Genomic DNA, 144,179 nt, shown 5'->3' with positions numbered 1-144,179 from the left:
AAATCAGAGATTGTTATCCAAAATTCTTTAATGATCATATGTCAGAAATTATATATTTTTTTCATAGACGTCTGCTCTCATCTGCATCATATATATATATATATATATATATATATATATATATATATATATATATATATATATTATTGAATGTAGCTGGTGGTGAGGCAGTAAAATCTTCTGGATGCCTTGTTTGCTATGTGTTATTTTGAAATAAGTGTGTTTTCAGTGTACTAGAGGGTGATTGGATTTTTTTTTTAACCACTACATTTTGGGTTTTTGAGCATTTATCCTTACTATCCCAACTTTTTGCTTTTGACATTGTGTTCTTTGTAGACAAGACCCTCCCGAGTGTGTGTGTGTGTGTGTGTGTGTGTGTGTGTGTGTGTGTGTGTGTGTGTGTGTGTGTGTGTGTGTGTGTGTGTGTGTGCGTATGACTCCATACCCATTGTGAAGACTTAAGGAAGAGGAAAACGTGGCAGTAAACCAGAAAAAAATCGTCGTCACAGCTTCAGCTTTCCTGTTTTTGTGCCTTCATTTAGGTCACGCCTAAAAGCACCTGGCGGTTATTTGTGTTGTGTTTTCCTGTGATTCGTAGAGTCCAGTGATGGTCTAGGAGGATGGTCATGTGGTGTAGCAGAAAACAGAAGCACTGCTATCGGCATGCCGCAGGCTTCTGTCTCACTGTGGTCTTTCCTGCTGGCGTTTATGGGATACAGTGAGTGTCAACAACAGTGTTTCTGTTAACACTGGAATGATGATTTTCACTGCAAGTGTGTTAACTCATATGTGCATTGTGAAAAGTGGGCGGATCAGAGGGGCTGAAGGAAAAGGTGGAAACATGAACAGGGGCGGGGTCAGCCTTTTCCTCTCGCCACAACGATCATTACTTTCTGAGGTTGTCAACTTTGCACAGAAGGATTTTCACTGCACAGGAGCGCTTAAAATGATACGTCTGTGTCTGATCTTCAGTTTTTTTTTAAATGATGTACTCTTGAGTATCACCGTTTGTGAGTTATACTGTATTGTCTAACCAACACCCGCATGTCAACTATTTCTGTGAATCTGCTGGTTGTACAGAAATTGAGCTGATTGTTTTATTCTACATGGCTATTTTCTTCATGCTGCACAAAATATCATTAACTGACCAATGGATCAATTAGTGTATTATCAGTTATCAAGTTGTTTTACCAATGAATATGGCAACTTGATAACAATTTTATCATATACCTAAAAATGATAAATGCACGCAGAACACAATGCACATGCTCTTCCTTTGCTCACTGCCTCCGGGGGTACGGATGCAGGACCCGCAAAGAATCCAAGTCATGGCCACGGAGCTCTGCGGCTGCGGTTACCAAGACCATGCAGCGGGCGCTGCGCATCAAAACAGCGAGCGTAGCTTCTGGACCCGGTGCTGGAGTTGGATGCAGCTCGGCACAGCAGACAGGAGGCAGTGTGAGTGGTCTGCTGCGGCGCTTACCGAGCCCGCAGACTCAATAAGCGCATCGGAGGCAGTGAGAGCAATCACGGTGATGCCGACTGGTGCCGCGACCGGCCCGCCTGATAAGGACGCAGAACACAATGCGCTGTTAAAAAAAAAAAGAAGCATGCAAAATTGCACTAAAAAAAAGCCACAAAACTGCAAGGCCGCGAAAGGGAGTTACGTTCTAAAAATAACCCGCGATAGGCGAAATCCGCGAAGTAGCGTTATTTTTTTTACAATTATTATAGATGTTTTAAGGCTGTAAAACCCCTCACTGCACACTTTATATACTTTTCTCAAGCAGGCATTAACATTTTCTCACTTTTCTCTCCTGTGTAAACACGCAAAGTTCAAACCTTAGTAGAAAAAAAAGAACGTTTTCCTATAAATAATTATGATGGCTTTTAGAACTAACGAATTTAATTTTAACGATCAACCTACGAGGTTGGACACGTAAGAAATTATTAATAGTGACTCACCAGTATTTCACAGTTCCTCTGACCGCGCCTCTTTGTCGTGGCGCCACTCCGCTGTCCGGATTGGTTGATTACTCGAGTTTTATGAAAAATATTACCCGTCCGCGAAAAGGGTGTATTGCTATTTATTCTTTAGTGTTTTATCCAATCATATTGGTGTATCATTTATAGGTATATGATAAGGAAATATATCAGTACAATTGTGTGCAAAATAACTTATTTTATTTGTTGTGCCATCAAATCAAAGTTTAGCCCTATAATGCTGCATGTGTCATGTTTGATACATACATTTCATGGGTTAGGTATTATAGGGTTTTATTAATACAATTTTATATACACAACTACTCAACAAAAATATAAATGCAACACTTTTGGTTTTGCTCCCATTTTGTATTAGATGAACTCAAAGATCTAAAACTTTTTCCACATACACAATATCACCATTTCCCTCAAATATTGTTCACAAACCAGTCTAAATCTGTGATAGTGAGCACTTCTCCTTTGCTCAGATAATCCATCCCACCTCACAGGTGTGCCATACCAAGATGCTGATTAGACACCATGATTAGTGCACAGGTGTGCCTTAGACTGCCCACAATAAAAGGCCACTCTGAAGGGTGCAGTTTTATCACACAGCACAATGCCACAGATGTCGCAAGATTTGAGGGAGCATGCAGTTGGCATGCTGACAGCAGGAATGTCAACCAGAGCTGTTGCTCGTGTATTGAATGTTCATTTCTCTACCATAAGCCATCTCCAAAGGCGTTTCAGAGAATTTGGCAGTACATCCAACCAGCCTCACAACCGCAGACCACGCGTAACCACACCAGCCCAGGACCTCCACATCCAGCCTGTTCACCTCCAAGATCGTCTGAGACCAGCCACTCGGACAGCTGCTGAAACAATCGGTTTGCATAACCAAAGAATTTCTGCACAAACTGTCAGAAACCATCTCAGGGAAGCTCATCTGCATGCTCGTCATCCTCATCGGGGTCTCGACCTGACTCCAGTTCGTCGTCGCAACTTCGCACAGCCATTGAAGAGGAGTGGACCAACATTCCACAGGCCACAATTGACAACCTGATCAACTCTATGCGAAGGAGATGTGTTGCACTGCATGAGGCAAATGGTGGTGATACTGACTGGTATCCCCCCCCCCCCCCCAATAAAACAAAACTGCACCTTTCAGAGTGGCCTTTTATTGTGGGCAGTCTAAGGCACACCTGTGCACTAATCATGGTGTCTAATCAGCATCTTGATATGGCACACCTGTGAGGTGGGATGGATTATCTCAGCAAAGGAGAAGTGCTCACTATCACAGATTTAGACTGGTTTGTGGACAATATTTGAGGGAAATGGTGATATTGTGTATGTGGAAAAAGTTTTAGATCTTTGAGTTCATCTCATACAAAATGAGAGCAAAACCAAAAGTGTTGCGTTTATATTTTTGTTGAGTATAAATTGTCACTTTTACAGTGACTTTGTTGGCTTCAGACAGTGGATGATACAAAAATATTTCTAACACACTGAATAATTCTTGGAGCTCAGTGAAATGACTCAGTAATAGAAGTTGCACAAGACTGCATTTTTATTTCATTTGGATCATAATGACGAGAGTTGATTTCACTTTGAGATTTCAGAGTGTAATGTTTTATTATGGTATTTATGTATTTAGATTAGGTGTCATTAGAAAATACAAATATAGACTATATGTGTGTACTTATTGTTTAGTTTCCTTCATGTATCACTTTGTGTCTACTGTTTATGTGACTGGTAATGTAAGTCGTAATGTTTAAAAATGCTTTCTAAGTGAAATAATAAGTCACATTTTCTTACATGGATTTCTGAAATTTGCAGAAACGTTATTTTAAAATGAATGTCCTAGAGTGACTTGCTTCACCATACCCAAATTCAGCACATCTACTCAAAACTTTAAATGTGATTTTCTGCATCACAAAACATATTAAAATAATCTGAGAATGTGTTCCTATGATCATCTTTGGGAATTATGTTAATCTACAAGCATTGGTGGTCTTATTGACCAACAGACTTAAGCTGGGCTTACACTGTGCGAGATTTGGCCCTTTTTGAGCTTATTTTTCACTCGTGTGAGAATTTTTTTGGATCGCTCCTAGTTTCAGCTTAGTCTTGCATCCTGCATCGCGTAGTATACATGGAGTGACGAGTTGCGTTTAACCTCTCATAACCACCTCCCGATCAGCAATCATATGGTCGGATGAAAATCAAACCTGTTTGATATTCTGGTCGGCCATCGTGATGGTATCCCACTGTTCAAGCAGCGCTACAAGCGTCTATGAGCGATTTACCCCAGCCTCTCGCACTGCGCATGTGCAAACACCGATGCGGAATTGGAGCGAGCATAAACAGTGATCATCTCTTTGGGAGAGTGGCTTCTGTTTTTTTCCCCTCTTATTCTTCAACTCATGTAAAGTCTTGTATTGTTTTTGTTTGTTTGTTTGTTTGTTTTAAATTTGATGTCTCCCATCGAGAGTTATTGTAAAAATAAGAAATGTAAAGAAAAAAAAGCTTCTGTTTACGTTTTGCTTCTGAAAACACGAGTCTGACGTGGTTTTTGAACGTACAATGCGAGCAGTCAGATCGCATGAGAGCATCGGGCCGTATAGTGTGAGAACTTAAATCGTGCGGTCTGAACTTTTACACTCTGCAGTTTTGTCGTACAGTTTGAGCTGGAGCCGAGTACAACAATTGAAAATATCGTATAGTGTCTGCCCAGCTTTAGGCAACAACATGGAAAGAAGTTAAGTTCAAGTTATATGTAATGGTGCACTCCATTTGTACTCAGCAGTAAGAAATTCTCATTTCTGACCTCCAGTAATGCCCCATGAAGTTGGAATTTCAAATCGCAACTTGTTCGAATCCCAGTTCATGTGAACCCCTCAGGCCTCAAGTTCATAATCCAACATGGCTGATCAGAGCAGTAGCATTATCGAAAGCTGCAGTTTTTTAAAATCTTTTTTTTTTTAATGTCCAGTTTAATAAATCATGTACATAGTACACACAGTGTTGCCCTACTGCTATCGATGTGTTTGTTGCAATGGTATTTTCATCCACCCAATCAACCATTCTCTCCACTTACCTAATGATGGATATGAGGGGTGTGACATATCAAAATGTGCATAATGCAAGAGATGGTGTATGGCTTTTTGAGAGATAACCAGAGTACCCACACTGGATCAGAGTCAGGAAGAAGAACTACACACAAAGCAATACCGAGTGGCCATTTGCATCCACAACCTACTTGCTGTACTAACCACTGCCCCACAGTGCTGCAGTTTTCATCCACCATATTTAGAATTTGTATTTTACATTTAGCTGTGCAAATGATCCTGTTGCTACTCTAATGTCTTTCTCTTTTTTCTACCTTCCATGTGTGCATCTTTCCTTCTAGCTTTAGCAGCCATCAACATCTGGCCCTCTTTCCACATTGCCCTTAGCAACGCCAGTGTGTTTGTGGACTTCGGAACAAAATCCAACAGCAGCACTGTACGCTACACAAGTCTGTCTTTGGTCAACATGGAAACCAACGCCACCCTCCTGACCAGATCTCTCGCTGACAACCAATCACGAGGGAGGATGGAATTCAACTGTTCTTGCTTTCTGTATGCTGGAACCTTTCGATTCCTGTTGCAAGGCATTAAAACAGTTCCTCGTACTAACACGACACATGGGAGCAGAAAAGGGATTACTACCTGGTGGTGGAGTTCAGAACTACAGGTGCAATGGCCCACTTTTCACATTGCTGTGGATAGAGCTGGCAACCACTCAGCATCTTTTCAGGCAAGAAAAGACCTCCACCTCCTTGATTCCAAGTCACAAATGTGTCTTCTGGTACCATAAGGGTATTATTTTTTACATTTCTTTTTTGCCTTTCATCAGGTTGGGATATTCACTAATGAGCACTTCCAGCCTTGTTCCAGCAGCTTCAACTCTGCTGTCTTTATGGAAGTTAGTTTTATAGAATACAACCAGATTGGCCAAAACACCATCAACAAGGTCCGAGCCCGCACACGACACCCAGTCAAACCACTCCGTTCCCAGAATATTGAGCTACCCTGTGCATTCCCTTTCACAGATAGAGACTTCATACAGGTGGCCTTGCGGTCTCCTCATGCAGCACAGGACGTGAAGAGCTCCGGGCCCCTCTACTTGTCCCGAATCTTCCCTTATAAGATGCTGGTGGAAAACGCCAATGCCTACAGGAGTGGATGTGAAGGGACGATGGCCGTTAAGCTCATCACTCCACCTTGTGCTCACATCAGTGGGAAAGTTCTTCTGTATAAAGAAAGAGGGGCAGTCGTCTCCTCCGAGAATGAAGAGCCGTTTTCTCCCCTGCTGGCTTTTAGCTGGCTGACTCACGGAGAGAACGAGACAGAATTCAACTGTTCTGTGTTTCACCAAGGAAGAAATAAGTACTGCTTTCGGTTTGTTTTCAACTTCAGCCGCTCTCCAAGTCCAGCACAGACCTGTTTGGTGGTTTACAAGAGTTCAGGTGAGACTCGCCTCAGATGTGTATATTTTATGTGTTCAGGGAAAGTCGGCTGAACATCTGTGATATTTTTATTTTCTGGCAGCTGCTGGCTTCATACGGTCGACGCCTCCACATTCGGATGTGCCAAGAGTACCCCCCCCCAAAAAAGCAAGCATTTAACACTGCACAAAGAACAACTAGAACATGCAAACAAGAAGTGTCACTCGATTCCAAGTTTTCCTTTTTTGGCTTTAATGCTACAGGGTGCAGTGACAACCACATTTTTGATCAACCTAAAAAATATAGTCGCCCGACCCCAGAACCTTTCAGATCCTGTGACTTGACACCTTTAGCAGGGATAAAAAACAAAAGAAAAATAGAAATAGCAAAGTTCTTATTTTTAGTAAAAAACAATGTTGGCACAATGTTGGTTACTGTAAAGTTACTTTATATAGTTACTTCATTAGCAGCTTTATGCAGTTACTTTATTAACAGCATTAGCTAATCGAGCGACACCTTCTATCGATAAGGACCAATCAGATAACGCGATACAACACCTACTTTGGCAGTTTGTTGACAAGATGACAGAAGACAGGTTTGCATCTGTTAGCGGCGCTGACTAAAAACGAATTTTACACGATAAAGATGCGAAGAACACCCGCAGAAATACACAGTCAGCAGCCATCCTGTTTTGCAAGTACGTCACTGACAAAGGGACATGCGCCAAACTTTGAAACTTATGACAGACGGATGCTTGACGGAATACTCAGTCAATTTTACGTGGAAGCTAGACAGACAAATGGCGAACTTTATAAGAAAACAAGCCTGATGACTCTTCATCACGGACTTAACAGGCATCTCCAGTCGATCGATGGGATGTCAATTGGTGCAGTATGACAGTAATAATAAAGAGTTGAAACTTGAGATTGATTTTTCAGTTTTAGTATGTTTGACAAACTCCCAATTTTCTTGTTTACCATATAATAAAGCAGTTATACGCTTTTGATTTCGGTGTACCTGTGATTATGCGGACCTGGTCTGGATGGACCAGGTCACAGGTACACCGAAATCAAAGGTCTATGATTGTATAAAGTAACTAATCAGCAAAGTAACTATTAGTTGCTAGTTACTTTATTAGTTACATTCAGCAGCTGCCAACAAGTTGTTCACAGCTGCTAATGAAGTAACTGTATAAAGTAATTATACAGTTTTTAATGACATAACTTTTCAAAGTAACTGTGGCACCACTGGTAATAAAGTACCACAAAGGTCAGTATTGTGGTAGTGGAACAGAGACTTTACACTCTCTTGGCATTACAAATTAGAAGCGGAGCCACATGTATCATGACAGCTGAATAATCATTATTGAATATAATTTTGTATCTCTGCAGAGTCATGGGGCCCTTGGCAGCCATGGAGTGTGTGCAGTGTCAGTTGTGGAGAAGGGGTGAGGGAACGGGTTCGAGAGTGTTTGCTGCCCTCAGGTGGAGGGAAGCAGTGCAAAGGTGTGGTGAAGGAGCAGTCTCCGTGCTCACTGGAAGAATGTGCTGGTTAGTTTCAATATACTCTTCTTTCCCTTTTATTTTTACTTCTTGTCCTTGATGGCTGTGTTTGTAGTTTTAACACCCTTTCTATTCTAGTTTAAACTACATATCCTACATACTGAGAGTGACAGCAACTAGCAGTGCTGGCTGTTTCCAAACTCGATCCATTGCATACAGCATTTACTATGATTATGCATGGAAAATGTCAGTCGTAATTGTCTGTCATCACCAAAGAGGGTTAATGTAGATGTAGGAAACACATTTGAAAATATATTTACTCAATTTCAGTTTTAAGTTGGAAAAACATTTTCACTGCATCTTGTTTCTTTTAATGTATTATTAAAGCATGTGAATAACAACCATGAATAATACACATCACCTGATCCCTGAATGTTAAAACATGGATGAAAAATAATAGGAATCAAACATTTTTAGATAGTTTACCCATTTCAGAGATCTGGGATTGTGTTTAATTAGGAGGTGGTACTATGGACATAAATGCTCACATTCCATATTCCATATCCCTGTAATATTTTTGTTTGTGATAAAAGAAAATACTACTAAAATAGCTTTCTTTATTGGTTTACAGACTCTTTGTCATTGTCAGGCAGCATTTTGGAGTTAAAAATGTATGATTTGGGGGTTTTCAACTTCAGGGGGAAACCGGGGCACAATGGATCAGAAATGTTGTTTTGTGGCAGCATAAACACATTATGCATAGGTTTAAGTCATTCTATTGTGGATTTAATAAAGCAAGTTATTGTTTATAAGGCTGTATTATTTATGTATCCCCAACTGTAATTTACAGATGTTTAAAATCAATTTTAAAATTTTTGATTCACTGTGCCCTGGACACTAATTCACGGGGCACAGTGAATCAACTTAGAATATAATGAAAAAACACATGATTATAAGATTTCTTCAACATTATTAAATATATGCTGATACATATGCAAACTATAATACAGCAAACCAGCTATGTAATGTGTGAGTGTCTTATATGGTGATATAAGTCCTTTAGAAACTATTATAAATACAACTGTCATAATTTCTGTTCAAATGTGAAAACACTTGTTTATATACACAAATTTTTAGAAACAAGTCAGACTAGACTGATTCACTGTGCCCCGGGTGCATGTGACACACGAGTCATGCTATCAAATAGCTGATAGTCTGGAGAAGACATAACACATGCTCATCACTTGGACGGGGTAGTCTTCTAACTAATAACAATTTTTTGGGCCACCTTTCCTCTGTTGTGAGAAATAAATACAAAGACACTAACATCCACAAAATTTACTTTTGATAAGAAAAAACTGACTTCATTTGCCACTTAGCTTTACCCTCCAAAACAAAACACTAATTTATAATGGGGATGACTTTATGCATAAAAATATGCCATAACTGCTGCAAATAAATATGTAGTTTTGCAGATATAGCTACTGATTCATTGTGCCCCGTGATTCACCATGCCCCAGTTTCCCCTACAGGGGCATTAGACTAGATCATTTGGTCACTGATTTGCATTTTCTTGTTCATAATAACAGTCTCTATATTTTTAAGGGGATATTTCAAAATATTTGTGCTAACACCAACTCCTAGTTTAATTAACAACCGTATAAGACTTAACAAGCATTTAAGGAGTGTTGTTAAAGTCAGCAATTGAGAGCCAAGCACAGTCATTGGGATGCTGTTTTTTTCCCCAAACAGAAAACCTGATGAGAAATTGATAAGGGACTCAAATCAATAAGTACAATCATTAATGGCATAAAAGCTTATTCCCTTCTGTGGTCAGAAGGGTAGACCTGTTCAGAATGTCAAATGTTACAAAATCTTTTGGGCCACATGTTGTTCTTGTCCCACTAATAAAGTAAAAGATCTGTGCCAAATTTTATTGTAATAGGACATTGTTTATGGGTCCCCCACAAAGCAACAATTTTCCCCAAACAAGCAATGTTGGAATCCAGTAATGTTCTCCTCTGGGTGACCAATCAACCACCACTTTTTGCGATTAGAAGCCATCACTTGTACATATAAAATAAAAATAATGGCATCAGAGTCTTCTCCCATTAGGGTGACGTTGCCTTGCTGGCGGGGGGAAAGGAAAATGTGTCACTCTGGGGAACCTCTAAATCTTATCTGATTGACTTGAAATTTGGTCTGCACCTATAAAATCCCAAGTGGAACAAAAACAACATGTGGCCCAAAGTCTCTTATAACTTTTATTTTTTCACGATAAAACATGAACAGCCCTACACAAGGGCAATCATTAGTTCTACCTGTTGTGCATTGTATGTGTGAATTAGAAATATGTAGTGGGCACTTGAAAGTAACTTTAAAATGCATATTTGTATAGTTAGTTTCTGTCACACCAGGACCCACGGGTCTGGCTTCATTATCTTTAGTCTTCAAATTTTTCTCAAATTCCTTGCTTCATATTTTTTAGATTGAAAAACATACAAACAAAACCTAGTAGTTGTGCAAAACACATTAAACTGTCTTTCTTTCTCAGTGTTGAATGCTCCTTCCCCATCGTTCCCTGCGGTATCTGTTGGACACTCACCCTTAGATGGTAACATGGCCGTCATGGTTGGTATCTCCCTTTGCCTGGCTGTGATTCTTGCAACTATTGTGTTTACTGTATGGAAAAAGGTTTGTCAGCCCCCTCAGTGCAGCTCTGTGCACAGAGCCTCAGTCCCATCCTCTGTGGCACGCAAGCTTTCCGATGAGGCCACCATTTGTGGAGACAGCCTCCAAAGACCCAGCTTGTCTGAGAACCATGGCCCACCAGGTGGTGAAGTAGTGAGCATAGCCCAAAAAGACAGGCCTCTTTTGGATGGTCAGCCTTCCTCTCAAACGCTTGTGATACCACTCCCACATGACCCAGAGAGGCTGTCTCCCATAGGTCAGAAGATGTTGCCACCCATATTTGGGTAAGTGGTGTTTTGTTGCATCACACAGTAAACATTTTGTACATTATTCTGCCAATGTTCTTTTCAATTAAACCATTTTAGTGGTTAGAAAGTGAAATATCTGTTATTGTCCAGGTATCACTTAGCTCAGCAGCAGTTAAAAGAAATGAAGAAGAAGGGGTTAAAGGAGGCAACACAGTTGTACCATGTGTCTTCAAGCCCAGTTCACGACACCTTGGTAGAAACACCTGCTTCACCTGCTCACTCCCCCATTCCAACTGGATTTGCTCACATGCTTCCCTTGGGCCCCCATGACAACAGCGGTTTTTGCGTAGCAACTCCCTTTTCTGGAACTTCATTGCAGAGTCCGAGTACAACACCAGAAAGACTGAGTCCCAGAGTGGAGCTGGTCCTAGGTCCTCCTGTGTCTGGTCATTCAAGTGGGGACAGCACAAAATGGCACAACCGCACTGCTGACTGGGTTAAGATGATAGAGAGGAGTGGGTTAGCACATCTCAGAGAAGCAGATGTAGGACTAACTCACTCCTTCAAGCAGAATCCCAATTTTCGCCGGACGTCAAGTTTCAATGACACTAAACCTCATCCTCCATATTTGGCAAACTCCAGACAATTCAGAGAACGGAGCATGACCCAGGTGACTTTGGCTACTTGCATTATACATTTATATATACTAAAACCACAGTAGGCCTGTGATAGTGACCATTTTGTCATTTCTTTCTAGGTTGCATCTCGGACCCTTCCTGAAGGAAGGGGTTGGATCAAAAGCAGAACTCAGAACCAATCACAACCTTCTTACCCCATTCTGGAGAATGTGGTTTCAGAGTGGAGCAAATCCAGGCCCTCTAGAAATGACCAGAGGCAGCCCTGGATTGAGATGGCTGATTCTTCCCATAATAGTGAACTAAAACACACAGAAACCAACACAAACATTAACTGTACATCAGAGAAATACACCAAAGCAAACCTCAGCGGTGCTGAGGAAAGAGATAGATGTAGTAAAGCAGAAGGCAATGATGGAAAAGGAATCTCAGGGATCAGAGGTCAGTCTATCGGGCCTGTCAGTTCTCAAGACATGACCCACGCCAGTGTTGATCATGCAAAATCCAACTGGATCCGTTGTGGTGCACTGCCAATCCAGAGGAGCATCCTGCCCCAAAAATTAAAAGAGACCCAACCCTGTACTGGGTTTTCTGGCCACAAAGGTCGTCAACGCAGCTCCACATTTAGTGCATCTGTCGCAGAGCAGAGGAAAGCTCGCTGTGGATCTCTGCCGGAGTCTGGACACTGTATTAACAGCTCCACCTACAGACTGAGTGAGGCAGAGCAGAAGATGTTGGACTTGGATCTTTCCTCAGCATATGTAGGGAAAAAAATGTAGATCACACTGGTTTGTATATGAATTGTAATTGAATATACTTCAACCAACTCTGAACAAAACTATTTTCCTGTAATATGAAAGTACCTCAAATATTTGTTAACACATCCATTATATTCCATAAGAAGCACATTCATGCTGGCCTGGGTTATTTTAACATAATGACAATATAGTCACATAAATATGATTGTAATATGCTTTTTAAAATCACATTATGGTTTAGTGCTCCTGCCCTTATGGACAAAACTGTAGGATGTTTGACATTTTTGATAAATGGACAATATCTCCTTTCAGGAAATGTTTTCTGTCTTTGCTCGCCCCAATTCTCTGCCTTAGTCACTCCTCTTTTCCTCCTCCTTTCTCTCCATCATCATCTTCACCTTTTTTCAAGGAGTTATGATTTATTTAATCTCATCAATTTTTGTTCCTCTGCCATTTTTACCCCCCCCCCCCCCCACCACCACCACCAACCGCCCACCTTTTTTCATGTTGCTTCTGTCATTTTAATTTCTCATCACATACAAACACACTGACAGAATATGTATTGATCAGGAAAAATGAGGATGGAAAAGACAAAGTAAGAATATGGTACAAGATTGCATTTTCGATCAGAGTGAACTCAGAGAATGGGAATGCTCTCGAAGTGAAGATGAGAATGGTGTGATGGTCAGAGTTCAGGGTTATTGCTATTCAAGGGCATAAGCATTGTGTTTACTGGTGACTTGGCTCGTGACATGCCGCCCGGCTGCGTCTGGATCCCCCCCACTTCGAATAGGCTGTATGTTATTTTATGAAATCTGACCTCAGCTGTCACTCAAACTGTCACCTCTTTGGTTTTCATTATGCGTCATAGTGAGAATAAATGTGGACTAGCGTGTTGCCCATGGGGAACCACGGGCTCCAGATTGGGTTGTGTTTAAGAAATAGGTAGCTGACATTTTTCAAGGGTGGTATTAATTATACAAAGTTTCTGTAGAGATTTTCACTGAAAGTACAGGGAATTAAAATGAGAAAGTATTGTGAATAATTGTATTTATTAGTTCATATCATGTTTTACAACTGGCAAGGTTGAGATGTTTCCTTTGTTCAGAGCTTGTCTGGTTACCAGGGACTGATTAATGGTGATATCAACGTCCATTGTTCACTGTTGGTACATAATATCCCTAATTTCTCCAAAAAAATTAGTCCTATCAACTTTCCGTTTTCGCAGTGTTCATCCTTGACCAAAAATACATAAACATACCAAAAGGCAAATGTCAGCTCTCTCCAGTTTCTTCATGATGGAAGTCTCTCTCTCACACACACACACACACACACACACACACACACACACACACACACACACACACACACACACACACACACACACACACACACACACACACACACACACACACACACACACACAGACGCCACTTGGCTTTTAATATATAGAAGATTTACCGCCCCCTGGTGGAATGCCGTGTGAGTCCAGAATTTAATTAGCAACATCCATTGTTCACTGTTGTTACCCAATATCCCTATTTTCTCCAAAAATATTAGTCCTATCAACCTTCTGTGTTTGTGGTGTTCATCCTTGACCAAAAATACATAAACATACCAAACAGGAAATGTCAGCTCTCCCCAGTTTCTCCGTGATCTAAGTCATACATACGTGCACACACACAAGCATACATGTATACAGAGGCAACTTGGCTTTAGATGGGAAGCTGGTAGAGTGACAGATACCTCTCAAAGGGATAGAACAGTTTTGTTTTTTTTTTTTTTGGTAGTTTATTTTGTCACTCATTTTTTCATGGGGGGGGGGGTGCCTTTGCTGAAATCTTAAAGATGCATTTACACATAACCAAGACGCATTACGAATGTCATTTTTCTGTCATTCGTGACACATTCCTGACAGTCTTAATGTGACTTAACGCATCTGAATAGGTTTCTTAATAGTGCGTGTTGGTGCGTGATATTAACGCGGCGTCACATTTCACTGCGCGCCACGACAAATCAGTTTTCTGTCACGTGCGCACAATTAAACTCGGCTCCAAATGTCATTCCACAGTTCCTGCTGAAGCTCCTCAGGACTCTCCAGCAAGTGTTCCACCTGCTGTTGTAACCGATGAGCGTTAGAACGAGTCTGAGCAACCAGAGGAGTGAGAGGAGACTCACATGCAGCCAGACATCTCTGCACCTCCTCCAGTCCGGCGGAGGAAGAAGCGTGCGCACAATTAAACCCTGCTGCACCGCATTCAGTTTGATTGCTGACACCAAGTCGGCTAAAAGACTAATTTCAGTGCTCTTCAGCGCGCTCCTGCAGGTGTTCCACCTGCTGCATGCGCCTGATGTTTGGGAAAATGCGCGAGATGCGAGCCGCATGAAGCCACACATCTGGCTCTGTCCGTCTCCTCCTCCTCCTCTCTGCGCCACTCCATGGCACAGAGCCCAACTACACATGCAGTCACAAAATTCTTCTGAAAAACTGGAGCGATCTGAATTCAGTTGGATGAATATGGGGGTGTGTGTGTGTGGAGACAGTTCACCTCGTTCACAACGTGACAGAACTTAACGATGTGCTGTTACGCGCAATAGCGCGCAACAACGTGGAACATTATTCTTGACCGTGCGTAATGGTTCCTGATAATTCTTCAGCAACACGTGCCATTAATCGTAACGTGTGGTAACAGGTTGCAGCAGTTCCTGAGGACACCTGACGCCTCTGCCCCGAATAATCACATTCATGATCAGCGGCCAAGAATGTATACTTCGTGGCATTCATGACTTGTCGTCGTTATGTGTAAACGCAGCAGAAGAGGGTCCATTTCTGGAGAGTATGGCATAAACATGCGAAATGCTAAATCTTGGTGCTTCAAACAGAATCACATTTTAGATTTTATGTCAATCACAGATCACAAAACTGACGGTTCGGATTAGATCACAGTTTTAAAATAAGGATAAGATCAGGATGGCAAAAAAAAAAAAAAAAAAAGATGGAGACAAATATACCTTTGCTTTTCATTTTTAAAAAGAATAATGAAAACAAGGTGTCCAATGTATGAAAAATATTTTAAAGTACAATTTATGTTAATTTGTAATATGGACAATACTAGTAAATAAAAATAGCCTTTGTCAACATTAGAAAAAGTCATTAAGAAAAGAAAACAGAGTTGAGTTTATAACTTCACATTAATTTTTGAAAACTGAGGATGTCTACATTGTCTGATGAGAGGGTAAAAATAATGATTAAAAATATTAAAAATTTAAAATATTTTTAAAATATTTAAATAATTAAAAATAATGATAATAATTTCTATAGCACTTTCAAGATAAATACCATTTGGTCAAATTTAGCAAACATGGTTTTCTTCCAGACCTTCGGCCCTCAGCTGAAGATGGCAGCTCACACACTCGCCGATCACTCTCAGAGAGAGCAGTGCATGTTTTGTCCTCATCTTCCTGAAATTTCTTACAAGTTATTGCTGTGCTTGGACAACAACGTGCGTCTAGCTTCACGGCCTGTCTGTGATGGAGCACGAGCAGCGCAATACAACATACTGTGTGCTTTTCATGTGAACATACAACTTTTTTTCTCCTCTCACAATCGGCTAATATTTTGATTTCATTGATATCGCTATTGATTTATGCAGATATTACTTTAGAAACCAATTACCATGAAGTAGAGCTGTACTTCAAACTATTATGTAAACGTTGCAATTATACTGCAGATCATATGCGTGCTGAATCGTGAGAGGCAGCCCATATGGCAGCCCAGAAGGAGAGAGCATATCTCACCTATATTGGCCTCTCTTCATTGGCTTCCTGTTAATTCTAGAATAGAATTTAAAATTCTTCTTCTTACTTATAAGGTTTTGAATAATCAGGTCCCATCTTATCTTAGGGACCTCGTAGTACCATATCACCCCAATAGAGCGCTTCGCTCTCAGACTGCAGGCTTACTTGTAGTTCCTAGGGTTTGTAAGAGTAGAATGGGAGGCAGAGCCTTCAGCTTTCAGGCTCCTCTCCTGTGGAACCAGCTCCCAATTCAGATCAGGGAGACAGACACCCTCTCTACTTTTAAGATTAGGCTTAAAACTTTCCTTTTTGCTAAAGCTTATAGTTAGGGCTGGATCAGGTGACCCTGAACCATCCCTTAGTTATGCTGCTATAGACGTAGACTGCTGGGGGGTTCCCATGATGCACTGTTTCTTTCTCTTTTTGCTCTGTATGCACCACTCTGCATTTAATCATTAGTGATCGATCTCTGCTCCCCTCCACAGCATGTCTTTTTCCTGGTTCTCTCCCTCAGCCCCAACCAGTCCCAGCAGAAGACTGCCCCTCCCTGAGCCTGGTTCTGCTGGAGGTTTCTTCCTGTTAAAAGGGAGTTTTTCCTTCCCACTGTAGCCAAGTGCTTGCTCACAGGGGGTCGTTTTGACCGTTGGGGTTTTACATAATTATTGTATGGCCTTGCCTTACAATATAAAGCGCCTTGGGGCAACTGTTTGTTGTGATTTGGCGCTATATAAAAAAAATTGATTGATTGATTGATATGGATCATGAATCAACTGATCCATTCCACCACTTCTAAACATGTATTAAAAGCTACAACATCAAATAAAGAGCTCAGAAATAAGTTGTTTTCTCCCTCATTTTTTGCAAAAACCTTGTAACTGTTACAATGGACCAAGCAGTGGGCCACTCCCCTGAGACTGGTCTACTTTAGGTTTCTTCCTCAAAAATGCCAGAGGGAGTTTTCCTTACCACTATCACCTGTGTGCTTGCTCAGGGTGGTTAGTAAAGTTAGACCTTACCTGTGTGAAGTACCTCGAGGCAGCATTGTTCTGATTTGGCACTAAGTAAATAAATAAATAAATAAAAATAGAGGAGGGAAAAAGTCTGATTGTAATGGCAGAACACGGTGCAATTTGTGATGATTTACTTATTTAAATTGCACTTTTGTCAATTATATAATCACACAGTTGAATATCATGATTACAATTGCAATGCGACTAATTGTGCAGCCCAAATTAAAATGTGTATAAATCACATGGCCGTACTTTTTAGGTCATTGCAAACTGTAATTGCAATATAATAAATGATTTTTACACATCAGTACATATAAGTGGCACAACAGAATCCGTATGCTGCCTAATATCAAGGAAAATGGTCCATCTGGAAGACTGTGACAAACAGGACCATCACTTGGGTAGCTATGTGAAAGATACCCCAGGTTGAGCTGTTTGGTCAGGGCCACCCACAACACACTCCCTAACTCTTGGAACCTGGACCTCTGCTACAGCTCAGAAGAAACCTGCCAACTCTTCACTTCCTCAAATCCAAGCTTAAAGCACATCCTCTCCAATTGCAACGTGGCACTGACACAGGGCTGGTATGGATAGCGTCCCAATTGAGTCCTGCTTAAACTCGCCAAGGTACTGTAGACCTGTGGGCTGGAGGCAAGTATGGCCAGCCCAATTATATCACAGCAGCAAGTCCAGTGTGTTAGGCAAGGGAGTGAGGGAGGTCTGAGCTGCACCATATAGGACAGATCCCTCCTGTCACTAGGAGGCAAGTGCCAGATGACAGCTGACCTTGACCACCGGGTGAAGTTCCCCAAGGACATTATGGTCTGGAACGTGTCCTCCTCAACAGTCATCATGGACCAGCTGACGGCTCCGTGGGAAGAGGGGATGGAGGTTGCTTTCAAGAGAAAAAAGACAAGTCTGCTGAGCTTCTAGCTCTGGTTCTGAAAGAAGGATAAGGCATGGGGGAACAGATACTAGAGCAGATTGAAGGGAGGGGGAGTTAGACATCCCTACAGCTGCTCCACCACCCAGAGATGTTCCAGGAAAGGACTGACACATTAGTGAGGGGTGCTTCCACCTGAAGACTGTCAGCCGGAACCCAATATACAGAGCAGTCACTAACAAGAGGAAGTAGGTGCAAACAGTGATGATTTTTTTAATAGCAGTGACAAAATAGTCCAGCAATACCAGTGCAGATGAGGACAGAAAAATTGGGAGTTAAAACACATACCCTAAACCACACGCAGTAAAAACATCTAGGTTGAGGTCCTGTGCACCAGCATGGACTCTCAAAATTTCCTGTATATTTGTATTGTTAATTGCATTGGTAGCAAGGCCCAAGCAGATGGTCACCCCTTTGAGTTTGGTCTGCTTGAGGTTTCTTCCTTAAATCATCAGATGGAGTTTTTCCTTACCACTGTCGCCTGTGTGCTTGCTCTGGGGGTTGGTAAGGTTAGACCTTCTGTGAAGCACCTCGAGGCAACTTTGTTATGATTTGGTGCTATATTAATGAAATAAATAAATAAATAAAAACTTAGACTATGACTTAGAACTACTAACAGTGACAAACTAGAGGGAACAGCAATGTGCAACATACAAGTCTTGGAATAACCACAATGGACATGGATCAATGTAAGGAACCAGCAAACTAACATTGGAAAAAAACAGAAGAGCTAATGAACAAATGACTGACAGGTATGGGACATTACTAACAGCTGCGGAGTGACACAGGAAGAAAGTTAGCCAAAACATACAAGTGAACCGAGATCAGTAACACAAAACAGGAAGTCTTCACTACCACAAAAATAGAAATGCAATAAAAAAAAATAGAAGCATTCAGAGAGTGCAAACCTCCGCCAAGGCCATGGGGTCACTGACACCATAACATCTACACGCCGTGGAATCATTGAACCTAAAAAAGTCTAACAGTGATGTTTGCTCAGTAGTAAAAAAAAAGTTTCATCTGCTGTGACTGGATAGCATGTATCCTTAGCGCTTGGCATCACAGTTTATTGCAACTTGCACCTTTCCCAGAAGCTACTGTCATCTGAGCACTGATATTGATATTGCATGTGCTTATAGACAAAAACAAATAAGAGACAAAATTCAATTTATTATTCAACTAAACTGCAAATATATGAATTTTTTAACATTCATGAAACACTTCTCTAAAAAAAAATAACAGTAAATTCTGAAATAGAACTATTTTTTAAGTGTTGCATGTGCTACATAATGAAGTGCACCTTCTATATATTCAGTGAAGTGCACTGAAGCAGAATATATGCGACAGTAAAGGTGCTGATGTCAGCCTCTGGGTTTTCTGGATCCTAGGCGTGATTCATCAACACCTGGGGGTTTTGCACCTTGTGTACTTTGTTCAGTGATGTGCCCTGAACCAGAACTTAACCATGCTGAGTATACTGCTGACTCATCACTTTGCTTTTGCTAAGTGAAGTAATCTGGATAGTGATATTCATTGCCACTAAAATATAATAATGCCAAATGATAGTCCTTCATCTAATAAATTCATTGTGCTCCCCAGCCCTGTATAGTTTGTCATGAGGGATTTCCTCTTTGCAGCGTGTTGTATTTGACATCGTTTACTAACAAGGCCATAGGATCACTGACCCTAAAGAGATTCCCTCCTTGGCACAGTGATCTATTCAACAATTCAGTGTTACAACCAAAACTATGATACATACACTTTTCTTTCATTTATATTTGACATCCTTGACCATGAAAACATACCACTCGAACTTGGAATCACTTTTATGTCTTTATTAGTTCAAAAGTTATTGTATAAAAATGATTTTTCGGTAATGGCGGTTTTCTTCTGGATCTAGCTCCATAACATTTGAAGCTACATCAAATCTGATGACACCTTACTGAATCAGTACAGATTCAGCTACAATTTGGTGTTAGTTGTGCATCTCTAGCTTCATTTGTCACATCACACTGACACATTTTCTATTTTCCCTATATTTTTGCATATTCTGGATCACCAGATCCGGAATCCGGATCCGATCATCACCAAACTTTGTTGTTTGATAGAACATTTGACTATGTTACACCCTAATTTCTTTCAAGCCTTTCTGCCTTGTTTTTGTGGAGTTAGAAACTAGAATGTCAAAATCCCCCCTATCCCGCAATGGTGAAGAATCCTTTAAAAAAATCCTGGATCTGGATCGTGATCCAGATCACCACTAAAATTGAATCACTTGTTCCTCTTGTCATTTCCAACCACTCCACAAAATTTCAGCAAAATCTGTTCAAAACGTTTTGAGTTATCCTGCTGACAAACAGACAGACAAACAAACAGACAAACTCGACCGAAAACATAACCTCCTTGGTGAAGGTAATGAAATAAACACAGGAATGCAACATAAATAAAACCAGACTACAAAGACAACAGGAAACAAGGACTCACAGACACTTGAACACAACACTAGGAACCGTCACCAGGGGGAGTCAGAGGACAGACAGACAGACAGACAGACAGACAGGCAGGCAGGCAGGCAGGCAGGCAACCAACACCAGGGTGAAGACAACCACTGTACAAGAAAAGACAAAAGATTGAACACAACCCCAGAAAGGCACAGAGGCAGCAATACTGACGTACACACAACAAACAACACTGCAGCCTGTACGATACCACTGCTGGACGTGTGACAGGCAGGTAGAATGGCCTGTGCTTACAACTGAACCTGTGCTACCTGTGAAATACTTAAGTACCCAGCAGCTAAAATGGTAGGGGTATAAATTGGACTGGATGATATGCTAAGATATTTGAATCCAAATATTTATTCATTCATTTGATTATTTTCTGCTGCTTATCTAGGTCCAGGTCACAGTAGCGCCAGACCAAGCAGCTCATCCCACACTTCCCTATCCTCTCACGCTTTACCATTCAAACGTTTGGACACAAGTGTGACCTTCTAGTCAGCAGCAAACAGATGTACCTTCAAAAAATAGACGGCATGCCCACTCCCCACACTGTAACAAGAACAGAAAATGAATAATAGAAAACTCGTTTGTGCAAAAGAAAACTAATGTTTTTCTCTCTTTTTTTTTTTGGTGAATACTTATGTTGCTTCCTTACAAGATGCAGGGGTTAAGGACTCATCAAGCCATAAACCATGACATTGTTGGAGGGGTCAGGTGGGGGGGGGGGGAGCATTGGCGAGAAGGAGACAGGGTCTCCAAAAGGTCAAAGGTAAAAAAAAAAAAAAAAAAAATCATATGACTTCATGGTCACACGTCACATTTTGTGGGTCATGTACACTCAACAAAAATATAAATGCAACACTTTTGGTTTTGCTCCCATTTTGTATGAGATGAACTCAAAGATCTAAAACTTTTTCCACATACACAATATCACCATTTCCCTCAAATATTGTTCACAAACCAGTCTAAATCTGTGATAGTGAGCACTTCTCCTTTGCTGAGATAATCCATCCCACCTCACAGGTGTGCCATATCAAGATGCTGATTAGACACCATGATTAGTGCACAGGTGTGCCTTAGACTGCCCACAATAAAAGGCCACTCTGAAAGGTGCAGTTTTGTTTTATTAGGGGGGGATACCAGTCAGTATCTGGTGTGACCACCATTTGCCTCATGCAGTGCAACACATCTCCTTCGCATAGAGTTGATCAGGTTGTTAATTGTGGTCTGTGGAATGTTGGTCCACTCCTCTTCAATGGCTGTGTGAAGTTGCTGGATATTGGCAGGAACTGGTACACGCTGTCGTATACGCCGGTCCAGAGCATCCCAAACATGCTCAATGGGTGACATGTCCGGTGAGTATGCCGGCCATGCAAGAACTGGGACATTTTCAGTTTCCAAGAATTGTGTACAGATCCTTGCAACATGGGGCCGTGCATTATCCTGCTGCAACATGAGGTGATGTTCTTGGATGTATGGCACAACAATGGGCCTCAGGATCTCATCATGGTATCTCTGTGCATTCAAAATGCCATCAATAAAATGCACCTGTGTTCTTCGTCCATAACAGATGCCTGCCCATACCATAACCCCACCGCCACCATGGGCCACTCGATCCACAACACTGACATCAGAAAACCGCTCACCCACACGACGCCACACACGCTGTCTGCCATCTGCCCTGGACAGTGTGAACCGGGATTCATCCGTGAAGAGAACACCTCTCCAACGTGCCAAACGCCAGCGAATGTGAGCATTTGCCCACTCAAGTCGGTTACGACGACAAACTGGAGTCAGGTCGAGACCCCGATGAGGACGACGAGCATGCAGATGAGCTTCCCTGAGATGGTTTCTAACAGTTTGTGAAGAAATTCTTTGGTTATGCAAATCAATTGTTTCAGCAGCTGTCCGAGTGGCTGGTCTCAGACGATCTTGGAGGTGAACATGCTGGATGTGGAGGTCCTGGGCTGGTGTGGTTACACGTGGTCTGCGTTGTGAGGCTGGTTGGATGTACTGCCAAATTCTCTGAAACGCCTTTGGAGACGGCTTATGGTAGAGACATGAACATTCAATACACGAGCAACAGCTCTGGTTGACATTCCTGCTTTCAGCATGCCAATTGCACGCTCCCTCAAATCTTGCGACATCTGTGGCATTGTGCTGTGTGATAAAACTGCACCTTTCAGAGTGGCCTTTTATTGTGGACAGTCTAAGGCACACCTGTGCACTAATCATGGTGTCTAATCAGCATGTTGATATGGCACACCTGTGAGGTGGGATGGATTATCTCAGCAAAGGAGAAGTGCTCACTATCACAGATTTAGACTGGTTTGTGAACAATATTTGAGGGAAATGGTGATATTGTGTATGTGGAAAAAGTTTTAGATCTTTGAGTTCATCTCATACAAAATGGGAGCAAAACCAAAAGTGTTGCGTTTATATTTTTGTTGAGTGTAATTGTATCTAGTTACTTTTGAAGTCACAAAAGAAAATTAAAGAAACTTAATGGCTGAGATGCTGATTGTTTTATTGTTTGAATTTTGTCATGCGCTGTATCAATACCAAGTACTTTACATGAAATAAAAATACTGCTCTGTTAAATTATATTTTGTCAGAAAATGAAGCAGAGAGATAAATGGTAAAAGTCAACTTCCTGGCATCAAATATTTCTTGTCATCTTTGGGTTCATTTCTTATGCTTCCATGTTGGTCAGAAGAATTCTGAAACCTTGTGTTTCTAATCTTCACCAGCTCCACTGCCCATTGCATCCAAGAAAACCAGGGGCCGCACCTTCATCGTAGTGTGTCTAAGGGAGTACCAAAGACCCTTCCAGGTTCCCCATACTACACCATTGTCATATGGCCCCTTGTATGTCCCTCCACGGTAGAACTTTCCATTCAGATTGGCTGCATGGCATCTGTAGGTTAGCAAGTTGACATGGGATGGTTTAGTCTCTGATCACGTTTCCAGAGAAAAAAAATATGTGGTGTACAAAAATCTCACCTGTTAAACCACCAGCCCGCCTTATTCTCTTGGGCACAACTGCCCTGAAGGTATCGGTCATTGTCCTGTCAGTTGCCATCACAGCAATTGTTAACAATTATAATTGATGATGAATGCCAAAAATACTCCTTCAGAAGTTTAGATGGCTAACCTGATCCCGAGTACTAAACTGCATACCGCCGAGGCAAGCTGACCATTGTTCCACCATTCCTCCACCACCAGTCAGAGCATCTCCAGCTGACCCACTATACAGTCCGTACTGGAGACGATACTTATCCTGAAAAAAGAAAGCAAGTCAAGAATTAGGACTCACAGATTGTCACACACAGGCAGCATGGTGCCTTAGTGGTTAGCACTGTTGCCTCACAGCTAGAGGGTCATGGGTTCAATTCCCGCCTGTGGCCTTTCTGTGTGGAGTTTGCATGTTCTCCCTGTGTTTGCATGGGTTTCCTCCGGGTGCTCCGGTTTCCTCCCACATCCAGTGACATGCAGGTTAGGTGGATTGGAATGTTGAAATCGTCCGCAGGCGTGTATGTGTTTGTTTGTGGCCCTATGACAGACTGGCGTCCTGTCCTGGGTGTACCCCGCCTCACGCTCTGACTGCTGGGATAGGCTCCAGCCCCCCGTGACCCTTACTTGGACTAAGCGGTTGAAGATGAGTGTGTGTGTGTGAGATTGTCACACATAACCACGATGTCATGTGGTTTATGAATCTGACTCTTGCTGACCCTGCCCTGACTCTGCACTTGCTGAGGAGCATTGGAACGAAACTTTTAGCTGACTTGGCCTTACTATCCTCCTTCAGCATACTGTAGCAATGAAACTGAACGCAGTGCAGCAGGGTTTAATTATGTGCATGTCAGAGAAGAACGCTGTCACGCTCTATTAAGGATCATCACTAACCAAGACGGATCAACATGCTCAGTTGCGACCTCCACGACAGGAGGCAAAATGAAGGTGGTGCGTGACATTCGTCGAAGATTTTTTGACAGCCAAAAACATGCTCCACGAAAATCACAAATATCACGCACCAACACGCACTATTAAGAAACCTATTCAGAAGCATTAAGTCATGTTAACAATGTCAGGAATGTGTCAAGAATGATGCAAATATGACATTCGTAACACGTCTTGCCTATGGGTAAACGCAGCATTAGATGACTCGTTCAGACAATTAACCAAACAGCAAACCATATTACTACAGATATTTGTAATAAAATGCTCAAAAAAGACGGGCCTTCACAGTAGTTGCAGCCACCAGCCCGACAGCACGTAAGCAAAAAACAAAATATCAATACACAAGCTGTCACTCAAAGCAGCCACGCTCCAGTGTGTTTGGAGAACTGGGCATTGTTGCATAGTGACGGTGATAATTAACATGATTCAATTCAATTCAATTTAATGACATTTATATATTATGTTCATTGATGATGTTTGAAAGACAACAAATATATATTTAAATTAAATCACTTACTGATCTTACATGTATTTCGAGGTAAGATGTTTTCTAAGATATTTCTTCCACTTGCTTTTGTTTCCCCACAAATAATAAATAAAAATGACAGCACCCATGGCCAGTTTTTACAGTCTTTTTCAAAGTGTTCATCCTCTAATATAATACGTATAATACTGCATTTATTATTATTATTTTATGTTTTACATTATGCATTCCAACCAACAGGTATTTCTGATAATCCATCCATCCATTTTTAATACCCGCTTACTCCAATTAAGGGTCACAGGGGGCTGGAGCCTATCCCAGCAGTCACAGTGCGTGAAGCAGCGTACACCCTGGACAGGATGCCAATCTATTGCTGGTTTCTGCTAATAATAATATTAATTAGTGATCTAATTTTGGTTGTAGCATAAAATGCGTACATTGACCATCACAACAAATTTTTCTGTGCAAAAAACATGTTACAATTCATGGCCATGTAAATATTAATTACTTAAAGGACAAGTTCACTTAAAAAAGAGTAACAGTTTTTCCCATTAAAAGCTGAAAAGGAAATACTTGGATATACAGTAATTTCCCTTGATTAAGTGTCAAAAAGTATTGTCACAATCTGAACATGAATATGAGGCAGACAAAATACTCACCAAGGATTCACCCTTGACCCTCAAATCAAAGCCATAAACCATATGGCATCATGGTCATGTATGACAGATTGTGGGTAATAGTTCTCTCTGTTTGTTGGGATCACAGAAGTTGTTCTGTTGAATGGTATTTCTAACCTTCTCATCAGAGATCCTGAAGTTCTCATAAAATGCGTGAGCTCTCTTCCCGTCCCAGTCCATGAGATCAACTTTCACAAGGTTCTTATCTTTAGGGCAAAATAAAGAAACAGGAATTTACAATACATTAAATAAAGTTTCACATTGTTTTCAGAGATAGTGGAGGATTTTAGTAATGACTGGCCTTCTGAGAGCAGAGAGTATATTTGCTCATTTCCCAACCAAAACTCATCATTCCACAGTTTGAAGTCACCAAAACCATCTCTGTAGTCGACCCAGTCTCTAAAACAAGAAAGATATTTTTTAAACTAAAATATTGGGTGTCTGCCCTTGACATAATCACACACTAAACCAGTTTTTGAAATTTTTCCAATTAAAATTTTAATTTTTTCTTACAGGGTGGCATGGTGGGTAAGAGGTTACTGCACTTGCTTCCTTGCCCAGACCTTGCCCACCCCATGAGCAAGAATATTGACAATTGAACTCCTTTAGAACTGTAGTTTTGTTTTGACAGTTTTTGCCAAGTGCTTACACCTAAAAAGTGAATGCTTAGACTAAAACTTCAAATCCAAAATGTCTTGTAACAACAGCTAAAACAGAATGTGACTATACCTTAAACACATTTTCTGCTTTGCACTTTGCTTGCAATTCTTCAACACAAGTTGTTGCAGAACATTACACACAGTTTCCTACAATAGACACTGAACTCAAAGATAAAATACCTTATCATTGGGAAAACACTTTTAATAAAAACGGAAAACACATCTGGCAACTGGAAACACTTATGCATACATCGGAAATCACTCACACAGAAAACTCCACCAATCAGCCTGACATTTAGCACTACAAATAGAGCTCAGGTACGCATTTAGTCAAATCTGCAATTATGGAGAAAGAGGAAGAAGACAAGGAACACAAAGAGAGAGATGTGGACAAGGACAAAGAAGAGCAAGAAGGAGAAATGTTTCAGATGAAATTCAAGCCTCTTTGGTGGATCATATGATCAACCACAACCTCACACTGAGGGAAGCTGCACTCTAAAAAAGGTTCTGTCTCAATGAGAAAAAATGGGCTAACAATTTGCATATATTTTTTTCTTTTGTTATTTCAATTTAGTTATTTCATAATCCCACAAGACTTCTCTAGTTACATAAGTTGAAATACAGTTGTTCTCAATTGCTAAGACACATTTCTCGAAAGCTGCTCTCCTTTTCTCTAAACTGTCAATACAAAACCCAATTTTCAAGCAAGATTCACAAAACCCCAGACTCTTCTTGCAAAACCAAACTTACACCTCAAAACAGTTCAGTCTGTGCTCAACACTGAACTATGTTGTCAAATCATTCCCAGAGTCAATCAAAATTGAAAACCCTACTGAGCAGTCTCTAAACACTCCATAGAAAAATAGAAAATACAATGTTCAGGACATGAAGCTGTAGAAATAAATGTTCATTGTTCACTTTAGGCTAAATGCATGTTGCAAAACAAATACCTGTGCATTTAGCACTTGTACATAGTAAAAAAAAAGTAGAAATAACAGAAATTCTGTGCATTTACACGTAGCACTTGTACAGTACAAAAACAAACAGATCATGTGCATTTAGCACTTGTATATAGTAAAACTACGTAAAAATAATATACAAAAATATACATAGAATACTAGCCCTGCAAACAGTTAGACTAACCCTTCATTACAATACTACAGTACATTGGCACAGTGATGTACTGAAACATGTATTTACTTACAGTATACTGTGGTACAATATATAGTATAGTCATACAATAATTCCTGTCAAAATTACTGGATGACTATACTATATACGAGTACTGTGGTACAGATACAGTAATTCCTGTCAACATTTACATACGCATATGATAATGTCAGAAGAGGTAATGACCTGTTCTCTTCTCTAAATCTTCAGATTATGGTGGACACAGTGAATCTACTGATGTTTGGTTGTAGCCTTTGTCCGGCCTCCCTCATGCTCATACCGTGGACAAGAACATGGTCAATCACAGTAGCTCTGATTTGATCAGATATTACTGTTCTTCCCTCCTGTGGGTTCACCACCTGCAGAGGGGGCCATGGGGGTCGGGTGCAGAGAGGATTGGGTGGCGGTCGAGGGCGAGTGGCCCAGCAGCCCGGTCCATGTTCACAGCCCCTGGCTGTTGGGACGTGGAATGTCACCTCGCTGGGGGGGAAGGAGCCTGAGCTTGTGCGGGAGGTTGAGAGATACCGACTAGAGATAGTCATTTTTCTGGCGTTGCCCACGGGGAGAGGCGGAGAGCTGGGGTCGCATTGCTTATTGCTCCCCAGCTCAGTCACCATGTGTTGGAGTTTACTCCAGTGAACGAGAGGGTCGCGTCCCTATGCCTTCGGGTCGGGGACAGGTCTCTCACCATTGTCTCGGCCTATAGGGGGATCACACTCCTCAGCCTCCCTGGTAAGGTCTATTCCAGAGAGGAGAATTCGACCGATGGTCGAACCTCGGATTCAGGACGAGCAGTGTGGTTTTCGTCCTGGTCGCGGCACACTGGACCAGCTCTACACGCTCCATTGGGTGCTCGAGGGTTCATGGGAGTTTGCCCAACCAGTCCACATGTGTTTTGTGGATCTGGAGAAGGTGTTCCCCGTGTCACTCGGGGCACACTGTGGTGGGGAGTGCTCCGGGAGTATGGGGTCCGGGGTCCTTTGCTAAGGGCTATCCGGTCCCTGTACGACCGCAGCAGGAGCTTGGTTTGCATTGCCGGTAGTAAGTCAAACCTGTTTCCAGTGCACGTTGGCCTCTGCCAGGGCTGCCCTTTGTCACCGGTTCTGTTCATTATTTTTATGGACAGAATTTCTAGGTGCAGCGAGGGTGTAGAGGGGGTCTGGTTTGGGAACCACAGAATCTCGTCTCTGCTGTTTGCGGATGATGTGGTTCTGTTGGCTTCGTCAAATCAGGACCTTCAGTGTGCACTGGGGCGGTTTGCAGCCGAGTGTGAAGCGTCCGGGATGAAAATCAGCACCTCCAAATCCGAGGCCATGGTTCTCGACCGGAAAAAGGTGCTTTGCCCTCTTCAGGTCGGTGGAGTGTCTTTGCCTCAAGTGGAGGAGTTTAAGTATCTTGGGGTCTTGTTCACGAGTGAGGGACGGATGGAGTGTGAGATCAATAGATGGATTGGTGCAGCGTCTGCAGTGATGCGATCGCTGTATCGGACCGTCGTGGTGAAGAGAGAGCTGAGTAGGGGGGCAGAGCTCTCGATTTACCAATCGATCTACGTTCCGATCCTCACCTATGGTCATGAGATTTGGCTCGTGACCAAAAGAACGAGATTGCGAGTACAAGCGGCCGAGATGAGTTTCCTCCGCAGTACTCCCTGAACTGGCTTATATATGTTCCCTCACATCACTGGCCATAAGTGTGATCAATTTTGAGTTGTGTTCAACCGGTTACATCAGTGCATTAAATGTGTTTGACTTTTGCCACCTGTGCTCACCATTATGCAACACAGGTGCATCACAATGAAAATGTGTTGGCAAGTTGTGTCTAAACAGGTGAAAAGTGCTTATAGTTTTGCCAAAAGTGTGACTGATTCAGTCAGTGGGTTCAGGCAACTGAGCATTTGGTTCAGACAATAGAGTTTAGTGTTTCAGCAAATGATAATAACTGTAACTTTACGTAGTGAAGTTACAGTAAAATAACTTAAGAAAATCTATACAAATTGTTCCATCACTTTTTCTCATTGAGACAGTGGTTCATTTTTTAGAGTGTGGACAAAAGGTCAACTCAAACCTAAGCCACCACACAGTGGATCGTACTGTCAAGTGCAATATCATTCTGTTACTGTATCATGTGTGTATCCAGTACTGTAAACACTTGTTTTCATTGTTTTGTTTCGAAATTGAACTGTACAGTACTCTATCTTTCTTTAGGTATTTGTAAGAAATTTCTATTTCTTTGTAAAAATAAAAATAAAAACAAGGAAATAATACTTTTGTTGCTAAATACTGTAACTTTCAGCTCTTATTTGAGAAAAAGTAAATAAAAATATTTTGACTTTAGTGTTTTGTGTAAAATACATCAGTGTGTTGCTATTGATTTGAAAGTGTTTCAAAATGGTGCATGTGTGTATCCTTCTGCTGCTAGAATGACATTTTTAGAAGGGATTGTTAGGTTTTGACTGTAGGGTTTCATTTTGACAGAGCTGTGAGGAGTTTTACAAGTGTTGGGTGTTATCTTGATTGTGTGTAGCGAGCCAAATTTTGCAAAATGTGTGTAAGCAATCGGCAAAAACTGTAACAGGAAGACACCTCAAGCAGAACAGATTCAGTGGGGTGACCATCTGCTATGGTCAGAAAAACAAGACAAAACAAAAGGTACAACATAAAATTTACCTGTTAAAATCTACTTTTCCATGACGACGGCGCTGAAATACTGTCCAGCCTCCTCCATCCCCCATGTCACAGTAGACCAGAAATGGTTCTTGGTGTAATTTAGGTCTGATACGATAGAAACCACTTGGTGATCTCAGTCTGTCAAACAGCTCAGAACAGTCTAGAAAGATGATGGAAATCTTCAAATGTTGCAAAAAATTCACAGTTTTATATGTAAAACTTGTGCCAAATACCAGTGCGGATCTGGCTGTATCCGCTGTGGCGACCCTGAATAAAAACGGGACCAGCCGATATAATTGTTCTTCTTCTATAATTTATATATATATATATATATATATATATATATATATATATATATATATATATATATATATATATATATATATATATATAATAGCAAGATTACATTGTGACTGGCATGGTTGGCAAATGGTGATATCTTTACAGCAGAATGGAGATCTGAGTCTTTAGGGTCATAGTGTGTTCCTATCTTTCTATATAGTTGTACTCACTATGTCTAGAAAGCAGATTCTTACATTTTTTTAAGGATCGTTATTTTGGGAGGAGACTGCAATTTAGTGGGCTGTTCTCCATCAGAAACATTTGACTGGTCTTTTCCATAATTTTACTGAGCACGACTTTTATTATAAGCAAGTGATTTAGTTTTGTGGGTTTCAGTGACACTTGAATACTTCTTGCTCACAAATCCAGTGTTGTACCACGTTTACTAAAAGGGATTCCATCACTAATCTAAAGATAAAGATATTAGGAGCATTTTTCAATGTGGATTAAAACTTGTTATACAACCCCAATTCCAATGAAGTTGGGACATTGTGTGAAATGTAAATAAAACAATACAATGATTTGCAAATCTTCTTCAACCTATATTCAATTGAATACACCACAAGACAAGATATTTGATGTTCAAACTAATAGACTTTTTTGTTTTTCTGCAAATATTTGTGTTGTGTGTTGGGGGGTGTGGCTGGATATTTTGGTGTTCTTTTCTTTTCTTTGCTCTTCAGGTGGCATGGAAACTGATTTGTCTGTGGAGAAGGTGCTGGCTGAAGAGTCCTCACCCTCATCAACATCATGTGTAGCACCTGTGACGGGTGCTCACATGCAACCTTAAAGACTTTCAGCTGAAGCAGATAATTAGATGGCGTTCTGCATTTAAGTCATGTGTGATTCAAGCAGAACTGCCGGGAACTCGACCTTGTGATGTTCGTTTGTGAGACGCTGAGGACCGCGCCTGGGTTTGACACATCGAGCCCGTGAAGCAAGGAAGGGTGAGGACACATGCTGTCAGCACACATTAAAGGTAATTAAGTGTTTGATTAATTGTTGATAGTAACTTGGTGTTTTGTTACACAGTATACTTGAATTGTGATGAGAATTGTGCAGTTTGCTTCTCACTGCTGTGGCGTGCGGATAAGTGATCCTCCACCTGTTGTGAGAAGCTGCTCATTTGCATAAAGTTAAAAAAGATACAGACCTGAATGTGTTGCTGATAGCGTGTGTCTTTTGAAAGATATTGTTGAACTGCTGACTTACCTCACCTCTTCTTTGCTTCACAGAGAGTCAGTTTGTCGTGTCCACCTGGGGGGTGTTTGGCGGTGGTAGTGGGTCCAGGAGCGTCGGGCTTTGATCCTTGCGGGCGCTGGAGAGCGTGCCAACAGTCACTCCACCAGAAGGACGCTATTTTTGTTTTTACACTTTTTATGCAGCAGGTGAAATAAATATATTGTTTTTGGAACCGCTTTTCTGGTTATTTGTAGCGCTGGGTTCCGTCTGACGCAGGTCCGCTCCTCAACCCGCGTCGACACATAACAATTTGCTCATTTTGAAATGGATGCCTGCAACACATTTCAAAAAAGCTGGGACAGAGGCAACAAAAGTTGATGAATGCTCAAAGAACACCTGTTTGGAACATTCCACAGGTGAACAGGTTAATTGGAAACAGGTGAGTATCATGATTGGGTATAAAAGCATCTCCAAAAAGCTCAGCCATTCACAAGCAAAGATGGGGCTAAGATCACCACTTTGTGAACAACTGTGTGAAAAAATAGTCCAACAGTTTAAGAACAATGTTTCTCAACATTCAGTTGCAAGGAATTTAGGGATTCCTTCATCTACAGTCCATAATATAACCAGAAGATTCAGAGAATCTGGAGAACTTTCTACACGTAAGCGGCAAGGCCAAAAACCAACATTGAATGCCCGTGACCTTCGATCCCTCAGGCGGCACTGCATTAAAAACCGACATTGTGTAAAGGATCTTACCGCGTGGGCTCAGGAACACTTCAGAAAACCATTGTCAGTTAACACAGTTTGTCACTACATCTACAAGTTAAAACTCTACCATGCAAATTGAAAGCCATACATCAACAACATCCAGAAATGCCGCCAACTTCTCTGGGCCCGAGCTCATATGAAATGGACAGACACAAAGTGGAAAAGTGTGCTGTGGTCTGATGAGTCCACATTTCAAATTGTTTTGGAAATCATGGACATTGTGTCCTCTGGACAAAAGAAGAAAAAGACCATCCAGATTGCTACCAGCACAAAGTTCAAAACCCAGCATCTGTGATGGTATGGGGGTGTGTTAGTGCCCATGGCATGGGCAACTTACACATCTGAGATGACACCATCAATGCTGAAAGGTACATCCAGGTTTTAAAGCAACACATGCTGCCATCCAAGCAACGTCTTTTTCAGGGACGTCCCTGCTTATTTCAGCAAGACAATGCCAAGCCACATTCTGCACCTGTTACAACAGCGTGGCTTTGTGGTAAAAGAGTGCGGGTACTAGACTGGCCTGCCTGCAATCCAGACCTGTCGCCCATTGAAAATGTGTGGAGCATTATGAAGCACAAAATAAGACAACGGAGATCCCGGACTGTTGAACAACTGAAGTCATACATCAAGCAAGAATGAGAAAGAATTCCACCTACAAAGCTTCAACAATTAGTGTCCTCAGTTCCCAAATGCTTATTGAGTGTTGTTAGAAGGAAAGGTGATGCAACACAGTGGTAAACATACCACTGTCCCAGCTTTTTTGAAACATGTTGCAGGTATCCATTTCAAAATGAGCAAATATTTGCACAAAAACAATAATGTTTATCAGTTTGAACATTAAATATCTTGTCTTTGTGGTGGATTCAATTGAATATTGGTTGAAGAGGATTTGCAGATCATTGCATTCTGTTTTTATTTACATTTTACACAATGTCCCAACTTCATTGGAATTGGAGTTGTATACCATACTGTATCTCCCCACCAAGTATTTAAGCATTAAAAACCGTCACCTGTGATTATTTGGTCAACTGCCACATCATGTCATCAACACCAATTTGCAACCAAGTTATACAACCCCTGGCAAAAATTATGGAATCACCAGCCTCGGAGGATGTTCATTCAGTTGTTTAATTTTGTAGAAAAAAAGCAGACACAAAACTAAAGTAATTTCAAATGGCAACTTTCTGGCTTTAAGAAACACTATAAGAAATCAAGAAAAAAAGATTGTGGCAGTCAGTAACTGTTACTTTTTTAGACCAAGCAGAGGAAAAAAATATGGAATCACCCTGTAAATTTTCATCCCCAAAACTAACACCTGCATCATATCAGATCTGCTCGTTAGTCTGCATCTAAAAAGGAGTGATCACACCTTGGAGAGCTGTTGCACCAAGTGGACTGACATGAATCATGGCTCCAACACGAGAGATGTCAATTGAAACAAAGGAGAGGATTATCAAACTCTTAAAACAGTAAATCATCACGCAATGTTGCAAATGATGTTGGTTATTCACAGTCAGCTGTGTCTAAACTCTGGACCAAATACAAACAACATGGGAAGGTTGTTAAAGGCAAACATACTGGTAGACCAAGGAAGACACCAAAGCGTCAAGACAGAAAACTTAAAGCAATATGTCTCAAAAATCGAAAAATGCACAACAAAACAAATGAGGAACGAATGGGAGGAAACTGGAGTCAACATCTGTGACCGAACTGTAAGAAACCGCCTAAAGGAAATGGGATTTACATACAGAAAAGCTAAACAAAAGCCATCATTAACACCTAAACAGAAAAAAAACAAGGTTACAATGGGCTAAGGAAAAGCAGTCGTGGACTGTGGATGACTGGATGAAAGTCAAATTCAGTGATGAATCTCGAATCTGCATTGGGCAAGGTGATGATGCTGGAACTTTTGTTTGGTGCCGTTCCAATGAGATTTATAAAGATGACTGCCTGAAGAGAACATGTAAATTTCCACAGTCATTGATGATATGGGGCTGCATGTCAGGTAAAGGCACTGGGGAGATGGCTGTCATTACATCATCAATAAATGCACAAGTTTACGTTGATATTTTGGACAATTGAAAGGATGTTTGGGGATGATGAAATAATTTTTCAAGATGATAATGCATCTTGCCATAGAGCAAAAACTGCGAAAACATTCCTTGCAAAAAGACACATAGGGTCAATGTCATGGCATAGGGTCAATGTCAACGAGCAGATCTGATTTGATGCAGGTGTTAGTTTTGGGGATGAAAATTTACAGGGTGATTCCATAATTTTTTCCTCAGAATTGAGTGATTACATATTTTTTTCCTCTGCTTGGTCTAAAAAAGTAACCGTAACTGACTGCCACAATCTTTTTTTCTTGATTTCTTATAGTGTTTCTTAAAGCCAGAAAGTTGCCATTTGAAATGACTTTAGTTTTGTGTCATGTCTGTGATCTGCTTTTTTTCTACAAAATTAAACAACTGAATGAGCATCCTCCGAGGCTGGTGATTCCATAATTTTTGCCAGGGGTTGTATATCCTTTGGTTTCCATTGAGCTATGAGCCCCAGATTTCTTGCTCATTAGACTAATGCTCTACCAGGTCAGCCAAAAGGATTACACCTCACTATGTTATAATGTGAGGATCTTACCTTTGTCATGGACAAGAACGCTGCCTGCTTGTGGAAGTCCAACATCAGAACTGTGTAACGTCCCGGTGCGGTTTTGGATTATAGGGTCTTTGGCTTGCTGAGGGTCCATGATTGGCACAATATGCCGAAACGGACGGAAGTATTTGTGCATCTGCAAATGCTCAGCCTGCCAAGATGTAATCAAAAGTTTGTTCTCCAGTTTCCTTATGCTGTCTTTAAGAGCTGCAAACTCTGTCCCACAGTCCATTGCCTTAAACAAGGAAGCTCAAATTCAGTGATAGTTATTCAACTCTTATTTCTGACATTATACCAGCATCCATATGTTTAAGCCAAGAAAATCTTACATACTAAGAGCTGTGAAGCCATGGCTGAGCACAACAGTGCCACAAACAGCAACGGTGACATGACCTTCAGAAAGACATTAAAACATAAGCTTGAAATGATAACTCCAAGAAATATATTTTGAAGAATAAACCTAGATCTAAGCAAACAACTCTTCAATTTTTTTATAGTTTGAAAGTGTCTGTGCCACAAACCTACCTTCATGGCTCGGTGCTTGTTGTCTCTCAGTTCACTATGTTCTTTCCCCGTACAAAAATTGTCAGTGTTATTTATGGGTTTGGTTCTGCATGGTCCAGATTAAAGGATCCTGAGCTAACTAAACCTGCCAAACACTGAACTCAAGCAAGTTTGGTGTTTTCCCTCAACTTTCACCCATAGTATTTTGAGTGAGAGTGGCTGATCCCAGATCTGCAAATTGCCACATTGGCACAAAGGGAGAGAGAGCTCCATTCCACGCATACCACAACTGGACAAGCCTTTATTTCTTATATTATTGATTTATTATTCTGAATAGTATTCTGTCATTGATGCACAGGTGAAGGAAAAGAACTAATCAGGTGTCATAGTTCATTTTTCTGGCGTTCTATTCTGGTCTCTGGGCGGTTTTATTGTTCTCTGGTGTATCTCCTCTGTGTTATGGCGACACACTGGAAACCATATATAAGCATATAATATGCACGGCAAAATGCTAGAAAGCGCAAACCCAAGAGACTTGTGTGGATTTCCTACTGAAATATGGCATACGCTAAAACCCAGAAACTGGCATAAGCACAAAAATATCAAGATGCATCAAAGTGTGTGTACGCATGGATCCAAGCACTTTCCTTTTATACATCCCACTGAAGGTGGAAGGGAACGCACATGCAGAGGTATCAAGCTCTTCCACTTCCATTTAAATATGCAAATTCATGTAAATAGGCCCTTGGAGCTGGGAATCCCAACTCCGTCAGATCAATGAACATGAACACAGAAAAGAAATTATACCAACTGTGAGCTACAGATGATTGGAAATGATGTGGAGACATGCAGGGATAGTTTATTTGGTACCCTGTCAAACAGAATAAACATGAAACCGGAAAAATGTTAGTGGGAGTATGTGTGAGGCCATAAACACCGTGAGGTCAGAGCAGTGCACACACACTGAAGTTAAACAAGTGACATGCGTTGTGGCTGACAGTGTGTGACATTCACAACCTTACACATGTGTTTATTGACAAACACTGAACACAGAGAGACAATCTGGGGCCTGTTAAGAAGCACTGCAGCTCTACTTTCAAAAGAAAAACATTACATTGCAAAAGAAAACACTTTAAAAATAATGACAAACATATGTGAATGTGCACATGCCCAAACGTGCCCGCGCTGGTTTTCGTTTGGAACAATTACACAAATAAACTACATACTCACCTGTTTCCAACCCAACCCAACGCATCTGTGCATCACATATGATTTGAACAATGATGGAATGAAAATGTTCCCTATTAACAAAAACACATTCATCATGTGACAGCACCTTTATAGCAATATGTGTGCAGTCAATAGCTCCGATTATCTCACTGCAAATTGTGCTTTAATGTTGGAATGTGATGAACCTGGATGACATTCGGACGATTGCATTCCACACACCTGGCATGGCTCAGCTCAAGGTTGACTAGCATGCTCCTGACTGATCGGCCAAGTTCTGCTGGAATGCCCCTATTGCCAGGATGCCCAGTGTGGTCAGCACCTGTGTGGGCAAAGACAACCTCTGGCTCCTTGCCATATTACACTTTGGGCCGACTGCAGTTCTGCGCACAGCTCCAATAACAGTGACCTTGGTAAACGAAATCGGCTTATGAGCCAATTATTTCAATTTTCAATTTTTCAATTTATTTTTATTTATATAGCAACCAATCACAACAGAGTTGCCTCAAGGCGCTTCACACAAGTAAGGCCTAACCTTACTAACACCCAGAGCAGCAGTGGTAAGGAAAAATTCCCTCTGAGGAAGAAACCTCAAGCAGACCAGACTGAAAGCGGTGACCCTCTGCTTGGGCCATGCTACAGACATAAATTACAGAATTCACAAAACGAATATACAGGAAATGCTGTTGGTGCACAGGACAGGAGGGTCTCCAGCACAAATACCACACCCATGGATGGAGCTGCACCTTAAACAGAGAGAAAAAACAGAATCAGGCATCAGAAAGACAAGAAATACAGTATAATTTGCCAGCATTAAACAACAAGAAAAATAGGAAATACTAAGGTGATCGCCAGCCACTAGCCTTAAGCTTCACTAAAAGACCCAGAATTTAGGTAAAGTTGAGGCCGCAGCACACTCCGTTTCCTAATAAAATTAATTAAAAGAGTAAAAAGCATAGAACTATAGTATGCCAGTATGCTAGCCATACGAAAGGGAAAATAAGTGCGTCTTAAGACTGGACTTGAAAGCCTCCACAGAATCTGACTGTTTTATAGACGGAGGGAGATCATTCCACAGAACAGGGGCACAATAAGCGAAAGCTCTATCTGCAGACTTCTTATTCACCCTAGGGACACAAAGTAGTCTTGCACCCTGAGAACGCAAAACCCAGGCCGGTATGAAAGGTTTAATTAGGTCAGCTAAGTAGGGAGGTGCCAGTCCGTGAACAATTAATATAGGTTAGTAGCAGAACTTTAAAATGTGATCTCACTGGGACAGGAAGCCAGTGAAGAGATGCCAAAATGGGTGTAATGTGGTTGAACTTTCTGCTTCGTGTCAAAGGTCTGGCTGCAGCATTTTGAACCAATTGGAGAGCCCTAATGCTGGCCTGAAGTAAACTAGAAAATAGAACATTGCAGTAGTCCAATCTAGAATAGATAAACGCATGGATCAGGGTCTCAGCATCAGCCATAGACAGGATGGGATGAATCTTCGCTATATTTCACAGGTAGAAGAAAGCAGTCCTCGTAATTTTTGTAATGTGGAGGCCAAAGGACAATGTAGGATCAAAAGTTACCCCAAGGTTCCTCACTTTGTCAGTGTGATGTATGTCACACGAGCCGAGGCTGAGTGTTAACTGGTCAAATTGATGCTGATGTCTCACTGGACCAAGAACCATCATTTCAGACTTATCATCATATAGAAGTAAATCCTTGTGTTCCCTGAATACACGCTCACCTCAGATTGCACCATTTGCAACGTCCTCTAACATGCTAACACAGGCAATGTTAATGCCATTTTCCTCATAACTTTACACATGCTTCTATATTCAGCCATATAATTGCAAACACGTGGGTGTGTTAAATGTTCATCAGTGTGTCATTGATGTGCACATCACTCTGAAGACTTCATGTTTTCACACTATTAACAGTTTCCCAACATCACCTCTACATGTCGGCAGTGGAACAATAGCTTAGAAACGTGCGTACGCCAGGCAGGATTTTTGCATGGCGCACCACACATTTCCACGGTCATTTCACTGTTGACACATATGAATGTTAGTGTGGAGACGGACGTACACCACATTTTTGTGGTTATGCAACCTTTGTACATAAGGCCCGAGAATACCAAAAATGTGAACTGTGATGTCAGGTCACAGAATGTGGCTTTCTGTCCCCTTCCCCAGATTTGTGCCTTGAGATAATCCTGTCTCAGAGGTCTACAGACAATTCCTTTGACTTCATGCTTGGTTTGTGCTCGAACATGCACTGTCAACTGTGCGACCTTATATGTAGACAGGTGTGTGTCTTTCCAAATCATGTTCAATCAACTGAATTTACCCCAGGTGGACTCCAATTAAGCTGTAGAAACATCTCAAGGATGATCAGTGGAAACAGGATGCACCTGAGCTCAATTTTGAGCTTCATGGCAAAGACTGTGAGCACTTATGCACATGTGATTTCTCAGGTTTTTATTTTATTTTTAATAAATTTGAAAAAAAAATCTTAAAAAATTTTTTTTTCACATTGTCATTATGGGGTATTGTGTGGAGACTTTTCAGGGGAAAAAAGAATTTCAGTCATTTTGGAAGGCTGTAACATAACAAAATTTGGAGAAGGGGAAGGGCTGTGAATACTTTCAGGATGCACTGTAATTATTTAACAAACGTTTAACTTTTATCGAATTTACTCGTAATGTCAAATAATGCAACGTAACAAAATCATATTGTGAGAAATGTTGCTATTTGAATTAAATTAAAACCGGATATTTCTGAGGGGCTCAGGTTTCTTTCTGCATTAATTATATTTAAGGGCCCTGTCCCACTGGCGTTTAGGAGGATTTGCGGATGGAATGCGCACAAAAGTGACCCACATCCGCCAAACAACCGCAATAACCGTGTAACATTCCTGTATGAGTCGACCGCCATCCGAACACGTCCGTGATCATCCGCAGAGGCATGCATGTCCGCAGCCAGGATTTTTGAGCGGCTCAAAAATCCTGCTGCGGATGAGATCCACATCACTGCCTGAACACATACTGAAGACATACGCAGGACATACACAACCAACACGCCGCATATCCCCTGTCATCCGCTGATATCCGCAACCAATGGGTTCGACCGGGACAGCGTGCAAAACAGATATGACGCGTGCCCAGCACGGCCACATCACGGTCGTAAATGGTATGTCGCGCATGCAGACAGAGTGGGCACGGATGAAGCGAGTGCATCACGGCCACTGTGCCCCTCATGGGGGCGCCGCCGCGGTCACCTTCGCTTCTGTTCCCTGTTATATCCACTTTTCTTCCTCATGTATTCGCTGATCCACCCCGGGACATTTGTCATTTCCGCCCACCTTTGTTGCAGATGCTCAGCTTTTGTCTCCTCATTTCATGCGCAAATCCTCCTAAACGCCACTGGGACAGGGCCCTAAAGAGCAGTGCTGTGGCTCTAGTTTGGTGTGAATGTGGGCTGAGGAAAGATGACAAATGTGTTGTGTGGGCCGCTGAAGAGGAGGTACTGCTGGCCCACCACCAGAGGGCGCCCTGCCTGAAGTGCGGGCTTCGGGCACAAGAGGGCACTGCCGCCTCGTGGGAACAGCCGGGAGTGACAGCTGTCACTCATCAACTATGACAGCTGTCACCAATCACCACGTCATCACTCACCCTACAAGAGCCGGACGACATCTCCACCCCGCTGCCGAGATATCGCCTACCATTAGAGGTAATAATCCTCAGCCGTAGCTGTGCCATATCACACTTCAACTGTTTGTCTGTTACAGGAGTACCTGGTTACTTGCATCAGCTGGAGGCTGAGATGGTCGGTGACGGCAGGGTGACGGATTGCACCCTTCATGATCAGTGAGACAAGTGACTGTTCAGGTTCTGTAAAAGACTGTGTTCATATTTGCGGAGGTGGAGGTGTATTTCCCACCTGCCTGAACTGAACTGGTACGAGGAGTTACTGAGTGTCAAACACGCTCACCTTGTTTTCTGTTTTTGTTTCCTGCCAGCAGTACCAGATCCGACAGCCGGAGACGGTGGCCACCTGGGGACTCAGGACTTGGCGGCTCCAGTATCCTCCGGGTTTGGTGGCAGTGGAAATCATGTGGGATCCGGCTCTTCTCTGGACGGATGTCTCCTATCCTCGAGCCTGCCCACATGTCACCTTTGTACTTTTGACTGTAATCCAAATTCTGCATTTGTCTGTATTTCGTTGTGCACATTTCACAACAGTAAAGTGTTGTATTTTTGGCTCATCTATTGTCCATTCATTTGTGCCCCCTGTTGTGGGTCCGTGTCATTACACTTTCCCAACAGGATATCTCGGCCAACGTCATGGACTTCGAAGGGGGTCAACCAACGATTGAACAACCAATGTAAGAGCAGGGTGCACAGGTACCAGCGGGAGGCGTGGTAGGTGAGTTGCAGCAAATCCTCACCGCCTTCACTGCTCAGTTGGATTTAATGACCGATTCTCAATCGCAGGATGGAGGCTCTCACCGCACAGGTGGAAGCGCGTGCACAGGGTGCTGCAGCTCCTCCTCCTGCTGTCCTGGTGCCAAATATAGACGTTCCAATGGTCGTTCAACGAACCCCCCCCACCATCCCCTGAAGCATACATAAGTCCCCCGGAGCCGTACGGAGGCTGTGTGGAGACGTGCGCAGACTTCTTGATGCAGTGTTCGCTCGTCTTTGCACAGCGTCCCATGATGTACGCGTCAGACTCCAGCCGGGTGGCGTATGTAATTAATTTGCTTCGAGGTGAGGCATGCGCCTGGGCTACAGCGCTTGGGAGCAGAATTCGCGGCCCCTAACAACATATACTGGGTTTGTGAGGGAGTTCAGAACAGTCTTTGATCACCCCAACAGAGGCGAGACCGCTTCAACAGTGCTGCTGTCTATGAGACAGGGGCGTCGGAGCGCAGCTGAGTACGCAGTCGACTTCCGCATCGCGGCTGCGAGGTCTGGCCGGAATACTACTGCGCTCCGCACCGCCTTCGTAAACGGACTGTCGTCGGTCCTGAAGGAGCACCTGGTGGCTAAGGATGAGCCGCGGGATTTGGACGGGCTTATTGATCTAGTTATACAATTAGACAATCAGTTAGAAGAACGCCGTCGGGAGCGAGATGAAGGACGTGGCCGGGCACGCGCCATCCCTCTCCCTTCCGGGTCCGAAAAGGTTCCGACCTCCCCACGCTCCACAGCCTCAGTGCTCCGTGTGGCAACAGCATCCCCTGCTGACGATGCTATGGACACGAGCAGGGCTAAATTAAGAGCTTCTAACAGACAGAGGAGACTGACTCGCGGGGAGTGCTTTATCTGCGGCTCAAGCGAGCATCAGCAGAGAGACTGCCCCAAGCGGTTAAACACCAACGCCCACCCTTAGAAACTGGGCTAAGGGTGGACCAAGAAATTCACATGGGACATACATGTATTTCTGCACGTCTCCCAGTTACGATCCTGAGTGGGGATCTAACCCTTCAAGCCCCAGCACTGGTGGACACGGGGTCAGAAGGGAATCTGCTGGACAGCAGATGGGCAAGGGAATTAGGGCTCCCTCTAGTGGCGCTTCCTACACCATTGAAGGTGCGGGCACTAGATGGCACCCTTCTCCCTTTAATCACACACAAGACACTACTTGTAACTCTGGTAGTGTCTGGGAATCATTGGGAGGAGATTGAGTTTTATGTGACTCCTTCTACCTCCCGCATAATTTTGGGCTTCCCGTGGATGATAAAACACAATCCCCGGATTGATTGGCCGTCTGGGGTTGTGGCTCAGTGGAGCGAAACCTGCCACCGGGAGTGTTTAGGATCCTCGGTTCCCCCCGGTTTGACTGCTAATGAGGAGGTTAAAGTCCCCCCCAATCTGACGGCGGTGCCTGAGGAGTACCACAATCTTGCTGACGTCTTCAGCAAAGATCTGGCACTCACTCTTCCCCCTCACCGGCCGTACGATTGTGCCATTGATTTGATTCCGGGCGTTGAGTACCCGTCCAGCAGGCTGTACAACCTCTCATGTCCTGAACGTGAATCAATGGAGACCTACATCCGGGACTCGTTAGCTGCCGGGCTGATCCAGAACTCCACCTCCCCGATGGGTGATGGTTTCTTTTTTGTGGGCAAGAAAGACAGCGGACTCCGTCCATGCATTGATTACAGGGGGCTGAAGGAGATCACGGTTCGCAACCGATACCCTCTGCCCCTGTTGGATTCAGTGTTCACGCCCCTGCATGGAGCCCAAATATTCACCAAACTCGATCTTAGGAATGCGTATCACCTGGTTCGGATCCGGAAGGGAGACGAGTGGAAGACGGCATTTAACACCCCGTTAGGTCATTTTGAGTACCTGGTTATGCCGTTCGGCCTCACCAACGCCCCCGCAACGTTTCAGGCCTTGGTAAATTACGTCTTGCGGGACTTCCTGCACCGATTCGTCTTCGTATATCTAGACGATATACTCATCTTTTCCCCGGATCCTGAGACCCATGTCCAGCATGTACGTCAGGTCCTGCAGCGGTTGTTGGAGAACCGGCTGTTTGTGAAGTGCAAGAAGTGCGAGTTCCACCGCACTTCTTTGTCCTTCCTGGGGTTTATCATCTCCTCCAACTCCGTAATGAAAGACGTGCGGACGGATTCAAGCGTCAGGACGCAGCCGCTCATGGCGCTCGACAAACAACACATCCGTGTTGGAAATCTTACAGGACAAGTTGGAACATGCCCAGCTGTTAAACAATTTCTCGGATACTCACTCGACTGAAAAGCGGTCGAAAGCCACCTGAATCTTACGAATGGTTTCCAACACGGAGGTGTTTTTTGTCCCGCCGCGCGATGAGCGGCTGCGTCCCGACGCGTGAATCCGTCCGCACGTCTTTCATTACAAAATCTCCTTTAACAGTGGAATGTGCCGATAAAGTGCTGATCCCAACCTTTTATGAAACTTCTCTAGTTACACGACGTCCTGCATCAATAGAACCTTAAATTTGGAAGTGATCAGCCCCTTCAGCCTCTCGATCCCGGCTCGGAGCGCGGCACACCCTCCGGCGCTGCGGGCCGTCCTTAAAGCGACAGTAACAATCCTTATTCTCTCTGAAGCCCATAAAATTTTCACCGAAAGCCAACTGAATCTTCGAAATGGTTTCCAGCTGGTTGTCTGGCAGAGTTTCTGAAAAAATTTTAATGCAGTCCTTCAGACATTCTTCCGACAATGAAAAAACGACGAGGGGGCTGGACCACTCCTCCCACAAGGCGTGCTCACAGGTGAATGATGCAACCGACAGGCGTGAAAAAACTCACGCATGCGCACGAAGGTTCAAGCTTGGCTGATGTAATCACACGTGATTCAAATCCATATCGTTTTTGAAAAAAATAAAAAGGTACGATACTTTTCTAACACACCTCGTATAATATGTCTGAAATTCGGTTTGCGTTTATTAAGTTCCACGCAGATTAAACGTAGCAGACACGGATTATTAGAATTGTTTTAGCAAGTTTTCAGAGTATCATGCAGCAGTCTCTTATTAACGTGACAAAAAGCATAAAAAATTACATTTTTGTAGTATAATATTCATTTACAATTGTCATCATGTGGATTCTCTATGTTGTTTGACTGCAGCGACTCTCTGGCATGCAAGGGATTATGGGATACGTCAATAGAGGGTTTTCAATCACATGACCGATTTGCTGCAGGACAGGTGCTGTCTCCATTCTGGATTACAAGGAGGTTGGCGTGTGATAGAAAAATGGAGAGAATGTACGGTTGTTATGATGCTTTAAATCCTCGAGATAAAGCTATTTATCATGATAGATGTGTAGCAGTTGGTTCAGTGGATCCGTATCTTATACCAGATAGTGAATTTAGTGTTGATGTAACGAACTGGCCGACAGTGTCACACTGCGATATTGTGAACTAGGAAGCTGCTGGCCTCCTGCGGATCAGCAGCTCGGTGCTCGAGGACCACAATGTAAATAAGCATCCGTATTGGAAGCGTTCTTGTGTTATCCTCAGCGGTATTTTTATGTTTTCTTATATAATTTTATCGCCAAATAAAATTAGATTATATAATAATATTATAATAAAACATTGGATTTCTGGTAGCGGCGGATCTCTCTCAGTGCCACGGTGCCGTGAGGCTTCTTCACATTGACGTTGAAGCTTCTGCAATTGTTCGCCAAATGCACGTAGTGTATCACAGCGGCCACTGCGTCATAATCCAGAATGGCCATGGGACACAAAATGACCTGACCGATATGTCACATGAAAACCCTCTATAGGGCGAATGTGTCTTGTCTGGCTTTACATTAATCAGCCCCCCCCCCAAAAAAAAAACTTGGTACCGCCACTGTCCATGAAAAAAACAACAAAAAAACCACTTTCTATACTTAGATCCAGTTGTATTATTACTTGTATTATGACTTGAATGTTTTTTTCTCAAACTAAAATGCGTAGAAGACAAAACAGCAGAGTCATCTCGCGAGAAATTTCGGGAATTTAGATTTAATTAAAAGCAGATGTTCGTGAGATGAGGAGCTCCGCTTTCTTTCTGCATTAATTAGCTTTTTAAGGAGCAGCGAAGCTGCTGTTTGTTTGACGTTGTCTTGAAAGTGGACTGAGGAAATTTGACAAATCAGGAAAAAGGCCGAATTTAAGTGCAGGAAGTTTAAAACCGTTACGCTAGCAAAAACCGAGTTACAGGACGTGGATTAAGGGGGGGGGGGGGGGGGGGGAAACCCGGTTAACCTTTGAAACGAGTGTCTTCATAAGTAGTCACAAGATAAACGTCAGTGACGAGTGACACTCGTTCAGCAGGTGGTGCGATTTAAAACTTCAGTGGGCTGACTTTTGGGAATTTGTAGCTCAGGGATAAACGGAGGATTGTGGCTCGAAGCTGCACAGATAATCTGAAAACTAGTGGATTTGTGTTGTTTAACAGGTAAAATGCTTTTTTGGTTGGACTGCATGAGTTTGCAGACTGGAATGTGAAGTTTCCTTAAGGAGGAGGAGGACTGAAGGCTTTTGGTTTCAGTTTTCTGCACAGCAAACTGTTGGGAACAAAAATTAGATTAACCCTTCTCACACTCTTGTTTTCAGATCCAGAGTCTGGAAGTTCAGAATAAATCTAGGAGGATGATGTCCTCTGTCCATTTCACTCCAGACTTGGAACCAGTTGTGAATGGGTGAGAGGACATTTCACACTGCTTGTTTTCTGTTGTGCGCGTGCATGCTGTCCTTTTTTGTTTGTGATCAGAGTGCTGCAGTTCGTATCACTGCCTCCAGTTTATTTATCAATCTGTCTAAATATTAGAAATGCTGACAAGCTGGAAAATGCCAAAGTGGAGATTGATGATGGAAGGGATGACTGTGCCGGACCCGACACAAAGTACCAGTGAGTTCATAGCTTGGATTGACATCTTTATTGGACGTGTCTGTCGGTTTGGATTTGGAATGTTTCCCATTCAGTTATGTCCCAGTACTGTCTCACAATATCTGAAGGTGGTCCAAATTGGAACCTTCTGAATCTGACCATTGCTTCCAGAGCTGTGTTGCACACTTCCAGAGTCAGAACAAGGTGCAAGGATATTGCCTCTGTTGCCTAGCTACCCATTTGTATAGTGTAATTCTATTTGTACCTAGTGTCTCTCTCATACTTACACTTGTACATGTATTTGCTGTTGATGCGTAAATTCCTATAATATTTTAACCACAAACATTAATCATAATCCTAACCACAGCATGGCTGCACTTCATACAAATAGAACTTGGATTATTAATACGGCTACCGACGGCGTATCTAGAAAGTATTTACAACACTTAGCTGTTTCTGCATTTTATGTTACAGCGTTATTCCAAAATGAATGAAATTAATTTTTCCCACCTCAAAATTCTACTCACAACACTCCATAATGAGAACATGGAAAAAAAAAATTGGAATTTTTTTTGCTATTTTATTAAAAACAACAACAACAACAACAAAAAACTAAGAAATCACATGTACATAAGTATTTACATAGTTTGCGCAATACTTTGATGCACCTTTGGCAGCAGTTACAACCTCAGGTTTTCTTGAATATGATGCCACAAGCTTGATGCACCTACCTATCGTTGGGCAGTTTTGCCCATTCCTCTTTGCAGCACCTGTCATGCTCCATCAGGTTGGATGGGGAGCATCGGTGTGCAGCCATTTTCAGATCTCTCCAGAGATGTTCAATCAGATTCAGGTCTGGGCTCCAGCTGGTCCACTCAGACATTCACAGAGTTGTCCTGAAGCCACTCCTTTGATATCGTGTCTGTATGCTTCTGGTCATTGTACTGCTGAACGATGAACCGTCACCCCAGTCTGAGGTCAAGAGCACTCTGGAGCAGGTTTTCATCCAGGATGTCTCTGTACATTGCTGCATTCATCTTTCCCAGTCTCCCAGTTCCTGCTGCTGAATAAACATACCCACAGCATGATGCTGCTACCACCATGCTTCACTGTAGTGACGCTGCCTGGTTTCCTCCAAACAAGCTGCCTGGCATTCACACCAAAGAGTTCAATCTTTGTCTCCTGAGACCAGAGAATGTTGTTTCTCATGGTCTGAGAGTCCTTCAGGTGCCTTTTGGAAAACTCCAGGTGGGCTGCCATGTGCCTTTTACTAAAGAGTGGCTTCCGTCTTGTCACTCTACCATACAGGCCTGATTGATGGATTGCTGCGGAGATGGTTGTCCTTCTGGAAGGTTCCTCTCTCCACAGTGAAATGCTAGATCTCTGACAGAGTGACCGTCAGGTTCTTGATCACCTCCCTGACTAAGGTCTTCTCTCCCGATAGCTCAGTTGAGACAGGTGGCCAGCTCTAAGAAGAGTCCTGGTGGATCCAAACTTCTTCCATTTATGCATGATGGAGGTCACTGTGCTCACTGGGACCTTCAAAGTAGCAGAAATGTTTCTGTACCCTTCCTCAGATTTGTGCCTTGAGACAATCTTGTCTCGGAGGTGCACGGACAATTCCTTTGACTTCATGCTTGGTTTGTACTCTGACATGCACTGTCAACTGTGGGACGTTATATGGAGACAGGTGTGTGTCTTTCCAAATCATGTCCACCAACTGAATTTATCCCAGGTGGATCCCAATCAGGGATGAAAGTTGTGGAAAAATGAAAAGTTGAAACCCAAAATTTTTAATGGGTGGTGGTCTGGGGGCATACTCTGGCAACTACCCGAAAGTAACGCAGACATCAGTCTGTAATACAGAACTACGTGTTTGTCTACTATATGTCGCACATCACATCTGCAACACATTATACATATTATTACCTCCTTCCAGGCTCTGTCTCTTAACTGTGGTAGAGAGACCTCTGGTTTATATGCTGAATACTCTTGCCCAGCTGTGGCTCATTGGGCCTCATGTATCAATGTTGCGCACTTATGGCGTAAATTTACGGCGTAAACTTGAAATACACCAAAGTCGCCGTGACATGTATCAAGCAGTGCGCACCTGCCCATTTCTGGCGTACGCCTGACGTGATCTTGATAAATGCGGCGGGTGGAAACGATCATAATTATAATAAACACGCCCATAAATATTCAGACTCCACTTCAGACCCACCTTCATTTTACGACATGGAAGCCGGGTAGACGGCATTGAAAAAGAACTCCACCAATCACGACGCGTGCCAATAGAGCATCAAAAGCGGCCATCGTATCAATTGTTTTGTAGTATATAATCAATAAAGTGTTACAGTGGTCCCTCATTAATCGCTGGAGTTGCGTTCTAAAAAATAGCCCGTAATACGCGAAACCATGACGTAGTCAGCATTATTTTTTACAATTATTATAGACGTTTCAAAGCTGTAAAACCCCTCACTACACAGTTTATACACTTTCTCAATCATGAAGATTTTCTCACTTTTCTCTCGTGTGTAAACACTCTCAAAGTTCAAACCTTAGTAGGAAAATAATACCAAACTGTTTTCAGGCCCAAACATTTGTTTGAGAAATAAAAATAGAATGTTTTCCTATAAATAATTATGATGGCATTTAGAACTAACAAATTAATTTTAACGATCAACGAACAAGGTTGGACACATAAGAAATTATTATTAATAGTGACTGACAAGTATTTCACAGATCGGGCCTCTGCATCCTGGCGCTGCGCCTTTTCCCACTCACATTTCGCTGCAGCAGGTGTGTGTTTCTGAGTGACAAACATTTATGAGTAGTTGTTGGCGCTCTCTTCTCTTCTGGGCAACAAGATTCTTATAAACAGATACACAGAACATGATAAAAAAAAAGCATGCAAAATTGGACTAAATACTCCGCAAGACTCCGAGGCCACGGCAGGTCAATGGCGTTATAGCGAGGGACCACTGTATTCTCTTTTCACATGTCAATAATTCTTGACATGTGGATATTTGCTCGCTCAATTAATAAGACACGCCTAATCTGTCAGATTTCTTTATTTTTTAAATGTATTTCTGTATTTATTTTATTGTGACAACCGAATGGAGATGACAAAACCTGGTTGCAGCACGGGCGAATTAAGGGAATGACGAAACTACAGTTATTATCAATTTCATAGTCTAAAACGAGCACACCACATGAAGTTAAGCTTAGCGCTGCTCTGGCTGTAGGCTCGAAGTCTGGAGAAAAAGGCGAGCAGCGCTTTCTTTGCATTCAGCGCTGTGACCACGGATCGTGCTCCATAACAATCCCGCAAAGGCGGGATTTGTATTGATTATTATGTAGTATAATCAGGAAAGTGTTATTTATGTAACATATGCATTGATTTGTATAATGGCACTGTTTATCATGTTGATCATCTTCATTTTTATGTGGATTCCAGCGCTGGTTCATTTTGGTGTATAATTTACCGGACTATCCACACAGATGCTGAGAATGACAGCCTCAACACTGCATTTAATCTATTATTAGACTCAGTTGGCTTTGCTCAAAATGTAAATGAGTCCACCCACCACTTTAATCATATCTTAGATCTTGTTCTGACTTATGGTATGGAAATTGAAGACTTAACAGTATTCCCTGAAAACCCCCTTCTGTCTGATCATTTCTTAATAACATTTACATTTACTCTGATGGTCTACCCAGCAGTGGGGAATAAGTTTCATTACACTAGAAGTCTTTCAGAAAGCGCTGTAACTAGGTTTAAGGATATAATTCCTTCTTTATGTTCTCTAATGCCATATACCAACACAGTGCAGAGTAGCTACCTAACCTCTGTGAGTGAGATATAGTATCTCGTCAATAGTTTTACATCCTCATTGAAGACAACTTTGGATGCTGTAGCTCCTCTGAAAAAGAGAGCCTTAAATCAGAAGTGCCTGACTCCGTGGTATAACTCACAAACTTGCAGCTTAAAGCAGATAACCCGTAAGTTGGAGAGGAAATGGCGTCTCACTAATTTAGAAGATCTTCACTTAGCCTGGAAAAAGAGTCTGTTGCTCTATTAAAAAAAAAGCCCTCCGTAAAGCTAGGACATCTTACTACTCATCACTAATTGAAGAAAATAAGAACAACCCCAGGTTTCTTTTCAGCACTGTAGCCAGGCTGACAGAGTCAAAGCTCTATTGAGCCGGGTATTCCTTTAACTTTAGCTAGTAATGACTTCATGACTTTCTTTGCTAATAAAATTCTAACTATTAGAGAAAAAAATTACTCATAACCATCCCAAAGACGCATCGTTATCTTTGGCTGCTTTCAGTGATGCCAGTATTTGTTTAGACTCTTTCTCTCCGATTGTTCTGAGTTATTTTCATTAGTTACTTCCTCCAAACCATCAACATGTCTATTAGACCCCATTCCTACCAGGCTGCTCAAGGAAGCCCTCCCATTAATTAATGCTTCGATCTTAAATATGATCAATCTATCTTTATTAGTTGGCTATGTACCACAGGCTTTTAAGGTGGCAGTAATTAAACCATTACTTAAAAAGCCATCACTTGACCCAGCTATCTTAGCTAATTATAGGCCAATCTCCAACCTACCTTTTCTCTCAAAAAGTCTTGAAAGGGTAGTTGTAAAACAGCTAACTGATCATCTGCAGAGGAATGGTCTATTTGAAGAGTTTCAGTCAGGTTTTAGAATCCATCATAGTACAGAAACAGCATTAGTGAAGGTTACAAATGATCTTCTTATGGCCTCAGACAGTGGACTCATCTCTGTGCTTGTTCTGTTAGACCTCAGTGCTGCTTTTGATACTGTTGACCATAAAATTTTATTACAGAGATTAGAGCATGCCGTAGGTATTAAAGGCACTGCGCTGCAGTGGTTTGAATCATATTTATCTAATAGATTACAATTTGTTCATGTAAATGGGGAATCTTCTTCACAGACTAAGGTTAATTATGGAGTTCCACAAGGTTCTGTGCTAGGACCAATTTTATTCACTTTATACATGTTTCCCTTAGGCAGTATTATTAGACAGCATTGCTTAAATTTTCATTGTTATGCAGACGATACCCAGCTTTATCTATCCATGAAGCCAGAGGACACACACCAATTAGCTAAACTGCAGGATTGTCTTACAGACATAAAGACATGGATGACCTCTAATTTCCTGCTTTTAAACTCAGATAAAACTGAAGTTATTGTACTTGGCCCCACAAATCTTAGAAACATGGTGTCTAACCAGATCCTTACTGTGGATGGCATTACCCTGACCTCTAGTAATACTGTGAGAAATCTTGGAGTCATTTTTGATCAGGATATGTCATTCAATGCGCATATTAAACAAATATGTAGGACTGCTTTTTTGCATTTGCGCAATATCTCTAAAATTAGAAAGGTCTTGTCTGAGTGATGCTGAAAAACTAATTCATGCATTTATTTCCTCTAGGCTGGACTATTGTAATTCATTATCAGGTTGTCCTAAAAGTTCCCTGAAAAGCCTTCAGTTAATTCAAAATGCTGCAGCTAGAGTACTGACGGGGACTAGAAGGAGAGAGCATATCTCACCCATATTGGCCTCTCTTCATTGGCTTCCTGTTAATTCTAGAATAGAATTTAAAATTCTTCTTTTTACTTATAAGGTTTTGAATAATCAGGTCCCATCTTATCTTAGGGACCTCATAGTACCATATCACCCTAATAGAGTGCTTCGCTCTGACTGCAGGCTTACTTGTAGTTCCTAGGGTTTGTAAGAGTAGAATGGGAGGCAGAGCCTTCAGCTTTCAGGCTCCTCTCCTCTGGAACCAGCTCCCAGTTCAGATCAGGGAGACAGACACCCTCTCTACTTTTAAGATTAGGCTTAAAACTTTCCTTTTTGCTAAAGCTTATAGTTGGGGCTGGATCAGGTGACCCTGAACCATCCCTTAGTTATGCTGCTATAGACTTAGACTGCTGGGGGGTTCCCATGATGCACTGAGTGTTTCTTTCTCTTTTTGCTCTGTATGCACCACTCTGCATTTAATCATTAGTGATTGATCTCTGCTCTCTTCCACAGCATGTTTTTTCCTGGTTCTCTCCCTCAGCCCCAACCAGTCCCAGCAGAAGACTGCCCCTCCCTGAGCCTGGTTCTGCTGGAGGTTTCTTCCTGTTAAAAGGGAGTTTTTCCTTCCCACTGTCGCCAAGTGCTTGCTCATAGGGGGTCGTTTTGACCGTTGGGGTTTTTCCGTAATTATTGTATGGCTTTGCCTTACAATATAAAGCGCCTTGGGGCAGCTGTTTGTTGTGATTTAGCGCTATATAAATAAAATTGATTTGATTTGAATTTACGGCACCTCTCGACCTGGTGTATATTTTCAGCACAGCGTACGCCAACGACCACATTGATAAATGCGCAGCCGTTTTGGCGTACACCCCATATACGCTCAAATATCGCCATACGCAACGTTGATACATGAGGCCCATTGTAACTGGCTTTATCGGTCCTGTTAACTCTGTGGAGTGCACACACAGGTGTGCACATTGCTGCTTCTTACTTGAACTTGGTTTTTATTTCTCACTTTTGGCAACACAAACATTTCACAGCATCAGGTTGGTAGCTAGCTATGACTTCTGAGCCAAACATTCTGAAACTGTCTGCTGCATGCTGGACATGGGCTTCATTCGCAGATGCTAAATCACTTGTGCCGGCCGCCCATTTATAAAAAACAAACAAAAAAATGAACCGCACGCACACTGCTAATGGAGGAGGAGCTTAAGAACATTACATTTCCCATAACACAGAGCGGTATTTATGCATACGTTACCGACAAGCCCAACCTCTTAAAGTGACAGACTGACAAAAAAGGGGGAGATTTTTCGTCCATGTCCAATTAAGTTGTAGAAACATCTCAACGATGATCCGTGGAAACAAGATGCACTGGAGCTCAATTTTGAGCTTCAAGGCAAAGGATGTGAATACTTATGTACATGTGATTTCTTATTTATTTATTTATTTTTAACAAATTTACAAAAATCTCAATGTATGGAATAAAGCTGTAACATAACAAAATGTGAAAAAAGGGAAGCACTGTGAATACTTTTTAGATGCACTGTACAAATAGCCACTTCCTTAATCTTATATCTTTGTGTCAATATTGATGGCACCGTCAACAAAAATGGTCATGATCACCAAAGTAGAACTACACAAACTGCACATATGGTCATTTAATCACAAATTAGCTACGTCTTTTTAAATTTACTGTGCCGTGTGTTTTCTTAATTTACTGGGAAAACACTTTTCTGAATGTTTACAGTTTTCTGAAATTTGTAGTCTGAGTCCAGGCTTGAGTCTTGGGCTATATTCACACTTTGATTGCACAAAAACAACTGGACAAGTGTTGTAGAGAAAACTACCAACTGCTGCAGGAGATCATGAATGATGATGGAAAGAAACGATAATTTTGCAGCATTAGGGCAGGCAATTATTTAGAATTGCATTTATTTAACTGGTAACTATGTTGTTGGTAATGACTAATAAATTTGAGTTTTATGTGAAATTTATCCTGTTTCAACTTAAATGTTAATATTTCCTGTTTCATTTACTCTTCTGTCACAACAAACCGAAATATGTTATAGACACAATGGGGCAATTGAGCATGTCCAAATAACTAATAATGAATTGAGAAGATGGGCAGATTGAGTGACAGTGAAATTCAATGTTCTTTGCAGTTTGACAATAATTAATTGAAAGCCGAAACATTATTTTAACCACCCTTCCTAACTGTAGCCTAGTCTACATTTGGCAGAGTCCCAAATTTTGTGAGACATGTCAACACTTTGTGTACATGGTGCTTTCTCAGCATGCTGAAGTGGCAGAACAAATGTTTCCCAAAAATGGTGGTGTCAGCAAGCCAACTTCAAGAATTGTGAAATCGATAGTTGTTTTCCAGTAAAATCCCATTTACTCTTATTTGTGTGTTGTACTTGCAGTTGATTTTTGTTTTTCTGACTCTTAAAGAAAGTCTGTTTGGCTTTAAAAATCCTGCAAAATGGGAACATGTATTCATGGGTTAGGGTAGCAAAATAACAAGTAGCTGAGGTTCAAATTCTGCCCATGCTACCTGACAAGACACATCATCTGCATTGTCTTAGTCCTCAATAGTTGTAAATGGCTATCATCCTTGGGTGGAAGTCACTTGTCTGAGACTGGCGCCCATCGGGGGGAGTTGCAGAATCCCTGAGATGAGCACTGGCACCAATGGGCCTCAGGGCTTATATAGGTAGCAAAAGTGTGTGTGGTGGTGGTGTGTGTGGAGGGGTGGGGGAGATCTTTAATCCAATAAGCATACATAACCAGAAGTACTGGAACAATAGCTGGTATATGACACATCTGGGTCCAAACTCTATAATCATCTTTATTCAGGAAACCCTCTTCATTACTAATGGGCACCATTTATTTCCCTTTATAGTAATATCCGGAGGATGATGGCACCTTTTGTTATGTCCTTTGGATTTCGGTGAGTTGTTTTTGAAACTCTATTGAGACGACGGTAACTGCAAGTTGTGAAGAATTTGGTTCTTTTCCTTAATTGCATTGGTGATGATGATGATGTTTGCTGTTTTTCTTCAGTATGTTTGGAGTGGTACTGATCCTAGTGGACTTTGTGCTGGTGATTGTAGACCTTTCTCTGCCAGCCAAGAGCAGAGAGGTTGGGAATCCCTTGGAGGCAGTGTCCCTCACCATCTCCTTCTTCTTTCTTGCTGATGTTCTCCTGCGGGTCTATGTGGAAGGGTAAGTGACTAAAAAGGAAGATCATGCACACTCATTAAGCATCACTTTTGTTGTTCAAAGTAGGTATTCAGTTTCCGTGCGCTCTTGCGTTTCAGAGACCAGTGAGCAAGTAGCAGAAGTTACCCTAAAGTTCAAAATTGAGCAATATTAAGAGAATTTTCACATTATTTGTCTGTAATCATGTTAGTCCATGGGCCACGCAGGTTTTCTGTACTACTAAATGACACTTACTTACAATCCAGCCTCAGTATATTATGGTCTACACAAAAATGTATGATGGCCATCCCAGGGTGGTAGCTGTAGCCAGGTGGGGGTCATTGAAGAATTACACAGGGGTGAAAATTAAAAGATGCTACCATCACTTTAAAATGTATACATTATTATTTGTTTGATCATAAAAATTCTACAAAGGTATAGTTTGGACAATCTCAATGTCTCAGGCTAGGTGAATTGGAAACTTTCAAAGTTGTCCGTAGGTGTGCTTGTGGGTATGACTGTTTGTTTGTCTATATATGGCCATGTGACAGACAGGTTGTACCCCAACTCACATACAATGAGTGCTGAGATAGGCCCCCATGACCCTTAATAGGACTTAGCGGCTGAAGATGAGTGAGTGACTAGTTTGTACAAACTGTCAGGCTTAGTTATCACATCACATTACGGGGTAACATGTCATTGAATCTAATGGACATTGACCTTGTTTGACCTTTACACTCGATCAGGATTCATCACGGCCAAAAATATTCTATTTATTTATGATGGTAACCTTGGCCGTGGACCAACTGGGCACCTTTATGACCATTAGTATGCCAATGCAAGCTTAGCTGAAGTGTGTGTGTGTGTGTATGTTATGTCTATGTATGGGGAAAAGTGGTCCACCACCTGAGGTAAAAGCCTGTTTTCTAATAACCCATTATATGCTTTTCCAGACATTGACCAGTATGTTAACCGTGATGGAAAGTTCTTTGCAAGCTGAACCAAACAGCCCTATCTAACCCCTTTTTCAGTTACCACTGCAGTGACATTGAGACATTTCAAAGAATGGTGCAAGCTTCCCAAAGTCTTATGTCAGCAGAAATGCATTTGTAATTCTGATTAGCTGTTTAACTGTACTTGTGACAGGAAGTGGACAGGAAACCTATGTTGTTTGTGTGTGTGCTGATGAGATCCTTGGGAAGCATAATGATTCTGCTCTGAGTACGTTATGGCTCTCCTACATTAATAGTGCAGCAGACAAGTGAATATTTACAGAGGAATCCTTCAAATAGTGATACAAGCACCAAATTAGACATAATGCTTTTGGAAAAATAAGCATCCGCTTAAATAGGCAGCCAGGTAGGGGGCAAATTGAAGAATTACACAGGGGTCAAAATCTAAAAATGCTCCACTCATATTGAAAGGCATTCCATATTATTTGTCTGATCATAAAGATTTCAAGAAGGTATAGTTGGGCCCATCTATGACCTAATTCTGTGGAGTTATGGGGTAAACAATAGTAAAACTGGTGAGAGGTCAATTTCAGTTTGTATAGGGGTCAAAGGTTAAAGTTGCTCCACTTTTGGTTAAGAAATGGTGCAGATTATTGGTTGAACTAATGGGATTAATAAATGGAATAGTCTTGACTGTGTTGTGCTTGGTCTGCAAAGTAAAGGCTGGGCAATGTTGTCTTCCATTGGATTCTCTGACATGTGATATATGTTTCCCTGTAACGTGATAACTAAGCATGACACATTCCTTTTAAAAACCCTATTAAACTCAACCAATAATTTACATTAATTTTTTTCCAAAGTTAGAGCAAGTGTAACTTTTGACCCCTGTACAAACTGAAATTGAACTTTGTTGCCATTCTTGCTATTTTTACCTCATAACTCCAAAACATTCAGTCACAGATAGTCCAAACTATGCCTTTTTGGAATCTGTGATCAGACAATTAATGGGGTATAGTTTACAATATGATTGGAGCATCTTTTAATTTTCACCCCTGTCTAATTATTCAGTTGACCCCTACCTGGCTGCCTTCTGCAATTTCAAGTGGACACCCTGCCTTTTCAGAAGGGTAACATCTAAGGTGTATTTGTGCCAAATGTGGTGCTTGCATCACCATTTGAAAGGTTGCAGTGTCCGCTTCACAATGTCTGTCATTCACATTGAAATTCTGAACATACTACTACTTAACATGTTTTTTTGTTGCTGTATTCACTTTTTTATGCACACTATTTAGGTTCAAAGTCTACTTCAGCTCAAAGTTGAACATCATAGATGCCTGTGTTGTGGTGGTCACTCTGGTGGTCACCATGATCTATACCTTCACCGACCTCTCAGGAGCCAGTCTCATACCCAGGTACCTTCACCCGACTTTACAGCTGATGAGCACTTAATATTTCTACAAAGAGCAACTTCTGTATTGTAGCTGTTCACACATTTTGGTATGTGCATGCAATCTGTTCCTCACTAGGGTGGTGAATTTTCTGAGATTTCTGAGAATTATCATCCTGGTGAGGGTTTTCCGACTGGCAGCTCAGAAAAAGGAGCTGGAAAAGGTCACCAGGAGGATGGTGAGGTAGAAACTTAAATATTAAGAAATCCTAGTTGGAGGCTTTTTGCAGAATATAACTGGACAAATATTCATCTTTGCCAGGTTTCTGAGAATAAACGTCGTTATCAGAAGGATGGGTTTGATCTGGACCTCACATATGTCACAGGCAGGTTTAGCAGAGCTACATCAAAGAACACTGACTATAGTGGGATGTTCATTGCTTGTAAACAGTGGTGCGCACAGTTCCGCTAATTAGCGAAGGTAACTTTTTTGTTAGCAGATTAGCTTTTCAGCTAATTTTGAAAACCATCAGCGGACCACTTAGCTTCCACTAAATTTAGCACCGCTAACTTTCAGTCCGCTAACTTTTTTGGTTAGTATAGTGAATCAAAATCATACATTTTAGTACCTACTTGTTGTGTGTTTTGCAATAGTCTGTGAGCTCAGTCCTCCCTTCGCAGAAGAGAGTAGAGTGAGCTGGCTACTGTTCCCCCAAAGGAAGAGAAAAAAGTACTTTACTTTCAACATGCAAAAAGAAAGACAGTGATAGACACTCCCACCACTCCCCCCGGTCAAAATGCATCGAACACTGCCATCTACTGGATGGGAGTGTGAATAGCGGCCCGTGTTGGTCATGGATTACACTTAACTAACAGAATTTTCAGTTTTGCAAATGTCTTTTTAAATTTTTTTTTTTTTTTTTTTTTTTTTTTTTTTTACAAATGAAAAAAGAGACATATTTCAAATACACATTTATTTGTAAAAACCAACATACATGTTACACTAACTTGTGTGTTGGTTTTTACAAATAAACCAACCAGTGAAGGAGACTCATTTTTCTCCATAATGCCTTTCGGCAAGTGTGTCTGTTAAAGGTCAAACCTTCAGAATTTAGCGCATTCCTGTAAAAGATATGTCATGTGTGATATTTTCTCTCTATAAAAAATTACAAGTTTACCATTAATATCAAAAAACTGTCAAGAATTAGGTGTTTATGTGTAAAACCATAAATCAAAAAATGTGTTGCGCTTCATGTCTCCTCCATGCTGTCTGTCTTTTTGCATGTAGAAAGTAAATGACGTTTGTTTTTTGTTTGTTTTTTTTTTCCCCTTACCTTTTGGGCAACAGCAGCTGGCCTGCTCAGCTCGCCTCTGCTGAAGGACAGAGCTCACAGCCGTCTGACTACATAAGATAGATGCTCTGGCTCGTCGTTCATTTTTGGGTTTGTGATCGCTTTTGATTTTACTCGGAAGCCTCGGCGGTGCTTAAACCTGAAACTTTCTTATTAGTAGCCGACAGCACTAAAAGTTAGTGGTTAGCTGTAACATCTGCCAAAATCTTTTGCGGTTTTTATCGGTCTGACGTTATAAAAGTTAACTTTTATACAGATTAGTGGTTATCAAAGCTAACTCTTTGGTTACTTGTGCCCACCAGTGTTTATAAACCCATTTATAGAAGTGTGACATCACTGAATGAATACCCCCCCCCCCCCCCCCCCCCCCCCCCCCCCCTTAGACCGTGTTATTGCAATGTCTTTTCCATCTTCTGGGAAGCAGTCCTTCTACAGAAATCCCATCAGAGTAAGTCAGACAGGTAATTTTATACTCTATAGATTGTAAAACATGCAAACCTTGTACAGCGTGCTTCGTTTCCCTTTCTGTGCAGGAAGTGGTGAGGTTCCTTGACACTAAACATGGATGCTACTATAAAGTTTACAACCTGTGCAGTAAGTTGACGCTCCCTCTTTGTCATGTACAGGTTTTCATTTATGTAGGGAGACACACTCCAGGCCCTGTTTTATTTTGATGCAGGTGAGAAGGGCTACGACCCCAAGTTTTTCCACTACAGAGTTGAACGAGTGTTCATTGACGATCACAATGTTCCATCCTTGGAGTGAGTTGCACTGTGTATTGTGATGTCATTCCTCAAATACTTTTCATTTTTCTTTGAAATTATACTTTGGATTTAGACTGTGGCAGTTGCATATTATTGTTGAGCCTTTTACAACAGCAGTGAGGTATCCTGCCACTAGAGGGTGACAGGAGACCCAAAATAAAATGTTTATTCACCAGTTTTCTCAAGACTTGGTATGCATTTTAAATATGCAGTTATTTGATTTTAAAAACCTATTCTGTAAAAAAAAAAAAAATGCACAACAGTATAACGATCAGTTCCTGCTTTACGGTTTACTGAGAATAGGTGCGTTACAGCCTCAGATATGCACTTACATTTAATTAGTGTTGTTAAATTGGAGCGAAAAAGGGGTTGATGGCATTATAGCTCAACAGAAAAATGGATGCAGCAGTTTTTATGGTGCATTCAGGTGATATCTACATTTGAAGCTGTACAGTAGATGACAAACAGGACTGCAGTTGGCAACAAGGATTCATAAATCACATGAAAACATGGCAACATTACATGTGGATGCTCATACACATGGAGACATGTCCCAATGCACCGACATTCCTATTTATAACTAATATAAAAGAACAACTGCAAATTATTAGGTTAAAGATGCCAACATGCCCAAAAATATCAGACCCCAAAATTTCAGAGCTGACATTGCACATGTTTTTACAGTTACAGGTAAATTTTTTGCATTCCATTTATACCATATAAATACACCAGAAAAATATTTAGCGTCTACAAACTAAATTACAAAACAAAGCACACTGTGCTTCAGTTTGCTTTGAACCCATTTTTAAGACTGCCACCTAGTGGAAAAATAAAACAAATTCTTCATTTTAAAAGTATTGTGTACATGAGATCATTTGAAGAAATTGTTACTTCAGATAAATGGACCTTGTGCATACCAACTCGGATCCATGTATCTTGTGTACAGTGACTTGTAGTTTGTGTTGTGAAGTGGGGGATTGTTCACCGCAGCACTGTGTACAGTATAACTGCACATTTTGACGTTTAGTCCACTGCAGGACTCATAAATTTAAACTTAAACTGTCTTGCTTAGAAATTCTGTCTTGTCCGTTATTCAACTTGGGTTACAGGATATTTTCACTTGCTATGCTGAAAAGTATTTGAAATGACAAAATTGCAGCTTCCTGTTGAGTCATGAGCAAAACTGAATTTGAGAAAACTTGGCAGCTATGCTCAAAAGTACAGAAAATTTAAATTACTGTGTAATTTGTAACAGATTACCAGTTTAATTTTATGGTTCTGTTGGGGGGGGGGGGGGGGGGGGGCATGACTGATTACACTAAATGTTAACTGAATTTGAATAAATTTGCAGGCATTTGTAACTTGTACTGAGACGAGGTGTGTGTGTGTGTGTGTATATATCTATATATCCATGACCTTTGTTTTAAATATATAATTGTTGTACAATTTGCCTCAGGGATATGCTGAAATACACAGCAAGTGTGAGGGAATGGATGTCTGCTGATCCCAAAAATGTCATCGCTATTCACTGTAAAGGAGGAAAAGGTGACAGTTTTTACGTGAACTAGAGTTGTATAGTTTGACAAATGTTCAGTCACTGTTTTGTTTGAGGCTGAATAAATGTTCCATATTGCAACTGCCATTTCACAGGGCGCACAGGCACTATGGTGTGCACCTGGCTGATTGACAGTGACCAATTTGAGAGTGCAGAGGTGAAACTCATAAAATCAAAGTGATTACAGAGCAGAGTGTAATTAATCTTTAAAACATGTCTTTTTGTGCATGTCTTCAGGACAGCCTGGACTATTTTGGTGAGAGGAGGACAGACAAGACTCAAAGCTCAAAGTTTCAGGGTGTGGAGACTCCCTCTCAGGTTAAAAAAAAAAACAAAACACAATGAAATTAATTTTAAAAGAAACCTATGGAAATGGAATCGGCAGTTTCACAAGGAGTTGGACACTGACACTATTTGTATTTTTGCATCTGTACACCACATCAGAGTTGACATGAATAAAGATGTGCTTATAGTCAGGGCTGACCTGGGGACAAAGTTTCAGTCCTGGACTTTTTGGTCCAGACTGGCCTGCCGCTACTATCCGTGTGAAATTGTTGTGCCAACTGACACCATGCTGGCACACACCTGCTATCATCGCCACCACCACCAATCTCCTCCTGCTCCATGGCAGTGGGAGCCTCACTGTCCAACTCTTGACACCACCTGCTGCTGCTGAGAGGGACCCACAGGCCCCTGCAGCAAACATCTCTGAAATTTTTCTGCTCTTAGCAGCATCAGTCATGAGAGCCTTTTTTTCCTTTTCCGTCAGTAATTCTGCACTGCCTTTGTTTTTTCCTCCATTTTGTGACTCGCTTTGTTTTTTGCGTTCTGCGTTGTTTTTCTCTCACATCATGATTGCTCATCGTTAAAGGTGATTAGATGAGGGTGGAGAGGTCTGGAACATGCGTGGGTGGGACTCCTGGGCCTCTGTAGCCTATCGTAGGGCCACAATTAGGTCAGGTATACTTTGGACAGACAAGCCACTGGGGCTATGCTGTGTCTGCAGGCTGCAGCTGAGCTCTGTGGGCTGATGCATGTCTCTCTCCCAGTGCTGGGAGAGTTACCATGGCAAGGCGCAGCAAAAAAAAAATGGCAGCCATTGACCCATTATTGAGTATCCCATCAGGAAAAATCCTAGTACTCCCAATGGCCATTCCACCCTTGCTTATAGTGTAGACTTGCAGTTTTGATTCAAGAGAATTTTCCAAAAATATTGCCAACTATTTCATGCAGACTTTCCATGTTCAGAGCCCGTAATTAATTGGACAATCTAACATGATTCTCTGGGTTATTTTTAATACAAGTCCTTGCTTTTCTTTAGACAAGTCATGGGATGGATACATGACCATTTCCAAGTCACCAAATAAGTATTGGTCATTTACATTAATTAAATACAAAAGGTATGGTAAACCTGTCTGCAGTCAGCAGTTCATAAAAGCTGTGCACAGAGGAGATGAGTGAGGGAACGCTTCATGACAACACTGAAGATGTTACAGCTTTGTGTAGCTGTGGTGGTTGGAGAAAATTATCTGGTGCAGCTTTTATCAGTTGTAGCACCAATCACAGCTTGATAGTGGAGCTGAGCAGAGAAGGCTTTTCATGGAATAACACAGATCTTATCATGACTCGAGTCTCGTGTATTGAATTGTACTTTTTTGTGTGTGTGTGTGTGTATATATATATATATAATGAGAGAAATCCTTCTGTCTCTGACACCATTGTAGAGTTGTGGCAAAGGTCACACTATGCACAGATTCTCCAATCACAGCCACAGAAGCCTGTAATTTCTTCAGTTGTCTTGGTGGCTTCCCTAACTAATGTGCTTTTGCACAGTCAGTTTTTGAGAACTGCCTCATCCAGACAGAGGTATTAAGTCCAATACATTTGATGACTTTGAAATGGTCGTGTATCCATCTCCTGTAGCTTATGTTAAACAATCCTGAGTTTGTCCAATTACTTGTGGCTTCTGAAATTGAAGGGACTGTGTATAAATAAATGGGTGTAATGCCTGAATGGTTAATGTGACACTGGTTTATTACCCTTGAAGCTAAAAGTTGACTATGAAAAATACCCCCCCCCCCCCCCCCCCCCCAACTCCATTGGTAAAGGGTAAAGGGAAAACTTCCAAAAACTTGGTCCAAATACTTATGGACCTGGCTACCTGCTCCCTAACTAATTTTCAGCTTTTAACAAAAGTGATCTGTTTTGACTACAGAGTAGGTATGTGGGCTACTATGAGATCATGAAGATGAAGTTCAACAGGCAGCTTCCTCCACCCAAAAGTCTCAACATCAAGAGCATCCGCATCCACTCTATAGCAGGTGAAATCCTGAAGTGAGCAGACCACTCAGACCTTTTCTGACTCTTGAGGCTCATCTCAAAATGTTAATTTGGCATGACCAGGGGTAGGTCGGGGAGATGGCAGTGACTTCATGGTGAAGATAATCGTGAGGAAGGAGCTGGTATTCCAGTGTGTGTGCGCTAAACAGGATAACTGCACAGTAAGTCCTGCAGAGACACTCTGTACATATTGTCAGACTGACTCATTGGTAGATTTGCAAATTTACTGAGTTGTGCTGGTTTTCCAGGTGTTCCCTGATGTGGGTAATAATGCAGTGGTTATCAGTTTAAAGAATGGGCCTGTGGTTGACGGGGATGTAAAGGTCATGTTTGAGTCGAGTGCTGTGAGTGTTTGCTTTTAAATGTTTTAGTTACACTCTGCTAGATTGTGGCGCCGCTGCTATCGGCCTGTTCTTTACACTTCAGGGTCTCCCTAAAGGATATGAAGATGTTGCCTTCTACTTTTGGTTCAATACCTCCTTCATCACGGGCAACAGGTATGTTTTCTTTATCTCTGTTAAGGCTTTGTTTTCATGCATATTTTCAGCATTACTTCCAAACTCTCCACAGGCTGTTCTTACCCAGGGAGGAGCTGGACAACCCCCACAAACCAAAGACCTGGGACCTGTACAAGGAGGACTTTGGTGTCACTATGGTTTTCTCAGATCCATAATAAGATATTCTTAAAAGTTTCCTTTTTGCAACTTAAAGTTTGTAGCATTTGTACTAATCATGAGCATAAATGTGAACAGTAAAACAAGGAAGAAAATCAGTCTGGATTGTTTGGCAAAAATGGGAAAAAACAAAAGGTAAAACTGTAAAAATCACTGTATACACTCACATTTTAAAACCTGGCACTTAAAACTTTGCATGAACATGATCTATCTGCAGGTCCTCACTTTAATAAAAACTGTTTCACCAAATACACTGAACAAATATAAATGTAACACTTGTTTTTGCTCACATTGTTTATGAGCTGAGCTCAAATATCTAAAACATTTTATGTCGACACAAAAGACCCATTTCTCAAATATAGTTCACAAATCTGTCTAAAGCTGTTAGTGAGCACTTCTCCTTTACCGAAATAATCTATCCCACCTCAGGTGTAGCATTTCAAGATGCTAAGACAGCATGATTATTGCACAGGTGTGCCTTAGGTTGGCCACAATAAAAGGCCACTCTGAAATGTGCAGCTTTGCTTTATTGGGGGAGTCTGAGGAGTCAGTATTTGGTGTGACCACCGTTTGCCTCATGCAGTGCAACACATCTCATTTGCATTGAGTTGATCAGGTTATTTGTGGCCTGTGGAATGTTGGTCCTCTTCAACAGGTGTGTGAAGTTGCTGGATATTGGCAGGAACTGGAACTTGCTGTCATATATGCTGATCCAGAGCATCCCACACATGCTCAATGGGCGATGTTTCAGCTTCTGGGAATTGTGTACAGGGGAGGTGATGGTCTAGTGGTTAACGTGTTGGGCTTGAGACCAGAAGATCCTCTGTTCAAATCCCAGCCTGACTGGAAAATTACTAAGGGCCCTAAGGGTCTTTAATCCCCTATTGCTCTTGGTGTGTAGTGAGCGCCTTGTATGGCAGCACCCTCACATTGAGGTGAATGTGAGGCATTGTTTGTAAAGCGCTTTGAGCGTCTGATGCAGATGGAAAAGCACTATATAAATGGAGTCCATTCCTTGCCACATGGGGCCATGCATTATCATCTGCAACATGAGGTAATGGTCGTGGATGAATGGCACAATAATGGGCTTCTGGATCATGTCACAGCATTCAAGATTGATGGTCAAAAATGCCCTTGTGTTCATTGTCCATAACATATACCTGCCCACACCATAACCCCACTGTCGCCATGGGGTCACTCCATCCACAACGTTGACATCAGCAAACCACTTACCCACACGATGCCACACACACTGACATCTGCCCTGAATAGTGAAAACTGGGATTCATCCATGAAGAGAACACCTCTCCAATGTGCCAGACACCATTGTGAGCATTTGCTCACTCAAGTTGGTTACAACGAAAAACTGCGGTCAGGTCGAGACCCCGATGAGGATGACAAGCGTGCAGATGAGCTTCCCTGAGACGGTTGACAATTTGTGCAGGAATTCTTTGGTTTTTGTTAATGAACCTTTGGCAGCAATTACAACCTCTGTCTTGAATATGATGCCCAAGCTTGGAGCACCTATCTTGGGCCAGTTTTGCTCATTCTTTGTGGTACCTCTCAAGCTCCATCAGGTTGGATGAAGAGGGTCAGGTGTACAGCCATTTTCAGATCTCTCCAGAGATGTTAAATCGGATTCAGGCCTGGGCTCTGGCTGGGTCACTCAAGGACATTCACAGAGTTGTCCTGAAGCCACTCCTTTGATATCTTGGTGTTCTTAGGGTCATTGTCCTGTTGAATGATGAACTGTTGCCTCAGTCTTAGGTCAAGAGTGCTCTGGTGCAGGTTTTTGTCCAGGATGTCTCTGTACATTGCTGCATTCATCATTCCCTCAATCCTGACTAGTCTCCCAGTTGCTGCTGCTGAAAAACAGCCCCACAGTATGATGCTGCAACCACCATGCTTCACTGTAGGGATGGTGCCTGGTTTCCTTCAAACGTGACACCTGCCATTCACACCAAAGAGTTCAGTTTTTTTTTTTCCTCATCAGACAAGAGAATTTTGTTTCTCATAGTCTGAGAGTCCTTCAGGTGCCTTCTGACAAACTCCAGGCAGGCTGCCATGTGCCTTTTACTAAGGAGTGGCTTCCATCTGGCCGCTTTACCATACAGGGGCTGATTGGTGGATTGCTGTAGAGATGGTTGTCCTAGTGGAAGCGTCTCCTCTCTCCACTGAGGAATGTCGGAGTGACCATTGGATTCTTGGCCACCTCCCTGACTAAGCCGCCTCGATTGCTCAGTTCAGAGAGGTGGCCAGCTCTACGAAGAGTCCTAGCGGATCTGAACTTCTTCCATTGTGACCTTCACAACAGCAGAAATATTTCTGTACCCTTCTCTATTTGTGGTCTACAGGTAATTCCTTTGACTTCATGCTTGGTTTGTCTTCTGACATGCATCCATCAATTGTGAGACCTTACACAGTAGTGTTCAGAATAATAGTAGTGCTATGTGACTAAAAAGATAAATCCAGGTTTTGTGTATATTTCTTATTGTTACATGGGAAACAAGGTACCAGTAGATTCAGCAGATTCTCACAAATCCAACAAGACCAAGCATTCAATAATAGTAGAATCTGCTGTTGATGCTACAAACTCAAAACTGTTATGTTCAAACTGCTTTTTTTTAGCAATCCTGTGAATCACTAAACTAGTATTTAGTTGTATAACCAGTTTTTCATGATTTCGTCACATCTACGAGGCATTAATTTTGTTGGTTTGGAACCAAGATTTTGCTTGTGTACTAGTGTGCTTGGGGTCATTGTCTTGTTGAAACACCCATTTCAAGGGCATGTCCTCTTCAGCATAAGGCAACATGACCTCTTCAAGTATTCTGACATATCCAAACTGATCCATGATACCTGGTATGCGATATATAGGCCCAACACCATAGTAGGAGAAACATGCCCATATCATGATGCTTGCACCACCATGCTTCACTGTCTTCACTGTGAACTGTGGCTTGAATTCAGAGTTTGGGGGTCGTCTCACAAACTGTCTGCGGCCCTTGGACCCAAAAAGAACAATTTTACTCTCATCAGTCCACAAAATATTCCTCCATTTCTCTTTAGACCAGTTGATGTGTTCTTTGGCAAATTGTAACCTCTTCTGCACGTCTTTTATTTAACAGAGGGACTTTGCGGGGGATTCTTGCAAATAAATTAGCTTCACACAGGCATCTTCTGTCACAGCACTTACAGGTAACTCCAGACTGTCTTTGATCATCCTGGACCTGATCAGTGGGTGAGCCTTTACCATTCTGGTTATTCTTCTATCCATTTTGATGGTTGTTTTCCTTTTTCTTCCACGCGTCTCTGACTTTTTGGCCATTTTAAAGCATTGGAGATCATTGTAGATGAACAGCCTAGAATTTTTTGCACCTGCGTATAAGTTTTCCCCTCTCCAATCAACTTTTTAATCAAATTATGCTGTTCTTCTGGACAATGTCTTGAACGTCCGGTTTTCCTCAGACTTTCAAAGAGAAAAGCATGTTCAACAGGTGCTGGCTTCATCCTTAAATAGGGGACACCTGATTCACACCTGTTTGTTCCACAAAATTGACAAACTCACTGACTGAATGCCACACTATTATTGTGAACACCCCCTTTTCTACTTTTTTTTTTTTTTTTACTAATGGCCCAATTTCATAGCCTTAAGTGTGCATATCATGAATGCTTGGTCTTGTTGGATTTGTGAGAATCTACTGGTACCTTGTTTGCCATGTAACAATAAGAAATATACTCAAAAACTGGATTAATCTTTTTAGTCACATAGCACTACTATTATTCTGAACACTACTGTATGTAGAAAGGTGTGTGCCTTTACAAATCATGGCCAGTCAATTGACTTTATCCCAGGTGGACTGATTAAGCTGTGGAAACAAGATGCACCTGAGCTCAATTCTGAGCTTTATGGCAAAGACTGAATACTTATGTATGTGTGATTTTAATAAATTTGCAAAAATCTCAAAACTTTACACATAGTCATTATGGGGTATCGTGTGTAGAATTTTGAGGAAAAAATGAATTTTATGCATTCTGAGCTGTAAGGCTGTAACATAAAATGTGGAAAAAGTGAAGTGCTGTGAATACTTACTGAATGCACAGTATGTGGTCAGTTTTTGTAAGTCGTGACACTTAACTATTAAAAGTGAGTGAAGTGAGACTGACCTTGTCCCAAAAACCAAAGTGATAATCAGTGTGCCACAAAAAAAAAAAAAAAAAAAATGAACACTGTTGGATTCAACCAACACCAGAAACACTTGATTGAGGAAGAATTTTTTTTTTTTAACTAAGAATTTCTACTTGGTGCAGAGTTCACTTCCAGCCTTCCTCTTCACATCTGATACATTTGAGTGACAGAAATTTTTTACCATTTCAAAGAGTGTTGGTGTCTCCCAGTTTCTGAAAAGGGCATGAATATTGTTCTACATACCTCTTATAAATGTTGGTCTGACACAAACTTCAATGTTGGACAGGGGAACACAGAGAGAAACAGTTAGGCTAAACAGTGTGCATGGTTTAGCTTAACTGCAGCTTTCTGTTAGCAATATGGAGTGATTAGTTTATTCATAAAGATCTGAAAGATGTAGTTGTACCACAGCCTACCTTCATTTAGTTTTAACCAGATTAGGAATAAGGTACAGTCTAAGACAGATGCTGCTCAAACTCTGAATTCTGAAGTGGTACTAATGACACCTTTTATTTGAGGTAACCATTCTGAGGTATTCATTTTACAGTTTTTTTTGTTTTTGTTTTTTTGCAATCGCTTCTATGCTAACCTCACAACTCCTTGCACAACTTTCAAAGCTCTAGATCCAAACCTCAACACAGATCAAGATAGACAAGTTCTCAAAACTGTAAACACTTTTCAGTTGCTGGGATACAATATTCATTACATTTAGGTCATTTGTTCACTGACTGTAAATCACCTGTTCAAAATGACAAGTTAACATCAAAGTATCACTATTCCAAAACGGAATACACACATGTGACTGTCTCTCCATGTCATTAAAGACATCCAACTAGCAATAAATACAACTCAAAATGGTAACTGCACCATTGGTTAAAAAAATAAAGTATGGTTCCTAACACACAGGTTTATAGATAATGATGGACAAGCAGTACTTGACGTTACCAGTGGGTAATAAACGAATTAGAGCAGCTCTGTGGGAGTCACATATGTGCTAGTCTGGGACAATTCCATGCTGAAATGGTGCACATATGGTGCTCATCCACAGGTCACAGCATTGTATTTGTCCCCATACTCTCCTTTTCTCAACCTGATAGTGGACTACTTCTCAGCATGGAGGTGGAAAGTCTGATCATCTCCCTCATGAACACACTACCCTCCTCCAGGCCATGCATGATGCATGTGATGAAATGGCAGACCAATGTCAGACCTGGATTTGTCATGCCAGGAGATGTTTTCCCCCAATGCCTGGCAAGGGAAACTGTCCACTGTGATGTCGATGAATATCTCTGGCCAATTCCAGCAGAGTGTTAATGCAAAACAATGTTACAGTATTGTTTTTGTTTACAACTGCTCACTTTTTACATGACAGTTGATCAAAATGTTTTGTTTCAATTAGTTTTATGGCTACTTTCTCTGGCATTATGGATATTTTTCTTTGCCATTCTAAAAGTAAATCCGTTACGATCATATTTCAGACATTTCACATTTTGTTCAATGATCTCACTGTCTCTACTGTTTAGAACCACAATATATAACCTTACTGAAACATGCATCAACTGTTTTATGCAGTAATGTAAGGGATTGCAGTGAAGCTATTGGTATATTGTGTGTGGGTGATCTAAAGGAGAGTTCCTACAGTATTTCTTGATAGGTGAGTCATTTGAACCACAGAGTCAGATGTGCATCATTTCTTCCGTGATATGAATACACAATGCAAGGTTTTGAACACCTGGTTGGACTGTGACAAGTGCTGACCGTTATAAGTGTTGTATCTAAGCACAAACGTCTGAGGTTAGCGAAGCGATTGCAAAAAACTAATTGCTGAAATGGTCAGTAAGGACTACAGTACTAGTGACTTAAAAGTGCCTTTGATGAATGAATCAACTGAAAAAGTTGATCTGGGGAAGATCAATACAGCACTGCTGTACCCGTGAATTGCATACATTAGAGTTACAGTAGACTTACAGTACTACATTTTGCAATGAAATGACTGTGTTAAAGTATCTAGCCTCCGCACATGTACAATAGTGTTCAAAATAATAGTGCTATGTGACTAAAAAGATTAATCCAGGTTTTGAGTATATTTATTTTTACATGGGGAAACAAGGTACCAGTAGATTCTCACAAATCCAACAAGACCAAGCATTCATGATATGCACACTCTTAAGGCTATGAAATTGGGCCATTAGTTAAAAAAAAAAAAGAAAAGAAAAGGGGGTGTTCACAATAATAGTAGTGTGGCATTCAGTCAGTGAGTTTGTCAATTTTGTGGAACAAACAGGTGTGAATCAGGTGTCCCCTATTTAAGGATGAAGCCAGCACCTGTTGAACATGCTTTTCTCTTTGAAAGCCTGAGGAAAACCGGACATTCAAGACATTGTTCAGAAGAACAGCGTAGTTTGATTAAAAAGTTGATTGGAGAGGGGAAAACTTATACGCAGGTGCAAAAAATTATAGGCTGTTCATCTACAATGATCTCCAATGCTTTAAAATGGCTAAAAAGCCAGAGACGCGTGGAAGAAAACGGAAAACAACCATCAAAATGGATAGAATAACAACCAGAATGGCAAAGGCTCACCCATTGATCAGCTCCAGGATGATCAAAGACAGTCTGGAGTTACCTGTAAGTGCTGTGACAGAAGACGCCTGTGTGAAGCTAATTTATTTGCAAGAATCCCCCGCAAAGTCCCTCTGTTAAATAAAAGACGTGCAGAAGAGGTTACAATTTGCCAAAGAACACATCAACTGGCCTAAAGAGAAATGGAGGAATATTTTGTGGACTGATGAGAGTAAAATTGTTCTTTTTGGGTCCAAGGGCCGCAGACAGTTTGTGAGACGACCCCCAAACTCTGAATTCAAGCCACAGTTCACAGTGAAGACAGTGAAGCATGGTGGTGCAAGCATCATGATATGGGCATGTTTCTCCTACTATGGTGTTGGGCCTATATATCGCATACCAGGTATAATGGATCAGTTTGGATATGTCAAAATACTTGAAGAGGACATGCCCTTGAAATGGGTGTTTCAACAAGACAATGACCCCAAGCACACTAGTAAACGAGCAAAATCTTGGTTCCAAACCAACAAAATTTAGTGCCTTGCAGATGTGAAGAAATGAAAAACTGTGGTTATACTTGTACAACTAAATACTAGTTTATTGATTCACAGGATTGCTAAAAAAAACAGTTTGAACATAATAGTTTTGAGTTTGTAGCATCAACAGCAGATGCTACTATTATTGTGAACACCCCCTTTTCTACTTTAACTTATAGCCCAATTTCATAGCCTGAAGAGTGTGCATATCATGAATGCTTGGTCTTGTTGGATTTGTGAGAATCTACTGAATCTACTGGTACCTTGTTTCCCATGTAACAATAAGAAATATATTCAAAACCTGGATTAATCTTTTTACTCACATAGCACTACTATTATTCTGAACACTACTGTAACTGACATATTTTACATAAATTCCACTTTTTGGCCTTTGAAGACATTTGTGCAGAACTGTTTCTTCATGCACATTTTTATAGTGTGCTACCATTTGAAACATTCATTGAAATCTATACATGAGTTCTACATACATGACCTACAAACTTTAAAAAAAAAGTGTTTGGGGTAAATACAAAGAGCATATTTGAGGTTGACTGGAAGAGCATCAGTTTGATCTGTCATCATTCAGTTCCAAGTTCAAAACTTTGTGAATGCTGAAGAGAGTGATCATATCAAGTTTAACATTTTCAGTAATAACTTCAAGCTGAAGGTGTTTCTCAACTCATTCTTATGATGGTATGAACCTGGCAGTTGAAGAACCACACCACTGTCCTAAATCAGTTTTTATTTTAAAATTAAAGTTAAATGGCTTATCTTACACTTACACACATCTGGTATTGTTTTTTTTTCTCCTTCGGGGGGGGGGGGGGGGGGGGGGGGCAGACTTATTCATAACTTTAATGAATTAAAGTGCAGACACAAAAATAAATCAATAAGGAATGCTGTTCCTCAACATCACTGAAGTTTCAAGGCATCTTCGCTGAGGCAGTCAGTGATGTGCATCAATTTAAATGACCTAAATGTTCAGTGAGTCCAAGGATGGGCTATACAATATAATAACATACCAGAGGCTGCAAAGCTCTAACCTGAGAAACTAGAGCAAGTACCGCCGCTAACAGAGTAGTAACTTTGGATGTCACACAATGAAATAAATGTTGACCGAGATGGAACTTCAAAAAGATAAAATTCTGGTCGGCTCAAACATTTCTGAAAGAGTTATGGCATGAAGTCAACAATGTCCTGCAAGTGGATCCACTTACAAATTCCAACTAAACATTGACCAAAACGGCACTTCGGAATGGTAAAATTCAAGTCAGCTCAAACGTTTTCTGAATAGTTTTGGTGTGATGCCAACAATCTCCTGCAAGTGGTATTTCTTGAATATTCTACGTGATTACTGACCAAAATGGCACTTCAGAATGGTGAAATTGAAGTCGGATCAAAATTGATAATGCTATTTTTTTTTGTCTTGTGTGACCTTGAAATTTGAACTGTGACCTTCAAAAATGACTCACTCACTGTATTCTAAGGCGCAATGCACCACTTCCACGCATCAGATTTAAATACAGAATCTAAAGTTTTCAGGATGACCGTAATTGAATTGTTGAAGGTCAAGGTCGAAGGCCAAGGTCACCCAGAATGCATCTCCCTAAGAGGAACAATATGAGCTAATTTGGACGTTTCTATGGTGAGTAGTTCTGACGTTATGGCTGATTATAGGATTTTCTCTTTTAGCATGACCTTGAAAAATAAACTCTATTCTAGGATTATCTGAACTGTATGTCCAAATGTTATGACGATAGATGCAGAACTGCAGCAGTCAGACAAACAAAGAGAAATGCAGAACTGCCTGTGAGTCTGTTAACGAACCAGCAAAAAAATGCAGGCAATCACATAACCGCCGTCCGTCACTGGCGGGGGTAATTACAGCCAATGTCTTCCACATGCGAAAGACTTAATCATCTTTGTACAGACTTCAAAGTGATCACAATGCCACCAACAGAGTGAAAAGTGCAAAACCAACATTATTAGAGACTGAAGATGACAGTGAGAAACATTCAAGATTCAGTTCAGAGAGATGGCCAGCTCTACTTTTGGGCTTTCTGTCTGTTATCAGAACATTGTTTGATGCATTTGGGAACACTGTCCCCACTACATGAAGCAGTACGGTTGAACTGCTTACTCACTGCTGTCCAAATCAGTGAGACAATGGATCAAGGATAAATTCCTAACACCCTCTCCAAGTAAACATTTATAAACATATCTAACAGTCTTTACAGAATTAAAATATCAAGACAGCAGTTAATCAGTCCATGGCTTGTCTTAATCAAATGTCTGTGGAGAAACACTGAAATCTTACAACCTACCAAGCACAAGTTCTATAATTCTGGTCATTTCCTTTGGTCTAGACTAACTCAGGTCAACATAAGGCTCTCCTGGCAGCTTGGGCCAAGTTTCCTCCAAACCCATTGAAGAGGTCACACTGTATCAGCTCATCATACCTCCCACTCCGAAGAAAGCAAAGCGTTTTGGTTTTGCAGATCTCTTTGCATGGCTCCGATACATGGCCTTTGTGGTTCAAGTACCAGAACTTTTGGAAGATCCGGTCATCCTTGATAAAGATCTGGAGCAGCTGGTCACAATCAGAAGGTAATGTACTAGGCAGCCCATAGGCCTCAGTAGCACGGTATAGTAGTGTCCATTTGGGGTTTTGTTCTGGATGGGCACCCTTTGCTCCCGCAATGCCGTTGGCCTCAGTCAGATTGAGGATGTAGGTTTCATGGTCAAGCACCTGCCGAGAGCTACCTTGGTAATTGCCATCCACAAAGTAGACACGGTAACCTGAAAAGAGAAACACTTGCATACTACTGGAGCAGTAATAAATTTGCATTCCCCTTCCAGATTTTTGTCATGTACTTTTCTTCAAATTGCAATCGCAGCCAAGTAAACATCACACCTTTTTTCCTCCCTTCACCTGTACAGTTATTCTCTTATCTCCTCTCAGTTGAATGGGTTCAAAATACAGTGCGGTACTAGCGGTTGCTCTTAAGAGGCCCTTCGGGCGTCATCATTAGTGTAAGTTGCACAAATGTCCGAACGAGTAAATGCATGAGGAAATTGAGGAACTGATCTGATTTGCAACTGAGAACACAGAACTTAAATGGAAAAAATAAATATTTGCTGAAGTAACAGCTGTGGTTTGTTTGCATTCGTACAGAATGCCACATCATAGATCATCCACTTCCGGGTTTCCAAGAGCTTGTGAAGTGCTTCGTACTATACTGGCCTATCTCTACCAGCTGATCGGTGATGCACTGCATTGTGGACACAGTCAAACAGTTCACGCACTCACCTGGATTCAGATTAATGTAGGTGGTGACACTGGGAGCAATGAAAGCCACTCCCAATGGGCGGCTCATAGTGTCTTCATCATAAAACATCTGGAACTCATCCTTATGTGTGTGGCCAAAAAACTGTCCAGTAATTGTACTTTCATATCTGCAAGACAACAAGAGGAATGCTGACCATGGAGAAAGTCTGCTGCCTTGAGACACTGACTGTGTCACAAGATACAGCTTTAAAATTTTTAACTGTGGCATGGCACTGACCTTTTAAAACCTGAAACATTAACTAACATTGACAGAACCATCTGATCAGACAGAAGCAAAATAAGAAGTGAAACAACTGTAGCTGGTAACAAATTAACCACATGATTTAAATGACTGGAACTATCTTTATATTTTCAAAGTCAACACTGCTGATGGTTCTGCAAATGATGACTGCAACAGTTATGGGGAATTAACACACTGCAAAAAAGGGGTGTCTAAAAACAAGATAAGAATACTAAATCTGAGGGAAATTATCTTGCTGCATGGACAGATAATTTCACCGGATAAGATGTCTTGAATTAAGTTTGTTAAATCTGGAAATAAGCATGTTGAACACTTAAAATTAGAAATTAACCCTTAAAACAAGATAAATTATCTAACACTTCTAAATCTAAAGTTTTTTTTAAATCTTGGCACACTGCAAATCATTTGGTTCTTACCAAGATTTTTTTTTGGAAAAAAAAGGTAATATAGTATTGTATCTTAATTTTGTGTCTTGGAAACTTTCTTCACTCGTTTGATTAATTTACTAATCACTTTTAAGAAAAATTACCAACACTACTATACTGTTTCTATACATTACTGATTGATTAAATGAACTCAAGATATTTTGTGATATGGAAATGTTCTTGGGTCTTCCTCCTGGCTTGTCCTAAAAAAAAGAAACTGATTTAAATGTATGATGCAAAAGAGGTTGCATTCTTGTATTGAACTTTGCATTGAGTTTCTACTATGGGGCCTGTGTTTTCAACATAACATTTTTAAAGTAACAGAGTGTCAGTCCATGTGGGCATTTGCCCGTCCACTGCCGAAAGAACAGCCCACCAGACCCTCAAGGCACAGTCAGGGACTAGAGGGTATCCCGTTTGGTGACATCAGAGTTGCATTTCTGCTTTTTGCAGATGATGTGGTTCTGTTGGCTTCATAAGGTGGTGACCTCCAATGCGCACTTAGCTGTGACGCGACGGGGATAAGAATCATTCACTCACTCATCTTCAACCACTTATCTAGGATTGGGTCGTGGGGCAACAGCTCCAGTAGGGGACACCAAACTTTCCTTTCCCAGGCCACAATAACCACCTCTGACTGGGGTATACTGAGGCGTTTCCAGGCCGGTGTGGAGCTATAATCTCTGCACCTACTCCTGGGTCTTCCCTGGGTCCTCCTCCCAGCGGGACATACCTGGAACACCTCCCTAGAAAGGAGCCCAGCCAGGAGGCATCCTTACTAGATGCACAAACAAGCTGGCTCTTTTCAACGCGAAGAAGCAGCGGTTCTACTACAAGCTCCTCACAGATGACGGAGCTCCTCACCCTATCTATAAGAGAGACACCAGCCATTTTGGCCACTTGTACCCTCGATCTAGTTCTTTCGGTCATGACCAAACCCTCATGACCATAGGTCAGAGTAGGAACGAAGACTGACCGGTAGACCTTACCCTTTTGGCTCAACTCCCTTTTCGTCACAACAGTACGGCAGATCGAGTGAAGGTGCGGTCAACAGAGTGCATCCTTACTGTATACAGCTTGGATGGTTCCCAGTTTTCTCTACTGAGGTGCCGCACGGTCCTCCAGAAGCACCTTGGTGCTGACCAAACGTCCTTCTCCATGGTTGCTCCAAACTCCCCCCACCACACCTACTGCTTTGCCTCAGCCGCAACAGAGGTTGCTGCCCTTCGGACCTGTCAGTACTTTGCAACTGCCTCCAGAGTCCTCTGAGATAACATATCAGAAGCACTCCTTCAGTCGGGCAGCGTCCCTGACCACTGGTGTCCACCACGGTGTTTGAGAATTACCGGCCTTTGAGTCCCCCAAGACCTTCAGGCCACAGCTCCCTGCTGCAGCTTCAGCAATGGAAGCTTTGAACACTGCCCATTCTGGTTCATTTCCCCCATCCTCCACAGGGATGCCAGAAAATCTGAACTCATGAAAATTACTTGTGGGGTGCCCCAGGGTTCAGTTCTGGGGCCGTTGTTGTTTCTTCTGTATATTAATGACATATGTTTGGTTTCCAAGTCCGTCAGTTGTATTTTTTTTGCTGATGATACGACTGTGTTTTGTAGTGGGGATCACTTGGGACAAACCTTGGACATGATGGAGAAGGAACTACAGAAGTTTAAACAAAGGTTTGATTCAAACAAATTATCGCTCCACTTTGGTAAGACAAAGTGTATTATATTTGGAAACAAAGTCCAGGATTTCCTGAAGAAATTTATTATTAAATGATATTGAAATTGAAACTGTAACTGATGCAAAATTTCTTGGTGTTGTTATTGATGATAAACTGAGCTGGAAAATGCATATTAATTTTGTTAAATCCAAAATGTCAAAAGCCATTGCAATTCTGCATAAAGCACAAGATTTAATTTCCCAACACTCATTAACTATTTTATATCACTCATTGCTCGTTCCATACATGACCTACTGTACTGAGGTATGGGGAAATACATATAAAACTAATACCAATCCAATATTTTTGTTGCAAAAGAAAGCTGTAAGAATTATTTGCAACAAATCACATTGTGAGCCAACGAATCCATTGTTTGCCTGTTTACATATTCTAAAATTCTGGGTCTTGGTTGATTACTTTACAATACAAATTATGTATAAAGTTAAAAATAAACTGCTGCCACAACATGTCCAGGATCTGTTTAAACTGAGGGACTCCAGTTATAATTTGAGAGGAATTTTATTGTTTGAAAAATCAAGGATCCGAACTACTGCAAAAAGTCACTGTGTATCTGTCAAAGGTGTTAACATCTGGAACAACTGTCCCGACATTAATGTACTTGGTATGTTAGTAGGCTTTAAAAGACATTACAAGAATGAAAAAATTGCATGCTATAGTTGAAGACTTAGGTTTATTGATTTGTTATTACTTTCGGGTTTGTGTGTTGTGTGTTGCTATCAACGAGAGTGGTTTCAGAGTCGAGACTGTGTCTGGAGGCTAGTCCCACCAGCTCTAACTGGTAGCGCTCCACCTCCCGCACAAGCTCTGGCTCCTTCCCCCACAGCAACGTGATGTTCCATGCCCCCAGAGCTAGCTTGTGCCACACGGGTCTGGTCCGTCGAGGCCCTCAACTTTCACTGCTACCCATGGGACAGTGCACCCAACCTCAGCGATTCTCCCTACGGGTGGTGAGCCCACAGGGTGGAGATGGAAAGTTCACGTTGCCTTTTCAGGCTGAGCCCGGCAGGGCCCTGTGGCAAACCCGGACATCAGGTGCTCAATGAGTGGCCCTCCATCCGGAGCTGGCTCCAGACTAGGCTTCCTCCGGGCCGGGTCATGTTTTCTCTGCGTCATTTGTCCATGGTAGCTTTATGAACGATTGGTTCATAACTGGTCTGGCACTTCGCCTGAGACCAGTTTGCCGTGGGAGACCCTACAAGGAGCATGAAAGCTCCAGACAACATAGCTCTCAGGTCCATAGGGACACACAAACCTCTCGACCACAATAAGGTGATAGTTCGTTGAGAGGGATGACACCTGACAGAGGGATGAGAATCAGCACCTGATCTCCAAATCTGATACCATGGTCCTCTGTCAGAAAACGATGGATTGTGCCCTCTGGGTTGGGGGACAATCCATCGACATATGGATATTGTACCAGACCATTGTGGTAAAGAAGGAGCTGAGCCGGAAGTTGAGGCTCTCAATTTACCAGTCAATTTACACTCATATCCTCACCTGTGGTCATGAACTTTAGGTAATGACTGAAAGAATAACAATGTGGATACAAGTGGCATAAATTGGATTCCTCGGCCAGGTATCTGATCCTACGCTCCTGGACAGGGTGAGAAGCTCAATTACACGGGAGGGACTTGGAGTAGAGCCGCCACTTCTTTGTATCAAAAGGAGCTAGTTGAGGTGGTTCGGGCATCTCATGAGGGTGCTCCCTGTTTGTCTCCCTAAGGAAGTCTTCCAGGCACGCCCAACTGGGAGGAGACCCATGGGAAGACCCAGGACACACTGGAAATTATTTTTCCCATCTGGCTTGGGAGTGCCTTGGGATCTCCCGGGAAGAGTTACAGGCCTTGGCCAAGGACATGGAAGTGTGGGATGAGCTGCTTGCTCTGCTGCCACTGTGACCTGCACTCGGATAAACAGCTGAAAATCAATGAATGAATTTTTAAAGTATTTAGTTTAAAAGAAAAAAAAAAAAACATTCATTTTGGACTTGGACATAATTCAATTCAGAGGTGATACAATTTTGAATCACTTCACATTTATGTAATAGCGCACAGGGGCGTATTCACTTCTGTTTAATTATGGATTCTACATCTTCAGGTTTGGGTAGGCAGTGAAGTGTAGCTACCTACCGGTTGACAATGTGATAGTAGTTCCAGCTCCAGCTGCCGAGACACAGGCCAGGTGGGATGTGACCAATGATATGGACCTAAATAAACACCAATAAAAAAGTCAGTTACAATAATTTGAGATTTTATGATAGTAATAAAGTTTTTCTGGAAATTACTGGGTGTGAGCCTGAATAAGGCAGCAAATTTGTTAAATTGTTTAACAACAACAAAAAGGCAAGCTTCTATTTCAGGGTAAGTTTTGACTTTTCATGTACCTGTGGTGACAGTCCACATAATCTCAAGGGCTACACTTAACTGAGTTTGTGCAAAGTATCATATTATTTAGGATGAATGCAATGTATTTCTCTTTGTTTGTCTGACTGCTGTACTATAAAAATATATATGGATGTTTACTGGAAATCAATTAGGGTTCTTGTTAAAGACATTACATATTTGCAGACTTAAAGTGACTCATTTTTTCAGGGAACAAAGTTACAAGTGCACTGAAATGTTACTTTAAAGACGGAAGCAAAACACTGAACATGGAATTGGTGAGAAAAAACGCCACGATCAGCTTTATAAAATGGAGAGTGAAAGCTGGTGATTCATTTCACACACACATTTACTCCACAGAAAAAGCCAGTCATGCCCTCCGACTTCTTTCACAGTGATGACCCAAATCCTAGTCTCAATTTCACAAATACGAGGTCTGTCCAAAAAGTATCGGACCTTTTTATTTTATTCAAAAACCATATGGATTTGAATCACGTGTGATTGCATCAGCCAAGCTTGAACCGTCGTGCGCATGCGTAAGTTTTGCGGGCATGCGGGCAACGGAGGAAAAACACCTCCGTTGGAAGCCTTAAGGACAAGATGGAACATGTCCAGCTGTTAAACAATTTCTCATATACTCACTCCACTGAAAGCCATCAAAAGCCACCTGGATTTTACAAATGGTTATCAACACGGAGGTGTTTTTCCTGTGCCGCCACACCGCGCTGGCTGCGTCCCGACAAGCGGACCCGTCCGCACGTCTTTCATTAAAAAAATCTCCTTTAACAGTGGAATATCCGGATAAAATGCTGAAACCGACTTCTTCTGAAACTTCTCTGTTCTCTCACGACGTCCTGGATCAATAGAGCCTGAAATGTGGAGGTTTTCAGTTTGAAACAGGCTGACGACGGCGGCTGGGAGCACTGCAGGACGTCTCGCACCATGGGAAGTCCTTAAAGCGACAGTATCACCTCAAAATCTCTCATCAGCCGTTAAAATTTTCACCGAAAACTAGCTTAATTTTTCGAACCGTGTCCACTTCGATGTGTCTCACAGGTTTAGAAAAAATTTTGATCAAACAAAGCGCCAGTCTCTCAGCAACTTCTCAGACAAAGGAATTCCGACGAGGGGCTGGACGACTCCTCCCACAAGGAGTGCTCACAGGCGAATTACGTCACCGACAGGCGTGGAAAAACTCAAGCATGTCTGATGTAAAAACATATGAATGAAATCCATATAGTTTTTGAAAAAAATAAAAAGGACCTATACTTTATGGACAGCCCTCGTATATATATATATATATATATATATATATATATATTTTTTTTTTTTTTGTTTTTTTGATTTTTTTTTTTTTAAACACTCGCTTTGACCGTTAAATGCTACAAACATAATCACTTATGTTTCTTTTTTACTTGCAGAGACCCTGAAGTTTATGTTGATGCCAAGCAAGACTCAGGAAAATGCCAAGATTAACACAACAATGAACAAAAATTATTGCGTTTTGGCACCAGACCAAGAGTGTCAAACAGGTGCAGCGACTTTATGCTAGACTGACAAAATGCAGGGCCAATATTGACATTGGTATGAAAAACTTCCAACCTTTCAGCTTTCTATCCAGTCATAAATTTATTTCACAGAAATATGTTCTGACCATTTTCTTTGCTGATAAAATGTTACATATTTTTTTTGGGACACCCGATATATATTAGGCCAGATAAATGAAATTAAAAAAAAAAAAAAAAAAAAAAAAAATGCCATGGCTTTATTTTGATTACATTATAAAAATAATCAAATATTTTAGACGTTATTACATAACTGAATATAACGCAATGTTAAACACCCTCGGCTGTATGAGCATGTAATCAATGAAAGAGTGTGTAGAAAGAATGTGACCTTTTGACCCCTTTGAATATGTCAAGGTTAGCCATCTTTGAACTTGTCTAAGGTCTGTGACCCAAGAATGCTCCCTGTGAATTTGAAGACCCTGGACAGACAAACGCAAGGTCTTCTCAATATCTGATGGCCATATTTTGGTCTCGGGTAAAAATAAAAGACCCTTCTATGCATTTAAGTTTAATGACTTCTCGTGGCCCACTTCCTGTACCTTCAGGGCCCACAGCCCCACACTTGTTGAACTGTTGCCTTTGAGAGTGTCTGAGATCAAAAGGGATATTCTATCAATGTGCCGTGGTCATTTTAACTGTGGCCAAACTTTCAACATGTTCCAAAATTCTTCATTTCCTTTGTGAAATATGACATACTTTGGGAATCCCTTGTAATTCTGTGGGGCCCATAATGTTGTCATATGCCTGGCATAAAGAGCAGTACCCTTCAAATCGAGCATTTTCTGGAAAACCTCCATATTCCAATGCACAGAAAGGAGCTGGAAAGCTACCCCTTCCAGCTTTATAATAATTTTTTTTATGTTAAGCATGCCAGTCCATTCACTGCTGTACTCACTTTCTCACCCTTGTCCTCACTAGTTTGGAGAACATGCACAAGCCACTGCAGCTGGTTAGCAGGATCAGTCGAGTTCACCATCAGCCAGAAGTTTTCTCGGGCACAAAAGTTCATGTTGAGAGAGACAACCCTAAGGCCAGGCTGAATCGTCACTGTATAAAACCCTCCATATCTGAAATTATAGATGAGGACCTTAAAAATCAGAAGTGGACAGATTCTTGGGGCCACGTAACAAAAACAAAACAAAAAACTTCCTGCACAACATTAGGGACTTGACTACTTCTGTTTCTTCCCAATAGCACAGCAACTTTACTCAACAACACTGTAAGAGAAGACATGACATATAGGGTGTCTTAAAAAAAATGTTCCCAAAAGTATTTTAACAGTACAGAAAAACCAATCATTATCAGACATTTTCTGCATGACCATGTGGCCGAAGCATGTAATTTTTCTCCCCAATGCACAGTTTTTAGTTCACGCTTTCCTTTTTGACGTTTAATCCTTTATCATGGTCAATGTAACCTCCTCGTACTGAAGTTTCCTAAGAAAAAAATATCCGTCTCCAGTTTTCCGGAAAACAACCTAGCAAATTCAAGTCTCCTTGCCATTTGCTGGTGTGATGTAAAATTATTAATTTTTGCCTTGCAGATAGCCTGCCTAAAACATTTTCATCTAAAGTCTATTAAATGTCTTTATGTAGCCTTGCAGCTGGACTGATAAAACACACCGTCTCTGCCTGACGATACTCCTTTTCCTCCACAGCCAAGACTGTGATAACATTTATTCTTCAACCAGAGCTTTTGTTGGAAAAGCTGAAAACAGTTTTAATTCCTGGCAAAAGAGCACTTTCAGAGCTGCTTTGGAGACACACTTATTCAAAATCCTGCTGTTGATTTTGACTTTGCATGTGTCTTCGAGGCCTCAAATTAAAACAGGGTTAGAGAAAGATTTTTGAGCCCACTGGTCAGGACCAGTAGCACTAATTTTGGTACTGGTCCTCCTGATCTGAGGTAGTGTCCCCAGGTGTTTGGAAGGTCAGAGCGTCCGACGGCGAAACCTGTAGCGTAGCATTATTCATCAATCATGCGCATGAATTCAATCATATTGTATTTGTAAATCTATCACATGACAGAATGTTTCATTTTGTGTTGAAAGTATGTAAAGTTTGTTTGTTTATTTTATAACTCTAAATCAGAAAAAGTTTGGATGATATGAAATATGTGGTGATGGTCGGGGGAGATAATATCCTGGACATTTACTTTGACTAATATTTACTGCAGACTGTGTGACACCTACACATTTCATGTTTTGTGTGGTCAGCTTTATTTTATTTGTTAATATATATATCCATTCCTACATTTAAGGCCTGCAGCTTTTTCCAAAATAAAAAAAGGTTGAGACAGGGCCTGTAAATGTAAGAATTAATTATTAATCATTTTTACAGCCAGTTTTCTTGAGAAATGTCAGGGGATGAATACATGAACATTTCCAAGTCACTGACTTCATTTACATCAATCATTCAGAAATGCAAACAGTGTGGTACTTTATGGTAAATCTGTGTCAGGTAGGCAGTTCTCAAAAACTAAATGTCCATGCTGGAAGGAAACAAGTGAGGGAAGCCACCAAGACACAACTCTGTAAGAACTTTTGGCTTCTGTGGGTGTGAATGGAGAAACTGGGAATAATGCAACATTTTTATTTTTATCTTCACTTTACATACAATCCCAACTTTTTCTGATTTGTGGTTGTTTTCTGTTGCATTTCTGAAATTACAGAACTGCTATAAAGCAAAGTGTTACCATCTTATTGTTCTTTAAACCTTTGTAGAACGAATGTAAACACCAAACTCTTATAAAGCAGGAAAAAATACATGGACATGTGCAGGAAAACGTTGATATAAACTGAACAGGACAATGCAAGCTGATTTGACTCCCCATGTTTTTGAAAATAAGAATAAAATAAGAGGTACGTTACGTTTGAAATAAAATAAAACATATAGCTGCAGCCTAATAACTTTGAAAAATAATATAAATTAGCAGCTTGTATTTTTATTCTGACTGCAGTACACTTTAGAGTGATGATGGAATTCATCCTGTTTTTCTCCTCCTCAGTCACATTTTGTGCTTGAACATAAAACACCTACATTAACTCACAATCTAAAATAAATACTTAAAAAAAAATAAAAGCTTATTAAAGTTCAGAGTTCTCACCTCATTAATGTGAGAACTTGCGCATTGAGACACTATTCCGTTCAGCACCCTCCTCCTCCCCTCTCCTTGCATGTGTTAGGAGAGACGGCATCCATCCCACTTTGGATGGAGCAGCTCTCATTTCTAGAAATCTGGCCAATTTTCTTAAATCCTCCAAACCGTGACTATCCAGGGTTGGGACCAGGAAGCAGAGTTGTAGTCTTACATACCTCTCTGCAGCTTCTCTCCCCCTGCCATCCCCTCATTACCCCACCCCCGTAGAGACGGTGCCTGCTCCCAGACTACCAATAACCAGCAAAAATCTATTTAAGCATAAAAATTCAAAAAGAAAAAATAATATAGCACCTTCAACTGCACCACAGACTAAAACAGTTAAATGTGGTCTATTAAACATTAGGTCTCTCTCTTCTAAGTCCCTGTTGGTAAATGATATAATAATTGATCAACATATTGATTTATTCTGCCTTACAGAAACCTGGTTACAGCAGGATGAATATGTTAGTTTAAATGAGTCAACACCCCCGAGTCACACTAACTGTCAGAATGCTCGTAGCACGGGCCGTGGCGGAGGATTAGCAGCAATCTTCCATTCCAGCTTATTAATTAATCAAAAACCCAGACAGAGCTTTAATTCAATTGAAAGCTTGACTCTTAGTCTTGTCCATCCAAATTGGAAGTCCCAAAAACCAGTTTTATTTGTTATTATCTATCGTCCACCTGGTCGTTACTGTGAGTTTCTCTGTGAATTTTCAGACCTTTTGTCTGACTTAGTGCTTAGCTCAGATAAGATAATTATAGTGGGCGATTTTAACATCCACACAGATGCTGAGAATGACAGCCTCAACACTGCATTTAATCTATTATTAGACTCTATTGGCTTTGCTCAAAAAGTAAATGAGTCCACCCACCACTTTAATCATATCTTAGATCTTGTTCTGACTTATGGTATGGAAATAGAAGACTTAACAGTATTCCCTGAAAACTCCCTTCTGTCTGATCATTTCTTAATAACATTTACATTTACTCTGATGGACTACCCAGCAGTGGGGAATAAGTTTCATTACACTAGAAGTCTTTCAGAAAGCGCTGTAACTAGGTTTAAGGATATGATTCCTTCTTTATGTTCTCTAATGCCATATACCAACACAGTGCAGAGTAGCTACCTAAACTCTGTAAGTGAGATAGAGTATCTCGCCAATAGTTTTACATCCTCATTGAAGACAACTTTGGATGCTGTAGCTCCTCTAAAAAAGAGAGCTTTAAATCAGAAGTGCCTGACTCCGTGGTATAACTCACAAACTCGTAGCTTAAAGCAGATAACCCGTAAGTTGGAGAGGAAATGGCGTCTCACTAATTTAGAAGATCTTCACTTAGCCTGGAAAAAGAGTCTGTTGCTCTATAAAAAAGCCCTCCGTAAAGCTAGGACATCTTTCTACTCATCACTAATTGAAGAAAATAAGAACAACCCCAGGTTTCTTTTCAGCACTGTAGCCAGGCTGACAAAGAGTCAGAGCTCTATTGAGCTGAGTATTCCATTAACTTTAACTAGTAATGACTTCATGACTTTCTTTGCTAACAAAATTGTAACTATTAGAGAAAAAATTACTCATAACCATCCCAAAGACGTATCGTTATCTTTGGCTGCTTTCAGTGATGCCGGTATTTGGTTAGACTCTTTCTCTCCGATTGTTCTGTCTGAGTTATTTTCATTAGTTACTTCATCCAAACCATCAACATGTTTATTAGACCCCATTCCTACCAGGCTGCTCAAGGAAGCCCTACCATTATTTAATGCTTTGATCTTAAATATGATCAATCTATCTTTGTTAGTTGGCTATGTACCACAGGCTTTTAAGGTGGCAGTAATTAAACCATTACTTAAAAAGCCATCACTTGACCCAGCTATCTTAGCTAATTATAGGCCAATCTCCAACCTTCCTTTTCTCTCAAAAATTCTTGAAAGGGTAGTTGTAAAACAGCTAACTGATCATCTGCAGAGGAATGGTCTATTTGAAGAGTTTCAGTCAGGTTTTAGAATTAATCATAGTACAGAAACAGCATTAGTGAAGGTTACAAATGATCTTCTTATGGCCTCGGACAGTGGACTCATCTCTGTGCTTGTTCTGTTAGACCTCAGTGCTGCTTTTGATACTGTTGACCATAAAATTTTATTACAGAGATTAGAGCATGCCATAGGTATTAAATGCACTGCGCTGCGGTGGTTTGAATCATTTTTGTCTAATAGTTTACAATTTGTTCATGTAAATGGGGAATCTTCTTCACAGACTAAAGTTAATTATGGAGTTCCTCAAGGTTCTGTGCTAGGACCAATTTTATTCACTTTATACATGCTTCCCTTAGGCAGTATTATTAGACGGTATTGCTTAAATTTTCATTGTTACGCAGATGATACCCAGCTTTATCTATCCATGAAGCCAGAGGACACACACCAATTAGCTAAACTGCAGGATTGTCTTACAGACATAAAGACATGGATGACCTCTAATTTCCTGCTTTTAAACTCAGATAAAACTGAAGTTATTGTACTTGGCCCCACAAATCTTAGAAACATGGTGTCTAACCAGATCCTTACTCTGGATGGCATTACCCTGACCTCTAGTAATACTGTGAGAAATCTTGGAGTCATTTTTGATCAGGATATGTCATTCAAAGCGCATATTAAACAAATATGTAGGACTGCTTTTTTGCATTTACGCAATATCTCTAAAATCAGAAAGGTCTTGTCTCAGAGTGATGCTGAAAAACTAATTCATGCATTTATTTCCTCTAGGCTGGACTATTGTAATTCTTTATTATCAGGTTGTCCTAAAAGTTCCCTAAAAAAGCCTTCAGTTAATTCAAAATGCTGCAGCTAGAGTACTGACGGGGACTAGAAGGAGAGAGCATATCTCACCCATATTGGCCTCTCTTCATTGGCTTCCTGTTAATTCTAGAATAGAATTTAAAATTCTTCTTCTTACTTATAAGGTTTTGAATAATCAGGTCCCATCTTATCTTAGGGACCTCGTAGTACCATATCACCCCAATAGAGCGCTTCGCTCTCAGACTGCAGGCTTACTTGTAGTTCCTAGGGTTTGTAAGAGTAGAATGGGAGGCAGAGCCTTCAGCTTTCAGGCTCCTCTCCTGTGGAACCAGCTCCCAATTCAGATCAGGGAGACAGACACCCTCTCTACTTTTAAGATTAGGCTTAAAACTTTCCTTTTTGCTAAAGCTTATAGTTAGGGCTGGATCAGGTGACCCTGAACCATCCCTTAGTTATGCTGCTATAGACGTAGACTGCTGGGGGGTTCCCATGATGCACTGTTTCTTTCTCTTTTTGCTCTGTATGCACCACTCTGCATTTAATCATTAGTGATCGATCTCTGCTCCCCTCCACAGCATGTCTTTTTCCTGGTTCTCTCCCTCAGCCCCAACCAGTCCCAGCAGAAGACTGCCCCTCCCTGAGCCTGGTTCTGCTGGAGGTTTCTTCCTGTTAAAAGGGAGTTTTTCCTTCCCACTGTAGCCAAGTGCTTGCTCACAGGGGGTCGTTTTGACCGTTGGGGTTTTACATAATTATTGTATGGCCTGCCTTACAATATAAAGCGCCTTGGGGCAACTGTTTGTTGTGATTTGGCGCTATATAAAAAAATTGATTGAATTGATTGATCTCCGAATGGCTCAGCTATTTAAGGCACAAGTTTGAAAATAAATCATTGGACTTGTGAACACTTAATCACAAGACCAACAAGATTTTTAACTAGACATCGGTCTAGCAGGGGAAAATATCTACTAGACAAAGGCCAAAAATTTCTCTACCCTGTAATAGCCTGTCATTTTGACAATCTGTCAATTCTATAACTTTATTTCCACAAACAGCCTCGGACAGCTTGATCTAAAATCCTTTTTGCCTTCAGACTGGGATGTTAGTTCACTCAGACTGAATTTTGTATGGAAAGAGATGCAAGTCAGCCTTTAGGATGCGTTGCACAGGACTCAATGATTTTTGTTCTTTGAATTAGGGTCAACTGTGGCATTTTCCCTGGACTTTAATATATTGCAGAACAACTTTTAAGGTTCCTGAAATGAGAAAAACACTTATTTCCCAGTAAAACCATTTCCTGGTATTCATATTTCAGAGTACTTTTGGGTACATTTTTTTTAGACACCCTATAAACTCACATTTGTTTAATTTATTTACCAGCATCATTTAAATCAGACTTTTGGACTGACTGGCCTAATACAATATAAAATAAATTTAATTATCAAGAACCTCAAAGTACGCAAAGCCTCCTCTGGTAACCATGGCGCCCATTCCTCCGCCATGGTATTGTAGAGCCAGTCAGAGGATTTGTTACCGTGAACAAAAGGTGGAGGAAAGCTGTTGACTGGTGTACTCTCATGGTTCCCTACAGCAGGGTAAACTTTCACATTAGCTCCAAGATGTCTGCAAAGAAAAATGAGAGGCGATAGGAAAGTTATGAGCTGCAGACCAATTCCAGACTTGACTCAATCAAAAATGACTGTTTTATTGGAGTGGTCTGAATAAAACGTGTTCTGGATAAAATTAGGATTGCAGTAGTTGCCCAAGATATTTTACATCAGTAGTTTATACTCAGCAACATAGTTGTTGATGTTTAAGTAGCTAAGTGAGAGTACCCGTGGACATGAAGACCATAATGGCGATGGCAGTTTGATCATAAAAAGTTTCACCAAATGGCTGACCTTTGACTGACCTTGTCAAGGACGTTGTGGAATCCACCAAAGTATGTGCCACATTTGGTACAAATTGGGTTGAAAAATCAAATTCCTTGATGAATGATTTTTTTTTTTTTTGAAATGCCAATTTTGAGGCCCTTCTTCACTGACATACCAAATTTGCCAGAAATCAATAAAAGGACCTGGGAGGTCAACCAACAGACAGACAGACATGGCCTTGGCCCCAATGACTGACCTTTGGCAAATGTGACCATCCTAATAATTCCAGAACCCACCTCCATGTACGTATGTGCCTAGTTTGGTGCCCATCCGAGTGAAAAACTTAAATTTTGACCTACCTCATTGACTGACTTTTGGCAATTTAACCTCGCCTGTGCAATTCCAGAACCCCCCTACGTATGTATACCAAATGTGGTCCCAATGATGTTGACCTTCCCCAAAACAAACGTCCTTTAAGGGAAATTATGGGACTGACTGTCATCCACATATCAAGTTTGGTGGAAATCAGACAACCTTGGAGGAGCAAGGGGAAGAAACAAATAAACCAAATTTTTCTTTTGGCCCCAATGGCCTTGACCTTTTGTAAAACAAACCACTTTAGGGTAATTCTAGGGCCAGCCTACATGCCCACAGCAAGTTTTGTGGAAATTGGCCCAAACACCTCAGAGGGGGTGCGGAACAAGCCAGAGTTCCTCAAATTACACTATGATGATTGCGGAAACCACAAAGCTTTACCAGTTCTGCTAAAAGACAGCCTTGTGGTTGCTGGTGGTGGTGCCTTCAGTAAACTCATGCAACCAGTATCTATAACTGTGACTTCTCAATTTTAGAATGTTTGGAATACACAAATAAGAACATTATTCAAGATATAAACATGTTTGTAACAATTGGGCAGTTTTGTCCCAGTATTCATGCATTCTCTTTGACAATACACAGTATAAGGGATGCTACAAAATGTCAATATACTATATGCAAGCCTAAAAATCTCCCTGTGCAATTTGTTTCTGGGGTTCTGTTCACTTTTGTTATTCAATACATCTTATGGAAAAACAAACTTTCAGGGTAACTGTGTAGAAAAATTACTTGTGGATAAGCCTGGAGATGACTGTGAGCTCAGACAGCTGTTGTTTCCTGGTCTGAGACCACACATTGTGTGCTGGTATGTCTCCAGTCCAGTAGACCCAGTCCCAGGGGCCAGCCTTTGCAGCATTCTCCAGTAGATTCTCCACTGTCCACAATGGCAGATCACACTTACTGTAGGTTCCCCAGTACCCAGCCTCTCTTTGCCGCCAGTTTGGATAGCCTGAGCTTTTACGACAGCACAGAGGATCCTTACAGTCCGCCCTGCTGCTCATTTCATACTCCTGTCAGTGGAGGAAACTATGTTTAAAATCACGACAAAGAAGAAAAGAAACTTAGGCAACTAAAACAGCCATTCCTTGAACTGTTTTTTTTTTTTCGGTTAAAATAAAACATGTTTTACAGTTTTTCTTAACTGCTATTAGTTCATCCTATACAGGCCCTGTGGCCCAGTGGACTAGCGCTTATCTCTGGATACTGTAGCATGAAGTGCATACGACTCCTTAACTCCCCCTGGACAGAAAACCAGTCCATCACAGATTATTTCGACAGCCAAGACCGGTACCCAATGACAGCCTGGTGGACAAAGGCAATGCAAATTAAACGTCTTATCCAAGGACATATGTATCTGAATGCTCACACCTAGAATCGAACCCTAATATGTATCCTCAAATGCAACTTAAATCTAACTGTGAAGGTTCTCAGTCATCTGGTAGGTTATATCCAGAAGTTTACACTACTCAACTGGACTACTTGTTGCTCTTCAAGAGTTTTCCAATCATCAAAATGACTTCAGATGTATAATGTAAGATGGTATGTGACACATCCCCAGCACATACACTGAAATATCCTTATTATGATAGTAGCAAAACAACTAAACATTTTAACCACTTGCTTTAAATGGCGTCAACAGAACATGTCATTTTGATAGCGTTAATTTATTGGCAAAATAATTTAATTACAAAAACTAAGCCATGGGTTTTGGATGACGTCTTGCCTTTTGTTGATCAAATATGGTATTGTGCTGTTCTGACAAATCATTTCTGATAATTTCATGCTTATTAGGGGTGAGCATTTCTCCCTTATAAAATAATACTGCAGGTATCTATATACATGAGCTATGATAAGATTCAGGACCAATACTTATAACTATGATACAGCAATAGTCATGAGCAAGTCAATGTGACAGGATGCAATCCCATACAGTTCTTTGTTTAATGTAGACAGTCATTGTCCAAGATACATTACAGTAAGTCCAAAGTGGCATTGCTAATTTTCAAATACATATTTCAAAAACCTTCTTCAGGTTTTTACTACTGTGCAGTAGCACGTTGGTGTTGCCTCTGCTTGCCTATTATTCACCAATGGGGGCAGCACAGCCCACAGCAGCAAAAAGTGCAGCACAAAGGTAGTCCAGGAGAAGAAGCCAGCTAAGCATAGCACAAATATTCTTGGGCTGAACTGTTATGATGGTATTACCAAACTGTGAACTGAACATAATGTTTAAACAGGTACATTTATGTATTTTTTTTTTTTTTGTTAAATCAGAGAAAGTTAACATTCCTGTGATCAGTCTCATGACAGCCAAGCACCAACTTTTAAACTTTTGCAAAAGTTTGGAGACACAGAGGAATCAACATATCGCAACCAATTCATAACATTTACATACATTTAGATCGATTCAGGAGTCGATAGAGTGTATCAATAAAGTCATATCTATTATTTTATTTACAACTGTAGGCTGTAGTTGTCAGGAGAAATTCTATCCTTTCCATAATGTTTCAAGACTGTAAAACTCTCATAATTTTATACCTTAATACTTTGAAGTCAAAGCACTGCGCTCGTAAAAAAAAAAAAAAAAATCATGCGTTCATAACATTTCTAGATTGCCTTTTATTTTTTTTAATGAATTTGGGTTTCAAGTAGGAAATGTCCCAGAAGCCCTCAAAAGGCTCACATCGCCCACTAGATGACGACAAAAAGTGCTCAAATGTGCGGCAAGCCTCACGATTGTAGAGAAGTTAACTGAGGTGAAAATAAGATGGATTGACAGCCAAAAATCTACTTGCAGTTGCGTCCTTTGCACTTACGGGCAACTTACTTGTAATCAGTTTGTATCTGTTAATTGTTGCATCTTTACTATATCTTTGAAAATCATTAGGTTTCAAGAAGTGAACCAAAGCAATTGAGAAAACTTTAATATGCATGCTTGAGGCTAAATGTTTCAGTCCATCCCATATTTACAAAGAAAGAAAGAAGGTGTCAAAAGAAATCTTAAATCTGCCCTAACATTACTTGAGCGAAATTAAACTCACCTGATCCCAGTGGATATCTGTCAGGAACAGTACCCTGCTCTGAGGAGAACCAGGTGGGGGTGGAGAAGGTGGTGTAATGGGTGGCTTAGGTGTCTTTGGCAGCGTGACATTCCAGGGTGCATAGATGTCAAATTTACCACAAGATGGGTCCACCAGCACGGCACAGGCTTCAGTGGGCCACAGGACAGACTCTTGCAGGACCCAGATGACATCATCCCTGAACAACTCTGCTACATCATGGCACACCTGCTCCTCAGCCAGGTGTAGACGGATGCACACCTCAGCTACCGCGTGTGCCACTCGCTCTTCATTTGTTTCACTCTAACAGAGGAAACAAAGAGGCAGAACAGGACCACAGGAGCAGAGATTAATAATGTGAAGACTGGCGGTGGGAAAAGTGTCAGTAAGGTGGGTCACCAAAACCACCAAACATACTGCAACTGCTTTATTCATGATATTTCCAAACAGTGTAATGGAGTAATAAGACACTGGATTTGAACAAAGAATGTGGTTCATTTAATGATGCTTCTGAAGCCAGCATTCTGCAGCTGTTGGACAGCAGTACTTTAAGGTCAATAAAACATCATGTGATAGAGTTTTCATCAGCATTTGTTTGCAGGATCAGCAATAAAATCCAAGTGACACAAAAGAACAAAGACTTTCCAGCACAGTACAGGAACCAAGCCTTTTTCTGTTATGCATGAAAACTGACATAACATCAAGTAACATGTGACATTAGCAGGGCTGGACTGGGGAAATTTTTCAGGCCGGACATTTTTAACCAAGACCAGGCCACCACCAGGTATCGAAGGGGAAAAAAATTAAGCCTGCTGTGACAATTACTTGTGTGATACAATTCATCATATAAAGCAAGAAATGACTGGATGACTGGACCAATCACTGGATACAAAGGTTGAACCTTTGAAACTGCAATACATAAAAAGGCCACAAGATGGAGACAGTTGTCTATCTCACTACAAGCTACAAGTAACATCAAGGATTTCTTTTATTACCAATTTGTGTTGCTAATCAACTTAGAGAATGACTCAATTTAAAGTAAAATGTTAGGTATGTGAAATTATGCCAGGACTTGGGAAAATACATTTTAGACAGGGACACCGTTATACCACGCCACCGCACCGCAGACTGTGCAAAACAGCATACTTTGTATGACCGACGCACGACCGTCACACAAATAGAATAAAGAATAAAGAAACAACCTGGCGGCGACAGCATGGTAGCTAGCCATGCACACCACTTACACAGGTTACATTGCTAGGCTAGGTTACGTGACTGGCAGAGTTAGCACGAACGAAAATAATATCCAACCTTAATTCATAACTGAGTGACCCAGTTAGACAGCACTTTACTTCGGACCAGAAGATCAGTCTCTCTCACACACAGATGTCTGATTTATGAACAAGTTAGGTTGCTGTTCATCAATTAATAGCTGAAGTTAACCTTCACTTACCGTCATGGTTGTAGTGGTCCCCGCCTCATTTTATAGTCACCCTTTCTTGACTTCAATGAAAATATATACTTGTTTTATAAAAAGTAAAATAAAGACCTCTTTCTTGACCTCATATTTAACTGTTGACAGCACTGTAACAGTAGAACTTGTAATTTCTAACCTACATTGTTAATAAATGTAACTATTAAATTCTAACATTTTTCTAACATTTAAATTTTCTCTAACCATTTTACTTGTCGAAATTATTATTATTATTTTAAGTAGTATTAGTAGTTCTAGTAAAAAAAGGCTTCAAAACTGGACCTTTAATCTAGGGGTGTTGTGAGGGGGGGGGGGGCATCCTTGCCCCACGCCCCCCATTCCATCTGGATTCGCCCCTGCTTTGGCGTTTGAGCACAAAGAATGGATAACATTTATTTATGCAGAAAACATGACCAGATTTACAGGTCAGAAAGTTTTATTGCATTTTCACATCATGCGCTCCCCAGAAAGAGAGTTTAGGTGCATTTGAGTGGAAAATAGTGTTAGTTGTTGACGCGTCGCGGAGGATCAGCTGTTTTAACGTGCAGATACGGAGCGGCTCAACTCAGCTCTAAATAAAGGAGGAAAAAAAGCATAAAATGTCTTTGTAAAGCTCAGTGCAGGTGTGCTGTTGTCACCGCGCTTTAAAAGGTGACGAGTCGTAGCTGCTACAAAAAAAAAAAAAAAAAAAAAAAAAAAAAAATGCGGATGAAAAGCTCACAGCTCGCTTTACTTCGTTAAAAAAAAAAAATGCGCAGGCCAGTAGGCCATCAGGCCAGCGGGCAAATGCCCGGTGTGCAATACTATTAGTCCAGCGGTGGACATTAGTCACAGTATTACCTTATATATAAGTGGTGGGGCATGGGACTTATGAGAGCTGATGTACCACTTGTATCTGGTTGACAATACGTTCCATTAAAGATTTAAGGCAGATCTTCTGAGAGTGGAATTTTAAAAGTGCATTATAAAATATGTTGAAGCTTTTGCAGGCGTATGTACACTAATGACATCTATCAAAGTTAAATCAGACTATAACACAAATGTTGTCAATTTACAGTGCTGTAAGCAGACAGCGGAGAAAGCAACACGCCAAGTTCCAAAATGATCTTAAACCGGCTATTCACAAACGACACACCACAAACCACCCAAACATTTATTCATAATTCTTATCAACACAAGATTAAGATGAAGTATTTCCTTATGTATAATATGTTAAACATCAAATAAATGAATTTAAATCCCATGGGTTTGTTTTATGGTTTCTGATTACATTTTTAAAATAATCAAACATTTTCTAAGGTAATTTTAAACATTCATCCATTTTCTTCCGCTTTATCCGGAGTCGGGTCGCGGGGGCAGCAGCTCAAGCAAAGCCGCCCAGACCTCCCGATCCACACACACCTCCCCCAGCTCCTCCGGGGGAACCCCAAGGTGTTCCCAAGCCAGCCGAGAGATGAGTCCCTCCAGCGTGTCCTGGGTCTTCCCCGGGGCCTCCTCCCAATGGGACTTGCCTGGAACACCTCTCCAGCGAGGCGTCCAGGGGGCATCCGGAAAAGATGCCCGAGCCACCTCAACTGACTCCTTTCGACGTGGAGGAGCAGCGGCTCGACTCCGAGCTCCTCCCGAGTGACCGAGCTCCTCACCCTATCTCTAAGGGAGCGCCCAGCCACCCTGCGGAGGAAACTCATCTCGGCCGCTTGTACTCGCGATCTCGTTCTTTCGGTCATGAGCCAAATCTCATGACCATAGGTGAGGATCGGAACGTAGATCGATCAGTAAATCGAGAGCTTTGCCCCCCTACTCAGCTCTCTCTTCACCACGACGGTCCGATACAGTGACCGCATCACTGCAGATGCTGCACCGATCCATCTATCGATCTCACGCTCCATCCGTCCCTCACTCGTGAACAAGACCCCGAGATACTTAAACTCCTCCACTTGAGGCAAGGACACTCCACCGACCTGAAGAGGGCAAAGCACCTTTTTCCGGTCGAGAACCATGGCCTCGGATTTGGAGGTGCTGATCTTCATCCTGGACGCTTCACACTTGGCTGCAAACCGCCCCAGTGCACGCTGAAGGTCCTGATTTGACGAAGCCAACAGAACCACATCGTCCGCAAACAGCAGAGACGAGATTCTGTGGTTCCCAAACCAGACCCCCTCTACACCCTGGCTGCGCCTAGAAATTCTGTCCATAAAAATAATGAACAGAACCGGTGACAAAGGGCAGCCCTGGCAGAGGCCAACGTGCACTGGAAACAGGTTTGACTTACTACCCGGCAATGCAAACCAAGCTCCTGCTGCGGTCGTACAGGGACCGATAGGCCTTAGCAAAGGACCCCGGAACCCGTACTCCCAGAGGCACTCCCCACAGGGTGCTCCGAGGGACACGGGGAATGCCTTCTCCAGATCCACAAAACACATAGGACTGGTTGGGGCGAACTCCCATGAACCCTCAAGCACGCGATGGAGCGTGTAGAGCTGGTCCAGTGTGCCGCGACCAGGACGAAAACCACACTGCTCCTCCTGAATCCGAGGTTCGACCATCGGTCGAATTCTCCTCTCCAGTATTCTGGAATAGACCTTACCGGGGAGGCTGAGGAGTGTGATCCCCTATAGTTGGAACACACCCTCCGGTCCCCTTCTTAAACAGAGGGACCACCACCCCAGTCTGCCAATCCAGAGGCACTGTCCCGATCGCCACGTGATGTTGCAGAGGCGTGTCAGCCAAGACAGTCCCACAACATCCAGACACTTAAGGTACTCAGGACGGATTTCATCCACCCCAGGAGCCTTGCCACCGAGGAGCTTTCTAACCACCTCGGTCACCGAGGTCACCACAGTTAACTCACCAGTTACTACAGAACTAAAAAGATTTGTAACTTTTTAGTTCTGTAGTAATGTTTAAGATTACGGTCTAGGCCTTATTACGGTATAGGCATTATTACAGAACTAAAAAGTTACAGAGCTTTATTAAAATTTATTTTTTAATGACCTCTCATGGGCCACCTGCACTACCTTCATGACTCTCCGGGGGGGACACTACCTACCTGCAATACAGTTGCCGGACCCAAGAGGCTGCAGCCCACACTTTACGAAACACGGGCATAAATGACACCTCAATAATTAGAACTGACTTTTCTGAAGCAACCTACTCTATATTTGCCTACTGTCATTTCAAAGAAATAAATACACTGGAACTTTGTCTTCACAAAATAACTAACTAACTAACTAAATAAATAAATGAACAACAGTCCTATAACAGCTTCAACAAGTGAACCCATCTTGAAGAACCAGTAGCTCACGATGCATGTTGGGTTCCCTTCTTTGATTGACTGCAAGATAGCAAATTGGGCTTAAACACAACAACTCAACTGCTTAATTATTTTTTCACATAACAAAATGACAGAACGTTTATGGTACTTAATAATAGTTTTGTTCATTCCATTCAACATGTGATAAAATAAGAGTTATACATTTGTAGCCCAATTTGTTACATTACAGTCATCCAATATAAATGCACCCCTTTAAATTTCATATTGTGATTTATAAAATCCAGAACTTTATAGGGATCTGATTTACACCAAATTAAATACACTGTTGCAATGTCTCATAATGTGAATTTAGAGCTGCAACTAACAATTATTCTGTTTAAGAAGGGGGACTGGAGGGTGTGTTTCAACTACAGGGGGATCACACTCCTCAGCCTCCCCGGTAAGGTCTATTCCAGGGTGCTGGACAGGAGAATTCGACCGACAGTCGAACCTCGGATTCAGGAGGAGCAGTGTGGTTTTCGTCCTGGTCGCGGCACACTGGACCAGCTCTACACCCTCCATCAGGTGCTCGAGGGTAAATGGGAGTTTGCCCAACGAGTCCACATGTGCTATGTGGATCTGGAGAAGGCGTTTGACCATGTCCCTCGAGGCGCCCTGTGGGGGCTTCTCCGGGAGTACGGGGTCCGGGGTCCTTTGCTAAGGGCTATCCTGTCCCTGTACGACCGCAGCAGGAGCTTGGTTTGCATTGCCGGTAGTAAGTCAAACCTGTTTCCAGTGCACGTTGGCCTCCGCCAGAGCTGCCCTTTGTCACCAGTTCTGTTCATTACCTTTATGGACAGAATTTCTAGGTGCAGCCAGGGTGTAGAGGGGGTCCGGTTTGGGAACCACAGAATGTCATCTCTGCTGTTTGCGGATGATGTAGTCCTGTTGGCTTTGTCAAACCAGGACCTTCAGCATGCACTGGGGCGGTTTGCAGCCGAGTGTGAAGCGTCCGGGATGAAGATCAGCCCCTCCAAATCCAAGGCCATGGTTCTCAACCGGAAAAAGGTGCCTTGCCCTCTTCAGGTCAGTGGGGTGTCCTTGCCTCAGGTGGAGGAGTTTAAGTATCTCGGGGTCTTGTTCACAAGTGAGGGACGGATGGAGCGTGAGATCGATAGATGAATCGGTGCAGCGTCTGCAGTGATGCGGTCGCTGTATCGGACCGTCGTGGTGAAGAGAGAGCTGAGAAGGGGGGCAAAGCTCTCGATTTACCAATCAATCTATGTTCCGACCCTTACCTATGGTCATGAGATTTGGCTCATGACCGAAAGAACAAGTGGAAGAAATTGGATGGATGGATGGATGAACTAACAATTCTTTTCACAACTGATGACTTGAGAAAATAATTGACTGAGTAACCAAATAGATGTTAGGTGCACAAAACGCCAGAAAATGGTGAAAAATGTCATTGTTTTGCAGAGCCCAAGATGATGCCTTCAAATGTCTTGTTTTGTCCACAGCCCAAAGACATTCAGTTTACTGCCAGAGAGAAATTACTAAAACAAACCAGAAAATATTTACAGTCCCAGTCAAGAATCTTCAGTCATTAAGATGAAATCTGGATAGAAAAAAAAAAATAATAATCACTCAAATTGATTGATTTTCAAAACTGTTAATCAACCCAATACTGACCCCTGTGGGACAGTATTGTCTCACAGGGGTCAGTATTGGGTCCAAAACTGTTTCTAATTTATATAAATGATATTGTCAATGTTTCCAAAATATTAAAATTAGTATTATTTGCAGATGACACAAGCATTTTTTGTTCAGGGGGGGATTTGCAGGAGTTACTGAGGAGGATCAGTATAGAAATGGGAAAATTGAAAATATGGTTTGACAGAAACAAATTATCATTAAACTTAAGTAAAACAAAATACATGTTATTTGGCTATTGTAATACAGACATACAGGTTCAGTTACAAGTCGAGGGGGTAGATATTGAAAGGGTACATGAAAATAAGTTTCTGGGGGTGATAACAGATAAGATAAACTGGAAGACTCATATAAAACATATACAAAGTAAACTGTCAAGAAGCATTTCAGTTCTAAACAAAGCGAAACATATTCTGGACCACAACTCACTCCGCATTCTTTACTGCTCACTGGTTTTACCATATTTACAGTACTGTGCAGAGGTATGGGGTAATACTTATAAAGGTACAACACAATCACTATCAGTAATGTAGAAAAGAGCTATAAGAATTATTCATAATACTGGCTATAGAGATCATACAAATCCACTATTTTTACAATCCAAATTCTTAAAATTCACAGACTTGGTTCATTTTCAAACAGTACAAATCGTGTATAAAGCAATAAACAATTTACTTCCAGCAAATATTAAAAATATGTTTTTTAACAGATCAGGGGATTGCAGTCTGAGGGGGAAATTTAATTTAAAGCATCAGTGGGCACGAACAACATTAAAAGGTTTCTGTATTTCTGTCTGTGGGGTGAGGATGTGGAACAGATTGGGAGTGGGGCTCAAGCAATGTCCAAGCATGAACCAGTTCAAACAGTGGTATAAAAATGTTTTTTTTCTAGGTATAGGGAGGAGGAAGGGTAATGAGGGTTAGGGTGTTCTTGCTTTTTGCTTCGGCTTGTAAATATATAGTATTTTGTATGTAAGTAGGTATGTGTAGGTGTATATTTATGTTTGTGTATATATATATATATATATATATATATATATATATATATATATATAGATATCGGTTTAGGTGTGTAGGAATCTATATGTATATGTGGCAAAGGGTATTACTGGTTGTGGGGAAGAAGGGGTAGAGATAAATAAGCTGATGCTTCACCCTACCCCTTTTCGGACATGTTGGGTACACAGTAGGAACTTTTTTGTTGTTGTCTTTACTGATCTATCTTGTAATTGTTGTTGTATCAAATGTTCGAAATAAACAGTTTTCATACTCTTCATACTCAAACCATTAAATTGACAGCTACTGATTAATTGTTGCAGCTGTAATGTGAATAAATTATAATTTTTCATGATTTTCTGTGTATTAGGTTTCAAGGAAATGACGAAAATCTCCTACATAGAAAAAGGGGAAATACCATACCTCACCTTTTTACCACGTTTCAAGAAAATCAGCTCAATTGTAATTTTCCCCACAATCTTGTTAACAGTCAAACTACAAACATGATGTCGGCAGAGGAAAAAAAAAAATTGTCACTAAGTACTTTGGTCCCTGACTGTCTGGAGGTGAGCACCTGAATGCATCACAGGACTGACATGTAGAACTGTTTAATATCAGTGCGACGTTTGAGGATTGTTTGGACAGACAGCACATGATTACAACAACAGAACTGATAGAGATTCTTACTGGCCAAGTTTACTTTGCAGCAAGGTCAAAACAATTACATTTTTTATATATATTATATTTATATTATTATTATTATTATTACTACAACAGGAAAAATCAATAATTTGAGCGTACCTACTTTAAAAACTATTTTCTCAGTGTTCTTAGTGTTTTGATTTGGACACATTCGCCATTAAAGTGCTGCCACTTACCAGAAGGGCGACATCTAGGACGGTGAAGACAGCTTTACACAGAGGACAGGTGACGTTCTTCCAGTTAAACCTGAACCCAGAGCGGCTCAGCAGCTGCTCCCGGAGCAGCAGCAGGACGCCGGGCTGCCGTGAACCCTGAGTCGGAGAACAGGAACCAAAGTGCGGCCACGACACGACGAGCAGCGCGCAGGCGGCCAAGAAAGAGACCAGAAATCTCATCGTCCTCACGGGGGTTCGAGTCTCAATCACACAGCGAGTCAACAACACGCCGGCGGAAGTACACAAAACAATGACTATAATAATAATAATAATAATAATAAGAAGAAGAAGCTGGCTGGCTGGCTGAGTTGTTCCGTTCCCTTCACAGAGCAGCGGCTCAGAGCGGAGCTGTAGCCGGTCTGCCGTCCTCTTCGGGCGGCCAGCAGCCTAAAGTCTGACCCGCTGTGAGGAAGCCCGCAGAGGTCAGCTGACTGATCACGTGTCACACATATTTACTGTTCCTCTAAAACAGTGGGATCATCGCTTTATCGAACACTAAATGCACCAGCTTTATATATATATATATAAACCATAAATAATAAAAGACCATTATTCTTTTTTTAAGGACGGTCAGGACCTGATTTTATAATGTGGAATTACTCGACACTTCCTGAAGAATGAGACTGTACAAAAGGAGCAGTGTGCCGATGCTTTAATCGCATTTAACACGCCAAAATATTCTTAAAAAAATAATTACAAACTGCGACACGCCAAATATTGAAATAAGTAAAAATATGTGCAATACATTTGCAATTACTGGTACTAAATAGTGGAGCATTTTATCTGTGGACCTTAGGGATTAGATTTATTCTAATATTGTTGTCTGAAACAGATGTATTCTTAACTTATGGCGTGTTTATTCTCTTTGTGATGTTAATTTAATCGTTTTAATAGCTTATATTTTTATTTTATTCCCCAATATAGTAAATAAGCCTTTTGGCTTTCTTGTGTTATTTAAAACCTCTTAAACCCTAGAGTCCCCAAATTTGGGTTCTTGCCCTGTTTTGGAACATTTGAACCCTCACAACTAACCAATGCCGACACCAACATACACTTATTATACATCAAAATGTCAAGCGAAGGCTCCTCTACAAAAGTATCCACTTCAATCACATATCAACTAACCACAGCTGAAACGCCAAGCAAATAAAGACATAAATCAGAATTCTTTTTTGTGTGTGTGTGTGTGTGGGGGGGGGGGGGGGGGGGGGGGGGACAACCCTCATTTACTCCTATCAAGTATTATTTACTTTCAATTTTTTTGCATCCACAACATCCCCTAGGACCTGTCTTTTAGCTGATCAAACTTTTCATATTTGACCTTGTACAAGCTGAGAAATTAATAATGTATGGGTATGTGATTTTGGTGAAATAGGCTCTAGGGCCTTAAGGGGTTAATTTACGTTAGCATTTTATTTTTTACCATCATTTTACAGGATCGTCTTGAATGCTCAATAAATCAAATTTAAACATGTGGCTAATTTTCATCTTGACAGAGTTGTTTGATTTGTTTTTTGAAAAAAACATGCAATGAAACATCCACATTACAAATTATCAGGCGTGTGGAGAAAATGTTATGTGCCAGGATCACTGACAATTAAATATCTTAAGTCATTTTTATAACATTGTCCATTTTGTTGATCATGAGCATGGGGCTGAAAATTTGACCTGAACCTTTCACCATGATCGTTGACCAAACCTAACCAAAATCAAAACTTCAGATCTTTTCATATCTCAATGCAAGTTATTTCAAACACACAAACTAACAAAACTTTCAGGCCACTTCAAAAAGTAATGTGGACACAGCCTTAGTCTGTTTAGGTTCATGAAACAGCACAAGAAAGTTATGTTTTCAAATAAGTAAATCATTAAACCATAAATTTCACTTGTTAAATTAACTTTGTTTCCTCATTCAAAAATAAATAAATAAATTTTTAATCTATTTTTCTCATGAACCTGTTTGCATGTCAGGTGGCCCTTTGTGGCACCACACCACCAATCTACGGACACAAACAGCCAAAGGATACTTTGGGTTTCAACTTAAAATGTTGCACAAGCATCAAATTATTTGTGAGTGTTAACAACCTGCAACCACAGAGGCAGCACAAAATACATCAAAGATTTGCATAAATACAAAACATTTATTGCACTGGTATTTGCTAATGTGTACAGAACATTTTTTTTCCTGTACAGTTCTTTGGATCTGTCTGTGAGCAGTTAATTCATAGCTGAACAGAAGCCACACTTTCAATATTTCAACTAAAATAAAAGACCAAAATGTTTCAGCTTAAAATTTAAATTATACAAGATAAGAAATACAAGACTTACTGTTCATAATGGGTGACAAAAGTGGTCTTTGATCAAATTAATATTTACAGTGCTTTAGCAGATACATGCTTTAGGTGATGATAAAGAGTGGTCTGGTGATTAACAAAATAGACAAATGGTCATGGGTATATTCACTTTTCTTGCATTTTCTCCAGGATGGGGACAATCATGTCAAACTTGGGTCTCTTGGCTGGATCTTCGTTCATGCAAAGCCTCATCAGCTTACAGATATGAGGCGAGATTCCTGGAGGAATGGTGGGCCGGAGACCCTCCAGAGCCACCTAAAGAGGAAGCAGATTAGAGAAGTGGGACACAAAGTGAAATCTCCTTCAGAACACAAGATAACTGTCAGCATTTAGGAGGCAAATTGTTTGTGGGCCTGGTGCCATATTTTGAAGGCTTACATTAGATATAAGTGTTTGCGTAAGATGCATGAGGGGCAGTCACCTTCATGCCTATCTCCATGTGTGAGAGGTCAGCAAAAGGAACCTCTCTGGTCACCAGCTCCCATAGCAACACTGCAAAGCTCCACATATCAGCAGATCTCCTGTTGATGTCCTCAGGTCTTTTTTGCAGGGCTGAAGGCAAAGAGCAAAGGACAAATACCACTCACAGGGCTTGCTTGGAGTCTCTTATCGTGTTTAAGACACCAAATAAAAACAGATCTTAAGACTGCATTATATAGTACGTCTCCGATAGAAGACTCACAATGTACGAGGAGGAAGCATTCAGTGTAGTGTAAATGTCTTAAGTACCCCAGTGTTTCTGAAAAAACATTAGACCCCTGCCCCCATATAACAACAAAAAATGTTTTAAATAAAGTAAGATATTTACAGATTAATACCATCCTGACTACTTATTTTGCAACATACTGTATTTGTTCCATGAGGTATGCAAACTAGGACAAACTCAGAATTTTTTTTTGTTTTTTTTTGCAAATGGTTTAGGGTTAGGATTGGTTACAGGTTTGAGTTTGCGCCCCTTTATTGTCATTTGTGAAAAACATAAAAAGTTTTGAAATTTGAACAATACTTCTGCACCATAACTGCGCACACTTCCGGGAGACTTGTGCAGTAGCAGAGTTCCAATATGGGCCAGGTTCAATTACAAACAATTCCAGAACCCACCTACATAGGCGTGCAAAGTTTGGTGAACATCGGAATGAACGTCAGATTTTGACCTTTGACTGCAATAACTGAATTTTAGTAAATTTGACTTGGGCAATTCTAGAAGTACTCTTCAATCATGGGGCCAAACTGGGTGCAAATCAGAGTGAAAAATAAATATTTTGAACTTTGACCTCATTGTCTTTGACCAAGCAAACCCTTTAAGGGCACATCCGAGATACACATATCAAGTTTGGTGGAAATCACGCAAAGGAACTGCGAGGAGTATTATAGCGCGATATAGAAATGTTGTATTTTATTGAGACACACCTCCTGGTGCGGTTAGTTTGTCATTTGTTTTGATACACTTACACTTCAGACATTTTAAATTGCAATAAATTCTAATTTACTTTTGTCAGCTTTGCAGGCTTATCTTTGTACATTTGTATGTTTTTGTAACAGCTCTCATTGATTTAATTGTTGTTGCTCTTTGGTCAAACAGCACCCCACCTGCGCACTTGACCCCAGTTCAGGACAGATAAAGAGTCAACTGTTGGCCAGTGGTGCAGATATTTGTGCTCCCTGAGTGCCCTCGAGTGATTTTTTTTTTTTGTCAACATGTCAGATATTTTTGCAGTACTTTATAGACAAGAGTGAGGAAAACATAGAGAAAGAATAAATAGAATAAATACCTTCAGGGGCCAACCATGCTGGGGAGTACATACGGCCAGGACACTGGAAGGAGAATTTTGCATCTGCCATACTTACTCTGGCTATCATATCTTCATCAATCTGCCAATTAAATATCAGAATAAGTACGTGAGGTGAGGCGGGTTAATTACACTCAGAATACAGTGTTGGCACTAGAGGTCAGGTGCAGGTGGGGGGGTGGGGCCTCCCTGCCCAACCACTCCCACACCCCTTCGTAGGGGATAAGCTCTAGTTTTTCGCCTTTTTCAAATACCAGTGGAAGCCATTTCCTGCACCGTCAGCTTTACAGCTTATCTAAAATTACAAACTAAGGCCTTGACCACACAGAAATGGATGCAATCATTTTATTTGCCATTTTCAAAGTGTTAAGCAAACATGCTCAATTCGTCCAGTTTGCTGAGTCTCCCTCTGCCTTCCTCCACACGTCAAAGGGCGTGCCCCAAGGTTCCATCCTGGGACCACTGTTGTTTTCAATATATGTAAACAATCTTTGTAACAATTTATCAACTGCTACTTACCATTTGCAGATGACAGTAATCTACTCTTCCTCCTCCTCAGTAACCAAAACTCTGGAATACCTGCAGTCTGCCTTTGATGTTGATCAGACTCACTTAACTCAACTTAAACAAACTGGTATTAAATGCAGGGAAATCTAAGTGCATGTTGTTTTCAAACTGCAAAGAACAACCAGCTAATCTTCCCAACATCTCAACCACTCAAGGGGTTGAAAGTGAAATAGTTACATCTTACAAGTATTTAAGTATCATTATTGATCAGAACCTGACATTCAAAGCACACACTGAAAACTGTCTCCAAGCTGAAGGTCAGGGGTTTCTTTGGTTTCTGGTGGGTTTCTTTTAGGAACAAATCCAACTTCTCCCTCAAGACAGAAAGGACTTGACATCAGCAACTTTTGTTCATTTATTTATTTATTTTTACCTCTGCTGAATTATAGTGATTTATTGTTTTTGAATGCCCCTGATCAGTATCTTAAGAAATTAGATGCTGTGTATCACTGTGCTTTGCGTTTTATTACAGGATGTGGAAATTGCACACATCATTGTATTTTGTATGTTGTTGCTCATTGGTCATCCCTCTATGTACGCAGGCTCTCGCATTGGTTGGTCTTTACATATAAAACTATTCTTGGCATAGTCCCTCCTTATCTCTCTACCGACACTTGTAGAATCCAAAATCAATATGGCCTTTGCTCTCATACTATTCGTCGGCAGATGGTGATCCCGAGCGTGAGAAAAGAACTTGGGGGAAAAAAAAAGCTTTTAAATATGCTGCTGCTCCTTCCACATGGAATAATTTACACACTGATCTGAAATTGTCAGAACTGGGGAGGGGGGAGAAGGGACAATTCAATTGAGGGATCAAGAGGGAAACTGCCTTGGTCAATGTGACTGTTTTACAATGTAATTTTAGAAACTGTGTGTATATATATATATATATATATATATATATATATATATATATATATATATATATATATATCAAATCAATTTTATTTATATAGCGCCAAATCACAACAAACAGTTGCCCCAAGGCGCCTTATATTGTAAGGCAAGGCCATACAATAATTACAGAAAAACCCCAACAGTCAAAACGACCCCCTGTGAGCAAGCACTTGGCAACAGTGGGAAGGAAAAACTCCCTTTTAACAGGAAGAAACCTCCAGCAGAACCAGGCTCAGGGAGGGGCAGTCTTCTGCTGGGGCTGGTTGGGGCTGAGGGAGAGAACCAGGAAAAGACATGCTGTGGAGGGGAGCAGAGATCAATCACTAATGATTAAATGCAGAGTGGTGCATACAGAGCAAAAAGAGAAAGAAACACTCAGTGCATCATGCGAACCCCCCAGCAGTCTAAGTCTATAGCAGCATAACTAAGGGATGGTTCAGGGTCACCTGATCCAGCCATAACTATAAGCTTTAGCAAAAAGGAAAGTTTTAAGCCTAATCTTAAAAGTAGAGAGGGTGTCTGTCTCCCTGATCTGAATTGGGAGCTGGTTCCACAGGAGAGGAGCCTGAAAGCTGAAGGCTCTGCCTCCCATTCTACTCTTACAAACCCTAGGAACTACAAGTAAGCCTGCAGTCTGAGAGCGAAGCGCTCTATTGGAGGTGATATGGTACTATGAGGTCCCTAAGATAAGATGGGACCTGATTATTCAAAACCTTATAAGTAAGAAGAAGAATTTTAAATTATATTCTAGAATTAACAGGAAGCCAATGAAGAGAGGCCAATATGGGTGAGATATGCTCTCTCCTTCTAGTCCCTGTTAGCACTCTAGCTGCAGCATTTTTAATTAACTGAAGGCTTTTCAGGGAACTTTTAGGACAACCTGATAATAATGAATTACAATAGTCCAGCCTAGAGGAAATAAATGCATGAATTAGTTTTTCAGCATCACTCAGACAAGACCTTTCTAATTTTAGAGATATTGCGCAAATGCAAAAAAGCAGTCCTACATATTTGTTTAATATGCGCATTGAATGAATATCCTGATCAAAATGACTCCAAGATTTCTCACAGTATTACTAGAGGTCGGGGTAATGCCATCCAGAGTAAGGATCTGGTTAGACACCATGTTTCTAAGATTTGTGGGGCCAAGTACAATAACTTCAGTTTTATCTGAGTTTAAAAGCAGGAAATTAGAGGTCATCCATGTGTTTATGTCTGTAAGACAATCCTGCAGTTTAGCTAATTGGTGTGTGTCCTCTGGCTTCATGGATAGATAAAGCTGGGTCTCATCTGCGTAACAATGAAAATTTAAGCAATGCCGTCTAATAATACTGCCTAAGGGAAACATGTATAAAGTGAATAAAATTGGTCCTAGCACAGAACCTTGTGGAACTCCATAATTAACCTTAGTCTGTGAAGAAGATTCCCCATTTACATGAACAAATTGTAATCTATTAGATAAATATGATTCAAACCACCGCAGCGCAGTGCCTTTAATACCTATGGAATGCTCTAATCTCTGTAATAAAATTTATGGTCAACAGTATCAAAAGCAGCACTGAGGTCTAACAGAACAAGCACAGAGATGAGTCCACTGTCTGAGGCCATAAGAAGATCATTTGTAACCTTCACTAATGCTGTTTCTGTACTATGATGAATTCTAAAACCTGACTGAAACTCTTCAAATAGACCATTCCTCTGCAGATGATCAGTTAGCTGTTTTACAACTACCCTTTCAAAAATGTTTGAGAGAAAAGGAAGGTTGGAGATTGGCCTATAATTAGCTAAGATAGCTGGGTCAAGTGATGACTTTTTAAGTAATGGTTTAATTACTGCCACCTTAAAAGCCTGTGGTACATAGCCAACTAATAAAGATAGATTGATCATATTTAAGATCAAAGCATTAATTAATGGTAGGGCTTCCTTGAGCAGCCTGGTAGGAATGGGGTCTAATAGACAAGTTGATGGTTTGGAGGAAGTAACTAATGAAAATAACTCAGACAGAACAATCGGAGAGAAAGAGTCTAACCAAATACCGGCATCACTGAAAGCAGCCAAAGATAATGATACGTCTTTGGGATGGTTATGAGTAATTTTTTCTCTAATAGTTAAAATTTTATTAGCAAAGAAAGTCATGAAGTCATTGCTAGTTAAAGTTAAAGGAATACTCGGCTCAAAAGAGCTCTGACTCTGTCAGCCTGGCTACAGTGCTGAAAAGAAACCTGGGGTTGTTCTTATTTTCTTCAATTAGTGATGAGTAGTAAGATGTCCTAGCTTTACGGAGGGCTTTTTTTATAGAGCAACAGACTCTTTTTCCAGGCTAAGTGAAGATCTTCTAAATTAGTGAGATGCCATTTCCTCTCCAACTTACGGGTTATCTGCTTTAAGCTGCGAGTTTGTGAGTTATACCACGGAGTCAGGCACTTCTGATTTAAAGCTCTCTTTTTCAGAGGAGCTAAAGCATCCAAAGTTGTCTTCAATGAGGATGTAAAACTACTGACGAGATACTCTATCTCACTTACAGAGTTTAGGTAGCTACTCTGCACTGTGTTGGTATATGGCATTAGAGAACATAAAGAAGGAATCATATCCTTAAACCTAGTTACAGCGCTTTCTGAAAGACTTCTAGTGTAATGAAACTTATTCCCCACTGCTGGGTAGTCCATCAGAGTAAATGTAAATGTTATTAAGAAATGATCAGACAGAAGGGTGTTTTCAGGGAATACTGTTAAGTCTTCAATTTCCATACCATAAGACAGAACAAGATCTAAGATATGATTAAAGTGGTGGGTGGACTCATTTACATTTTGAGCAAAGCCAACTGAGTCTAATAATAGATTAAATGCAGTGTTGAGGCTGTCATTCTCAGCATCTGTGTGGATGTTAAAATCGCCCACTATAATTATCTTATCTGAGCTAAGCACTAAGTCAGACAAAAGGTCTGAAAATTCACAGAGAAACTCACAGTAACGACCAGGTGGACGATAGATAATAACAAATAAAACTGTTTTTGGGACTTCCAATTTGGATGGACAAGACTAAGAGTCAAGCTTTCAAATGAATTAAAGCTCTGTCTGGGTTTTTGATTATTAATAAGCTGGAATGGAAGATTGCTGCTAATCCTCCGCCTCGGCCCGTGCTACGAGCGTTCTGGCAGTTAGTGTGACTCGGGGGTGTTGACTCATTTAAACTAACATATTCATCCTGCTGTAACCAGGTTTCTGTAAGGCAGAATAAATCAATATGTTGATCAATTATTATATCATTTACTAACAGGGACTTAGAAGAGAGACCTAATGTTTAATAGACCACATTTAACTGTTTTAGTCTGTGGTGCAGTTGAAGGTGCTATATTATTTTTCTTTTTGAATTTTTATGCTTAAATAGATTTTTACTGGTTATTGGTGGTCTGGGAGCAGGCACCGTCTCTACGGGGATAGGGTAATGAGGGGATGGCAGGGGGAGAGAAGCTGCAGAGAGGTGTGTAAGACTACAACTCTGCTTCCTGGTCCCAACCCTGGATGGTCACGGTTTGGAGGATTTAAGAAAATTGGCCAGATTTCTAGACTAAACATTTCACACCCAGAGCAGAAAAGTGCAGGAGAGACAGGAGAAGCCGCCATGCTAAATCGGCTAAGAGCTAGTAGCTGCGCTAAGCTAGCGGATTCCTAAAAACACACAAAGTGAATAATGTGTAAATAATTTAGAGGTGATTCAGCAGAGGGAGTGCTTTAGTTAAGGCACATGAAGATTACACTGTAAAACAAATCGTTATCTAGTTAACTAGATCAATCTAACTGCGCAGATTAAACAGCTAACAGATACAGCAAAACACCGCTGTGCTCCGGAACAGGAAGTGATACAATACCGCAGTGAGAGCCAACCACCAGAAAATATATATATATATATATATATATATATATATATATATATATATATATATATATATATATATATACAGTGAGGAAAATAAGTATTTGAACACCCTGCGGTTTTGCAAGTTCTCCCACTTAGAAATCATGGAGGGGTCTGAAATTTTCATCTTAGATGCATGTCCACTGTGAGAGACATAATCTAAAAAAAAAAAAAGAAAATCCGGAAATCACAATGTATGATTTTTTTAATAATTTATTTGTATGTTACTGCTGCAAATAAGTATTTGAACACCTACTAACCAGCAAGAATTGTGGCTCACAGACCTGTTAATTTTTCTTTAAGAAGCCCTCTTATTCTGCACTCTTTACCTGTATTAATTGCACCTGTTTGAACTTGTTTCCTGTATAAAAGACACCTGTTCACACACTCAATCAATCACACTCCAACCTGTCCACCATAGCCAAGACCAAAGAGCTGTCTAAGGACACCAGGGACAAAACTGTAGACCTGCACAAGGCTGGGATGGACTACAGGACAACAGGCATGCAGCTTGGTAGAAGACAACAACTGTTATATTTATTCGAAAGTGGAAGAAACCCAAGATGACTGTCAATCTCCCTTGGTCTGGGAGTCCATGCAAGATCTCACTTTGTGGGGTAAGGATGATTCTGAGAAAGCTCAGAACTACACAGGAGGACCTGGTCAATGACCAGAAGAGAGCTGGGACCACAGTCACAAAGATTACATTAGTAACACATGATGCTGTCATGGTTAAAAATCCTGCAGGGCGGCAAGGTCCCCCTGCTCAAGCCAGCACATGTCCAGGCCCATTTGAAGTTCACCAGTGACCATCTGGATGATCCAGAGGAGGCATGGGAGAAGCTCATGTGGTCAGATGAGACCAGAATAGAGCTTTTTGGAATCAACTCCACTTACCATGTTTAGAGGATGAGAACAACCCCAAGAAAACCATCCCAACCATGAAGCATGGGGGTGGAAACATCATACTCTGGGGGTGCTCTTCTGCAAAGGGGACAGGATGACTGGACCGTATTGAAGGGAGGATGGATGGGGTCATGTATTGCGAGATTATGGCAAACAACCTCCTTCCCTCAGTAAGAGCATTGAAGATGGGTCATGGCTGGGTCTTCCAGCATGACAATGACCCCAAACACACAGCCAGGGCAACTAAGGAGGGGCTCCGTAAGAAGCATTTCAAGGTCCTGGAGTGGTCTGGCCAGTCTCCAGACCTGAACTCAATAGAAAATCTTTGGAGTGAGCTGAAACTCCAAACCTGAAAGATCTAGAGAAGATCTGTATCGAGGAGTGGACCAAAATCCCTGCTGCAGTGTGTGCAAACCTGGTGAAAAACTACAGGAAACGTTTGACCTCCGTAACAGCAAACAAAGGCTACTGTACCAAATATTAACATTGATTTTCACAGGTCATCAAATACTTATTTGCAGCAGTAACATACAAATAAATTATTTAAAAAATCATACATTGTGATTTCCGGATCTTTTTTTTTTTTAGATTATGTCTCTCACAGTGGACATGCACCTAAAATGAAAATTTCAGACCCCTCCATGATTTCTAAGTGGGAGAACTTGCAAAACCGCAGGGTGTTCAAATACTTATTTTCCTCGCTATATATATATATTTGTTGGGTATGACAGCTGTCTATGTCTGTTTGTATTGTTGTATTTTGTGACCATGTTGTTGTGCTGCTCTCTTGGCCAGGTCACTTGTGTAAAGAGGTTTTTAATCTCAATGAGGCCTTTACCTATTTAAAAAAAGGAGAATAAAAATATATATGCCAGGCCTCTATGTGATGCTGTAATGCTCCCAAATGAAGACTAAGAAGTTAATCAATGTAGGAGAAGCTACAACTTTTGCAAGTCAACACACTGAGTAAAACAAGGTTTTTAAAGATAAAGAGGGTCTGTGCTGAAATAGACTAACGTATTTAAAGCGAAGCAGTGTGTTTGTATGTTTTATTTACATAGCGCCAAATCACAACAAAAAGTTGCCCCAGATGTTTAAAAAGAAAAACATGGCACTGTGTGTTTGTTCACTGGCTGCTCTCCACCTTGCAGACGAAGCAAAAGGACACACACTTTATGCTCCGTTTACAATGGACTGAGACTCCATGACATGTTGTCAACTCTCACAAATCTTGGCTGGTATCCAGATTGATATGTTATTTGTGTTTACACAAAGCGTGCATTGTGACTGAATTCCAATGAAGTTGGGATGTTGTGTAAAATGTAAATAAAACAGAATACAATGATCTGCAAATCCTCTTCAATCTATATTCAATTGAATACACCACAAAGACAAGATATTTAATGTTCAAACTGATAAACTTTATTGTTTTTGTGCAAATATTTGCTCATTTTCAAATGGATGCCTGCAACAAGTTTAAAAAAAGCTGGGAAAGTGGTATGTTTACCACTGTGTTACATCACCTTTCCTTCTAACAACACTCAATAAGTGTTTGGGAACCGAGGACACTAATTGTTGAAGCTTCGTAGGTGGAATTCTTTCCCATTCTTGCTTGATGTATGACTTCAGTTGTTCAACAGTCTGGGGTCTCCGTTGTCGTATTTTGCGCTTCATAATGCGCCACACATTTTCAATGGGCAACAGGTCTGGACTGCAGGCAGGCCAGTCTAGTACCTGTACTCTTTTACTACGAAGCCACACTGTTGTAACACATGCAGAATGTGGCTTGGCATTGTCTTGCTGAAATAAGCAGGGACACCCCTGATAAAGACGTTGCTTGGATGGCAGCATGCGTTGCTCCAAAACCTGGATGTACCTTTCAGCATTGATGGTGCCATCACAGATGTGTAAGTTGCCCATGCCATGGGCACTAACACACCCCCATGCAATCACAGGTGCTGGCTTTTGAACTTTGCGCTGGTAACAATCTGGATGGTCTTTTTCCTCTTTTGCCCGGAGGACACAACGTCCATGATTTCCAAAAACAATATGAAATGTGGACTCATCAGACCACAGCACACTTTTCCACTTTGCGCCTGTCCATTTCAACTGAGCTCGGGCTCAGAGAAGGCGGTGGCATTTCTGGATGTTGTTGATGTATGGCTTTCACTTTGCATGGTAGAGTTTTAACTTGCACCTGTAGATGTAGCGACAAACAGTGTTAACCGACAATGGTTTTCTGAAGTTTTCCTGAGGCCATGTGGTAAGATCCTTTATACAATGATGTCGGTTTTTAATGCAGTGTTGCCTGAGGGATCGAAGGTCACGGGCATTCAATGTTGGTTTTCGGCCTTGCCACTTATGTGTAGAAAGTTCTCCAGATTCTCTGAATCTTCTGATTATATTATGGACTGTAGATGATGGAATCCCTTAATTCCTTGCAATTGAAAGTTGAGAAACATTGTTCTTAAACTGTTGGACTGTTTTTTTCACACAGTTGTTCACAAAGTGGTAATCATCACCCCATCTTTGCTTGTGAATGGCTGAGCTTTTGAGGATGCTCCTTTTATATCCAATCATGACACTCACCTGTTTCTAATTAACCTGTTCACGTGTGGAATGTTCCAAACAGGTGTTCTTTGAGCATTACTCAACTTTCCCAGTTTTTTTGTTGCCCCTGTCCCAGCTTTTTTGAAACATGTTGCAGGCATCCATTTCAAAATGAGCAAATATTTGCACAAAAACAAAAAGGTCTATCGGTCTGAACATTAAATATCTTGTCTTTGTGGTGTATTCAATTGAATATAGGTTGACAAGGATTTGCAAATCATTGTATTCTGTTTTTATTTACATTTTACACAACGTCCTAACTTCACTGGAATTGGGGTTGTACAAGCAGAACAATAAAAATAATAATGAACACAGCTGGCAAAAAAAACCAAACACATATTAAGGATGGTGGCTATTCTTTAGGTCAGATTGTTGTCATTCACGTCTTCGTTTTGGTTCTTAATTTCTCCAGGTTTTGGTTCCTGAATGGAATTTTTTGATAAGTAACTTGTGCTATTTTACCAACACAAACTGAAAAATTTGGGAAAACATTTGAGTTCCATTTCATGCTGTGTCCCAACTTCATTGGAAATGGGGTTGTAATATCCGTGGTCAGTGATGCAACCCCACGCAGAGTCAATTGAGCATCTATTACAACCAATAGGATCAGGCTGGTATTGGCTTGGGACCTGTGAGAGTTAATGAGACCGATTATGAGACCCATGTATCTTTTAACTGATCACACAACTGGTGCAAGTGTTTTAAACAGTTCAACACACTCGCGAACCTGCTGGAGACCGATGGAGAGTGATGGCAACCATGTTCCAACCATGGAGACCCCACTGTGACCAGCTTGCAACCCCGGTGAGAGCCAATGAGAGTGACCGTGAGCAGAGGCCATTTTTCGATTGCACATCGGTCTTGGACTCGGTGTAAATGGGATGCTAATTGAATTACGTTAATTATCAAAAAATACCTCTATTTGGACTCGATCAGGGTTTTCTCAACAGGGCAAACAGTGGATTTTTCATGTGGCTTTTGCAGAAAAGCTGCACTCCAGAGATCAGTTTTTCACAGGCTGTGTTCACGTTCACACACGGCCTGTCCACTGACTGAGAATTACACAGACCGCCTGCACTTACTATCCGGAAAGCTCCAAAACTCACAACAACGTGAAAAAATAAATAATTATCGGAGAAAACAGAGAGGGAACACCCTAAATTTGAAAACCTGCACGATGATATTAAGACCCAACATGATGGCGCAGTGCCATTGTTCCACTGCTTCAGGAGAACCCAGAGACTAGTTTTTTGTAATGATTTCTTTATTACCAGTAGTCACATTATGGTTAGATTCCAAAAACAAAAGAGCAGCCATTTACCATAATGTGTTTGCTGTTGAGATAGAGTCGTGAAACCATCGGTTCTAAAGTGTGGAGGAACGCCATGCCACTGGCAATGTCCAAAGCAAACTTCACTGCTTGGCTTTGGTCAACCACCACAGCTGTGGAAGGAAAAGATGGAGATGAATTAAGACAGAACAGAAAACACATGTCAGAAATCTTCAAACACTGCGATGTACAGCTGGTTTTAAATTCATGTTTGTTTTTTCCAATATAAATGCATGTATACATCTGCAAGCTTTGATGAACAACAGACCAAGGCTGTTTAATTTAAACAAACAATCAAGTTCATTTCAAGATCCAACTAACTTTAAGTACACCTGCTCATAATTTCTATCACATACAGGATGATAGGATTATTCCCTACAACAAACCTAGACATGCCTTGGTTTCAGACATATTGTACATTAATTAAGCAAAACAAACTTGCTTTCTGTATTGATGCAGTGAATCAAAGCTAAACAAATTGTCAAGAATTTATCCTCATTATATGCCATTTAAAGTTGGCCATTCATAAGATGATAGCATTTGTTGTTTTGAGTTATTGTTAGGGATGGGCTTAAAATGATGTAACAATATTTCATATTATTTCTTGTGAGAACAATGACAATACGTAAACAGTAACAGTCATCACAGTCAGCTTTGGCCAGAGTTTACCAGACTTCCATTAAGAATTTGCATGACGTGGACATGGAGGCTTCCACTGTTGAAAATGCCCAATGGTGCAGCCAAAAGAAAGAAAATAGACATGCACCTTAAAGGATGCAGCTTCTGAAGAGCGTGTACGAAGGTATCCACAGCACAGCCAATGGATCATAAAACAGCTAAATGCCGCACTCGACATGCTATTGCATGTGGATGAAATATAATACAGGCGAATCCACAAAAGTTTTGCATGTATCGGTATTTCCTTTACATGGAACTGGTGTTTTCGGAGCCCAAAAACGTTACCTTTTGAAAACGGATGCCAGAGTGAATGAATCTCAAAATGCCGTATTGCGTTTTTTTGTGTGTAGACCCAATATGCAACTTTTGCAAAATGATGTCACAGCCCATCTCTCTAACATCAGTTTTAACCCCCGGCCACAAGAATCATGTCTTTCTCTGCGGTGTCTCGGGTGCTGCACCTGAAACACGTTCATTATACAGGTATATTTGGATTGACACGATTCCTAGTCAACATTGTCTTGTAGTTTGGTTGAATTTATAATCCAGTGTGACTCGAAGACAGAAGCTTGACTTTGTATTGTGCTTGCTCCACATCTCTGATTTTTGTGGCAGTATTACAGCACTACATACAGGCCTGGCATATACATGACAGCATTTTAAGTGGTTTCGTGTGTACACAGATATTTTTTGAATTGGTGCCATGTTAATGGAAAAAAACGACAAAGAAAAAGATCGTATAGAGAAAGGTCCATTCAGTGTGGACAACACATATGGCCAAGACATTCATTTCTCTGCATGCACAAATCTCTCTGAACAATCTAAATTTATTCTGTACTCAAAAACATATTTTTGTATTTATTATCACATAAAGACAATAATAACATCTCTCACTGGGTGTCATACTGAATTTGGCATGCATTGTGTGCGCTCTACTCGGCACAGTTCATGTACTATTCAAAAGATGGAGCTAATTTATCGAATTGGGCCAAGAAATTGTATGTTTGCCCACAGAGAAGTGTTTGGAGCACTATGAATTGTGGCCTCGTTATATATTAGGGTGTAAAAAATAACTGATACGGCTTGATTTTAACATTATGAATCAGTTGAGTTAAGCTTGTTGTAGTGCTACTTCCACATCCTCAAACTCTTGTAAAAGTTCTCTCGAAACTCATTACAGGAACGTTTAAGGTCATAAAGTAAAAACAAAATGAACATGTCCGACAGTAGATAGATGTAGATATGATAGATGTACCCATCTGAACTTCATATTCCATTGACAATCTGTTTAAGAAAATGCTATGCTATATTATTTATGCTATGCTAACTACATTAGTGTTTACATGACACACTTACTTGTGCCCTGGTGGAGTATGTTGTAGAGAGATCCATACGGCATGTAGGGGGCAATGATGATGGGGTGAGGGGAAGGCGGTGACTGACATGCACCAAGAACAGGCAGAATGTTTGGATGAGAAAAGATCCTGTTGAGAAAAGACTTAGCAGTCACGGTTGTAGAGATACAGATACATCAGGGCATGATACATAAACATACATGTAATAAGATATTTATCACATATTTCAACAAAAATAAAGAACAAGAGCCATATAATTATCTTCAACTCCATTTGTCAAGTTCCACCGGAGAAAGAACAAGGAGCCCTCTCTTCTCCTTCTTGGTTCCACTCAGCCATTCAGTGAACAAGTTCACATCAATCTCCATTTTACTGGTGGTGTTCTTCTTCATATGTCTCTCTATAAAGTTATGAGTGTCCTCTTCACTAAGTTCTTGGTGTCTCGCAGCTTCAGTATGAGACTCAAGTTGTAGAATTCTCCCTGCTAGGGAAGCTACAACTCTCTCACCTTGATCAGAGATCTTGGTTGAATGAAATGATCTAGATCCTGTATCAGGATCCTACACTTGTTACTAGAGAAACACAAAATGGGGGTGTGTCATTGGCAGGGCTGAGAAATGGGGGCTCCTGATTGGATGAAAAGCGGGGTGATACAAATCCTGATATTTTCAATATCTTTTTTGTATCACCCTGTTTTAAGATTTGTATTGCCCTGATTTTATTGCCAGTTTCCAGGGCAGGAAAATTGATAGGAAAACTGTATCATTTATCAGCCCTATTTTTTCTTATCCGGTTGTTAAGCTCTGACCAAACGCATCACGTAATAAATCTGTTTCTGGGTCCAAAGACCTGCAAGTTTACAATTAAAGTTATGTCTGTATGATCCTTTTAAGGATCTACAGTTTAAGTTTAGTTTGTGTTTACAGTGTGTGTGTGCAAACCTCCCTCCCGCCGTTCTCCGCCTCCACCTCCGTTAACCGCATTCGTCTGTTTCTAAGGTAAGAACACTTAATAAAACATTTTTCTTTTTACTTTATATATTTTATTATGCATAGGTAAAATATACATGTCTGTTTGTTAATAAAAGTTATTTACAGTAGTGTTCAGAATAATAGTAGTGCTATGTGACTAAAAAGATTAATCCAGGTTTTGAGTATATTTCTTATTGTTACATGGGAAACAAGGTACCAGTAGATTCATTAGATTCTCACAAATCCAACAAGACCAAGCATTCATGATATGCACACTCTTAAGGCTATGAAACTGGGCTATTAGTAAAAAAAAAAGTAGAAAAGGGGGTGTTCACAATAATAGTAGAATCTGCTGTTGACGCTACAAAGTCAAAACTATTATGTTCAAACTGCTTTTTTAGCAATCCTGTGAATCACTAAACTAGTATTTAGTTGTATAACCACAGTTTTTCATGATTTCTTCACATCTGCGAGGCTTTAATTTTGTTGGTTGGAACCAAGATTTTGCTCATTTACTAGTGTGCTTGGGGTCATTGTCTTGTTGAAACACTTATTTCAAGGGCATGTCCTCTTCAGCATAAGGCAACATGACCTCTTCAAGTATTTTGACATACCCAAACTGATCAGGATACCTGGTATGCATATATAGGCCCAACACCATAGTAGGAGAAACATGCCCATATCATGATGCTTGCACCACCATGCTTCACTGTGAACTGTGGCTTGAATTCAGAGTTTGGGGGTCATCTCACAAACTGTCTGCAGCCCTTGGACCCAAAAAGAACAATTTTACTCTCATCAGTCCACAAAATATTCCTCCATTTCTCTTTAGGCCAGTTGATGTGTTCTTTGGCAAACTGTAACCTCTTCTGCACGTCTTTTATTTAACAGAGGGACTTTGCGGGGGATTCTTGCAAATAAATTAGCTCCACACAGGCGTCTTCTAACTGTCACAGCACTTACAGGTAACTCCAGACTGTCTTTGACCATCCTGGAGCTGATCAATGGGTGAGCTTTGCCATTGTGGTTATTCTTCTATCCATTTTGATGGGTTTTTTTTTTCCGTTTTCTTCCACGCGTCTCTGGTTTTTTGTCCATTTTAAAGCATTGGAGATCATTGTAGATGAACAGCCTGTAATTTTTTGCACCTGCGTATAATCAGAATCAGAATCAGAAGAAGTTTATTGCCATTGCAATTGAACAGGATTCACAGACTAGGAATTTGCTTCGGTACAATGGTGCAACATTAAGAAGAGATAAAATGCTAAGATAAAAATATAACATATGTGTCAAAATAAGAAAAATATAAGATAAAAACAAAAGAATATGAAATATGAAAGGCTGTGTGCAACAGAAAAACAGAGAAACAAAAACAGTGCAGTGGGAGGAGTGCAATTAAAAACCAAGTACACTGTCTAAAGTGACCCATGATAAGTGACAGAGTTAAGCTTAAGGTGACTGAGTTATGAGTGTTCATGAGTCTAACGGCAGAGGGGAAGAAACCGTTCTTATTGGCGGGAGGTTCTGGTCCGATGGACCGTAGCCTCCTGCCCGAGGGGAGTGGTTGAATAGACCGTGTGCAGGGTGAGAAGAGTCAGCTGTGATCCGACCTGCTCGGCCCAGAGTCCTGGAGACGTGCAGGTCGCTGGAGAGATGGAAGGCTACAGCCGATCACCTTCTCAGCAGAGGCCACAATGGCTGCAGTCTGTGGCTGTCCCTGGCTGTGCCCCGGCATACCACACCGTGATGGAGGAGCAGAGGATGGACTCGATGATGGCCGTGTAGAACTGCACCATCAGCTGGACAGCAGCTTGGCCTTCTTCAGCTGCTGCAGGAAGTACATCCTCTGCTGGGCCTTCTTGATGAGGGAGCTGATGGTTGACTCCACTTGAGGTCCTGGGTGATGGTGGTGCCGAGGAAGCGGTGACAGACCACAGTGGTGATGGGGCAGCTGTGGCTTTCCTGAAGTCCACGATCATCTCCACTGTTTTCTGGGCGTTGAGCTCCAAGTTGTTGCTAGCTGCACCAGTCACCAGCCGGTCCACCTCCCAACTGTAGGCAGACTCATCCCCAATCCGAAATGAGTCCGATGAGGTGGGTGTCGTCCGCAAACTTGATGAGCTTTACAGAGCGTGGCTGGAGGTGCAGCAGTTAGTGTAGAGGGAGAAGAGCAGAGGGGAAAGGACACAGCCCTGTGGAGATCCTGTGCTGAGAGCCCTAGTGTTCGAGACTTTTTCCCAGCCTCACACGCTGACTCCGGTCCGTCTAGGAAGTCTGTGATCCACTGCAGGTGGAGTTGGCATGTGGAGCAGAGAAGCTTGTCCTGGAGCAAAGCTGGAAGGATGGTGTTGAAGCAGAGCTGGATCCACAAACAGGATCCTAGCGTAGGTTCCTGGGGAGTCCAGGTGCTGCTGGATGGAGTGCAGGGCCAGGTTTATGGCGTCATCTACAGACCTGTTGGCTCTGTAGGCAAACTGCAGGGGGTCCAGGAGGGGGTCGGTGATGGACTTCAGGTGGGATAAAACCAGGCATTCTAAGTGTCTTCATGACTACAGACGCTGAGAGCCACAGGCCTGTAGTCATAAGTCCAGTGACGCGTGGTTTCTTGGGACTGGAACTATGATTGAGGACTTGAAACAGATTGGAACATGGCATGACTCCAGGAAGGTGTTGAAGATCCCCGTGAAGACTGGGGCCAGCTCATCAGCGTAGTGTCTCAGGGTGGCAGGAGAGACACAGTCTGGGCCCGGGGCCTTACGTGGATTCAGCCTTTTGAAATGTCTCCTCACGTCCTCCTCTTGGACCGAGAGGGCAACAGGGGGAGTGGGGAGGGCAGCAGTGAGAGGGGGGAGGTCCAGAGTGTTTGAATATCCAGTTGTGTGGGGGGTGGGGAGGTGTGAGTCCTTGTCTTCAAAGCGTGAATAGAAAACGTTCAGGTCATTGGCCAGCTTCAGGTCGTCAATAGAATGAGGTGCTTTGGGCTTGTAGTTGGTGATCTCTTTCAACCCCCTCCACACAGAGGCCGAGTCGTTGGCAGAGAACCTTTGTTGCAGACGTGAACTGTACATGGATTTAGCCTTTGCCACCTCCTTACTAAATCTGTACTTTGCACCTCTATAGCTGTCTCTGTCTCCTTCTCTGAAAGCCACCTCTTTCTGCTGATGGAGCTGCTGGAGTTTAGGTGTGAACCAGGGCTTGTCATTGTTATATCTCACCCTGGTACGCTGTGGGATGATGCTGTCTTCACAGAAATGAATATATGACGCCACAGTGTCCGTGTAGTCATCTAGACTGTCTGTTGAAGCCTCAAACATATCCCAATCCGTGGTGGCCAAGCACGCGCGTAGCTCCTCTACAGCTTCATTGCTCCACACAACAGACGTCCTCACAACAGGTTTAGAGAGTTTAAGTCTCTGTCTGTACGTGGGGATCAAGTGGACCATCACGTGATCTAGAGTCCCAAAGATGCATGGGCCACCGCGCGGTAGGCGCCGCTCACTGTCGTGTAACAATGATCTAACGTGCTCCCTTCTCTGGTCCGGCATTTAACAAACTGTTTGTATTTTGGTAATTCCTGACTGAGATTCCCTTTGTTAAAATCACCAAGAATTATAACAAGAGAGTCCGGAAAGTCTCTCTCCACGCTCATAATCTGATCCGCGAGTGCGCGCTCGGCCTCGTGCACGTGCGCGCTCGGCCTCGTGCACGTGCGCGCTCGGCCTCGTGCACGTGCGCGCTCGGCCTCGTGCACGTGCGCGCTCGGTGGAATATACACAGAGCAAAGTATGAAAGAGTTAAACTCACGTGGAGAGTAGAACGGTCTGCAGTTTATGAGGAGATATTCCAGAGAGGGACAGCAGTGTTGGGAGATCACAGTCACATTGGAGCACCAGGCGTTGTTGATATAGAAGCAGAGTCCTCCACCTCTAGTTTTTCCACCAGAGAGTGCTCGGTCTCTGTCTGCTCGGAGGAGTTGGAATCCCTCTACTTGGAGCGCGCAGTCCGGTGTCTGTGCATTTAACCACGTCTCCGTGAAGCACAGTACACAAGATGAGGAGAAATCTCTATTCTTCTTCATCAGCAGTGCCAGCTCATCCATCTTGTTGTGGAGTGAGCGGACGTTGGAGAGAAATATCCCAGGTAGGGGCGTGCGCGTGCCCCTTCATCTGAGGCGCACGACAGCTCCAGCTCGTTTTCCTCTCCGCCGTTGTCTCACTTTTTTGGCCAAAAAGTGAACCAGTTCAGCTGCAGGCACTAAAAAAACTGGCGTAATGTCCGTGGGTGTTGATGATTTGATGTTTAGAAGCTCCTCGCGGGTGTAGGGACACGATGACACACGATTCACACACAAAAACAGACAAAACAGGCAGCACCAGAATACCAGGGCGCCTTCACGTGGCGCCATCTTGGAAGGGTATATAAGTTTATATAAGGGTATATAAGTTTTCCCCTCTCCAATCAACTTTTTAATCAAACTACGCTGTTCTTCTGAACAATGTCTTGAACATCCCATTTTCCTCAGGCTTTCAAAGAGAAAAGCATGTTCAACAGGTGCTGGCTTCATCCTTAAATAGGGGACACCTGATTCACACCTGTTTGTTCCACAAAATTGACAAACTCACTGACTGAATGCCAGACTACTATTATTGTGAACACCCCCTTTTCTACTTTTTTTTTTTTTTACTAATAGCCCAATTTCATAGCCTTAAGAGTGTGCATATCATGAATGCTTGGTCTTGTTGGATTTGTGAGAATCTACTGAATCTTCTGGTACCTTGTTTCCCATGTAACAATAAGAAATATACTCAAAACCTGGATTAATCTTTTTAGTCACATAGCACTACTATTATTCTGAACACTACTGTACTACAATAAACATGACGTTAAAGTGCAAATTTCACTTTCCTCGAACGACATGAACAGGAAGCGATTGCAGCTCACAGCAAATACCACTGAAAATAACAGAGAAACAACCTGAGCTTCTGGCATTTTTGCATAAAACAAAGGCAGTAACATCTAAAAACCCAGTTAATATATACAGGAGAGTTTTAGGCACAATATACAAAGAGTTTTATGTTGCGATGTTAATGCTGTTGTCCGTGTGCAACGGTTTAAGTGCAGCCTGATCAGAGCGTCTCAGTGCAGTTCTCAATGTTAATGACAACCAGCCTTTTTTTTGTTTGGACCCGGAAGTTGAAAATCACATGATGCGTTACATCACACTTAACAACTGGATAACTCATGAGGGCTGGTTTGCGAGTATGTTGTAATATGTGATAATGGTTCATTATGGCACTTTTGTTAAGCTTCTTAAATATCGCCAATGTAATGTTTTGTCTCTCTTATGTCATATTTATGCTGGGAGCAATTGTTGAGTATTTCAATCTATGAAGGTTGCACATATGTCACAAAATCACAGTGGATGTAAATTACCTGAGTTTTGGATGTTCTTCATTGAAATCTCTGCTCTTCCGGGTGGTCCAGTCTCTCACCTGTAGCACCTTGACAACAATTTCATCCCCCTGCCATCGACCCTGCCATAACTGCAGGCAAAGCACAAAGTGCAGCAGATGGAAAAAATACAGAAAAGCCAATAATCAGCATGTGACTGACCTCTCCAGACTGGTTTTCATTGATCTTAGCCAGAAGCGACAGCTGCTTGTAATCAATACCAGCTTGCTTATTCAGGGTCCCATTACCTGAAAGAGCATAAACATGACCAATGAACCAAATATGCTGATATGACCAAATAGGAAGAAAAAAAAAATCATGTTTCTCACGAGGTCTTGTTCGCATGGTGCCCTTCCAGAAAGTTTCCTTATAGGGGACTTTAGTCATGCTTTGTCCCAATTTTTCTGCCTTTTCTAAGAACAGAACAAAAGAGGTTAGGATGCAAAATGTGGGTTGTGATATTTCATATTTTGAGAACACATTATTAGTAATGGACAGCAACTGTGCTGCATACCAAAACAAAAGGAACAACAGCAAAAGCGCGCAGAGTGCACAGCAACACCCCACTCGCATTACAAAATATCAGGCACATAGAGAAAATGTTCCACAGTTTTAGTAAATCAGTCGCATTCACCCACGTCAGGTCTAGGAGCATGTGCTGCTGGTGCCACCTCATCCACCACAATACAGAACCAGGTTGGGTCCTGGATAAGGATGGGTACTGATAAGAGTTTATCGATATCGATGCCATTATCGATTCTGCTTATCGATCCGATTCCTTATCGATTCCCTTATCGATACCTCGTGAATTTTGTACTAAAAGTAGGCTTTGGAGGGTTCTATGTATTTCATTGAGTCTTAAAGTAAATAAATATGAAATTGGTCACTGTATCCTTGATCTCTGGACATAAATAAAAATAAAATGGTGTTTTGCTTTGAAGTTATTAATTCTGACTGGATTCTATCATTCTAACTTGACTCGGCAGAGAGCCACACAGCGTTTGGAGCTATGTGTACAGAACGGAGGACGATTCTCGTTTCTTTCTCGCAACAAGACAGGAGTCCCAGTTACTAACTTTAACGCACAAATATTCAGGGATGAAAGTGGTGAAAAACAAAAAGAAAAAATTCTAGAAGCTCTGAAATGCAATCTGGGACTATTCCAGATGATAAACTGCAGTGAGTGCAGCATCCATTTAGGTGAGGGAAAAAAAAAAAAAAAAAAAACTTTCCTTATTCAAATTCATTCCAGTAGTATTCTGCTCTTACTAGGATGCAGCAGTTTTCTAGTTTGGCAGATAGTTCTGGAGGAACTCACTGAAGAAATTAACACACTGAAAATATGGTTTGACTGAAACAAACTGTCATTAAACTTAAATAAGACAGGGATGAAATGGAGGTGTAATGGGCCTTTCACACTGCAGGCTTTAACGCAACACTTTAACGCCTCCTAGCGCGTCAGGCCGATGCTTTCCAATGCGTCGTGACGTCAGACGCATCGCTTCGGAAGCAGCAAGGGGGCGGAGATTGCGGCTACGTCACACACTGCCTGTTTCACACTCTGAAAAAAGTTCAGCGATCGCCATCTTGAATTTGCGTCGCCTGAACCACAAAAAAAGTAAAAAACAGCAGTAGAACGATTCTCCCATCACCCTGCTGGGAGAAGCTTTTTTTTCAGCTACTTTTCGGAGTGACGCCGACCGAGGGAGGACTGACAACTTGGTGGGTTATCGATCGAACCGCGACAGCGGGCCGACCCGCACGGAGAAGTCGGCCTTCACGCATCATTCCTGGGCAGACCGGTAGCCGGGGTGATGGAGCAAACCCACTCAGTCCGAAATCTCCCACTTTTTGGATATATGCGAAGTCGCAGTTTGCCCAACGGAGGTTAGTTCTGCAGCTTTATCGAGGTGAGGATAATGTAAAAATAAAATGTGACGTTTCTGCAATGCTGTGAATGTTTACTGATCGGCTAACGTTAGCTTAGCTTTTTAGCACAGTTGATCGGAGTGAACGCTTTAATTTGTAGATGGTTCAGTCTTTCTTATTTTTTTTACCAAATAAAGCTACAGCTTTTTTCAGACACCACAAAAGCTCAACTTTAAATAATTAAATAACTTTAAATTTTTTTCCATCGGTTTTTTTTTGCCGTTTTTTTTTTTCCTTTTTTATATATAAACTGTTTAGTGTTTCTTTATATTTAAAAAAAATATTTTTATTTGTCCCAATCAGGAACATTTGCTGTGCAGACAACCAAACTTCCATTGATGAGCTGAACACCACGAAGTCCAGTCGAAAGAAAACATCTCTGCTCTAAAGCAAAACCACCAGAGTTCAAAGCTGCAGAAGAGACCTTCATCCAAAGAATCCAGCAGAACATCACCTGCTTCTAAATAAAAGGCTCTTTCAACAGCAACTATTTTATTATTTTTTAAAAAGCTGTTTCATTTTATATTTTATCAATAAATGAATGGATCATTAAAAATGTCCACAAATCAAAGTCAAAAGACATTTGCACAGATAGAAGCTCTCCACTTATTGTGCTCAAATTCATATTTTAGAAATGACTGTCCTGATAACAACATTAAAGGCAATTACATATTTTGACGAAATTACAAGTTTAAATTACTATAATAAAATGAATCATGAGGTTTATGTCACAGAAATCCTACTTTACAATCACACTGCAGTCATTGTTAAATTATTTCCTGTTGCATTTATAATACACATTTGTATTTATTTAGTGTTTGTTTTTCTGGTTGAAATGAGATATAAATAATCTACCAGACTTTAAAAAATGTACAAGTTTCCATGTTATTTAATTTGTCTAAAAATAAATGTCCAAGGTTCCTTATGTTAAACAAGAAATTAATCTGAAATAACAGGTGGTTTTAATTTACAGATGAAAGGTTTCTAAAGAACCATTTATTGATTTATTTAGCTATTTTAATTACAAGTGTTCTAAACGTTTTTTAACAGTAATCAGAAATTTTGAGGTAACAAACAACAACAACAACAAAAACATTTCCAATGATTTTTCTTCAGAAAACTGCTCAATAAATGAGCAGTCCTGTCATACGTTAATGTTTTGTTCAGGTCGGTGGTTTCTGCACCAATCGGATTGGTCCAATCCATTTTGTAGAGATCAGTGGTTTCTGCCACGAGTCTTCTGTGTTTTGGCCCGACGCGTCGTTCCTATTGGACAACGCGAAGGTACGTCACAGCTCAGAGTGTCGAAAGTTGGATTGGATTGAACTTTGACCCGCATCAGCCTGCCGACAAGCGGCAATGCGCGCTCCCGTCAGAAGCGTCGCATCAAAATGACGCTTCTGACGTGTCTAAAAAGCAACGCGTCTCATTGAAAATAATGCTTTTTAGACCGATTTTTGACGCTTCTGACGCATTCAGTGTGAAAGGCCCTTAAGAGTCACTAGGTGTTCACAGGAAACACTTATTTATTTCTGTATGTATGTATGTATGTATGTATGTATTTATTTATGTATGTTCATTGTTGGTTTTATATTTTCTTTTGTGTTTTCATTCAGGTTGTTTTTGTCTCTTTCTCTAAAATTGTATATAATCATTAGATTAGTTATTATTACTATTGTTGTTGTGCTTGCTATTATTATTAATATATAAACAAAAATAAATAAAAAAATATTACAATTTGTAATACAGTTGACTCTTTTACAATAACAAACACTTGACAGCTGCAACTGCTTAATGCTAACTTAACATTGAAAATGCCATAGACATGCTAACGTGTTAGCCTCGGTCCCGTTTTTAAGTTATAAAATACATCTATCAACTGTTTCAGAAAACCATAACAGGTCGGTTTAACATAAAAAAGGTAAATAATACACACAGCCATATGATTTTTAGGGTTTTAGCGCGGGAAAGCGAAAGAAAAAAATTAATAAACGAAGCAATGATCGAAGCACTGCTTCGATCTGCGAATCACTGCTTCGATTGGTTCAAGGTTCAAAGCAAAGCCGCGCTGCAGAAAAGTTGATTATAGACCCGTTGCAGGGTCTGTAATCAACGTAGAGAAGTTATAATTTTCCTGACAAACACCCCCAAAAACAACAGCCACTCTAAAGGACCAATAAGGAAATCGTAAAAGTAAAAAAAGTAAAAAGGTTACTGATGTCGGTGGATCAAACCATTTCTTAACGATACCCGAAAGGAACCGGTTCTCGATACCCATCCCTAGTCCTGGATGGCAACCCCCCAGGCAGACAACTGCTCCACCCTCTCCTTTCTAAAGTAATGATCTATCTGTGGCAGCCACCCCAGTGATTGTTTTCCAGGACTCATAGTGCAGCATATAATTGTTTTCCAGGACTCATAGTGCAGCATATAACAGAATATTTACAGAGGAATCCTTCAAATGGTGATACAAGCACTAAATTTGGCAAAAGTACACCTTAGATATTACTCTTTTGAAAAAACCGATGGGCCGCTTGAATTTTCAATAGGCGGCCACGTAGGGGTTAATTGAAGAATTACATAGGGGTCAAAATATAAAAATGCTCCAGTCATATTGAAAATTATACCACATTATTTGTCTGATTGTAAAGATTCCAAAAAGGTATAGTTTTGACTATCTATGACTGAATTCTATAGAGTTATGGGGTAAATTCAGCTTGGGACTCCGACAAGGGCGGTCAAATCTCCTCCACTCACCCTTATCTCTGCTCTCTGCTTTAACCTTCAAGTCCCTACTTCACCAGACTGTGAATTCCTCAAATTATATTGGATACTGGTTCTATTGGACTACTATTGGATTAACCATGGAATTGATCAGCTGGTCTCTGAACGCTATTGACACCATCTTTTCTACAAGAAGGTCAGGACCGGGGGATCCTACCTGCCCAGATAGAACGCATCCTGCGGGCTATGTTCTCGACTCCTGGGGGTCTTGGTGTATTGCATGCTTGTTGCCTTTCTCCGTTGAGGACGTCCAGGATTTATTCATATTTGGTCTTATGGTAGCAAGGCTGGTACTTTCTGGCTTATGTGCTGCCCTGATCTATCGGAAAATTGGCAAGACGGCGGCATCAAGAACCACGGCCCCTCGCTTGTCCGTCATGATTAACAACGTGGGCAAGGCGTTGCATTCTCAGACTGCAATGACTCTTGAACTCAGACACCAACTGGATGACATCTTGGAGCAGATGTGTGCCTTGCAGATGAAGTTGAAGATTTCAGAGGCCGGGGAATATTCTTAATTCATAACTGGGATTTGGTTGTTCAAGTGGAACTGTAAAAAGTGTTTTTCACTGCTCAAACCACAACACGACAGGCTTATCAAGCCTGAAGGACAAATTGCCCGACTGTTTTCCTCCAGAGGAATGTCTTCAGGCCTTGGTGATTATTTGGCTCTTTTCTTATCTCAACCCACAAAGACAATAAACTGTTTTTCATAGGACTGAAGCATGCTCCCATCACCCCCCCCCCCCCCCCCCCCGCCCCATTCCGGCTTCTGCTCACGTCACCCCTATTATCACGCGCGGTTTTAGTTGCTGCTGGTCACCCCCCCCCCCCCCCCCCCGGAAAGCTGATGGTGGCGCAACTCATGGTTGCTGCGCGACCTTCACCCACTTGCCTCAATACGGATAAGGGACTTCTTCAAATTTACTGAACATAAACAATGTCAAATGTGTATGTGCTGTCCTTAATTCTGATGTGTGCCATTATTATGGTAAACAAGTAATAAGTGTGCACTAATTGCTGTCTGAGGTAACTGGAGTGTAAACATAATTTCTCCACTGTGAGATCAATAAAGTATATCTCTCATCTCATCTCAAAAACAAGAATGGTGACAAACTTCAGTTTCACAGGGGTCAAAAGTTTGAGTTGTTCCACTTTTGTTCAACGGTGATGCAAATTATTGGTTTAGTTAATAGGGTTTCAGAAAGGAATAGTTTGCACCATGCATCATGCTTAATTATCACGTTACAGGATAACATATGTCACATGTCACAGAATTCAAAGAACGTCAACATTACTTGACCTTTACTTTAGAGACCAAGCATTCAACACAGTCAAAACTATTCCATTTATTAATCCAAGTAGCTCAATCAACAATTTGCACCATTTTTACTAAAACTGGAGCAACTTTAACTTTTGACCCCTGTACAAACTGAAATGGACCTTTTGTCACCATTCTTACGGTTTTTACCCCATAACATTCAGTCATAGATAGTCCAAACTATACCTTTTTGGAATCTTTATGATCAGACAAATAATGTGGTATAGTTTTCAATATGATTGGAGCATTTTTATATTTTAACCCCTGTGTAATTTTTCAATTAACCCTTACGTGGCCGCCTATGGAAAATTCAAGTGGCCTGTCAGTTTGTTTTTTTTTCAAAAGAGCAATGTCTAAGGAGACGTGCTGGATTTGGTGCTTGTATCACCATGTGAAATATTGTTTCAGTTATTTGCTGCACTGTCAGGATGGTTCCGTTGCATGGTAGATGCAGTGATGTGCAGCGTCAGCATATGCTCCCTGAAACATGACCCGTTATGTGAGTGGTGTAAACGTGCTCAGTTGATGCCAGTGTAGTACGCACACAATGTGCTATGAAAACTGACAACACATGATTATGTGGTTGGGGAGGTGCTAAAATTACTAGACTGCAGACAAATGACCTCTAACCTTGAAGCAGCTGTCTTAGATTGGGTTTGGCCTTATCCAGTGGCGTCTGTCCATACCTGTTGCATATACACACTTGGCCTCCACTTATCACCAAGTCCTAGAAAAGAAGGGACAAATCATGTCACTGACAGACAACCTGTATTACAGGATTTCAGTGTCTGTGTATGATTTTTTTCTGCACCTCTGCCACCTGGTCTTGACCCCAGAAGCAGGCGTAGTGGAGTGGCGTGTTTCCATGCTCGTTGACAGTGTTGGGGTCCGCTTTGCACTGAATCAGCTGGTGGTGTCAGGTCAAACAGTTAGAAAACAGAGCAGGTAAGCTCCCTTTACAAATGTCTGCACCTCCCTGTGAGTGTTTACCTTTGCCACAATGTCTCGATGTCCATGGCTAGCCGCGAGATGCAACGGTGTATCGTCTCCGCGGTTCATTACATTAATACGAGCGCCTCTCATGATCAGCATGTCGACTACGCCACTCCGGCCTTCTCTACAAGCCCAGTGCAGGGGGCTGAAGCCATGATCATCACTAAAACACACGTAAGTGAACAAATATGGCCAAATTGTAAACCTGCTTTATAACCAAGGCTTAGAACCAGTTCAAGGAATGAAAACGAAAAACAGAAACAATTGTTGTACTACTGGGAACAAAAACAAAACCAGAAGAAAGTTTATTTGGAATAATGGTAAGTGGTATTAAAAGGGTATTAAAAGGGTCCCAATGCAAAATTATTAAAGACCGGCATACAGACAAGCTCCACCCACGCTGCTTTTGGTACTGGAGAAATTAAATAAATTTTAGAACTCTCTGTCATTTGAAGCTTCTGTGTACAGAGCCAAAGGCAGGTGTTTTTGTCACACTTCGTGATTTGTCTCTGTCTCCCTCACTCTGAGAGAGAGAGAGAGAGAATTGTCTTCTTCAAGACATGGAGCTGCATTCCATGTTATTGCTGCGTCAGTTCTTTCTCCACTTGTGCTGAATTGACACCAGAGCTTTGGCCAATCAGAAGCCCATAATGACGCGGACAGACGCAGGATAATTAAAAAACAATCAAAGGACAAAACAGCAAACAAAGTTGCAGGCAGTGGGAAAGTACTCTGCCTGATCTCTGCTCAAAGTTTTCAACACGCACAAAACTTTCTGACAAACTCGGTGGACATCAGCTGACAAGGAACTTATTTTGCACTTTATAAGAGTGCTTTATAAAATGAACTTTAGTCATAAAAATCACGGCAAACAGCCACGATCATTGTGCGTTCATTCAGTATCCGTTGGCCAACCATGATGTCGTCTTTGCATTCTTTGTGCATTGTCTGTGCTTCCTTTGAGCATCCTCCAGCCTCTGCATCCCTTTTACATTTGTTTTGAACATGCTCAAAACTTCTACCTACATAAACACAGGTGATCCTCAGACAGACTATTGGTTGGGCTGAAATGTGAAACCTCACCACTAGATGTGATCAAAACCACCTTTAACATTACTAAATATCCCTTTAAGATGGAACCCAAAACCAGAAATGCTAAAATACAGATTCTGCTTGGAACTAATGATTAGTTTAAAGTCCTGTTTTAGATTGTGCCAAACTGTTATTATATGGTTGCAGCGCTAACGCCACAACGGTGGTTGGTCCTGCTGACCCTGCTGTCTACTATTTTGCCTTCTTTGCATACTCTAAAATAGACTGAATGTTTGGATTTACAGCTTTTTAACACCATCACACCAGCTGACAAAACACTATTTGTGAACACAGGCCCTCACGCCCATTTAACCATCTTTATATAGACATGCTTCCTTCTGTTGTGTTAAAAATGCCTCTGCCTGCTGGAATACTTGCGAACAGTCACATACCCACAGCAATGCAACAGCCTAACTAGAGTCAATGTATCACATACGTGTTTGTTCTCTTTTACCCTAAAAAAACATCCTTTACGTAAGCTTCTGTGGTTTTTCACAACTCTGTTCAAAGCCACAAACTACACTCCTCGTAATAAAATTCAAGACAATTTGCACAGCCTCACAGCAAATGGCTCACACTATAGAAAAAGAGCAGTTTTTCATTCACTATCCACTTGTGAACTACATTATAGACAGACAGTTCATAATATGACCAACCCCTTGTGCTATAAAAAGCATGAGGGGGGAAAAAAAAAACTCAGGAATGACAGAGTGCAAATACACTGTGGAATCTTTAGCCACATATTCTGTCTTACTGTGGCGCTCCCACAGCGCTCAATGCACAAACGCAATGTGTTCTGAAGAGTTAAAATGGATAGCTCAGGAGGGTTAAGTCTCTTCAGAAGAATTGGGTCTGCAGAGTAATTAGTGGTCTCAGATGTTTATGTGCAGCTGCAGCTCCAAGCTGTCGGTAAGCGCCTGGCCCTGTATGGTAGTCGAACAGAGGAAATGGCTCTGACTGCTGCATGGCTGGCTCAGGGCTCTGCATGCCTCAACGTCAGTGTTAACAAACTGCACATATATGGCCAGGCCCAAGAATGACGTAACAGAGTTATTTAGCTTCTGCTTTCTCCTTAGGAAATTATGCAAGCCAGCAGAAGTCTTAAAAATACCCCCAAAACCACTTTCACAATGTCTACAATTTTCACCATTCCCACATCTCTCACTGCCTTTTACATAAATTTAGATTTTTAACAAATTCACAAACCAGACTACCCATTACAGCTAAGATGGAACAAAGTTTTGCCAACTGTTTGGCTCATTTATTTTAAATTAAGGTGCTCGTTAAAACCCAGTGATTATCAGTAGTTGCTTCCCCCTACAAGTGTTGTGTTGACCTGGAGGTCTAGGTCAACAAGCTACCCTCCACCCCACTACAACTCTCTCTACCTGCCATGGGTCCCAACAACACCCACAAAAAAACAAAAACAAAAACAACAACAAAAAACACAAATCTTATAAAATAGTAAAGCAGTATATTTCGATAGATGATAGACAGATTGGGGTTGTGTCTGAAGTCCTGGGAATGCTGTACCAAACTCTTTTGATAAAGAAAAAGCTGAGCCAGAATGCGAAACTCTCAATTTACACTCCTATCTTCACCATGACGTTTGGGGTAATGACCAAAAGAACAAGGTCACGGATACAAGTGGTGGAAATGAGATTCCTCTGTCGAGTATCTGGGCTTACACTCAGGGACAGGGGAGGGACTCGGCATAGTGCCACTGCTTCTTCGCATCAAAAGAAGCCAGCCAAATTGGTTAGGATATTTGTTGAGGATGCCCCCGGTCATCTCCGTAGGGACATCTTCCAGGCATGTACAACTAGGAGGAGGTCCCAGGGAAGACCCAAAACATGCTGGAAGGATTATATTTGGCTTGATCCCTCAGGAAGAGTTACAGGATTTGGCCTAGGATAGGGAAGGGTGGAGATGAGCTGCTTGGTCTACTGTCACAACCTAGATTTGGATAAGCATCAGAAAATGAATGAAGGAATGAAAGACAATACATTTGCAAGTCGTATATTCCAAGCAAGATACTGTATGGCTAAAATTAGGTCAACCCACTACTAACTGCTATAGTTTTTTTTTTCCATTTGTTGCATATTATTCCTCATTACAGCTAAAATAAAATATAAAAAAAAAAATCTACAAAAATGTAACCATGGGAAGATATTTTAAAATCTACATAAAGCCGATTACCCTTGGATGCTAAAATGCACAACTCTGGGTCAGGAAGTAAAGGTGTTAACATGCCTAAATAGGTTAACCTTTCAAACATAAGTCTTTCCTGTACATTATGACCAATAGATAATCAAACACATTTGACTAACACAGCAGGCAACAGTTAAACTAATAGTGACCAAGAACCCATGGGAGACATAAGAAAGGATCCAATTAAAGGTAAGTATTGTATACGTTACAAAACCTTTGCAGCTATGCCTCAACTCATATCTGTGTGGATGGGCCACAAGTACCCATCAGAGACAAAAATAGCTCTCCCATACTTGATGGAGACATAACGACAGTAGTCTTGAAGGATATCTTCACAGATTTTTTCCACGGGTCCACAGAATGTGATGTAGAAAAGCATCTCCATCCAGGAGGCATCGAATCTCTCCTTCTGAGATCAGATTGTTTAAGCCATTATGTCACATTGCATCAGCTAAGATTGCTTTGTTTATGGCTTTATTTGATGCCAAAATGAATATCTCCTTTTGTGGTCAGATTAACTCTAGTGTAGGGATGGGTATGGAGAACCAGTTCTTTTCAAGGAATCGTTAAGAAACAATTTGATCCACTGATATCAATAGTCTTTTGGTTAACGATTCCCTTATCGGTCCTTCAGAGCGGCCGTTGTTTTTTAGCGTTTGTCTGGAAAATTATCATTTCTCTAGGCTGATTACAGACCCTGTAGCTGGTCTGTAATCAACCGCTTCTGCAGCACGACTCCACTTTGAAGCATGAACCAATGAAGCAGTGCTCGATCCACTGACTCGTCGGTTCTTTGATTCGCTGCTCTTCAGAAGCGGCAAGCCCCGCTTCTTAACTCCTCTCAAAGCCATTAAAATATGTCAATCGTGAGTCACTTTTGTGTGGATTAAAGTTACTAACTGGGACTCTTGTCTTGTTGCAGTCAAGAAATGAAAATCGTCCTCCATTCCATCGGCACAGTTCCAAACGCTCCGCAAATCTCTGCCGAGACAGAGTCCGGTCGGAATTAATAACTTCAAAACGAATTGCGCTTTAAATAAAATGACACCTCTTTACAAATGCTGTAATACAACAGACAATAAACTACAATTGACAAACGTTTTTTTGAATTACATCCTGACGTGTAGCACAGCCGGCTGCAAGAGCTCAGCTCAGATGTATGGAAAGACATTCATGCCAATAATGTCTGAAAAGAAATGCTTTGGACAAAAACTACATAATTTGTTTATTTCTATTATGTCCAGGGATCAAGGATCCACCATGTAGAGTTTATTTATATCCAGAGTGTAAGGATCCAGTGACCAATTTCATATTTAATTACTTTAAGACTCAATAAAATGTTGTTGACATAGAAAATCTGTAAAGCCTACTTTTAGTACAAAGAAAATTCACAAGAGGTATCGATAAGGGAATCAATAAGGAATCGGACCGATAAGCGGAATCGATAGATAAAATCTTATCAATACCCAACCCTACTCTAGTGCTACCGATCATTGATATATAGCAGACCGCCATGCATTATGCTCCTTGCTGATCGTCTAAATATCGCTTCCCAGAGAAACTTCCATTGCCTGCTGGTCCGCTACATTAGTGTTGGGAGGCTACCCTCAGAACTGATGTTATCACCAATGAACACCCAGGATTAGCTGAAGCTCGGTCCACATGAGTACGTCAGACATACTTCTGGGTCTAATGCTTGTTTTGCATTGGTTAGACAAGTCTCTCCCCAACATAGGGGGGTTGTCCGTCCAACTGCATGTGTGAGAACAGAGAAAGCGAATGAATCATGGCGGCAGAAGGCTGTTGATGAAGACAGCATACTTGACAACTTTGAACCGGGGAATAGGGAATTATTCAGGGAAATCTTTATGACAGAAGATTCCGAGGATGATTTCCTGGGTTTCGAGTCAGATGATGACAAATTGGAGCCTGCAGAACTTGAGGATGTACACTGGACGAATGGCATTTTGGAGTCAAAAAGTCCACAGTTCACGAGAGAGGCTCATGGAGAGGAGAGGTGCTGGAGACGAGGACACCGGTTATCCAGTTTTTGTTTAGGATGATCTAATTCCGAACCCCCAATGGCCCTTTTCAGGGCTACCCAGATCCATGACAGAATTGCAAAGTCCTTGCAAATTATATACCTGGTTGAATAATGACATTATTCACATTTCAGGATAGCATTTTTGGAAGGGTAAGTCATATTCTTCACTATACCCATGACGGTTCTCCATTTTCACAGAATGAGGATAATTATTGAATAGGAGTACAAGGAATAAGATCACTGTTGCATTCTACATTTTTCCTTCTACTGATTTATTATGACTTTCATATGAGTATTGTGTCTTACAGTGGGGAGATTTGGCTGTTTTCATGGCACATGAATTTTCACCTTGTTGTAATACAGCCTGGCACACAGACAGACTGGGAATGCTTAACATGCCAGCGGCACGGGGAAGGGAGCCTACTGATAAACACAGTGCCAGCACTGGGGTTAAGCCATTGTGTCAGATTGCATCAGCTAAGACTGCTTTGTTTACTGCTGTCAGGATAATTTTGGAATCAAATAAAGCAGCGGTGTAAGCAGACAGCTCATAAGACATGATTTGAGGAAGATGGTCACATCTTGTTCCTGCTGTTGTAAGCCTTTGAAACAGAAGACTGGGGTCAATGTGAGGCTCTCGCCTCAAGGAAATCAGCTACGGCCATTCTATGCTTTGTATCCTTGGCAATCCTGGTACGAAACACGACCTTGTGCTGATCACTGTTTATGTATTGCACAGAAGTAAACTGCTGCACTGCATCACTGACTTCTACACGACAGGGACAGAAGCACCCACAATGCTCATTGAGCCTCACTCATTCCACATTCTATTGTCATGCCTCCAGATGACTTCAAACTTCTCATAAAGACCTGCTTAACAACTAGGTCTGTGGACAGTCCGGACTAAAAATGTTCTTAATGACAAAACACATGAAGACCATTAATGAAATGCTGATATACATCTGGCTTTTTGGTTCTGATATTCATCATCTTCTGCAAATACTATATATAGAGTGACTTTGCATACAAATTATGTCCACAAGCTGTCAAATAAGGCAGCATGTCAAACAAACTTTTAAGATTTTAAGATTCCAGTCAGTTTTTTTCAGCTTTAATGAAAGTTCTTGGGATATCGACTGATTTCATGTACTGCATCCAGAGTGATGCTGTTTAGTTGTTAGGCCGCTAGTTTATGAGCAATCCATAGGAGGACCTTGTTGTCTTCTATATCATGTATAATATGATGTTTTTCCTGTTGATAACTCTTCAGAGAGTGTGCCTAATTCTAGAAGTATGACATATACTTCAACACATGGCTGTTTTTGAAGATGGATCTGCATGTTGATTTGGCACAGGTTTTACGCCGGATGCCCTTCCTGACGCAACTCCACATTACATGGAGAAATGTGGCAGGGGTGGGATTTGAACCCAGAACCTTCCGAACTGAAACCAAGCACATTAACCACTTGGCCACCACCCCTGCTTATGAAAGTATGGTGTACTTGTGTAAATATAGCCACTTACCCCAAGTTGAGGTCATTCTCTGTGTTGTCCAGCCACAGGCGAACAGCAACAGAGTTACCCTCTCGACACTGTGTGAATATGTCATCCATAGCCCAGTATTGTAGGTAGACTCTTTAGGTGTCTGCTATTTCTATCCACCGACTCTGCAGACAAGGAACACAGAGCCTAAAGAAAATAAACACTCCTTATTCAAGAGCAACAAGAAGGTTTTATTGTATTTTCAATTACATCGTATTCCCCAGAGGACAGTGGTAATTTTCTGTTGAGGATAGAAGATCTAAACTATTTTCTTGTTTCTTGCTTTATTTCAGTAATAATTGTTTCTAACTATTTATTTTTTTTTTTGTTTTATCTAAAGCAATTTACAATCCCATATACACACACCAATGTCAGGAGGACACCTCGACATACAGACACAATCCCACACGTCACTGAAAAGGGTAACCTGATCCATGCTCCAGGGGTGTCACCATATACTTCTGTCATGGTTCAGTGTGAGTCACAATGTCAAGGTCACAGTACAACTGAAATCATAGAACAAAACACTGAGGCAAAATTTAAAAGATCAGTTTGGGATATTTCTCTTTACCCTGAATAATTAACCATTTCCTTTAATATTTAACACACTGAATAAGTTACTGACTGTTGCAAATTATCTTGCTGATAGTCCCCTAAAGTTCAGCAATTTTAGGATAGGCCTGATCCTGAAAGATCTTGTAATATTGAGAGTCAAAAATGTGAATCTAAACATATAGCTACTAGGGCTGCCACAAATGATATGTTGATAATTAGGGAATAGGGATGTACCGATACCACTTTTTTCCAGACTGAGTACAAGTGTGAATACATACATTTTGGTACTCGTCGATACCGAGTACCGATACAAACACTTAATGATACCATTACAGTTTTATGATGACTTTGAAAACATGTTTTCAGTTGTTCCTTACTTTTTGACTGTAACTGCTACCAATATTTGATTTTATTTACAAACATTTCACTTAAATCATATAACATCACTTTTTGACTACAACAACAATTTGTCCTTTAACATTAATTGTGTGTTTCTTAACAAACATGAAACTGCCAGACATCTCACTTGAAAAGAGGCTTCTGTGTTATCAGCTGTGACACTGTTTCTGTTTTCATCTACAATGTGTGACACTGAGCTAAACAGTCTTTCACTCTCCACACTATCTTTTAACTTTTAATTAAATACGGACCAGTAACATACACAAATACAAACCGGTTTTTTTTCCCCCCCCAAAGGTGGAACATGTAATATTGGAGGAGCACGGTGTGTGCCACACACACACACACACAGTGTCGCACGGCATCGCCGCAACACACAGAGGCAAAATGGAGTAATTTTAACATTTTTTTATTTTATTTTTTCTTTGTGGGTCATGGGATAATTTCCTCGCACTCAGACTGAATAGACCGTTGCCTGTGCTAACTGAGCCGTTAATGAGGCGCAGTGACTCAACTTCTGGCCCAAATTATAGCTCATGGAGGGTCCAAACGCAGCGCCACAGATGTAATGGATTACACCTGTAGCAGACCAAACTGGTCTCCCATCGGCCTGAAAGGGCTGAAACTCCCCAGCCTGATGGACAACTTCCGCCTCTGAAACCATGATCTGAGTTCTGACGGAGGAACTGGCGCAAAGTGCTGACATCATGGAGGAACTTTTTTTTTCAGCCACAAGAGGAATTAAAGTATTTTCAGGTGTTGTTTTCCAAACTCAGGAGGCTTTGTGTGGATTGATGATGATGAAATCCACTGAAACAGGTAAGACTTTATTATTTACTCTGTGTGTGAATTTACTTAACATGATGGACTGCAGCTTTCAGCCAATCAATGGACAGCATTGGCAGAGTAAATTACATAAAAGCCTGTAAAAATCCATAAATTAGCCGCATGATTGTTTGAGCCGCAGTGTTCAAAATGTATTAAAAAAGTAGCATCTTATAATCGAAGAAATTACGGTGCATGAGCGTGAAAATCCCACACTGAGAGGTTGAGATCACGCTGCTGTCAAAGGGTATCGGGTGACGTAGCATCGGAGACGTTTTATGATTACAAGTACGAGTAAATGAATACGAGATCGGGCCGATACCCAATGCTGGTATCGGAATTGGTGCATCCCTAAATTGACTAGTCACAGATTATTTTTGCGATTAGTCAAGTAATCAGATGACACATAAATTGCGGCTTATCGCACCAGCATGCAGCTGCTCTGGTATAGCCATCATTACCTTCAAACTTGAATTGTTTAAGGTATGTGCTAAATAAAAAACAAAGAAAATTGAAACCTTGATCGCCAACCATGGACAGGGGTCTCATGTCAGTCACCAACATATTCAAGATGGCTTCAGTCAAGATATTTGTTTGCTGAGGTGTGCATGTTGTTGGCTTGGTAACAAAGCTGTCCATTGAAGGACGTATTTTTGTAGCACTGTAATGTAGCATTATAAAATATTAGCGTTATCACATTTCCTATTCAAACATGACATGGCTGTTATAACGTACAGCAAACGCATATCATGTGTGCTAAGAATAATGAAATCATCACCATTAATGTTAATGTTTACAGCTATCAATATAAGTAGCTAATTTTTGACGTTAATGTTACCCGCTAACTAGCCAATTAGCTTACCGAGACGACTGTCCCTCTTCATCAGAATCAGTTACAACATGTTTCCTTCTCAGAAGCTTTTGCATTGCCGTTGTACTACCTTGGAAGGCAAGTTCTGCCTTGCAGATTTTGCATTGCATGTTTTTTTTTTAAACTTTAATTTAGTTAAAATGCTCACAAACTTTTGAGCTTCGTTGCCAGCTAGCCAATGATACTGTTTGGGCATAACTTTTCCGGTGACATCATGGCTGACCCAGATTACCACTACTGTCCATGTGCATCAAGGCCAGAAAAGCAGTGAAAGGTACAAAAAAACAGCTTTGAGAGAAAAACAAATCTTAAAAAAAAAATGACATCAATTATTAAATTAGTCACAGACGATTTTGATAGTCAACGTCATCATGACTAGTCATCTCATCGTGGCAGTCCCAATACAGAGAAACGTTAACCGAAACTTCCCACGATTTCATGCGCATGTGCGCCCTTTCTGCACCACGTTGCATTATGGGTAAAGACAAAACACCAAATAGTTTGTATTTCTGAATGATTGATGTGACTGAAGTCAAAGACGTGTAGCCATCCCCTGACTTGTGTAAAGAAAACTGGCTGTAAAGGTTTGTATTCACAATCGCCCTTATTAATTTGATGAAAATGTAGTGGGTGTGACACAGATCCCTGTCTCCCCTAAATGCAAAGGTATGCACAAATTACTAATCAGTCACTGTCATCCGCGAAAAGGTCATCTGGAAACAAGTTAACTCCAGTCCTCTCTGAGGAGATGATCACTATTCATCCAGGGTTTATGTAATTTTCTCTCTTTTGTTCTATCCCATTATTCCAAACAGGAAGGTGAGCGGAATAGTCGCATTATACTCCATCAAAAGAAACAACCATTAGTTTAAAAAAAAAGTTCCACATTTTCCAGGATTTATCGTCGTGTTTTCACGGTGAACTAGACGACTTTGAAGAAAAAAAAGGTGAAAACAAAGTTTGATACCCACAACAAAACGTCACTTTCATGAAGGAAATCAACAATTTATCATAGAAAAACTTTATTAAAAATCTTACCGGCGGTTAACGGTAGGTTTTTTTCCCCCCCCTCCTTCGACCGTGTCCCGCCGTCTCCTCCTCACATGCAGCAGGAGCAGAGGACGGCCTGTCTGTCTCCGCCGCGCACCTCCTCCGGTTTGATGTCTGACTCCTGCCGAGGAGAAGCAGCGGGGCTACTTTGCACCCCCTCGATCAAACAGCGACTCCTGCTGGACGGAACACAACATCGACGCGCCTACGTGCTACAAAATATACCAAGGTTTGCTTTGATACATACAGACAAACAAACACACACCTATAGACAATCATAAAGTTTCCAATTCCCACGCAAAAACGGGGAAAACATACAAACTCCACACAGAGAGGTCATAGGTAGGAATCACACTGACCTTCTTGCTGTGAGACACAACAATGCTAACCATTAAGCCACCACGCTGTGCCGTTCACTATTATTTATTTAATGTATATTTATAAAAAATGAGGTGGGCTTCATAGATAATTGGCAAAGCTTCTGGGGAAAACCTGGTCTTGTTAGGAGAGACGGCATCCATCCCACTTTGGATGGAGCAGCTCTCATTTCTAGAAATCTGGCCAATTTTATTAAACCCTCCAAACCGTGACTATCCAGGAAGGACCAGGAAGCAGAGTTGTAGTCTTACACACCTCTCTGCAGCTTCTCCTCCCTGCCATCCCCCCAATACCCCATCCCCGTAGAGACGGTGCCTGCTCCCAGACCACCAATAACCAGTAAAAATCTATTTTGCATAAAAATTCAAAAAGAAAAAATAATATAGCACCTTAGACTGCACCACAGACTAAAACAGTTAAATGTGGTTTATTAAACAATAGGTCTCTCTCTTCTAAGTCCCTGTTAGTAAATTATATAATAATTGATCAACATATTGATTTATTCTGCCTTACAGAAACCTGGTTACAGCAGGATGAATATGTTAGTTTAAATGAGTCAACACTCCCGAGTCACACTAACTGTCAGAATGCTCGTAGCACGGGCCGAGGCGGAGGATTAGCAGCAATCTTCCATTCCAGCTTATTAATTAATCAAAAACCCAGACAGAGCTTTAATTCATATGAAAGCTTGACTCTTAGTCTTGTCCATCCAAATTGGAAGTCCCAAAAACCAGTTTTATTTGTTGTTATCTATCGTCCACCTGGTCGTTACTGTGAGTTTCTCTGTGAATTTTCAGACCTTTTGTCTGACTTAGTGCTTAGCTCAGATAAGATAATTATAGTGGGCGATTTTAACATCCACACAGATGCTGAGAATGACAGCCTCAACACTGCATTTAATCTATTATTAGACTCAATTGGCTTTGCTCAAAATGTAAATGAGTCCACCCACGACTTTATCCATACTTTAGATCTTGTTCTGACTTATGGTATGGAAATTGAAGACTTAACAGTATTCCCTGAAAACCCCCTTCTGTCTGATCATTTCTTAATAACATTTACATTTACTTTAATGGACTACCCAGCAGTGGGGAATAAGTTTCATTACAGTAGAAGTCTTTCGGAAAGCACTGCAACTAGGTTTAAGGATATGATTCCTTCTTTGTTATGTTCTCCAATGCCATATACCAACATAGTGCAGAGTAGCTACCTAAACTCTGTGAGTGAGATAGATTATCTCGTCAGTAGTTTTACATCCTCATTGAGCACAACTTTGGATACTGTAGCTCCTCTGAAAAAGAGAGCCTTAAATCAGAAGTGCCTGACTCCGTGGTATAACTCACAAACTCGCAGCTTAAAGCAGATAACCCGTAAGTTGGAGAGGAAATGGCGTCTCACTAATTTAGAAGATCTTCACTTAGCCTGGAAAAGAGTCTGTTGCTCTATAAAAAAAGCCCTCAGTAAAGCTAGGACATCTTACTACTCATCACTAATTGAAGAAAATAAGAACAACCGCAGGTTTCTTTTCAGCACTGTAGCCAGGCTGACAAAGAGTCAGAGCTCTATTGAGCCGAGTATTCCTTTAACTTTAACTAGTAATGACTTCATGACTTTCTTTGCTAATAAAATTTTAACTATTACAGAAAAAATTACTCATAACCATCCCAAAGACATATCTTTATCTTTGGCTGCTTTCAGTATTGCTGGTATTTGGTTAGACTCTTTCTCTCCGATTGTTCTGTCTGAGTTATTTTCATTAGTCACTTCCTCCAAACCAACATGTCTATTAGACCCTATTCCTACCAGGCTGCTCAAGGAAGCCCTACCATTAATTAATGCTTCGATCTTAAATATGATCAATCTATCTTTATTAGTTGGCTATGTACCACAGGCTTTTAAGGTGGCAGTAATTAAACCATTACTTAAAAAGCCATCACTTGACCCAGCTATCTTAGCTAATTATAGGCCAATCTCCAACCCTCCTTTTCTCTCAAAAATTCTTGAAAGGGTAGTTGTAAAACAGCTAACTGATCATCTGCAGAGGAATGGTCTATTTGAAGAGTTTTAGTCAGGTTTTAGAATTCATCATAGTACAGAAACAGCATTAGTGAAGGTTACAAATGATCTTATTATGGCCTCAGACAGTGGACTCATCTCTGTGCTTGTCCTGCTAGACTCAGTGCTGCTTTTGATACTGTTGACCATAACATTTTATTACAGAGATTAGAGCATGCCATAGGTATTAAAGGCACTGCACTGCGGTGGTTTGAATCATATTTATCTAATAGAATACAATTTGTTCATGTAAATGGGGAGTCTTCTTCACAGACTAAGGTTAATTATGGAGTTCCACAAGGTTCTGTGCTAGGACCAATTTTATTTACTTTATACATGCTTCCCTTAGGCAGTATTATTAGAAAGCATTGCTTAAATTTTCATTGTTACGCAGATGATACCCAGCTTTATCTATCCATGAAGCCAGAGGACACACACCAATTAGGTAAACTGCAGGAATGTCTTACAGACATAAAGACATGGATGACCTCTAATTTCCTGCTTTTAAATTCAGATAAAACTGAAGTTATTGTACTTGGCCCCACAAATCTTAGAAACATGGTGTCTAACCAGATCCTTACTCTGGATGGCATTACCCTGACCTCTAGTAATACTGTGAGAAATCTTGGAGTCATTTTTGATCAGGATATGTCCTTCAATGCGCATATTAAGCAAATATGTAGGACTGCTTTTTTGCATTTGCTCAATATCTCTAAAATTA

The 144,179-nt window shown here is 41.2% G+C and overlaps 5 protein-coding genes across 10 annotated transcripts in view; 2 read left to right on the top strand and 3 right to left on the bottom strand.

Moving 5' to 3' along the window:
- LOC117517349 (thrombospondin type-1 domain-containing protein 1) overlaps positions 1 to 12,890 on the top strand; it is a 16,370-nt gene extending 3,480 nt beyond the window's left edge. The window contains exons 2-9 of one of the 3 annotated variants that reach the window (XM_034178345.1): positions 599 to 718; positions 5,393 to 5,781; positions 5,881 to 6,493; positions 7,864 to 8,022; positions 10,529 to 10,949; positions 11,064 to 11,166; positions 11,293 to 11,583; positions 11,671 to 12,890. In XM_034178345.1, the coding sequence (XP_034034236.1) occupies positions 664 to 718; positions 5,393 to 5,781; positions 5,881 to 6,493; positions 7,864 to 8,022; positions 10,529 to 10,949; positions 11,064 to 11,166; positions 11,293 to 11,583; positions 11,671 to 12,327 (2,688 nt within the window). In that variant the 5' untranslated portion in view covers positions 599 to 663 and the 3' untranslated portion in view covers positions 12,328 to 12,890. Of the gene's footprint in view, positions 1 to 598; positions 719 to 5,392; positions 5,782 to 5,880; positions 6,494 to 7,863; positions 8,023 to 10,528; positions 10,950 to 11,063; positions 11,584 to 11,670 lie in introns of all 3 variants that reach the window. The other 2 variants (XM_034178344.1, XM_034178343.1) reach the window with 2 other exon arrangements.
- A 10,174-nt stretch (positions 12,891 to 23,064) lies between these two features.
- On the bottom strand, positions 23,065 to 35,796 carry si:ch211-287a12.9 (fibrinogen-like protein 1). Of its 3 annotated transcripts, none has more exons than XM_034177438.1 (9): positions 35,650 to 35,796; positions 35,458 to 35,523; positions 35,110 to 35,359; positions 30,175 to 30,334; positions 25,981 to 26,078; positions 25,797 to 25,885; positions 23,713 to 23,838; positions 23,562 to 23,626; positions 23,065 to 23,475 (listed from the first exon to the last, which is right to left on the bottom strand). In XM_034177438.1, exons 1-9 carry the CDS (start codon positions 35,653 to 35,655, stop codon positions 23,295 to 23,297), a joined length of 1,041 nt encoding a protein of 346 aa, XP_034033329.1. In that variant the 5' UTR covers positions 35,656 to 35,796; the 3' UTR covers positions 23,065 to 23,294. The 3 variants fall into 3 exon arrangements, with proteins under 3 accessions (XP_034033329.1, XP_034033330.1, XP_034033331.1); XM_034177439.1 differs by having other exon boundaries at positions 35,458 to 35,520; XM_034177440.1 differs by having other exon boundaries at positions 35,458 to 35,517.
- A 9,604-nt stretch (positions 35,797 to 45,400) lies between these two features.
- On the top strand, positions 45,401 to 64,042 carry tpte (transmembrane phosphatase with tensin homology). Its single transcript, XM_034178342.1, has 19 exons — positions 45,401 to 45,788; positions 45,947 to 46,032; positions 46,161 to 46,241; positions 54,686 to 54,733; positions 54,847 to 55,008; positions 57,230 to 57,349; positions 57,464 to 57,563; positions 57,647 to 57,710; positions 59,060 to 59,124; positions 59,210 to 59,270; positions 59,356 to 59,437; positions 60,897 to 60,985; positions 61,091 to 61,152; positions 61,233 to 61,313; positions 63,211 to 63,316; positions 63,399 to 63,496; positions 63,584 to 63,679; positions 63,762 to 63,832; positions 63,906 to 64,042. The coding sequence occupies exons 2-19, from the start codon at positions 45,983 to 45,985 to the stop codon at positions 64,006 to 64,008; spliced, it is 1,539 nt and encodes a 512-aa protein (XP_034034233.1). The 5' UTR covers positions 45,401 to 45,788; positions 45,947 to 45,982; the 3' UTR covers positions 64,009 to 64,042.
- Positions 64,043 to 72,116: 8,074 nt separating this feature from the next.
- smpd1 (sphingomyelin phosphodiesterase 1) lies at positions 72,117 to 100,982 on the bottom strand. The gene is made up of 8 exons (XM_034178341.1): positions 100,547 to 100,982; positions 92,216 to 92,536; positions 89,904 to 90,184; positions 88,375 to 88,548; positions 81,895 to 82,066; positions 79,180 to 79,256; positions 74,605 to 74,750; positions 72,117 to 74,093 (listed from the first exon to the last, which is right to left on the bottom strand). The coding sequence occupies exons 1-8, from the start codon at positions 100,763 to 100,765 to the stop codon at positions 73,672 to 73,674; spliced, it is 1,812 nt and encodes a 603-aa protein (XP_034034232.1). The 5' UTR covers positions 100,766 to 100,982; the 3' UTR covers positions 72,117 to 73,671.
- A 1,724-nt stretch (positions 100,983 to 102,706) lies between these two features.
- ilk (integrin-linked kinase) lies at positions 102,707 to 141,140 on the bottom strand. 2 transcript variants are annotated; one of them, XM_034178339.1, is made up of 13 exons: positions 141,014 to 141,140; positions 137,308 to 137,472; positions 130,434 to 130,599; positions 130,255 to 130,350; positions 130,074 to 130,170; positions 123,739 to 123,822; positions 123,572 to 123,657; positions 123,392 to 123,501; positions 116,989 to 117,116; positions 114,946 to 115,067; positions 104,712 to 104,811; positions 103,361 to 103,491; positions 102,707 to 103,194 (listed from the first exon to the last, which is right to left on the bottom strand). In XM_034178339.1, the coding sequence occupies exons 2-13, from the start codon at positions 137,394 to 137,396 to the stop codon at positions 103,045 to 103,047; spliced, it is 1,359 nt and encodes a 452-aa protein (XP_034034230.1). In that variant the 5' UTR covers positions 137,397 to 137,472; positions 141,014 to 141,140; the 3' UTR covers positions 102,707 to 103,044. The 2 variants fall into 2 exon arrangements, with proteins under 2 accessions (XP_034034230.1, XP_034034229.1); XM_034178338.1 differs by having other exon boundaries at positions 103,045 to 103,194; positions 137,308 to 137,450; positions 141,014 to 141,138.
- Between the last annotated feature and the right edge of the window lie 3,039 nt (positions 141,141 to 144,179).

This window comes from Thalassophryne amazonica, chromosome 9 (genome assembly GCF_902500255.1).
Source record: "Thalassophryne amazonica chromosome 9, fThaAma1.1, whole genome shotgun sequence".
NCBI classification, from domain to species: domain Eukaryota; kingdom Metazoa; phylum Chordata; class Actinopteri; order Batrachoidiformes; family Batrachoididae; genus Thalassophryne; species Thalassophryne amazonica.
This window is presented reverse-complemented; position numbering and strand designations above follow the sequence as displayed.

Coding starts and splice junctions, on each gene's coding strand:
- tpte (XM_034178342.1), top strand. CDS start 45,983: ATGATGTCCTCTGTCCATTTCACTCCAGACTTGGAACCAGTTGTGAAT. Junction 54,734..54,846: donor GTTATGTCCTTTGGATTTCG/GTGAGTTGTTTT, acceptor GTTTTTCTTCAG/TATGTTTGGAGTGGTACTGA. Junction 59,438..60,896: donor CACAATGTTCCATCCTTGGA/GTGAGTTGCACT, acceptor AATTTGCCTCAG/GGATATGCTGAAATACACAG.
- ilk (XM_034178339.1), bottom strand. CDS start 137,396: ATGGATGACATATTCACACAGTGTCGAGAGGGTAACTCTGTTGCTGTT. Junction 123,823..130,073: donor TCTAAGACAGCTGCTTCAAG/GTTAGAGGTCAT, acceptor TTCTGTTCTTAG/AAAAGGCAGAAAAATTGGGA. Junction 115,068..116,988: donor CATACTCCACCAGGGCACAA/GTAAGTGTGTCA, acceptor TTCCTTCCACAG/CTGTGGTGGTTGACCAAAGC.
- smpd1 (XM_034178341.1), bottom strand. CDS start 100,765: ATGAGATTTCTGGTCTCTTTCTTGGCCGCCTGCGCGCTGCTCGTCGTG. Junction 82,067..88,374: donor GAGGCTTTGCGTACTTTGAG/GTTCTTGATAAT, acceptor CTATAATTTCAG/ATATGGAGGGTTTTATACAG. Junction 74,094..74,604: donor CTACATTAATCTGAATCCAG/GTGAGTGCGTGA, acceptor TTCTCTTTTCAG/GTTACCGTGTCTACTTTGTG.
- si:ch211-287a12.9 (XM_034177438.1), bottom strand. Junction 26,079..30,174: donor GGAAAAGTAGATTTTAACAG/GTAAATTTTATG, acceptor TTCTTGTTTTAG/AGACTGGGTCGACTACAGAG. Junction 23,839..25,796: donor TCAGGATCTCTGATGAGAAG/GTTAGAAATACC, acceptor TTCTTTTTTCAG/GATAAGTATCGTCTCCAGTA.